The sequence below is a fragment of the Antechinus flavipes genome, chromosome 1 (assembly GCF_016432865.1).
Source record: "Antechinus flavipes isolate AdamAnt ecotype Samford, QLD, Australia chromosome 1, AdamAnt_v2, whole genome shotgun sequence".
NCBI classification, from domain to species: Eukaryota; Metazoa; Chordata; class Mammalia; order Dasyuromorphia; family Dasyuridae; genus Antechinus; species Antechinus flavipes.
Window position 1 is genome coordinate 71,791,456 of NC_067398.1, and position 122,157 is coordinate 71,913,612.

Consider the following 122,157-nt stretch of genomic DNA (forward strand, 5'->3'; position numbering starts at 1 on the left):
CAGAATGTTATGACTCCTTTAAAAAATCATTTTGTGGTTCATAAACACAAGAATTAAGTTCCCCTCAAAAACCAGGATTTTTTTGTCAGTCCAATTGGAAGATCTAAATGAAAAAGAAACAGGAAATAAATAGCAGATCAGTGTTATATACCTATTATTTATACTTATATTTCAAGCAGTGCCTGTATGTATCTTAAACAAAATTTTACTCTGCTTTTGATATTGCATTTGACTTTAAAGTCCCTTCAAATCTGGGTCTTTGCCCAAATCTTATCTCTTTTGTCAAATCAAGCCTTGATGGCATTCTAAGACACATCATAACCCAAATATCCAAACATTTAACAATGTCTGCATATACAATTGTTTTATTTTGAGTGAGTTTTAGGTTGGTTATTTGCTTATTTTTCTTCTCAAAGTACCTACTAATAGAATTTTTAAAGTCTATCAGGCTTCAATGGTCTTATTATTTTCACTCTTTGATAGATGGGCAGTTTTAATGACATTGTTTCAATTCAGTTCAATTCCATAAAAGTAAACACATATTTGTAACATGGGAATAAATGATAAATAAAATATAATCACTGCCTTAAAAGAGTTTATAATCTAGTTTGGGAGAGAAGACAGTCACTAGTGCAAAAACTATTGCAAATTAGAATTTATCATATGCTATGGAAGTGGTCAAAGGATACGAAAAGACAATTTTCAGATGAAGAAATTAAAACTATTTCTAGCTATATGAAAAAATGCTCTAAATCACTATTGATCAGAGAAATACAAATTAAGACAACTCTGAGATACCACTACACACTTGTCAGATTGACTAAAATGACAGGAAAAGATAATGACAGATGTTGGAGGGAATGTGGGAAAACTGGTACACTGATACATTGTTGGTGGAACTGTGAATTGATCTAGCCATTCTGGAGAGCAATTTGGAACTATGCTCAAGAAGTGATCAAACTGTGCATACCCTTTGATCCAACAGTGTTACAATTGGGCTTATATCACAAAGAGATCCTAAAGGTGGGAAAGGGACCCACATGTGCAAAAACGTTTGTGGCAGCTCTTATGATAAAGGCAAGAAACTGGAAACTGAGTGAATGTCCATCCTTTGGAGAATGGCTGAATAAATTATGGTATATGAATGTTATGGAATATTATTGTTTTATAAAAAACAATCAGGAGGATGATTTTAGAGCGGCCTAGAGAGACTTACATATAATGATGCTAAAATGAGCAGAACCAGGAGATCATTGTATGCAGCAACATCCATATTATACAATGATCAACTCTGAGGACCGTGACTCTTTCCAATAATGAGATGATCGATACCAATTCCAATGATCTTGAGATGAAGAGAGCCATCTGCCCCAGAGAGAGGACTGTGGGAACTGAGTGTGGATCACAACATAGCATTCTCACTCACTTTGTGGTTGTTTGCATGCATTTTGTTTTCTTACTCATTTTCTTTTCTTTTTGATGAAAAAAAATTTTTTTGTGCAGCAAAAGAGAATTGTATAAATATGTTTACACATATTGGATTCAGCATATATTTTAATATGTATGACTTATATTGGATTGCTTGCCATCTAGGGAAGGGATGGGGGAAGGAGGAGAAAATCTAAAACACAAGGCTATGCAAGGGTCAATGTTGAAAAAATTATCTATGCATATGTTTTGAAAATGAAAAGCTTTAATAAAAAAATTAAAGCTATATCTATATACCCCATATAATAGTTTAGGAAAACTAAGACATAATATTTTTCACTAAAGAGGTGAAAATATTGTATTTATATAGTTATGCCACATTTCAGTATGATATAATAGAGAAAAATCTTGAATTAATGTGAATATTATATACTTTTTCCAGATATTTAATTAATATTGTGACTTTGGACACAACACTAAAACTTTCTGGGGGGCAGTTTTCTTATAAGAGAGAAGCAGAAAGAAGAAAAGCAGAAATCATTCTGGGATGAAATGCTTTATTAGATGTTTACAAGGTGTGAGATACTGTATTAAATTCTGGGAAATCAAATATCAACAAAAAGTTACACAATATCTTCCCTCAAAGAAATCTAGAGCCACTTGTATCTGAACAAAATAGTCCCTCCTCAACTTCCAATAAATGACTATCTAGCCTTTGTTTTAAGATTCTAGTGAATGGTACCACAATAATCCCCTCTCAGGAAGTCCATTTCACTTTTGGACATTTCTAATGATAGAGTTTTTTTTTTTTCCTACTAATATTCACAATTACTGGAATTATATTTCTATGCAACATAAATTTTAAATATGGTAAAATTTCAGGCCTTCCACAAGTTACTATTCTGATGTATCTTTTTGTTTACAGAGGTGACATTGAATTCTCAAATACTATGTTAATATAACAGGAGTTCAAACAGGTCCTACCATTTCCAAAAGGTTTTAAAATCTAATCCTACATGCAGGCTCTCATTCACTTTACATTTAGATTAGGGGTTTGAAAGAACCCAAAGCTCAGTCTTTCTGACTCAAGTCCTTCCCCACTCCAATCCACCATCCACTCAGCCGTCAAATTCATCTTTCTAAATTCCAAGTCTGACCATATTATTCCCTCCCTATCTCCCTTTTGTTAAGTGGGATCCGTATCATTTTTAGGATCGAATATACAATCTTTGGTTTGCCTTTTAAAGGGCTTAATATCCTGCCTAACTCCCACCTTTTTAGACTTCTTACACATAACTCCTTTCCTTGTATTCTGCAGTCTGGAGACACTGTCCTTGTTTGTCCCACACCACCTACTATTTCCATTGGCTGTTCTTCATTCCTGAAATGCTCTTTCATCTCATCTCTGCTTCTCACCTTCCCTATTTGCCTTAAATCTCACCTTTCCCCATCCTTCTTAATTTCCCCATCCTTCCTTTTTTTCTGAGATGAACCCCAATTTATCCTGCAAATATCTTATTTGTACATAGTTGTTTACATGTTATTTCCTCCATTAAACTGTTAACTCCTTAAGAGCTCAGGATTTTTTTTTTCTTTTCTTTGTATTCCTAGTACAGTGGCAGACTGTAGGGCCTTAGGAAATAATAGTTGACTGACTTATGGATTAGTAACAAACTCTCTGCTTGCCAAAGGCCATATAAATATAAATACAAATAGATCTATCACCAGTATTCTCTCCTTGATAACTGCCTTGTTATAACTGTTGAACCATGCAGGGTCACTTGCTTGATAGAGACAGCACAGTGAAGAATTCTGACAAAAAGTGACAAAAAATTTCTCACAGGAGAAGCAATGGCAAACCACTCTAGTATCCTTGCCAAGAAAACCCTATAGACCTTAAACTTGAATAGACTTTGGGAAATAGGAGGAGAGAAGAGCCTGGTATGCTGCATGTAGTCCATGGAGTCACAAAGAGTTGGACACAACTGAATGACTGACTAAACCATAAAATCACTAGTAGGCTGAATGTTTGTGATGAATTCTTTTCATGGAATTCCATGAAACAAAAGAAGAATATAAAATGGATCTCAGTTTCATTTGTCTTATGATCCTTCATGTGATTTACCTAAAGCCCTGGAAGGGCTTTGAGTAAGTTTATAGTTAAAAGTAATCTTTAAGTTAAAACCTCAAGCTTTGATTGGGAAGTAGTTGGTGATTCAGTAGAAAGAGTGCTGAATTTGGAGTCAAGTTCAAATTTTACCCTGGCCAAGTAACTTAATCTCTATCTGCCTCAGTTTCCCTAACTGTAAGATAGGGATAATAATAGCACCTAACTCACAAAGTTGTTGTAAAGATCAAATGAAACTATAATCATAAAACATGTAGCATAGTTCCAGACAAAGAAGATGCCATACAAAGCTTCAGGTTTGTCTAGGAAAGAAAAGTCTAAGTCAATCAAATCCCAGAGAAAGTTTTGCTCTAGCTGTCCCCCAAATTAGCTTGAGTGGTGGGTGAGGTTAGAGAAAGAAATCATATTAGAGAAGCAGGACCAGATGAGGGGGAAGCTTTGTCTTCTTTCAAATGAAACTTCTCTACATTTTGGGTAAAAGGAAAGAAGCTGCAAGAGGGAAATGGTGGTCCTATAACAGTAAGTAATCATATTATGACTTTATTACTTTGCCCATCTTTGTTCCTTTTTACTCTAGTGACATGATAATTTTCCACCAATTGTGAAACTTAGTTTTTGGAGACTCTTCCCATATCTGTGACATTGTTCAGCAATGGTTAGGGGGAAAAAAAGCCACAAGTACTTTAATAAGCCAGAAATGTTTATTCCCAGAGTTTTTGTCAGATGGAAGGAGTGAATTGCAGTAGGTGAAATTGGGATAAAACATGATCTTTGGTACAAACTCCAGTAACCCAAATGTGGATTTTTTAAAGTTTTGTGGAAGAATTGAAACATCATGTGTTTCTCTCTACTTCCTACTTTCAGCTTGGACTAGAAATGGATGTGCCAAACCTTGTGAGAAAGTCTTCACTTGTGGTCTCGCTGGCCTGGGCAAATTCAGGAAGTTCTGGAAATCTCATAGAAACCCCTTGGGAAATTTTTAGCTTGCTTTCCTGTGTCAAGGGTTTCACACAAGCTTAAGGCTCAGAAAAGACATCCTGACTCCTGGTGGTTTATCTGGGCCAAATCTCATGGTCTTTTTTCAATGCTCTTGTGCTCTCGAGTCAGTTAAATTCAGGGGATCCCAGTCTTGGAGTCTGATACAATGCTTGGGGCTGCAAAGCAGTTAAGAAACAGTCTTTGTTTTAAAACAGCCTAATCTTATTGGGTGAGATAATAGAGAATTTGTGAAAGAGGAAAATAGATGAGATCTTATGAAACTACTACTTAATGCGTGCTCATGGAGATTCCGGAAAATAAAGATTAATCCATAATGAACAGTTAAAAACATGGATGAGATGGGACTGAAGCTGAGCCTGGACAAATGGGTGGGATTGTTATAGAAAGAGAGGAGACTGGAGAGCACAAATAACATTAGTAAAATTGCGAATGGGGGAGATTTCTCAAGAGACTTCAAAGAGAAATCATGAAGGGAGGCAGGTGGTAACTGATTGGAATGGATAAACCTTATTGGGAGTAATCAGTACAACCAATGTCTATTAAGTACTTTCTATGTGCCAGATGTTGTATTAAAGATTAGGGATAGAGTGAAAAGCAAAAACAGGTTCCCTTCCCTCAAGGGGCTCCCATTCTAAAAGGATAAAAATCACTGAGCTTCCTCAAGGAAATTGTCTATTGGATAATTGGAAACAGATGCATAAGTGTTCTGTTAGGGACAGAATCCCATTTAAAAAATAATTTTGTGGGAAGAAACTGGCACAAAATCAAATACCTACTGACTTCATGTGGAACCTATCTTTAAAATGTCCAAATACTTTAAAAAACTTTTTAAAAAAAAATCTGATTAACTATCCTGTAGGGAAAGGAAGGAAACAAGCATTCTAGATTCAGTTTTACAGTTTGGAAAATTTTAGTCATACTTTTGGCCAGAGTTATACAGTGAGTCAGCGGAAGAGATAGAGAAGAAATAATTTTCCATATCAATGCTCTTCTCACTGAAGACTTATTCAACATGTAGGGATCATGTCTCAAGAAAGATTAATCCAAATTGTATTTGCAAAGAAACAAAAAAGAAATGTTTTTGTCATACCCTTAACATTCCCATTAAAGGATAATACTGAAACCTGTTCTAATTTTTCATTTTTTTCCTAATTTGGAAAAAAATACTTTTACATTTTAAAACATTTCTCTCCCAGCTCTTTTACCAGGAGAACATTCTATGAAACAGAGAATCTTTTCCCAAAGACAGAAAAAGACGGAAAAAGTGGCTTAAAAATTAATTGATGCATTCATCAAGTCTGACAGTATAGGCCTTGTTTTTCACTTATAGTCCCCTATTTCTACAAAGAAAGTAGTAAAATGCATTTTTTTTCCATCTCTTCTTCTTCACCAAGGTTAATCTTTATAATGATACAGTGTTTTTCTGTACTGTTGTTTTTCTGCTTTTTTCATTTATGGAGATTGTTTCTTTATTTTGTAAATTAAGTATGTTTAAGAGCACTTAAAATACTATGCATGGTTTCAGTGCTATATTAATATTTCTAGAGACAGCAGTATTAGAAACAAAAATATGTTTTTTAAGCTTAAGCACGACTTTTCTTTAGAAATCATGAAGGGAGGCAGGTGGTAACTGTATTTTCAGCATACTATTAGTCAAATAGTTTTCTCTGATGATCTGGTTTTGAATTCTTACTATCTTAGGAGAATACTAGTCATTATGTGCTTAGGAGAAGCCACTGAGTTACATACAATTCTTGCTCAAACAGAGATTATAAGGGAAGGAGGACTGCTGTATCAAATGACTAGACGTTACTTGTTAATTAATGTTCGTTACTTAGGGGATCTGGATGTTTGTTACTTACAGATATGGAAATACACACATTTAAATATTAAACATATAACATATAAGGGCTTGATTCCACCTAAATGGCCATCTACAGAAGGGTAAATCTTTTTTAGCAGTAAGTTTTTCTTTTTTATGTATGCATGTTCACAACTACCATGTTTAAGTCATTATGCAAAGTGCTAAAGATACAAGGATGAAAAAATTAAAATCAACAAATACTTTAAATAGATTTAGACTTAGATATAAACAAAACTTACATAACTAAATAATTTGTGGGTTAAAAATTATAGAAACAGCAGGAGATTTTTTTCCAAGGAAATAATAACAATGTGATGTCACCAAAGCAGTATTTGGAGAAAATTTATATCTCTAAACACATTCATCAACAAAAGAAAGAATCAAATGATTGATGAAACTAAGCTAAAACAATAGCAGTAACAATAAGAGGCCAGAAAAGTAGCAAATCAAAAAGACTGCCCTAAATAAAAAATAGAAAATTTGAAAATAAGAGCTAAAATTGAAAATATCAGTTCAACCAAGGAATAAAATTAGGAGCTATTTTGAAAATATTAAGCAAATAGACCATGAGAAAATTTCATCAAAATTGGAGAAAATGTAATTGTCAATATTAATCAAAAAAAGAAAAATTACAACAAATAAAGAATTTTTAAAATGATGTATAACTTTTCATAATTATGCCAAAAAAACTAATAACTTAAAAGAAATACATAAAAACTTACAAAAATATAAAATGCTCATATTATTAGAATAAGAAATATAGAAATTAAATAATCTCTGAAGAAATTAAGCAATCCATTAATCACTCCAAAAGAAGCCAAGATGTATTTACAATATAATTCCATTAAACATTTAAAGAATGATGAATTCTAAAATTATGTATTTTTTTAAAAAACATAAAAACAAGGAATACTAGCAAATTTCTTTTATGAGAGAATTACAAATCTGATACCTAAACCTGGAAGAGATTAATTGAAGAAATCTGGGGAATTTCTTGGAGTACATCTGTTTGGCTAATAGTCCTTATCTTATATAAAATAATTTGTTCTTACATTGCTTTGTTCTATGTTTGAGTTTATTACTTTCAATTTTCTCTATTACATAAAGAAAGTCTCTTTTCTTACAGAGAAATTGCTAGTGTATGCAATAATGGAAATAGAAACTGACATTCCATGTAGGAAGTTTCATTGCATATTTAACCATATTTTGCCTGCATTCTTATGTCTCCAATAAACCTAAATACTTATGACTTATGTTCAATGACCAAAGATCCTTATTGCTGATGGCAAGGATTTAACAGATTTAATCATGTGAATTTTTTATTATCTAGAACTTGAAGTCATCAGCTATTTTCGAAATGTGACTATACTCTTCTTCCACATGCATTTTCTCTGTTCCCTAATTAGAGAGCAAGGTTTTCCTCCTTTGATTATTTCTACATGTTAAGATGATATAAGAAAAATATTATTTTGTATTTAGAGTTTTCTAGAAAGCTTCTCTTTCAAAGTAGTTTTATAAATCTTAAAATATGTTGATTTTACTTAAAAATTAAATAAGGTAAGACAAATAATTATATAGTAATTATGTATTATTGGATAATGCCAACATGAAGAAAATGAGAGTATTACCTAAATTTTTTTATAGATTTAGCATCATACTGATCATACTAATGAGTAACTTTAAAGATCTAGATAAAGGAATAATAATATCTAAGTAGAGAAACAAAATGTCAAGAATCTCAAGGAAAATAATGAAAAAAGTTGGAATGAAGAGAGAAAGAGATGACTATAAAATATAAAGTGAACAATTTTGATTATAGGTAGAAAAGATTCTACATGAACAAAACAATGTACTTAAAACCAGAAGAGAAACAATGCAAAAATCAGCATTTTTCTGATTAAGTTCTAATATTAAAGATATATGAAAAACTGATATAAATATACAAGAATGAAAACTATTCCCCAATAGCTAAGTGGCCAGAGGATATGGATATGCTGTTATCAAATAAAAAAATGTGAGTTATTAACAACCACATTAAAAATGCTCCAAATAAACTCAAAGATTCTACCTTACAGCTATCAAAATTGATAAAAATGACAAAAGAGGCAAAACAACAACAACAACAACTGCTAGAGGAGTTGTGAACGGAGAGGAGCACTAGTACCCTTTTAAAACTATGGTTTTAAAAATGGATAAGCCATTTGGAACTATATCTAAAAAGCCATTATTCCTATCTTTTGATCCATCAACCTTACTTTTAGCCAAAGAAGTTGAGCACAAGGATAAAGGGGCACACACACACAAATAATTATACACACACATATATACAGATATATTCTCTCTCTCTCTCTGTGTCTATCTATATATTCACCGCTTCTTGTTATGACATTGAACTTAAGAATAAGGTAGATCTGAGTTGAATCTTATCTCAGACACTCACAAGATTTATGACAACCTTTCTATGCTTCAGTTTTGTCCTTTATAAAAGGGATGTAGTAATAGTCCCATCCTCACAAGATAATACATAATAGCACCAATGATGATGATCAAGTGAGATTTTATGTTTGTTGGCATTTGTTTGCATAATGCTTAAATTGCAAACATTAAAACTCTATAAATATTTATGTTTATTATTGTTATTATTATTAGCTATCACACAGAACTGCAAAAAGGTGTCCAGTTGTGAATAAATTGTGGTATCCAATGAAGTTTTATTGTAGCATAGGAAATGATGAATTTAATAAATTAAGAGAAAAATAGGCAGACTTATATGAATTGATGCATGACCAGATCCTGGAGAATAATTATGTAATGAACACAATAATTTGATGGAAAACAACTCAGAAGGATTCTAGACTTTTGACTAAAACAATGACTTATCATGCTTCAAAAGACTGATGAATGAAATATCTTTATCGGTACCACAGGTACCTCTCTAATTTGCAGAAATGCTGCAAGCATGTGTTAATAAAGGGAGGGAAAAGAGCTCTCACCCAGAGTTCTCTTTGTGAATGAAATCACTGGTCAGTCCACATGCCTAAAAGTGAAAACAAAGTGGATAATTATCATACTTTCATTAGATTTCTTTCTTCTCTCACTGATAATAGTATTATTGACATTTTCAGACTATATCAGTTAGAAAGGAATTATAGGCTCCTTGTCCTGGGACTACGAAATCTAAATGTAGTATCTATGGCCTCTTCATATGCTCCAAGAAAAGTCTTTTTCTAGATTGATAACTCTAGAACACATTTCCGATACCTGGATATGAAAGTTTTACTGTCTGAGTTGTCAGTTAAAGAATTTAATTGTTTTGGAAAAAATAATGATGAATATTGGAGGGAATGAGGGAAAACTGGGATATTGATGCATTGTTGGTGGAGTTGTGAACGAATCCAACCATTCTGGAGAGCAATCTGGAATTATGCCCCAAAAGTTATCAAACTGTGCATACCCTTTGATCCAGCAGTGCTACTACTGGGCTTGTATCCCAAAGAGATCTTAAAGAAGGGAAAGAGACCTGTATGTTCCAAAATGTTTGTGGCAGCCCTGTGTGTAGGAGCTAGAAACTGGAAATTGAATGGATGCCCATCAATTGGAGAATGGTTGGGTAAATTGTGGTATATGAATGTTATGGAATATTATTGTTCTGTAAGAAATGACCAGCAGGATGAATACAGAGAGGACTGGCGAGACTTACATGAACTGATGCTAAGTGAAATGAGCAGAACCAGGAGATCATTATATACTTCAACAACGATACTGTATGAGGATATATTCTGATGGAAATGGGTATCTTCGACAAACAGAAGATCTAATTCAATTCCAATTGATCAATTGTAAAAGGCTGAAACTCTTGAGTTCATGCACTGAGGTTCGGACAAGCAAGCACTTTCTCAAGTGACTTCAGAATCTGCAGGAATCATTGGATTCTCTAACACATAAAAAGACTTTTGCAGGACTTCAAAAACTTGCGGGGATCATTGGATTCCCTGGCACATGAAGCAATGGACTATAGATTGTTTTTGGACTATCTCTTGGCTGCTGAAGAAGGCGTATATGTGACTGCTATTTACATATCCTCCTTCTAGGACTTCTGGAAATCTTTTACAACACCATGTTGATTTATATTGTTTATTATACCGTTACTTGCGTGTACAATTCATGTTTGTTACATCACATCGAGCCTGCACTGACTGTGGGGAGGGTCATCACTAATAGCCTCTGTGTTATTGCTATGTGCTTGTGTAATTTCTCCCATGCTGATGGATTTGTGCAGACCTGTCTCTATTAAGACCCTTCAGCCCCGAAACCTGCTAGCAATCCCCACTTCCCTTTGGTGCTTTTCATCTCCTTTCCTGAGAAGTCCGGGGGTGGGGGGGGGTATGAGCACCTACTTTTTTGGGTTCTCACCTCCCTGAAAAGTCAGGGATGGCATGACTACCTATGTTCTAAAACAAAAGAAAGAGGGAGATTGTAAAGGGCTGAAACTCTTGAGTTCATGCACTGAGGTTCAGACAAGCAAGCACTTAAGGCTAATTACCAATTGGATAATATTCTATTAACATTTGCTTGGAAAATGGCCTGCCCCACCATTCTGTGCTGGCTCCATCAGTTGGTGTCTAGGAAGATTGGGAGGAGGGAAAAAAGGGTGGAGTAGGACAAGCAAGTGTGACTTCCAGCAGTAAAAGAAAGAGGAGATTCCTGTGTCTACGCACTTTCCTCTACCTTTGATAAAGAATAAAAATCAAGGACTTTTGCTTATCCTGACTCCGGCTGATTTTTAAGTATCCAGGGGGCTAACACAGTCATCATAATCAATGATAGACAGAAGCAGCTACACCCAGAGAAGGAACACTGAGAAATTAATGCAAACTGTTTGCATTTTTGTTTTTCTTCCCGGGTTATTTTTACCTTCTGAATCCAATTCTTCCTGTGTAACAAGAGAACTGTTTGGTTCTGCGCACATATATTGTATCTAGGATATACTGTGACATATTTAACATGTATAAGTCTGCTTACCATCTAGAGGAGGGGGTGGAGGGAGACAAGGGAAAAATTTGAACAGAAGTGAGTGCAAGGAATAATGTTGTAAAAAATTACTCATGCATATGCACTGTCAATAAAAAGTTATAATTATTTAAAAAAATTTGATTGTTTCCTATGGAAAAATGTGCTTGGATAAATTAGAAGAAAAGTAGAGAATGTTTTTCATCTTGAGTTACTGATTGTGAAGTAGCTTGCAACAACAAATTAGGTTGGGCAGTTTCAAGAAATAGAAAGAAAAAAGGAACAAAACTATAATGCTGAGGGTTAGGATTAAAATCCCTCCTAAGAGAAGCCTTTCTCAATCCCTTTAATGCTAGTGTCTTCCCTTTGCACTTTTCCCATTTTTCCTGCATATATCTTATTTGTATTTAGTAGTTTAATGTTCCTTCTTCCATTAGATTGTTCTCTCTCTGTGTCTCTCTGTGTCTCTGTCTCAGTCTCAGTCTCTGTCTCTGTCTCTGTCTCTGTCTTTCAGATTAGAAGCTATTTCTGCTTTTTTTTTTCTCACTTAGTGCTTAATATATGACTTCTTGACTTGTATGGCATGGCAATTCCTCGAAAATAAGAAATTGTATTATCTTTTTGTTCCTAGCATTTAGCACAAGGTACTTGATAATATTTTTTGAAGTTGTTTTCCCAATTTATTAATATTATTTTGGCCCACACTGGATACTGATACTAGCATTATCCATTAGCCTATTTCTTGATTGTTTTTCAACATGTATGACTTTATCTAGAAGTTCAGAGCTTATGAGTACCATCTAATTTATAAGATATCATTATGAAATATACAGTATCATTACCATTAACAGTGAATATCAATGAAACTTTCAGGAAAATGAACACCTTGGAACATTTTTCTTTTAGTTCTTTTGTCCAAAGGGAAATAGGAAAGATGGGAGAAGCAAGCAAAGATTACATCATATAACCTAGGGAAACTTAGTTATGTTTCAATCTATGCAAGAGAGTGGATACCACAGTAGCAATTTCCACAAACTAAAAGAGTCAGATGACAAATGCCTATTCTGTGGCATCTGATTTTATATAATATAGACTGTGAGGATATGATTAATTTTAAAAAGACAGTTCTGACTCTCAAAGAGCTTACAGTCTGAAGGGGAGACAGACAACAAACAAAAAAGGAAAGAAAGGGAGAGGAAGTACACCAGAAGGTTTTTTTCTTCCATGGAGTTAAAACAGGACAGTGCATCAAATGCCAAGTGGAATGATTTGAGAGTCCAGTTTCTACCTTTTATAAAGGAAAATTTGGGAGGAATATGGTATTTTGTCCTCCATACCTCTAATCAGAGGGGAGGAGAGACTGAAGAAGGTGATGTCAGTCAAAGTTTGAGTCAGCAAAATGGTGACAAAATTAGATGTGATAAGCTTTATTTAGGAGGGTATCTTATTCCATGGATTTAAAATCAGTCAGGATACTAAATGTAAAATATTGAAAAATTATTTTAATTCCCTTACAAATATGACCAAAGGAGTATTGAGAACAAGGCATGTAGACTGAGAAACAGAGTTTACTTCCTAGAGATAATCGCTTAAATAATAGCATTAAAGATGCTGATCATTGTAAGAAAGAAACTGGGTGTTGGTAGCTACCTCTGTCTCTAATTAGATTGGTGAAGGATGAATCCAGAGGCAACTCCTTTCTTGCTTAATATTCTAATTATGGAGATTTCTCAAGAAAAGAGTACATACAAAGAAACTCTGGAAATAGTGACAATTCTGAAACATTAAAAAACTCAGGGTTGGAACCATGAGCCAGAAGGTTTGAGCATGTGTCAACTTGTGCCATCCGTAAACTCAGGAGAAGTTTGATAGTTAGGAAGTACCTTTTTCAGTTTTATTTGCATGCCTAACAAGAGAGAATCCTGAACATTTTTGCACTTAAATCAAATGCTGGGACAAAGAGTTTTGGAAAGAAGAGTGAAAAGAAAAGATAATTTTAGCCTGGGACATTCTACCTGATTTGTTTTAATTTTGGTTGCTGATTCATATTCTTTACTTATGACTAAAGATCTTCCAATTCACTATTACCAGGGAGAGGCTCTTTAGTCACTATACCTTAAAACTGATTGCCACAATTGATTCTAAGGAGAAGAAGCTTAGAACCTTTAATGTAACAGAAAACAGTGAGTCCAGAAAAAGAGAGAGAGAGAGAGAGAGAGAGAGAGAGAGAGAGAGAGAGAGAGAGAGAGAGAGAGAGAGAGAAGCCAAGGAATGAAAAAGATAGAGAATAGTAGAAATTCAATACCTAGAAGGGAATGGTAAAGATACAATGAGATATTCAGGTGCAGAGTCAACAAAGAACAGTGCCCAGTGGGGAACAGATCCAGAGAAACAATTCAATATCATTACCAGAAGAGACCTGAAGTACTGCGATATCAAAGATGTCTCTCCATGCTTGTGCCCTAGTCATATGTATTCTTTAGGTATATATGTACTAATGTGTGATAGAATATCATGGAAGATATGTTAGAATATGCTAGATATGGTAGAACTATCGTACAGTAGTGTGAGAAAAATACTTTATAAACCTTAAGACATGATTCAATATTATTTCTTTCATCTTATGTTTACTATGTTGATGAGACAGGAGGTAGCATGTGTTAGACAAGTCAAACTACAAAACCACCACCTCCCTCAGGCTCTAAAGGAAATAGCCTAAGGCTCTGAACGTAAGAAAGATAGGAATATGGTTGTTGTTCATCCTCTGTTTCTGAAGAAGACCAATGACATCATGGGTGCTTTCTTGACTTGCCTGTAAATTGGATTTAGGTGAAGTTGTTGCAAAATCATTAATTTTGATTTGTGAAAATCATTAATTTTACTCTCTTCCAGAGTCATCCAAGTCCAGTAGTAGCTTCCAACAGACTTGTAATAAAAAGAGCCATCTGCGTCCAGAGAAAAGATTATGGAAACTGATTATGGAACACAGCATAGTATTTTCACCTTTGTTGTTGCTGTTTATTTGCTTGTTTTTTTCTCTTTTTTTCCCCTTTTGATCTGATTTTCTTGTGCAGCATGATAATTGTGGAAATATGTCTAGAAGAATTGCGCACTTAACATATATTGGATTACTTGCTCTCAAAGGGAGGGAGGAGGTAGAGAAAGAGGGAGAAAAATTTGGATCACAAGGTTTTGCAAGGGTGAATGTTTAAAACTATCTTTGCATATATTTTGAAAATAGAAAACTATTTTTTTTAAAAAGTCCAGTAGCAAGACAAAAGTCAAGACAGCTGGCAATAGTCCATAGCAATGCCTTCCAGACTATGAGCCCTGCCTGCTTCCAACTTTGCCCTCTGTATCCACTATGGAAATAATCAAAGTGGAGAAAAGGCTCACTTTGCTTGCCAACATAAACACCAACTGCTGAACAACAAATTACCAATAATGGGCAAAGTAACCTAAAGGAACTGGAACTGGCAATGCCTCCAAGATCACAGATCAAGATCAAGATCATTTCCAGCCCATCATACACCACCCACTTTTAGTTATTATTCCAGGAAGAAAATTCTGTGGAGATATGGCCAGGTAGCTATTTCTGTAGGTACTGGAGCCATAGCTACTAAAAGATGCATAAAAGAAATTTACTACAAAGTCCTTGGTGATGTCAAAAGAGTCCCTATTAGAAACAGATGTGATTTTATTACTGCTAATAATATCAAAGGAAAACCATTACTGTCTATTTTGCTTTTGTACCCGGAGGATCATGTTTTTTTATCTCACTTGTAACTAAAACCTCCAATATATGTTGTCTCCCTTGTTAGAAAATGAGTTTCTTGAGAGGGATCTGTATTATTTTGTTATTTTATTGCTTGTATGTAGTATATTGTATAAAAATATTTTAAATGAATAATAACAAGTATTTACATAGTTTTGTGGTTTGTAAAGTGATTTATATGTACTATCTCATTCATTTATTCATCTAGGATACAATTTGATGGGCAGTGGCTCCTAGATCACTACTGTTGAACATCAAACTCAGTTTTCCCTCCCTTAGAACATTGTCTTCCAGATGATTTTTGAGGGTCAATATGGTAGAATGGAAATGCAAGTAGATTTTTATCATAGAACCTATATTCAAATTTCCATTTTCCATTTTATTGCACTGTGTGATCTTGGACTTATCTTGGATTATGTTATCTGGATCTTGATTTCCATTTCTTTAAAATTTAAAGATTGTACCATATGATCTCATAGAGATATTCATTACAAAGCTAAAACATATGCTTCTATTGGATACATTCAAATGTTCTTTCATTTCTCAATTCTTGATCCCCTTTTTTGGGGAGGGGAAAGGATTCTAATAATTGCAATATCCTTTCAAGCACACTGTGATACTTTGTGAAGTGATGGACTATGTTAATTTGATCTCTTTGAAAGACACCTATAAAATTATTGGAATGAATCTTTGGAAGAAAATCAGAAAATTTTAAATAATTCTTTTTATTCAAAACCATGGCATCTGATTCACTCTTACCTACCAAATTGAATTTATTTAGGCTAGTTTAAAAGCTAATTGATACAATTTCAATTTCAAATGAAAACACTACTTACTATGCATTGTCATTCATCTTAATGGTGTGTTAATGTTCAAACGTAATTGATATTCTTTGAATAAGAGCATCATTAACCCCCTTATTGCTGATTAATATACAGAATTGTTCTAATAAAAAAGATTTGTCCAGTATGGTTGAGTGCACATCCAGGCATTTCTCATCATGGGAATTCCCTAAAGGAAAAGAGACAACTTTATAAAAAATGATCTTAATCAGGTAACTGAGTGATAAAATTCCTTAGCTCTCCAAATATTGTGATGTTAAAAACGAGTGTGAGAGGTGATTACAAGGGCCATTTTTTTTTTTTTTTGCCCTATTCCATGTAACACAGAGACCAGTGTGGGATTAAGAAGTACATTAGGCAAATTCCCAGGATGGGAGGATACTAGGTACAATTTCTATCCACCTTAGCAGAGAAGGAAGAAAGATCTGGAATAGCTGAGATGAATTTTGCTCAAATGGTGAAAAGCTTCAGGGTATTCTGATCTGTTGACAAAAGAATAATGCTTTAAAGTATGTGTTGTCTTCTCCTCACCCTGAAGAAATTTTATTTTGTCTCATTCCAAAAAAATAAGCAGACAACTTTTTTTTTTTTTTGAGGACATGGACATAACATTTTCATAAGCATAAGGAGGATACCAAATTTCAGAGTATTTGTTTTCAGCCCATAATTATTTGGCAATTTCTTTCTTTTTCTATCCCCTCAGTGGCCTAATCTCTACAGCTTTCAGTGTTAAAATAATTAGTAGTAGTGATTGAAACAATTTAGTGTTAGTAGGAACTAGTGATTTGATAGTTTATCTTTCCAGATAATAGTCTCACCTTTCAAAAAGGCGTCCTAGATTTGCAATGTGGAGACACAGTTAATTATGACTAACAGATCATTATGGACTGTAGGATCCAGGAGCTAGAGTCAGTAGAGGATAAGGTACATTTGAAACTGAAAATACTGAATCTGAGAATGAGGATTTCCTGTACTTTTATATCTATTTTTATATCTCTGTCTTCTTCCTGCCATTCTAACCTTTCTCACTTTCTGTTTGTGTCCATATATTTCTCTTCCCATAGTCAGATGTCCCCACTCTTATGAGTCACACTCCCTCAATTTCCCTACATTTTTATTCTGCTTCTAAAAGAAATAACCAACCAATCTTATTCTTCACTCTTGGATCTCTGTGTATGCAACATGATAATGTAATTAGCATGCAATGTGTATCTGCCTCAGTCCTTTTGTCTTATTTCCATACTAACACATAAATTTTGTGAGGGCTGAGTTCTTATCTTAGAGTACTTCATTAATGTTTGTTGAATCAATCAATCAATAAGAGAATCTTGGAATCTTAGAACTGGAAGGGATCTCAGAGCTTTTTATCAAAAACATACCTGAACAAGAAGCATCTCCTTCAATATCCTCAATGAATTGTCATCCAGACTCTATTACATCTCCAATGATGGAGAACTGAATGTGCCTATTGTTTCTATTTCCACTATTTGGGCCCATGAAAAAATTTAAGTTGAATTCCCTTCTTACACAATAATTTTCTTTGTGTGTCTCTTTCTCTATCTCTGTTTCTGTCTTTCTCTGACTTTCTGTTTTTCTCTGTTTCTTTTTCTCTCTCTCTCCTTGAAAACAAGTATAAAATTCTTGCCCTAATTGAACTCTTCTTTAGCCCTCAAATCCCTGATTCCTCAATTGCTTCACATATAAGATAGTGTGCAGTTCCCTTAGTATCCTGTTTTCCCCCTTTTTGATGTACTACTGATTTCTCTGGTTTCAACTCCATGTTTCAAGATGCCTCCTTGCTGGGTGCCCCTGTTAACCTGTACATCTTCCCCCTATTTATGCCTCATTTTGTATGTTGTATCACCACCATTACATTGTAAGTTCATTGAGGGCAGGTCCTGTCTTTCTTTTTAGTAATTGTATCCCTAGTACTTAGCATAGTGCCATAGTGCCTGGTACCCAGTCAGTACTTATTAAAGATTTATTGGTTTAGATGGAATTGGATGTAGTTCCCATAGTTGAACATGATACTTCAATAAATACCTACTAAATTTACCCATCACTGTGATGAACTTATTCCACCACTACACTGAGGGAAGACAAAAGACTCATAAGACATTGTCCCCAACTTCTAAGTTTGAAATGTAGCTGAAAGAGCAAAGTGAATTCATCCAAGTCAAGTTAATAAACATTTATTAAGTACCTATATGTGGCAGGCTTCATACTAAGTATAAAAGCAATACACTCAGGGTAAAATTGTGTGGGATATATAATGAATGCTATTGGGTTTCAGAAAGAAGGCAATGAATTTGGACAGGAATATCAAAGGAAAGCTTTATGGAAGAGGTCAAACATGAACTAGATAAAAGTATAAAGCCTATCCTATAAAAATTAAACTATATACAGGCAGTAAGATTTCTTTCATTCAGATAAAAATATCAGAATTTGAAGTAATTCTGACACTTCTTTCCAGATTTATTAAACAAGATGGGAATATGAGAGACAAAATAGAACAGTGGGAAAAGCATAATATTTGGATCTGAGTAGCTGGATTTGAATTTCTCACTGTTATGTAACTATTTGTGTTATCTTGAACAAAACATTTATCCTACTTGGCTTCAGCATTTCATCTGACTAATGAAATTGTTTAACTATATGATTTCTAAGGTCCCTTTCAGCTTTAAATCTTAACAGATGAGGTAGCAAGAAGATACTTAATTTACATAAAAGAATATATTATTTCCAAGTTCCTTATCCCATATTAATGAGTAATGTTGACTTGCAGATCATTCCTATCTGTTTATTAAAAGAGGTTTCTTAGAGCATCAACTTGGTGACAGTTTATTATCAAAGTTTTAATTACTCTGTACAAAAATAATTAAATGGCCTTTGTACATATTCTATAATACAAACTTTTCATTAACTCATGAATCTTTCCATAAATTTATTATATCTTGGTCAAATCAATTCAACTTTCATTTATTATGTGTTTACTTGTGTCAGGTACTTTGATAACTACTGAAGACATGCCTTCTCTACTTTTGGCAGGGGGAAGGAGAGAATGGGAAGGGGACAATTCCCCTGTGATAATTTCTAGAGGAATTGAATTATATCAGACTGTTGGCCGTGTTATGGAAGTAGAACCATGAGAGGTACCAGTTCTGCCGATCTTATAACATTTGCTTACGTCATTAATTCAGCACTTATCATGTGTAAAGCACTATAAAGATAACAACAGTAATGAATTATTCTACATCCTGGATGAGAAGGGGCCTTAAAAAGTCACCAAATCCAATTCTTCTTCACCATCATGACCAATGGCAACTGTGTTGTTGTTGTTGTTGTTTTTTATAGTTGTTGTTGTTTGTTTTGTTTTGTTTTTAGGTAAATCATTCAAGATCACAGAAGTCACTGTGTCCCACAATAGGGACAAAAATTTGGGTTGCCTAATTCCTGGACTATTTTTCTTCTAGAACATTGTTAAATGCTTAAATTAAGCTTCAGAGCCAAATCACATTTTAGGAAGGACATTGATGAGCTAGAATTTGTCAGTGGTAGGAGAAACAGGATAGAGAAGGGACTGCAGATCACGCCATATGAGAATCATTTGAAAGAAATCCAGATCTAGAGATGTTTTACTTGATCAGAGAAGACCTGAGGGTTACAGATAATGTATGATAGACATATCACATGTAAGAATGAATAATCTTGTTCTGTTTAGCTCCTAAGGGCAGAACTAGGACTATTGCCTCAGAGAAGTAAGAAAAAACTTTTTAATTTTAGAGCAATCTTCAGAAAGTAATGGGTCTATTCTCACTAGAAATTTTTGAGTGAGGCTGGAGGCTGGATGATCATTTGTCTCTGATGTTATTCAAGAAATTCTTTGATAATAGTAAACACTGATGTTTCTGTAATATTTTAAGTTTACAAAGCATATTAAATATATGATCTCATTTAATTTAACTTCCTATGAGGGCAGCTAAGTGGTGCCATGGATAGAGCAAAAGGCTGGAATCAGGAAGACCTGGGTTCAAAATGGGCCATAGCTGTGTGACCCTGGCCAGGTCACTTAACCCTGTTTTCCTCAGTTTCCTTATCTGTAAAATGAGTTTGACAAATAAATGGCAAACCACTTCAGTATATTTGTCAAGAAAAGTCCAAGTGGGGTCACAAAGAGTTGGATATAAATGAAATGATTGAACAGTTAAAAACAAAAAAAAGCTATAGAAGAAAAAAGCACGGAAAGACATAATAGCAGTCTTCAAATTTAAGACTATTATGTGGAATTTGTTATAAGGCAACTTAAACTTGATGTCAGGATAAGTCTCTTAACAATTAGATCTAACCAGAAGTGACATGAGATATATTTATATATGGTAGATCCCTCCTTTCTCTGCTCCCTGCCTTGTTAGCAGAAGTTGGTTGACCATTTATCAGGTATGTTTTAGTGAGGATTCCCTTTGCATATAAGTTCCCTTCCAAATCTCAAATTTTGTGATTCTGAGTATTGGAAGATAAAACTGGAAAGGCTGGTTGAAGTTAGATAACAGAATATCCTTTAAAGCCAGGTAAGTGAATTTAGGAATTAAATTACAAACATGGAACTATTAAATGTTTTCTGAGCAGGGGTGTCACAGATCATAATGGTTTCTGAAGAAGATTGATCTAATGAAAATATTACCTAAGAATCATAAAAATGTGAGGAAAATGAGATAGTATATGTTGAGATACTTTGTAAAGTATAAATTATTATCAGAAAAAAAAGATTCTGTAGACAGGAATAACAGTAACAATTAGGAAGCTATTGCAATAGTCCAGGAATTAAATTAACAATCCTTTGAACTAAAAATGGTTGCCTTAAGAGTGGAAAGGAAGTTTAGGGTCTAAAACAGATGGAATAAGAGTCTTTGGGATGCTGGAATTTACTGGAATTCACGTGAAGGATTAAAAGGAGAAGGTGAAAGATGACTCTGATACTTTGGTTTTGGCTTCTGGGAAAATGATAGTACCATTAACAGAAATAGGGAAATCAGAAGGAGGATCTTTGACTTATAGAATTGAAAAGGACCTTTGGGACTCATTTTGCCCAAACCTTTCGTTTTCCAAATAAAGAAACTGAGTCTAATATAGTTTAATGGTAAGTTTAATTTTAGATCTATTGCCCTTGAGATGCCAGTGGAATATTCAGGGAAAAATGTACAGATGAAACTTGCAAGTGGAAACCAGAGCTCAGGAGACAGGTTGGGTGTATTGATAAAAATTGGAAGCTATCCATGTAGAAGTAGAAGTTAAATCTTACAAGATGACCTCAGAGGGAATCTCAGCAATGTTTGGTTTCTATTTAATTGATCAAAGACCAAAGGATTTGGTTCTTTTAGGTCTGCTCAGATGTGAAGTTTGATAAGATCTTGACGTGAATATTCTCTTTGGAATGCTAGGGTCCGACCTGTTTTTTTGTGTGTCTATGGGGATATTGACACATAAATATTTACACATGGATCTTAATGTTTATTCATTTGCTCCCATACTCAGTGAACCTGGGCATTCCTTTTTTGTTTCCTCCTTTTCCCCAGTTACATCATCTTAATAATCTAGTTTGCTCTTTCCTGACTTCCACTCCAATGCTATAACTATCCAAATATGGGCATAAATAGGGAAATAGGATCTTATTACCTTTACTTTTATCTTCGTATCCATTTATAATCCCTCTCCCCAATCTCCTCCAACCTGAGGAAGTTGCTTAACTTATCTGAGGTTCAATTTCCTTAACTCCAAAGCTGGGATAGTAATATTCATCCATTCCCTATTCCAGGGTTAATATCAGGATGAAATGAAACATTTTGATGACCCTCTCATCCTCTTGACCTGCAGTACAAAGAAAGAGAGAGAGGAAGAGAAGGGGGAAGGAGAGAGAGAGGAGGGAGAAGGAGGGAGGGAAGAAGGGAAGAAAGGAGGGAAAAGGGGAAAGGGAGAGAAAGAGGGAGAGGGAAAGGCAGGAAGTAAAGAGACAGAGAGGGGGGAAAGGCAAAGGAGGAAGGGAAGGAAGAAGGGATGGAGAAAGGTACAAAGGGAAAGGGAGAGGAAGAGCGAGAGGGAGGAAGAGAAAGAGACAATACAGATAGAGAAACAGAGAGAGAGAGAGAGACGCACACAGAGACAGACAGACAGAGAGAGAAGGAAGGAAATGGGGGGGGGGAGGGAGGAAGGGAGAGAGAGGGAGACAAAGATAGAGACAAGAGACAGAAAGACAGAGACTGACAGACACAGAGAGAGAAGAAGAGAGAGGGGGAGAGAAAGAAAGAGAGGAAGAGGGAAAAGAGGGGAGAGTCGGAGGGAGAGAGAGGGAGAGGGAAGGACAAGAAGAGGGATAGACAGAGGGAGGGACAGGGAGAGGGATAGAAACACACAGAGAGACATAGAGATATAGAAAAAGAGCGGCAGAGGAACAGAGAGAGGCAGAGGTGAAGAGACAGAGGGACAGTGACATAGAGGGACAGAGGGACAGAAACAAAGACAGAGATGGAGAGACAGAAAGACAAAGAGATAGAGAGATCAAGACAGAGATACAGAAACAGAGACAGAGAGGAAGAGAGACAGAGACAGAGATAGAGACACAAATACACACACAGAGGCAGAGAGAGAAAGAATGAGAGAGAGAAAGAGAGAGAGAGAGAGAGAAAGAGAGAGAGAGAGAGAGAGAGAGAGAGAGAGAGAGAAAGAGAGAGAGAGAGAAATGAACAAATAGACAAAGAGTGAGTCAGACAGGCACTTAAAGGTAGAAATAGAGACAGGAAGGAAGTCAGATATAAAAAGAGAGAAAGAACTTTTATTAAGTGCTTATTATATATTAAGCATTGCATTGAGAGATGTAGATAAAACATTTTAAAAAGATGGTCTCTATTCCTTTTAGGATTGAATTGGACATAGCCTGGGTCATTCAAGAAATGGCTTGGGAATCACAAATTAAGAAAATAGTTCCTAAGACAGGTAGAGGGCTAGACTTCGGATCAGGAAGACCTAATCAGATTCTTACTAATTATGTGACCCTGGGAAAATCACTTTACTTCTCTGTGTCTCAGTTTCCACATATGCAAAATGGGGATAGTAATAGCATTTACTTCACAAGGTAGTAATATGAGAATCAAATGAAATACTACACATAAAGGAATTTAGAAACTTTTAAAATATTATATAAAAATTAGCCATTTATATTCTATTGTGCCAGTCTCCCACCTTGAATTATTTCTACTGCTCAGTTTCTTTGTACCTACACTCTGACTGCAAAGTATTTCATTTTCAAGAAAGCAAAGTAAGCATGTGGATTCATATCTCACTGAAATGGGACTCCACAGCTGCCCACAACCCTCTCATTCATCTCTTGTTGAATTACTTGCAAAATACCAATAGTCAAGGCAACCTATTTTAGTATTTGCAAGTTTCCAAAATGTTCTTTTTCATTCTTTCCTTTCTTAGCAAATGACTTTTCCTATTTTGCAAAGAAGATTGAGATCATCAGATGCACACTCCATCAGGTCAGAAGATTAAGGCTATCAAGTGTGAGGAGTTAGGACATTCCAGGTCTGAGAGACATTAAGTGGAAAGGTTTGGGGTCAATAGTTGGAATGATGTGTTAAAGTAAAAGCAAGAAAATCAGTGTTACTAGACCATCAAATACATGGAGGAGAGTAAAATATAAGAGGACTGAAAAGGTTGGAATGGGTCATGATGTGAAGGGCTTTAAATGCCTACCAGAGGAGTTTTACATTTCAGAGAATGGAATCACTGGAGGTTACTGACTAAGGGAGGACATGAATAAAAAAAAATGTCATTCAGAATGCTGAATTCTGGGAATGCAAATTCAGTTTCATTGTGATAGCTCCTACATCCTGATTTCTTCTCTTTTTTTGTCTTAATTACTTCATTCTACCTTTCTCTAAAAATTTAAAGATTTCCCTAATCTTTTTTCCTTACTCCTAGTATACCTTCTCTGCTTCTCTCCCACCTCTTAGGATTCCTGTTTTCCTTCAAAGGCCATCATCACAAAATGTTACTTCCAACATGAGGCTTTTTTTGATCCCTCCACTTTCTAGTACTTTCTTTCTCCTCAAAAGAAGTGATAATTAAGAACAAGGGGATAAGTGAGATCCCCAGGGGAGCATAAGAGAAGAAGGGCAAAAATGGCACTGGGAAAATTCACATTTCAGGAATGGGAGAAGGACCTTCTCCTTCTGTTATAGGAAAAAAATAGCAAAAGTAGGCAAAGAATCAAAAAGTATTTAGTACAGTGATTTTCGCATATCAGGCTCTTAATAAGTTTGTGTTGATTAATTGGTCTATCATTATCTAGACATAACCTCTTTTTGAACTGTCTAGGTTATATGTTAGATTGTAAGACAAAGTTTTCTGTTTTATTTATCTCCCACGATAAGCGTAATTTTCATGTTCAGGTAAGCCTTTGATAGTCTCCATTCTCTCTTTCAAGTCTGGAGAAGTATAATTAGATACATTTCTGAGCATGGAAAGAAAAAAACATGTTCCTTAAAGACAGTACATTGTGATTAAAGGAGGCCGGTAGGTGACACAGTGGGTAGAGCATTTGGCTTAGAGTCAGGAAAACACAAGTGGATTCAGACACTTTACTAGCTGTGTGACTATGGGCAAATCACTTATCCCTGTTTGCCTCATCTTTCTCACTGTGAAATGATCTGGAGAAGGAAATGGCAAGACACTCCAGTATCTTTGCCAAGAAAACCCCAAATATGGTCATGAAGAGTTGACTACAAGTGAAATCACTAAATAAGAAAAACAATTATAATTAAAAGAGCTCTGTTCTTATAGTCTGAAGATCTGGGTGCAAGTCCCTGTTCTGGTACTTATAAAGATAATAATAATGATGATGATGATAACTAATAATTATATGGCATTTACTATCTGCCAAGTTCTTTAGCTTTCCTAAACATTTTATAATTATTATCTCAATTAATCTTAACAATAATCCTAGGAAGCAGGAGCTATTATTATCATCTCCATTTTACAGATGAGGAAAACTGAGATAAATATTGGGTATTTAATCCTCAGGGAATTTTAAACTGAGAATTTGAAAGAATTAAAGAATTAATGCAAGAAAGAAACGATCAGCTGGAAGTTGCAGTGTTTCTATGATCTCTCAGTAGTAGCTTGGTTGTTTATAAAACTTACTTTAGTATCATGATACAATTACTTCTGGAATTTCCTCTTTTGAGACAAGCTTAAAGAGTGGATATCATAAGAAAGGAGGTAAATCAAATGAAAACATGCTTCTGTGAAATTAGCCATGGGCCTCAAGGCTATATAAGGAAAGCTTAGATAATTCTAGCAAAATTCCTCACAGATATCTTCTGTCATTGGGGATTACCCATTCATTTTCCATAGAAGGAGCTGATACATGATACAGGATTCAAAGACACAACACAATGTAGTGACTAGTGTACTAGAACTGGAAGGAAAAGAGAGAGGAAGAGAGGGAAAGAAGAAGGAAATAAACAAGGGAGGGAGGGAAAGAAGGCTTATTAAGTGTTTTTTGTGTGCCAGTCATCATGCTTGGAAACAGAATGACATGTATTTGAATCATTCTTGAGAAAGTGTGATCTGGATACTGTAATAGTTTTTCCTTGGTTTCCTATCTTTAAGATGGAGATGATATGAACTGATATTAAGTAAAAAGAATAGAACCAAGAGAACATTTACACAGAAACAAGATTAAATGACAATCAATTCTGACGGATGTGGTTCTTTTCAATAATAAGAAGATTCAGGGCAGTTCCGATGGTCTTGTGCTAGAAAGAGCCATCTGCACCCAGAGAGAGGACTGTGGGGACTGAGTGTGGATCACAACATAGTATTTTTGCTCTTTTTGTTGTTTGCTTGCTTTTTGTTTTTTCTCATTTTTTTTCCTTTTTGATCTGATTTTTCTTGTGCAGCATGATAATTGTGGAAATATGTATAGAAGAATTGCACATGTTTAACATATATTGAATTACTTGCTGTTTAGGAGAGAGGGTGAGGGAAGGGAGGGAAAAAAATTTGAAATACAAGGTTTTGCAAGAATGAATGTTGAAAACTATCTTTACATATATTTTGAAAATAAAGTTATTTTTTAAAATGGAGATGATAGTAATTAGCACTTGTTTCCCAGCCCTTTGTAAGATGTTTCTGCAAACCTCAGAGTCTATATAACTGTCAGCTGTTAGCTTAAAAGGGCCAATTCTGAGTCATCTCTGGTCATCTTGATCTATATCTGGCCACTGGACCCCATCTGAGCTCTGGAAGGGAAAGTGAGACAGGTGACCCTGCACAGCCCTCCCTTGGTCAAATCCAATTCACTTTCATGTCGTGGCATCATCTCCCTGAGTCATTGTCCTTTGCAAGAACTAATAATAATAACAACAACCCTCAGAATAGGTTTTTCTTCCTAAAAAGACAGGAACAGAATTTCAGTGTGTATACCCCTAAAGAAATCTGCCCAAGAATGCACAGGATGGGAACTTACTCATTATACTTGAATCCCCTAACTCAATTCTCCACATTTTGAAAGTTAAAGAACTTTCCTTCAACTTTGGTCTTGTTTTCCAGCTGATGATGCTGCTTGTAGGAAAATTAACAATTTGAGGAAGCAGTCACCCTAATCAAAACTTTTTCCAGATAATTAGCAAATCAAGATCTCAGTGAAAAGCATATAATTATGTTAGCCACAAATGGTTTGATATAGTAAATATGTAAATATATGAAAAAGACCCAATATACTCAGCAGCCTTAATGAGAGTTCATTGGTTATGAATTTTAGAAGAAGTGACCAGAACATTTGCCTTCTTGCCCAATTGGTAAAAAATAGAAAATTTAAAAAATATGAATAGAAAATTCATAAATTATACCAGATTTGGAAGAAGCCCTTAGGAGATCATTTGGCTCTCATTTTTTGAGATGTGGAAAATGAAATACAAACAGGTTAAGTCAAGTTTTCTTCTCTTTTTTTCTTTTTTTTTTTTTTTTTTGGAGGCAATTGGGTTAAGTGATGCCCAGGGTCACACAGCTAGGAAATGTCTAATGTCAGGCAGGTTAAATTAATTGTCCAAAATCTGAACTAAAGTCTACTGAGTAGAGGTTGAGGTATTGGTCAGAGTGCTGGCACTATACGCAAAAAATCTAGGTTTGATTGTTGCCTCTGATGCTTATTCCCTGTCTGGTTTTGGATGTCACCAACTCTTTGGGGCTCATCTTTCTTTTGTCATATTAAGGAGTTAACCTAGATATCCTGTAAACTCCCTTCATGCTCTAAATATATGATTCTGTGTCTATGTGGTCTCTGAGTCCCCTTCCACTCTATAACAAGATTATTTGTTACTAAACATAGTGGTTACTCTACTATATTACATTCCCCTTCATTCTATTTGCTATTACTAATAATTTTTTTATTAAGAATTACAGATCCAGTCCCTATTCTAGGAGCTTTGGAATATCACTTAACCATCTTGTTCCTCAGTTTTCTCATTTGTAAAAAGAAGTGATTCAGCAATGACCCTTAAAATTCCATCTTAGTGTATTTTTTAATACTTCTCTGTATTCTGCACTTCTCCAAAGAGATATCTTTTATATTAATAGATGGTGTTATGTCAGTGAGTTACTGGGCTGTAATTTGCATAATTGATTAGCCAAATCATCCATACTGAAGCTGTTAAAAGTAGTAAGCAATCCCAGAGGCAGAGTCTTTGGGGCAACTTCAGCGGTTCATTATTATCTCTGATCAATAGTGATTGAACCAAAAAGAGTACATATAAGCTGCAGCACCAGTAATGATTTGTGCACATCTAGTAGCCTGAAAGATATAATCTGGAAGGTACATGGTTGGAAAAGAAAGTGGATTGGTCATGTAAAAAAATGAAGATTAAAAAACAGCCCAATGCTGCATTGGAAGGAAGCAACCTACTGTTCAAAGCCTTAGAGAGACACTTTTATTAGCATGTTGGATAGACACCCTAGACAAGAGTTAGAGGAGAACATGATATCAAAAATTGTGCAGAATGAAAGAGTATGTATGAAAAAATTATGATCCGTATCCCACACTAATGATTGCATTGAGAGACCATTTTACAGAAATTTGGTTGCTTCCCTTGTGTTTCCATGAACTGTCCCCCATTCCCCTAATTTTGAGTTAATGAAACTAGCATAGGAGTCATGTTTTTCATTCGTTATTATATTTATTGAAGACTTTTGTGTGGAGGACTGTATTTAGCCAGCTACAAATTTGCCCATGCTAGTCATACTCAGTTCATTCAGTGTAGCCAGTACTGCCCATCTCCTCAGTTGGGAAAATTGCACAGAATTCTGTTGTTTGCAATGAAGAGCTTTTCTTCACCAAATCACTTTTAAAAAATCTTGGCCAGAGGCCTTGCTTACTGGATAGAGGAAACTATTTTCCAATTTTTCTTTTCAATCAGACATATTTCAAACATTATTCCCCCAGACTCAAATGAGTTGGAGCTGGCTTCGTCATTTACTAAAAATTTCCCATCTGATTGGAAAGGGTGAAAAAAACAAAACAAAACCCTATAGATAATCAGCCTCTGTCATACTTATTAAACTTTCCAAGAAGGAAAACTATCAGCTCTCCAAAGTTCCTCAGTTCTCCAGACACTCACTGCTGTTAGAACTGTGTTTTTGTGTATAATAAATTGCTTCTAGTTGGCTGAAAATCATTTTTAGCCCTTATCTTTGTGATCGGTTACCTCTGCTGCTCTCTAATGGACTTCACCTCATTATGCGACTAGTCATTAAAAGCTTAGTACCCAATACAATGGTATCTTATGTAAAGTGATCTATGAGAGCTTTATAGAGGCTTACCAGCCGCAGCCTTAATTTTACTCATTCGTCTTAATTTTTTGTAATCATTTTTTGTAAAGAGGGTATAATGTCAGGCATGCTTCCCTGCTACTGACAGATCCAATCTAGCAGATAATTACCATAAGGAAATTGATGCTTTAGTGTGCGGGAGAGAATTTAATTTACTCAGACATCCTACAGTACAATGCATTCCAAAAGATATGAGGATTTAAGTTTTTAAGAAATTAAATTTTACTATTTAACATGATTACTTATGTTGAACATCATTAACTAGCTTTTTTTTAACTGTTTGATATAATTACAAGTGTGCTTATTGGGCCTAAAAATCTAAAGTCTTCTCTAAATATGGGTTAAAGATCCATGAAGTGTAAAGTACAAAAAAGAATGGGATCCTTTTTCCCTCTAGCCTTCTAGCTGCATTTAAAAACCTATCAAGATGAGGTGAGGAGCTACAGTCTTTGAAATATGGAGCACATTTCCCCCACTTCATGATGTTTTAATACATACTTTAATATACGACTGTTCCACCATCAACTCTGCTGACCATCCTACACATGGCTAGTAAGCACTGAAAAATGCCAGTGGGCCCTAGAGGCACAGAACTGAGGTGAGTGGCTATTAGTATCATGTTACTCACAGTAAAGAGACTTTGTATAGCCATGAAGGAATGCCTCTTAGTCCAATAACAACATATTGGGAGCTACATAAAAGAAACTTCATTTTTGTTGGCTTTGATAAAGTCCCCTAAGAATAATAAAAGCATATATATATATATATTATATATACACATCTATATGTAAATATGTAATCCATACCCATATGTGTATATATTACATTATATGTTATATATCATTAAATAACATATTATATATCAAGTAGTATACATAACAAATATGTGTGACTATATATTATTATAATATGTAATATAATTATAATAATATATTATTACTTCAAAATTTGCAAAACACTTTGAATATATTGTCTGATGTGATTCTCACAATAACCTTGTGAAGTAGATGTTGTTATGATCCCTAATCTTGCAAATGAAATAACTGATGCTAAGTAACTTGCCCAGGAACAACCAGCTAGTAATTATCTAAGGCAAGAATCAAACTCAGGTCTTCCTGATCTTAACTTTGATATTCTATCCACTATTCCTCCTGGCTTCCTCTAAGAGAAGAAATCTGGAAGATTTGAAAATAATAGTAAAACCAATAAGATTCTAGAAGATTGGGCCATTAAGGAACAAGTACAAAATGGTTGTATATTCCTTTAATGTTTAAGTTACAAGGGACCTTACAGATTATTTAAGTCAACTACCTTACTTTTCAGATAAGGAAACAGCTCTGGAGAGCTGACTTGATTTAACCAGAGTATTCATTTCTCTTAAGGAATTACCTAGGACTAGAATACCTCTAGGAGACCAACAGAAGATAAAAGTCTGTTTGCAAGGTCCAAGTCTTGGATGATCAAATTCCCAAAGTTCCCTTCAAGCCTTCCTAAAAAATGAAGTGAAACATTCTGACAGGAAATTTCTGGACAAAGAATACCCAGAACTTCCGTTTATCCAACTGTCTTCACCCTGTTACATTTCCTCAATGGGGAAGGGCAAGAAAACCTTTGCTATCTATCATGTGTGCTCTGGCAAGCCTGTGACAGGTTTGGTAAGAACTGGGGATTGCCCATGGCTCCTTACTGAAAAATCCCCTTCTCCTTCCTGTGGGGGGAAGTTGTTGGCTTTTTTTTTTTCAGTTCACCTTCATTCAAACATGCATATATTAATCACCTACTATGTGTAAATGAAACTGTGTAGACTGGTGGCTAGAGAGACAGCCTTGCTGTTAGAAAGACCTGAGTTCAGTTTCTATTTCTGATGCAAACTGGCTATGTGATCCTGCTGATCTGCATCAGTAAAAAGGAATTTCTTTACAGGAACTTCCCATTACAAATGACCTGTCAGAGTCTTAGGTGATTCCATGACATCTTTTTAATTATTTATATTATATAAGTTATATAAATATTTAATTATTTGTAGGATAGTTCATTTGTGGTGTACTGCCGGAGAAACCAAGGCAAGATAGAGATTAGAGAGTTTTTAATATTTTGAGAGGGAGAGATCGTTTGGGGCTAAAATAGGATCCATGTTGACCCCCGCAGATTGAATGGAACTTGAGTCTCAAAGCATTTAGAAAGGAGTGAAGAATTCCAGGGATTTTTTATAGGGCTCCAGCATTAGGAGACACAAAGGCAGGGGAGAGGGAGTAGAATACTGGGGAGAGGACCATAAATTCGGTTCTGACAGGTTGGGGGTAAGGACCATAAATTCTTGATAACTTAGGAGGATCTAGGAGCCAGAATGTCTGAAACAGAAGATCTCCCCTTTATCTGAGATTAAAAATTTACAATTTATCACCCTAGAGTAGCCAGCCTTAAATTATCAGTCCTAATGATCAGGAAGGGGATGTTGCAACCAAGGGATTGAGGCAGAACAATTCAGGGAAACTGAGGTAGAACAATTCAGGGAAACTGAGGTAGAACAATTCAGGGAAACTGAGGTAAAATAATTCAGGGAAACTGAGGCAGAACAATTAGAAAAACTGAGGCAGAACAATTAAAGGAAACTGTGGCATGACAGTGGAAGGAATTCCCATCCTGACAAATCATAGATCTTTGTGTATTAATATATACATATCACAAAATTTTGAGTACCTAGGAAAGGTCAAAGAGTTTTATAAGCTCTCTCTCTCTCTCTCTCTCTCTCTCTCTCTCTCTCTGTGTGTGTGTGTGTGTGTGTGTGTGTGTAGGTATCAAAGGATACATTCCAGCAAGGGGAGTTGGGGAAGACTTCTGTCGAAGAAATGGCTTCCAAACTGGACCAAGAAAGGGATGAATGTCAATAAAAGGTGAAGATAAATGGGGAATATCAATTCCAGGTTTGTTTCAAAAGTACAAAGGTAAGATAAAATAGGATAAGTTTGGGCTGTCCAATTGGATGCAGTATAAAATATCCGAAGGGAAGGTCCTTGAAATAAGTTCAGATTGGGGAGTTGATGGTAATGTTAAGGCATTTATATTTTATTTGGTTGGCAATAGGCAGCCACTGGAGGCTTTTGATCAGAGAAGTCACTTGTTCAGATGTGCTTGAGGGGAAGGGAAGAAGCAATTAAAACACCAAATACTATATTTCAGACATTGTGCTAAGTGCTTTACAGATACCTCATTTGAGTAGAAAGATTACTTTAGTAGTGGTATGAAGAATAAATTGGAGAAGTGACAGGATGAAGACAAGGACACTTTTAGGGAATGATTACTAACATGCAGGTGAGGGGCAATGAAGAAATGGCAGTGAGGAAATGGGTAAGAAAGATCTTCTGGGACATGTCATATAAACAGTAAGGAAGAAAGGGACAAAGAATATTCTGGGCAACCTAGAATTCAAAGAAATAAAAGCAATTTTTAGAATTATTTTAGGGTCACAGATTTAGATCTATGGATCTCAATGATTTGTCCAAAGATTACAGTAGAAGCAAGTGACTGAGCCTACATCTAAACTCATGTCACATACTAGAATAATTTAAAAATGGAGTAGTTCATTCAATTCCAGTCTAATCACCTCACGCAAGGAATTACTCAAGCAAAAGATGTTTTTGAATTTTTTTGTTTTTTAAGTTCTCTTCACTATATGTTATTTTTTTTAAAGCAAAGAAAACAGGAAGTAGGATTTCATGCAACATGAAAACAAATAGGTCAGGGTAGCTGGAAATCCTGGGCTATTGTTGGGATAACAAAAGGGATGACCCTAGACTTGCCATGTTGAAGCCAGGTTAACACAGCTGTCACTAAACATAGAAATTCTTGAGTCATTTACATGGTTTGTGTATGTATGTATGTGTGTATGCAAATATAGACAAAATAGAATATGGGGATTTAGGATATTCTTTTTCAAAGACTTCTTTTCCTGCTCCTCACTCCAAGCCATGCACCTCCCCCCTATCCTGACCACACATACATGCAAACATCAGAACTTCCTCTTTAGGCCAGTGGGCTCTATTCCCTGAGTGTGGTCTCCTTACTTCTGCTCCCAGAAAAATGTTCATTTCTCTGGCACTGCAAATTTAACTATCTCACTACTGAACATGAATTTTAGTTAGAAAATTTTAGTTAGAAGCATTCCTTCCTTCAAGACCTTTTTTTTTTTTGACATATCTATAACTTCAACAAAGAAATTCTGAATGAACTTCAACTGATGAATATCCTCAGTTGGTCTGTAACTAATAAATCTTAATTGATTGGAAGTACTGAGAGCTTATTTGATTTGCTTAGGGTCCTATATGGTAAGTGCATGTCAGAGGCAACTCAGGCCTTCAACTCCAAAGCTGGCCCTTTAACTACCATACTACACAGCCTAAAACTCAAAATGTCTTGAAAATGTATGTTTCTAAGTTCTATATTTCAAAATTATTGACACATTTAGTAAATGTTAGTGCCCAGATGCAAGCCCATGTCTCTGTTGGGTCCACTTATAGTATGCTTTCTCTTATGGCAGGTAGTCTCTCCAGGTTGATGTGACACACTTTGATTTCTAATTTTGTTTTTTTTTTTTAATTAGACAATAGCACTTTGAATTGTTACTACTGGATTCTCTTAGTACAATCTAGATGAATTTCTTTAGGATTCAGTATTCCAATGGGTCTTTGAACTCTGTCCTCTCCAGGGACATGAATCTCATCTCCTCCATGACTCTCATCCTTTGTGACGGAGGGTTCTTTTTCATTCATATATTTTTGTGATCACACAAAACTAAGAATTTTTATTGAGTTTGCCACCAAAAGTATTTTTGAGGTAACCTGTCAGCAAATAAAAAGTGAAGCACAGAATTTTAAATAAATTTTTAAAAACACCTATTTTGGTGATTTCACCTTTAAGAGGAATGTAGTAACGTCTTTATACTAGTGTTAGAAAAAATATCAGTCTTTATATAATAGATGACTCTATAATTTCCATTCTCTCCTTAGTTTTACAAAGTACTCTGCAAACATGATACCACAAACCTGTGTACTCACCTTCTATTGCCCACAGTCATCTTGTTCATTCATTCAGTTGTGTGTGACTCTTCATGACCCCACGGACATTACTGTTTGAGTTTTTTGTTTGCTTGTTTACTTTAGGCAAAGATACTGGAATGGTTTGCTAGGTAACTTGCCCAGTGTCATACAGTTAGCAAATGTCTGAGGCTGGACTTGAACTTCAATCTTCTTGGCTTTGGGACCAGTACTAAGCCATCTAGATGCTATTCCCTACTCTACTTTTTTGTTTTATTTTATTTTGTGATGAGCAAATATTTCAAAATAAACAAGATATGATTCATATCTTTGCTTAAAATGAGGTTACCAAAATTGGTTCATTTGTTCAAAGGGTTTAAAAATATTTAAATCAATCCACTGCTTCTGTATGATTAAAGATGGAGGTAACTGAAATATTACAGGAAAAGCTAGTAAATAACACTGCTCACATTTACATACCTCTTCAAGGTTTACAAAGTATTATCCTTACAACAACCCAATGACATAAGAAGCATTGACTATCATTATTTACACTTTACAGAGGGGGAATTGAGGTCTCAAAAATCTTAGATGATTTTCATGTGAATTTTGAGTGATTAGAAAAGTTTAGATAATTGGGAAGAGGTTCTGTAAATGAGGGATTAACTCAAAGCAGTTTTTAAAACACAAGTATCACATTGTTTTAAAGCTATATGGGAGCTTACAGATCAGCTTTAGTCTAGTCCATTTTATAGATAAGGAAATTAATAATCAGAGTTTACAAAATTTGCCTAAGGTTGGACAAAATAGTGGAAAAGTAAAGATATGAACCTATGACTTCTGAAACCAAATCTTATATGCTTCCCATTTAATAACAATAATAATAACCTCTCAGTATTTATGCAGCACTTAGTACATGCCAGGTTCTGTGCTAAATGCTTCATTTACACTTATGATCTCATTTAATCTTCCCAACCCCCCTGGGAAGCATATGGAGTTATTTCCCCCATTTTCCAGATGAAGAAGCTGGGGAAAATAGAGGTTAAAAGATTTATTCAAAATTATAAGCTAATATTTGAAATAAAATTTGAATTTAAGATATTCTTGACTATAGGCCCAGAACTCTATCCACTGTGCCATAGTTCCTCTAATTAGAAAGTACTTCTTGTATCAGCTAGATGATAAGTAAAATTTACTTAAAATCTGAATATAAATTGAGTTTCTTCTCAATAGTGTTTTCATGTATTCTCTGTCCAGTGCATTAAAAATCATCTTTCTCTGACCCTTTTGAAACCAGATGCATCTTCCACACTATTTTATACATTCTGGATGATGGAAAGTACACATTCTTATATATTTTCATCTTAAATGAAATTTGAGTCTGGGAAGGTGAAGTTTGTGTCTGCCTGATTGTGGGCAAACCAGAACTAGTCTTAAACTTTAATTCGTTCCAGAATCTTCAAGCCATCCTCAATGTTATTTCTGGGTCTTTGCCACAAAATATATTCTTGTGAAAAACTGTAGCAAAATAATGTTTAGACATGTCTTATTTTGGATGCAACCATTGTTAGAAGCTATGGATAGAGTGCTGGGCCTGGAGTCAGGAATTCTCAACTTCCTGAGTTCAAATCTGGTCTCAGGCACTAACTATCTGAACCCAGTTTGGCAAGTCGTTTCATCCTGTTTGCCTTAATTTCCTCAACTATAAAGTGAGCTAGAGAAGGGAATGGTAAAACCTTGCAGTATCTTTGCCAAGAAAACCTCAAATAGGGTCATGAGGTAATGGACATGACTGAAATAACTGAATAAAACCCCCCACAATAGTTAGAGATTAAGTCTCAACACTCTATTTTATTTGCACAAGTATACAATATAGGCACATATATAATGCACATACCGATGTACATATATGTGTGTGTGTTTGTGTATCTACATACTCATTTTTCAGTATAATTTTCTAAAAATTGATTTCCAGGATGTTTTGACCAGAAATATATATATATATATTTTTTTTTTCAATAGCCCACCTGCTTTTTTTTTAAATCATTCCTACATTGCAATTGTTTATGTATGTGACTTACTCAACAGAGCCTTTTTTTTTTCAATTGGTATATTCATTATTTAATAATTCTTGAGAAGATACAGGCCACTGATTTTTTGCAATTTGCATCAGCACACTTTAACTTATGTTGAAAGCTGAGCTTTTTAGTCCTCTTGCTTTGGAAGTACATTAATATTTCTGTGACCTTTACTAGATGGCAGATGAGAAGCATTCAAAAACAATAACCAAAAATAAAAAAAAATCACATATGCCCTACCACTCTAACATGCATATACCTAACCCTCATTTTACAAGCAAAACAGAGAGGGTCCTTTCCAGAGGGAATAAAAAACAATGTGACTTGCAAAATTCAAATTGTTTTGATGTCCTAATGTCAATGCATTTTTCAATAGCTCCTGACAATCTTCACTATTTAATTAGCAATAGTGTTTGAGTTTCTTATACATATGTGTATGTTATACTTATTATATTTACATATATATAGATGCATATTCTATGCATATATCTATAAACATGGAGTTGTGTGTATATACGTATACACACACAAACATGCATTTGTGATGTCATTGATATAAAGAACTCTCAGGGAGTAAATACTCTCCAACCAAATTGATTGCATATGTGCATATACTTCTATGTATATGTATATCGATAGATATATAAATATGTACAAATTTATGCATACATATTTTGGTTCAATTTTTCTGTTGTATCCAGTTCCTCGTGAATCCATGGACTATATGTGTTTTTTTTTTTTTTTAATTTTTTTGACAAAGATATTGGAGGGTTTAACATTTCCTTCTCCAGTAGAATTAGGTAAACAGAGGTAAAGTGATTTGCCTGGAGTCACACTTCTAGTAAGTGTCTGAGGTCAGACTTAAATTCAGGTCTTATGACTCAAGGCCCAGAATTCTATCCACTGATCCATTATCTGCCTCTCATATATACATATTAATATAAATAAAATATATAAATATATGAAACTTGAAGTAAATGTTCATACTACCAGAAGCATTGTTTTAAGTTGAATACATGTGAGTTAATTATTTCCACTAAATATACACCACAAAAACAATGTATTTTATACAAAAATGAAAATAGTATAATCTATACTGACAATTATAGGGATGACCAAATATATCAAAAGTTGAGTAATAATGAAATGTTTCACGAATATCCACTACTTTAATGCCTCTTTCTAGATCAAAGTCAGTCAGTTTTATCCAGGAAACTAAATTCCAGCAAAACATCATTGTTTCTGAGAGCTGAACTCTAGATAATAAAATAGTTCCCTGGCTGTACAATCTATAGGTTTTTAAAAAGAAGAGGTCTCATATGAATTTTCAGTAACATGAAATGTCATTGGTTTGTGTGCAGCCTAAATGTATTGAGTTCAGAGGGGAGTTGCTCTGACAACGGTTATTGTTAGCCTAGCCTATACTACTAGTAATAAGGAATGTGTAAATGTATCAAATAAAGGAACAGTATTGCTCTTGAAGGCCTTTCTGATAAGATGCATGGACATTTGCTGTGACAATTGCATCAAATTCCACATAGAGAACAATACATTTACATTCAACAAAGAACAAGATTCATCTGTTGGCAAGATTTGTTTAAAATAAACAGTGAATAGTTCTCATTTTAAAAATAATAGAATAATTTTTAAGAAGAATGATTTTAAGTTTACTCAGAGTTTCTTTTCTGCATACTTCCAAATATAAATTGTCATTTGTATATGTATACATCTTATAGTAAATCATGAAAACATTTTTGCATTTAGGTGAACTTTTTTTGCTTAGCAAAAAAATGCAAACTCATGCACTGTTCTCTAGATGTAATTTTTGCCCTTGTCTATGTCATAATGCTTTGGTCATAATACTTTGGAATCAGGCCAAAAAATTCAATTTTTCCATGATCATTAACCTCTAAGTGAAACTTGGCATTTTCTTTAATTATAAATTTTTAAAAATTATTTTGAAAAAACATAAGATTTAACCAAACTGCCAATGAGCTAAATAATATAATAAAGATCAAAAACCTTTTTTTAAGAAATTATAGGCCTCTAGATTTCTATTTAGTAAAACACTTTCTTGAAGCTGGTGATGTGATGCTCACTCCAGGAAAACAAATGACTGTCTAAACTATTCAGAACAGATGAGAGAGTTTAATCTTGATTTAAAAAAATGATTTAAAAAAGAAATATCAAAAAACCCTGAAGTTATGTATATAGTGAGTGTTTAATATGTTATTGTTGAAGTGAAATACTACAATTGATAAACCTATAGACACAAAATAGGAAGCTGTTTCTGTAATTTTTTATTGGCATAGAGCATACACATACTGACGCATTTAACCACTTACAAGACAGTCTTATCTATGGCTATTTAGGTTTCTTTGACATCTTATTGAAAGAGCAGTATGGCTCCACCAGTGTAACCATTTTTGATAAAGGTCCTTTGTGACGAAAATTAGGCTCATCCTTATTTTCACAAATGATGCTGTAATTAGAAAAAAAATGATTTAATAAATATAAAACTATAAATCCTTGTTTTGAGGCAATTATTCATGCATAGGTGCTTATATATATTTGAGGAACTGGGTGATTCAATGTGAAGCACATTAGGCCAGAAGTCAGAACTGGTAACTTCTTTTAGCTTGAGTTCTAGGTTACATATTCCCATCTGTACATAAATCATGGATCTTTGTAGAATATCCTTAACAAATTACCATCCATGTTCTTATTTAAAGGCTTTCAGTGATGAAATAGAGTTATGTCATGGAGTAGTCCATTCTATTTTTTGGACACAGGGACACAAGCAAAACAGACATGTCTATTAACCACCTTATAGAAATTTCCATTCTGATATATGAAATACATACATTTTCCTTCTGCTTTTTCAGTAATGATTAGAAATTTCAGAAGTGCTTTCCATTAAGACTTACCTTCTAAAAAGGTCCCTGACACTTGTAACTGATCGAGACGACAAGTAATATAAGTTCTGGCCATAGACTTTGAATGCTTACAGTGGAAATAAGCCTTTTCTTTCCCAATCCTGAAGAATGTAAACTAAATGCACTGACTCAATTAAACAGAACCTGGAATCATTCCCCAATACAACAGGGAAAGAAGTAGTATTAGGTATGATTATAAGCAGAGCAATAACATCCCTGCTTTTTCTCATGTTTTTAAGTTGAGGTTTAGATAAAGAAGCTAGTAAACGAATTATTATAGATCTACAGGGTTAAAATTTGATTCTAATAATTATTCTAATGAAAATAAAACTAGCATGCATGATATTTGAACTTACTTAGACGTTCTGAGCCCAAATTGAGAAAAGGCATGAAAGTTCTGCATTCCAAAATATTTTATCATTAACTTTTAGAAAAGTTAGTGTACAAGTATAAATATTTAAAATATTTTTTTCTGTTTTCTAGGATTCCATTGCAAATCACTTAACCCTGTCTGCCTCAGTTTCCTCATCTATCAAATGAGCTAGGAAGGAAATGACAAATCCTCCAATATCTTTTCCAAGACAACCCCAAATGGAATCAGGAAGAATCAGACAAGATCAAATTGAGTGAACAATCTTCCTGATTCCACACCAGAGCTCAGCCACCTAACAGTATGAGAATATATGGATGTTTTTCAACCTGCACTGATGGACAGAGTATTGTTTTCAATAAAGAGACAACAAATCCATTCATGAAGGATAACAGTTTTTAAGACTACTTTCTAGGTCTTTAACTATATTTTTAAAATAAAATTTTAAAGTGCTTTATAACTCCACTTATATGAAGACAGAGAGTGAATTAGTTATTGGACACTTAGAGATACACTTCTAATTTTTGACATCGACCCTCCAATTATATCATGTAAAATGTATTAATTTTTTATGCTTCAATTAATTGCTTGTAAGTAGAAATCAGTGAATGAGAATCATACACAGGGAATAACCTCTTTTAAGAGCAATGATTCCAGAGCTAAAATAAATCTTGGACCTCGCTGTCTTCAGGCAGCAGCAGACTGTGCATACCACCCAGAACAAGGGTTACTTCTTTGATTCTTAAAGAGCCCCAGATAAAGAATAAAGAGAGTTTTGTTTTGTTAATATAGCAATCTCTCCTTCTTTGAGTGTATTTTCTTTGGTTTAGTCATTACCTTTTTTTCTTCCCTAAATATTAGCAATTTGTTATAGAGACTGTACAACAATATACTTATAGTTCACCTTTGGGGGTTTAAACACTTAAGATCATAGATTTTGAGCTGGTACGAATCTTAGAAATGATCATATGCAGCCTCCTCATTTTACATAGAGGAAAAATGATTGTAAAAAGTCATATAGGGATTAAGGGGTAGATCTAGGATCTGAGCCCAGATCTTTTGGTTACAATGAATCTTTTATAAACCTTCCTTATAGCTTTTCTTACTCTTGCTTCAGCAAGGTGTGAACTTCACCTTGGATTCTCAAACTTTTTGCCAAAGGAATGAAACCCCTAGTGGGTCATACCAAGTTAGAAAGAAAGAAAAATAAGAACCCACAAAGGTGTAATTGGCCTGTCATTAGCAGGACATACTACCTAAAATCAAATAAACTCTGTAGGCTGGCTATAGGGTAAGGAACTTTTGGGCCAGAGTGATCTTATAGCTGTCTATTAAATTGTGGTGATATTATAGTAAATCTTGTTGAAAGGGGCCCCCATAAAGAACAAAAGAAAGTTCCTTGAAATATGGGAGTGCTTTCCTTAAAGTAACTGTTCCAAAACTCCAATCCCACTGCTATCTGCCTTGCTTTCCGCCTTCTGTTTTACTAAAGAGATCAAGACCATCTGGTAAGAGATTCTTGACTCCTTGTAATATGACTTCCACATCCAAACTGAAAATGCTTTTAATTATTTGAAAAAATCCTTCTGCCCTTGCTCTCCCTTTTTCTCTCTTGGCATTCTCTCTAGGCTACCTTACCAGGTTCCATGCGATCAACTAACATCTCATCACAAATGGCTCTGAAATCTATATATCCAGCCACCATTTCTCTTATGAATTTTTCTATCACTAACATGCTAAGATGCTTGTATATCTCTATTACTCTACCAATGAGATATCTGTTCTATCTTCCCTTTATGTATTGTTTCCCTGCATCCTAAAATATAAGCTTCTTTATGTTCAGGACTTGTTTTTTGCTTGCATTTTCTATCTGCAACACAACATAGTGTTTGGTGTGTAGTAGCACTTAATAAATGCTTATCTGTCTATTTTTCTCAAACTCATATTGTCCAAAACAAAACTCATCTTTCACTCTAAATCCATCCTGCTTCCCCACATCCCTGCTTATGACCAAGGGGACTATCTTATATCTACTTCTCTTTCAAGCCGAGGAGTCATGCTCAACTCTTTACTCACTCACTTATTTCTAATAAGTTTTATCTCCTTAATCTTTCTCAGATCTGTCTACTTTGATCCATTCACGTGACTCTCATCTGGATTCTCATCAATTCTTCTTGTCTAGATTATTAATACAAGAGTCTTTTTAGTTAGTTTCCCTGAATCCAGATCCCTCTTTTCCTTTATCCTTCACATATCCAGTTGGGTGTTACTAAAGCACAGAACCAACTATGTCACTTCCCTAATCTAAAAGCCTCAGTGTCTCCTAGTGTCTCCAGGCTAAAAATGTAAAATCCTCTAAATGGCATTTAAAGGCTATTTCTATCTAGCTACAACTGTTGCTTTTTTCCTTTTTTAATGAAAGATTTTTAATTTTTAAAACAGATGCATCGATAATTTTTCAACATTAACCCTTGCAAAACCCTGTGTTCCAATTTTTCCCCTCCTTCCTATTCCCTCCCCTAAATAGCAAGTAATCCATTATGTTAAACATGGTAAAAATATGTTAAGTCCAATATATGCATACATATTTATACAATTATCTTGCTGCACAAGAAAAATCAAATCAAAAAGAAAAAAAATGAGAAAAAAGATAAAATGCAAGCAAACAACAAAAAGAGTGAAAATACTATGTTGTGATCCACCCTCAGTACCCATAGTCCTCTCTGAGTGTACATGGCTCTCTTCATCACAAGATCATTGGAACTGGTCTGAATCATTTCATGGTTGAAGAGAGCCATGTCCATTAGAAATGATCACTATATAATATTGCTATTATTGTGTACCATGATCTCCTGATTCTGTTTATTTCACTCAGCATCAGTTCATCTAAGTCTCTCCAGATCTCTCCAAAATCATCCTCCTGAGCATTTCTTATAGAACAATAATATTCCATAATATTCATATACTATAACTTATCCAGCCATTCTCTGACTGATGGGCATCCACTCAGTTTCCAGTTTTTTCCACTACAAAAAGGGCTGCCACAAACACTTTTGCACATGTGAGTCCCTTTCCCTCCTTTAAGATCTCTTTGGGATATAAGCCCCATAGAAAAACTGCTGGATCAAAGGGTATGCAAAAACAACTGTTTTTTTTGATGATTATATACACCCTTTATCAACCCTTATATATATATTTGCTAACTCCATATACACGATTTAATCTCTTGCCTCCATGTGTCTGTATTCCATCTTTTGAATGCTCTTCCTATTCACCTCTCCTGTTCAGGTAATCAACAAACATTTATTAATAAGCTACTACATGTCAGAAACTGTGCTAAGCACTGAGGATATAGTGATAAAAATAAAACAGCTCATGTCCTCAGGAACTTATATTTTATTGGAGTAGACAAAATGTACACATATAAATAAATAACAAATTAAATGCAAGGTAGTTGAGAGGGCATCTGTGGAAGTTGAGTCAAAATTTAAAGGAAGCTATAAGTTTTACAAGGTAGAGATGAGAAGAGGATACATTCCCAGCCTAGAGGTCAGCCTGTTTTAAGGAACAGGGATGAGAGATGGAAAAGTGTGACAAACAACAAAAAGTCTAATTTAGTTTTCCCACCAAAATCCTTGGCATTGTCAAATGGTGTAATATCAGAAATGAATACAATTTTATTAGAAGAAATAAACTTAAAGAAGAGGTATTCATATCTATTTTGTTGTTGCATGAGATCCTTTCATCTGACATGCTCCTGAAACTTTCCACATGTGTTATTTCCTCCATTAAAATATAAGCTCCTGGAAAGAAGGAGCTGTCTTGCTTAAGTCTCCCAGTGCTTAGCATAGCGCTCTGCAAATTGTAAAATCTTAATTAACTCTTTACTCATTTATTCCTTCATTTTATGGATTGTATGCATTCTAGAAAAAGTCTAAAAAGATAAGTTGGATTACTTAGCAATCTTTGAGGCTCAGCTCAAGTGCTGCTTCCTATATGAATTATTTCCTGATTCCTCTAGTTGTTAGGGCCCCTATATTACTTTTTATTTACTTATTTGTGTATATGTTCTCTCTATTCCCAGTAGACTATAAGTTCCTTGGGAGTAGAGTCTATTTTCATTTTTGTCTTTATATTGAAGAGCCTAGCATTTAATAAGCCCTTGATGAATTCATTTCAGTAAAGTATAAGGTAATATTAGGAACTGAGTGTTGGGAAGATAGAAATAAGACTGGGTTTTGAAGGTATGGAAAAATTTTGGAGCACCCACTAAAAGGAATTCGTTAGGAAGTTAATATGGGATGAATAAAAGGAAAATGAAGTAGCAGTGAGAAAACATTTGGCAATAGGTTGCAGAAATCTGTAATGGCTGTAGTCAATATACCTTTACAGCAATAAGATAAAAATGTGTCAAACTGAACAGATAATTAGGAGAAAATTAGTTCATTAGGTTCTTGTGATCTACCTGCCATAAGTAGTTGTGGGCTTAACTCTTACTTATAGATACTTTTTCAAAACATGAACAAAAACTCAAAACAAAAACCATTGAATGGCCTTTTACAAAGAAATAAAAATTAGCTATATAGTAAAGATCAGGTGAAATTGACCCTTGAAGGTTGAAGGTTAAAGTTAACACTCCTGCATCACAGAAAACTTGATTCTAGTTAAATTCAGTACATTTTTTTTCTTGATTAGAGAATTCTAATCCAGTGTAAGCAGGATGATTTTCTCTGTTAAACTGTATTTTCACAGTTCATTAAGTATTATATTTCCGTAAAACACCACGGTTTTTCAAGAAGCTCATTGTAAGAAACCAAGAAGTCAATGTTAACAGTTATAAAACTGAGAATAGACAGCATGGACAGTTGCATCCAATACCATCTTTGTCACTAATTTCTTAAGGTCCAATTTGACCCAACAAATAATTATTAAGAAAGTCGATGTTTTAGGTATAGGGAATTAAAAAATAATAATGGAAGTTCTTGATAGCTTACATTTTATCTTAAGGTATATAATATATACACAGAGAAGTAAATAGAAGGCAATTTGAAGAGAAAGAAATATTAGTAGCAACTGAGTAAGTTTCCACTGAGAAGGTAATGCCTGAGCTGAATATTGAAGGAAGAGAAGGATTTTGAGAAATGGAGCTGAAGATGGAATGTATTCATGAATGGGATGAGTAGGTTGTACAAATGCACAGAAGCAGGTGATGGAAAACAGAATTTTGGAAATAATTCAGCTGGAATTTAGAATCTTTAAGGGAAAATAATGTAAGACAAGGCTAGAAAGAGAAGTTTGAGAACAGATTGTGAAAAGCCTTAAATTCCAGATTTCTGAGTTTATATTTTTCCTATAGATGATAGGGGGCCACTGAAAGATTTTAATTAAAAGATCAAACAATAGGTAGATTTTTAGTTTAGTGAAATTATTTTGACAACTTTAAGGAAGATATATTACACAGAGAGAATGAAAGCAAGTAGATACATTAAGAATTATTATTTAGACAATAGTCTAGATGAGAGATAATGAGAGCATGAATAAGGATGGTGGTGATATGAGTGGAGATAACGGAGAAATGGAAACAATATTATGATGTTAGAATCAATAAGACTTGGCAATTGATCACATGGGGGTGATAGAGAAAGATAAGTCAAGGATGATTAAGATTGTGAACCTGGGTGATTAAAAAAATCTCAGTGGTCTCAACAGAAGTTAGAGGAAAAGGAAAGAATATGATTTCCTTTTAGATTTATTGAGTTTGAGATGTCAATTGGAACTCTTGGTGCATATATCCTGATATCAATTAGCAATAGATGACTAGAGTTAAGGACAGAGATAAAAGAGACAGAACAACAGCTAGCTAGCTTCCTAAATAGATAACAGATTTAGGTTACATAGATTTGACTGAAGAATGAAGCTGAAGACAGAATATATGAAGTCAGTAAACATAAAGGAAGAGAAGATCAAATGAGAAAGCTCAACAGAATGATATTTGTGGAAATATATAGAGAGGAATTGTACATATTCAACATATATTGGATCACTTGCTGACTGGGGGAGCGGGTGGGGAAAAGGAGGGAAAAAATTAGAATACAAAATTTTGTAGGAGGGAATGTTGAAGATTATCCATATATATATATAATAAAAATTTAATTTAATTTTAAAATTAAATAAAAAATAACATTTTTAAAATTTAATTTAAAAAATAGAAAAGAAGGCTCACTCTAGACTCTTAAGGACACCACGTGGAGGAAGTAAACAGTAAAGCAAAATGAAAAGAAGTGGTCATTAAAGTAAGAGCACTGTCATAAAAGCCAAGAGCAAAGAAAATATGCGAGAGGCTAGTCAGTATTCCCAAATTAAAGAGAAGCCAAGAATTTAATAGTTAAAAGTTCTTTGGAAACCTTGGAGAGAAGAATTTCAGTAAAGTAGCAGAGTCAGAAGTCACCTTAAGAAGTGAATGAGTGAGTGGTGAGGCAGTAGAGATGTGTAAGAGGAGACAAATCTTTCTAGGAGATTGTCAGTGAAAGGGAGGGGAGTTCCTATAAGTAGGTTTAGGGAATAGTAGGGTTAAAGGAAGTTGTGGATTTTGTTTATTTGTTTGTTTTGTTTTTAAGGATATGGGAAACCTGGCTATATTTGTAGGAAGGAAACAAGTAGAAAGAGAAAGACTGAAGATGACTGAGAAGGAAGAAATGACTCCTGAAGCAAGAACCTAGAGAAAATAAGAGGAAATGATTAGTTTGACAAAGACAAGGTTTACCTCTTACTCAGAAGCTGGAGCAAAAGCTGAATGACTTCTGCATGGCCATAAAGTTAGTATATATAGTAGTGGCCACCTTCCTAGTTTCCAGGTTGCTTTTTTAAGCATTACATCACACTGTCTCTAGTCAGCAGTTATATGACATTCCAATGGCACATAATATCAAAACAGAAGCAAAACAAAAGAAGCAAAGGTTATCCAATGTTAAGGTCCATCAGGACATAAAAAATGGTAAGATTAGAGGGCAAGGATTCAAATGTATAACTGAACTGATAAGCTATAGGATCAAGACTATGAAAAGTAGACATTGAAACCAAAAGAGATGATGGAGAAAGAAAACAGAAATGATAGAGGAAATGGAAATCATGGGAAAGATGAAGAATTTGTTCGAGACAAATGACTCGGGGGAAAAATGAAAGTAATAAAGTTTATCAACAAAAAGTAAATTATAGAGGCATAGCAGGGTGATGTGAATTATGAACTGTTAGGAAATTTTTACTAATGTCTAGTTGAAATTTGTTTTTCTTCAACTTTCTTTGCTTTTTAGACCAAAGATCCCCATTTCCTTCAACTAAGCTTCATATTGGATGATTTCTTGTTCTCCCTGCATTTATCAGTCTCTTTTGTGTATGGACAATGCTGACAGTGCCCTCCTTGTAAAATCCATGACTGATAAAGTATTGCAGATATGGTCTGATCAGGGCAAAAAACTTTCCCTATTTTTGTAGCACAGCTCTATGTGTTGGATCAAAATCAATATGACCCACAGATTTGTAATGTTTGATTTTCATTCTGCCATGAGAATACTTCATTAATGACAAAGACTGGTCATCCTGAGGTTCTACCATGAAGATTTATGGTGGTAAGTAAGAATCAAGGAATATATTTTATTGAACTTGTTAAATTCTTAATAACCCAATGATAATTTATCAAGTAAGCCAATCACATGCTAGTAAACTTTTGTCTTTTTGAGAACAAATAAACTATAACTTTAAAGTGATTTTAATGCTGATCTTGTTTCTTTAAGTCTTCCTTAAGTGAAATAAATAAAATATTCAGTTTTACTTAATTTTCAAAGATTGTGCCTCAATCCTGTTGCCTAGAAGTTGATTCACCTTTAAATAAACTCTACAAAAACATAGCTGCACCTTGTGGGTGGCATTTGAAGACTTGTTCTTAGAGCAAATTGAGAGAGTTCCAAGCCATAAAAGTCAAGACCTTTGTTGTGTTGGGTTTTGCCTTTGCCTTCTATTCTCTATTGTCTCAATTCTGTCATAACAGGAAAAGCACTGGTTTATCTAACTTCATGAACACTTTCAATTCTTCTGAACCAGAATGATGAAGAGATAATGGGGCCCCTTAGAAAGCAAGAGCCCTGCTCTCCTTTAATTACATCGTAGAGCATTTAATGCCATACTAACTATATGGGGACCCTATTATTAATGTGTTATTAATAAGTCATTTAAATATTGAAGTCAAAAAGCTATGAATGTGGTTGAGCTGTACCCCTTTTCCCCTTCTGATAAAGAAAAGGAGATAGCAGTAATGGTTCTGTTAAGCAGAATATAAAGTATGACTTCACCATGATTTTCTGAGCTGTGCTGTCTAGGAAAATATGGTCAAAAAGATAGTTCTTAGGAGAAGAATTATTTGATGGGTATACCATCTGAGACCTTATATGAACATATCTATAATATCTCCCTAATTGTGCCTCCTTTTTTAAAGATGGATAGCCCTTTCCATTTTAAATAGCTCCCTATTCAACAAAGGGAGAAAAAGATATCTATTCAATAATTCTAGGGGGCAAATGAGGAAAGAAGGACATTCTTTCCATTCACTTCAAAAATAATATGAACAAAATCATAGAATTTTGAAGCTAGAAGACATCTCCATGGCCATCCAGTCCAATCTATACCTGAAAAAAAAATCCCCTCTACACAAATTTAGCAAATAATCATCTAGTCTTGGCTTAAAGTACTTCATTATGGGAAACCTCTGACCTCCTAAGTAGCCTATTCCATTTTCAGAAAGCTCTATTTGTTAACAAGTTTCTTTTTATTTTTTTAATTTTCAAACCTAAATTTGCCCTTTGCCATTTGTCCCATAGGACTAAATAAAACAAGTATACTCTTTATTTGTTGTGACTAATAATTAAAATAAATCATTTCCTGCTGCTCCCTTCCCAGGTATCTCTTGTCCTAATTAACCATCCCCATTCCCTCCAATTGATTTAGAGATAGGATGAACTCAAGAGTCTTGATTGCCCTCTTCTATATTGTGTATTCATATTTATAAGTGTCTTTCCTAAAATATGGATGTTTTTAGTATTTTCCCAGAAGCTGTTTTATTTAAGATTTTTTGTTATTCTGAACTTGAAAAATAGCAACAAACATGAACGTTTCTATATACGAAGAACAAAAATAGAAGATTGTATATGAAAGCATCAATCTCCATTATGTGCATCTTGGTTTTTTAAATTATGTACTAAATTCATCACTTTATATCCAAAGGGTCCCTGTTTGTATGCATTTGCTTCTGAATCTTTACTCTATAGTGTGCATTTTTAAAATGCTTCACTGACACTTTTTCTATTCTCCTTTTTCTCCCACGTCCATAACACAGTACGAGTATTTATTCAGGTTTTCTTATATCAAATATAATATTTCTTTCATACACTGGATATCTAAAGGATTAATATAAAATTTCTCATTGGTCCAGTAAAAAAATTTGGCAAATTTAAATTTGGATCTACTATCAAAGTTAATGCTACTTTATCATATAACTGTAGTTATAAATTTATGCTTTGTTTTGAAAAAAAGAGGTATTAATAGAAAGAGATAAAAGATGGATTTATAAATAGATAATACGGACAAATTGATAGGTGAATGGATGGATACATAATTTGATAGATGGCTAGAGAGGTAGATGGCTAGAGAGACAGACAGACAGACAGATGGGCAGATAGATAGATAGATAGATAGATCAAGACAGTTGGACATCCAGGCAGCCAAACAGGCAAATTGGCAGACAGCTAATTTGGGGTGATTTGGCACTATGGTGAAGTTAACAACCGAACTTAAAACACAACAACTTTTTTCTTTTTCAATCAATTATTGATGAGTCACTACAGATCAGCACCTATAATATTGGTTTGTGTCTTGGTCACATTTTCAGGTCACAATTACAGTATAAAACTTTCATAGTTTCTTTACTCTATCAAATTAGAACCTGGGGTCAAAATGTCACTAATTTATACATTTAATGGAAATCCACAGGTCCCAGCAGAAATATTCATATTTGTACCCTTATAGTCATTTGAAGGCACTGTTTCAAAAAATCACTATTAATTCAATGGCCATCTCTGTGCTGGTCAAGGAAAGAGCACCAAGGATATCTAAAAGAAAAGCTCTTTGATGAGTCAATGGCATTCTCCAGGTCCTATAAGGTCAGAGTAATGACCTGTCCTAGATTACACCATTGCATTTAACTGCAAAAAAGTCAATCTGAATCTACTTAAGACCTGATCTACATTTTCAGCAATACATTATTTTATTTTCAAGACCAAGCCTTCTAGCAAGTGCTTTCAAATTTGAATTATAATGAGCAATAAAGCGGTTTGTTTCTTTACTGGCAGCTTCAAACTAACAAGCCTTCAGTAAGCTAGCATCTAACAGCTGTTCTTTTCAATTTGTAAATGTGATGTTTGAAAGATGGTTATTATCTTCAATAGAATTTTCTGTTTTCTGAGAAATAATGCAATTATTCCCAGAAAAAAAAGTGATTCACAGACAAATGAAAAATGTACATGCCTTCTAAACAGCATGCATTTATTTAGTTAATGCAGGTACTTGTGTTGAAATACAGAACTGTAAGTCTAACTAGCAGGGTTGAGTCCAAGCTAAAGGGAAGCAAGAGCATTCTTCTTTCCACATACACTAACTTTTTAAACACTGATGGGTAAAGACTGATACTGATCCCTCGAAGTATGAAAATAAACCCATCCTTTTTCATGGAAAAAAGTGACACTCAATTTTTTTTAACCAAAGCAAATTCGTTTTTAGTATTTAATTGTTCTTTAATGAAATATCCTTAATTAGGATTCTCTCTCTAATGTATCTGAACAAATTGAATAATAGTCTTTGCACTTACCGCCGAATTGCTGAACTTGTGTCTGGGCCTGTTGGTGGAATATTGGAATTTGTTGGGTGGGTGGCTGCGAAATGAACCTTGCCAGAATATCCTGGAATATTTTCAGACCTGAAGAATAAAGTCAAAAAAGAAGGAGAGAAAGACATTAAGAAAATAAAATGTAAGAAGGGCCTTTTTTAAGAAGAGAAGGGGAAAAAAATCTCTGCCCTATATTTTTTCCTTCTAAATTTGAGGAAATGGGATTCTGATCGCTGAAACTGGGATGAAGGAGATAAATCTGTGGCATTATCATACATAGAAATATCAATTTCCTCCTGTTCTGAGATTAAAAAAACAAACAAGCAAGGATTCTCTCTCTCTCTCTCTCTCTCTCTCTCTCTCTCTCTCTCTCTCTCTCTCTCTCTTCTTTTTCTAACTCTCTCTCATACACACACAAACACACACAAACCCTGACAATATTCAAAACATCAACTGCAGTTTTCCCTTTTCCTATTATTTAGAATTTGCATACATTTTACAACCATGCTTCATTGTCAAAAATGACATATCCTAAGAAGGAAAAACCAGGAAATAGTGGTTTACAAAAATATCAGGCATCAAGTTCATATATAACTTGGCAATGCTGATTTGAATATTTGTCCTCAAAACCATTATATTTGCATTAGCTTTATTATTTTTCAAACTGTTACTTGTGACACTCTATTCTGTATAAGTGATTTAAAATAGTCTTGAAAATATGAACTGTTAATTTTAATATAGTAATATATGAGTCTATATCAATCTCATTTAATATCCTACCCAAAAAATGAGACAAAAAAGTAAGAAGAAAAAGGGAAAAGAGATGACAGGAAGAAAGAATAATTGGGTTCTTTCTCATTGTAAATATTCTGTCATAATAGCTTGTTTAAAGTGAGAAACAATTTTAATGCCTAACAATACTTTAAATAATTATTTTCATAAATAATTCATAGGATTAAAATTAAAAATTAGATAAATTAGATAAAATGAATTTTAAAAATTATTTCACATTCTAATTTCAAAAAAGATTTAAGAGTTTCAAAAGAACTTTCTAGATTTTCTAATTCCAATACCCTCACTTTACGGACGAGAAAACTAAGACCACTTTTCCTACTACACCACATTGTCACAAATCTGGATTTCTTCCATGTAAGTATTCTCTCTACTAATCTATCCCCAAGATAAAAAAACCTTAAAGATGTATTTAAATTCCTTCATTTTGGAAATGAGTAAACAGACTATGAAAGACAATGAGATTTACACAAAGTCCCAAAGCTAATTTGTGGTTGTACAAAGATTAGAATCCAGGTGTCTAGACTAGAATTCTAGTTTAGGGTTCTTTTTACCATATCGCCCACTGTCTAATATTACATTATTCTCCCTTTATCCAATATCACTGAAGGATGAATTATTTTACATGGATGAGTTTCCCAAAGAATACTTATTCCCTTAAAATGCAAAGATTTAAAAAATTTATTTATTTTTGATGGTACTTTTTACAAAATATATTACAAGGTGGGCACCCATTGTTTAGGAAATGGCTGCACAAATGTGATATATGAATGTAAAGATATTATTTTACATATATGAATAATTTCTAGGAAGACAAATGAAGCGTTGTAGAACGAAGTAAATAGAAACAGCGCACACTAGAGATGTAATAGTATAAAGGAAAGCTAATACAAAATAATGTAAAGGAAAAAAATTGTAAAAGGAGGACTAGCTTTGAATAATAATAAAGACCAATCTTGATTATGGGGAACGAAAAATAAAACAAACTTACCTCCTCTTAGCCAAATGCAGAATTTTATATACAATGTTAGAAGTATCACATATTTGTTAATCCGATTTCTTTGTTACAAGGGAGTGTTGAATGTGAGAGTGGTTGGGGCTAATTTTCAAAATGACTATCATGTAAAAACAAAAGTCCTCAATGAAACATTTAAAAAATAAAATGAAAATTATCACATATCTTAAATTTTCTGAAGCCAAATATATTGGATAATGAATATTGTGCAACAATATATTAATGGCCTCAGAGACTATTCTATTAAAGGAAACCGGACTATTGGGCTTTTGAGTTTTTGTGTCTTTTTTTAATTGATTTTCTGCCTCTTCTTTGCAGTAAGACTATCAGCTTTTACTTCATGCTGTTGTCACTGTGCTTATCTCTAACAGTTCCTTCTCTCAATCAACTTTCTAATTTCCTGATAGCATTCTGCCTGGGTTTGGGGAACCAGAAAGTAAAGCTTTTTAAAATTATGTCAAATAAAAGTGAATATTCTCTGAATGAGACACTTAAGGGATTCTACAATATGTAGCTCTCATGATCCATGTTGCAAGGACTTTGTGGTATTAATTCTAGACTTTAGGGTATTAACTTTGCTCTTTTCAATATTCACTGTTATCCACAGGCATTTAACAACAACAGCAATGTCAATAACAAGAAGCTTATCCAGATAATCAGCAATATCTTAGACAGAGATTCTTAACTTTATGTCATAGACTCATTTGGCACTTTAGTGAAGACTGTGGAAACCCTTTGCAGAACAATGTTTTTAAAGACATAAACAATATAAGATTACAAAATAAATCAATTATATTGAAATCTAGTTGGAAAAATATTTTTAAAGAACAAATTCTTGGACCCAGATTAAGGACTCTCACCTTAGAGAGTTGGGGATTCAGAATAAGTGACTTCTGGATTAGTAGGATAAAATAAATTTAGGAAGGTGGTGAAGTGTGTAAAGTGGTAAATTTCAGACAGAAAAATCTGAGTTCAAATCCATCCTCAGAAATTTTTGAGCTGTTACAACTTCTCTCAACCTAATTTTTCTCTTCTCTGAAGTAGGAATAATAATACACAGGATAAATGTAAGGATCAATTAATAAGCATTTATTGAACCTCTACTATTTTTTGAGCACTACTTGAAGTAATGAGGTAACCTTTGTAAAGTACTCTCAAACCTTAAAGTTATAGATAATGTTGAATATTATTATTGTATAATAATACTCATAATAATGTATGTATGAAATAAAAATCAGCAAGTAGTCATTAACTGGTTCTTGTCATGTGTAAGGCACTATGTTGTATAATGTGGGAAATGTAAACAAGTAGAAGATAATATCTCTGTCCTTGAAGGGTTGTCATTATAGTTGAAGAAAGGAGGGCAAGTGAGATTTCCATTTTATTCTGCCTAAGTCCTGAGATCATTTTGGAAGGCCACATTGTAGGAAGGATACTGATAAACTCTAGAGTCCAGAGTGGAGTGACTGAGAAGGTGAAAGAATTTGAGATCATGTCATACAAGCATCATCAAATGTAAGGAAGTGAAGTCATTTAGCTTGGAATAGAAAATACTTGGAAAGAATTGGTCAAGTACTTAAAGAGCTCTCATGTGGAAATGATGTCTGTCACAGTAGCTAAAAGATTGATTTTTGGCAATTAGAAAAATAGTTGGGTGCTTTGTTTTTTGTTTTGTTTTGTTTTGTTTTTAGCAATTATTAGATTTATCTAAAAGCAGATTCAGCTGCCTAAAAATAGTGAGCAGCCTCACACTTGAAATCGTCAAGCAAAGAATAAACTATTTGTTGGGCATATTGTTGAGGGCATTCTGGACTTTGTATCCTCTGAGGTCTCTCCAGTCTTGCATCTGACACCTACATTTCTGAAAATTTCAATAACTATATGTTTTAAATAATAATTAAAACAGGAGACTTTAGTTCAAAGTATCTGTTTTCATCACCTTTCTTATTTCTTTTGCATTTTCTCAGAAAGAGAAAAGATTCTATACCACAGTGACAAAACTGAGAGACACAGCTACAAGGTTACAAACTTGGCTTGTGCCAAGTTATTTTATGTGGTTCCAACTTCTCATCAGTAGGATCTCTTTCTGTCAGTGTGACGTCTCTCTTGGTGATCCTCTCCTCTGGTTCCTCATTACTGCACTGTGGCAGAGTCAAAATGAAAAGGAGGAGAAATGACCAAAACCTCATCCAAAGTTAAACAAAGACCCCACCCATGGATTACTCACAAGTAGATGCTTTCTATTTAACTCTAAGTGTACCCGCTCAAAGAATAAAGAGATCTAGATGTGTAGTCAAAGGACCTGGTTCAACAGCCAGCTCTATTACTTAGAACCACTGTGTCCTTGGACAGATTATTTCTTTGGCACTCAGTTTCCTCACCTGTAATGAATGGGTTAGATGATCGTTAACACCTCTTTCAGTTCTAAATCTAGGATTCTATGAACAAAAGAAAAAAAAGGACCAATTGTGTTCTCAAGGTATGACAAATAGTTCAGTTTGGTGGGGCTGCAGGATATATAAAGAAGAGCAACTGAAGATGAAGAAAGGATAGCTTGTCAAATAGTGAATATAAAGTGAATGAATTAGTGCATTTTGTAGCAAGCAATCACTTCATGGCTTATGAACAATGGAATGTAAGATCAATGAGAACAGAGACTATTTCTCACTTTTGTCTTTTTATTTTTAATGCCTGGTACTGCTTGTCATGAAATAGGTTATACAATAGGTAATAAGCAATTATTATTGAGGGGGCAATGAAGTGGCACCTTGGTGTGAGCACTGGAAATGGACTCAAGAAGATCTGAGTTCAAATCTGCCTTATGTGATCTAGACAAATGATTTAACTATTTGCCTCAGTTTCCTCATATGTAAAATGTACTGAAGAAGAAAATGACAAATCACTTTACTATCTTTGCCAAGAAAAGAAAACCCTGAAGAAGTAATAAAGACTCAGATGTGATTGCAACAAGTGAACAACATCAATAAGTGATTACAGAATTTAATTGGTGCTGGTCTATATTATTCATTGTTATTTTTGTTCATCTACTCCTGGAAGAAAGTAAATTCTGGAATATGATTTTATCCTTCATTAACTTATCATAGTATATAGTAAGCCTTTAATTAGTGTTTGTTGAATGACTTATACTGACCATTCTAAAACTAACATTAAGGAGAGAATGAAGGCAAGAACAATGGTGAAATAAATAGTACAGCTTGCTAGGGTTTCATGGGATTTAAAAAATGTGATATTGTGATCATGGGGACCTAAAAGTACATTTAAAAAATCAGTAAATGAGATAGAGTAGGTTAGACATATATAAAGCACATAATTGACGAGAAAACAATTCCAGGTTTGTTTGTATGGATTGCCATTGTCCAAATGTTGACAACTGGCCTTGAGATTTAGTTAGGGGTTTCCTTATACAAAAGTGGTGGCAAGTAAGAGAAGTAACAAGAGTAAAGCAAAATTATTGAAGTATGTCTGTTTCCCCAAGCATTAATTAAAGCTTCCATGCATATTACAAAGGAAATCCCCATCAACTGTGCTGGAGTTTTTTTCCACTCACCCTAAAACACCTGCAGAATTAAAATATACCACTTAGATCAGTCTCCTATTGCAGGGCTTTCATAAAGGAGAAAAGACAATATAAGAAGCTTGGTAATCATGCTAGATTCTCTATAAACAGATTTCGAATGATTAGATTTTTAAAAATAATGTTGTACATGGAAATATACATACATGTGGTATCTATGTATACATACAGGGTTTTCCAGAAATCTAAATGCATTTTTAAGTCCAAAATAGCTTCAAACTGCACTAAAACTTTGGCAATATAGTGTATGTACACATATGTATATATGTAGACATGATGATTGAAACCAGCAGACTGAATTTAGAATTGTTTGTTTAGTTTTGAGAAATGAATAGAAGAGCACAATAAGCTGATTTATTTTGGTGATTTGATAAATAAGAAAAAAAGGCATCACTGATATGGATTATAATTCATTCTTGCTTAAGCTTGGAGCAGGCATATGAAAAAAGTACTATTTCTCAGTCTTGATGCACCCATCAGAACGTGGTGCCCAACAAGCATCCATCACTCTAGCTTGGGCTCTGTGTGACTGCCTGATTGTGCTCAATGGCTTGTTAAAGAGGGATGGAAACATTCTGAGAGTGAACTGAGGAGCTGAAAAAGACTGGCAAAGGAATTTTTAGCTTCTGTACATGATGCAATACTGCCCCCATTTGTGGATCTTAGAGGGAAGCCCCAGCTAATTTTAACCGAAGCGGTTGTAAATTTCATTCTGATTCACTGAATCATAACCTTTTGTATGATTTTTATTCCTGGATGTGAAAATCATGTGGCACTGACACAAGGTGAGATAAGTTGCTCATTTTCTTTCTAGTTGTAAGAGGCCTGATTTGATTTATGAAAGAAAAAAGTTAATAGTTGGTCCCCTAATTTTACAACCATTTATTTTTATTATTATTATTTATTTTTTGCTCCTGAATCATGACAAAAGAGACAATGAAGGGATTAAATAATCTTGGAAGAGAAAGAAACAGGAAGATGACCATCTTGCCTTTTCTCTATTTTCTTCGAATTCCTTTTATCCTTTTTAATCTTAAATATTTCCCTATATCTTCCAATTTATTTGTTCTCAAAAATATGTGTGTGTGTATATGTACGTGTGTGTATGTTTCCCATTCCAGATCTGCTTCTTTCACTGATTCTGGCTCTTGCTTGTTCTAAACAGTAAATTAGTTTGGGATGAGCCTTTATTTCATTTGTGAAAGGGAAAAACTAAATGAATCATCATTAATTTATTTTTCCAGTAAATTTATTTAATACATATTATTTTATGAATCATGTTGGGAGAGAAAAGGAAAAACCATGGGAAAGATAAACAACAAACAAAAAAAGAAAGAACTATACCATGAGTTGATTTACATCCAGTTTCCTCAGTTCTTTTTCTGGATGCAAATGGTGTTTTCTGTCCAAAATCTATTGGGATTGCTTTGGATGACTGAACCACTGAAAAGAGCCAAATCTTGTTGCTGCTATTGTGTATAACATATCCTGGTTCTGCTTGTTTTGCTCAGCCTCAGTTCATATCAGCTTGTTCATTATTTTTTGTAGAACAATAATATTCCATTACCTTCATTTACCACAACTTTTCAGCCATTCCCCAGTTGATGGGCATCTTCTCATTTTCCAATCAAAGTTACCATAAAAAGAGCTGTTACAAACATTTTTGCAAATATGGGTCCCTTGCCCTCCTTTAAGATCTCTTTGAATATATGCCCATTAGTAACACTGCTGGGTCAAGGGGTGTGCACAGTTTGATAATCCTTTAGGGATAGTTCCAAATTGCTCTCTAGAATGGTTGGATCATTTCACAACTCTACCAACAATATATAATGTCCCAGTTTTTTCATATTCCCTCCAACATTTATCATTCTCTTCTCCTGTCATCCTAGCCAATCTGAGAAGAATGAGGTGGTACCTCAGAGTTTTAATTTGCATTTCTCTAATCAATAGTGATTTAGAGCATTTTTTTCATATAACTATAAAGATCTTTAATTTCATCATCTGAAAATTGTCTTAGTATCCTTTGACTATTTATCATTTGGGAAATGACTTGTGTTCTTATAAATTTGGCAGAGTTCTTTATATATTTTAGAAATTAGACCTTTATCAGAAATACTGGTTATAAAGATATTTTCCCAGCTTTGTACTTCCTTTTTGATCTTTTCTGTTGGTTTTGTTTGTGCAAAATCTTTTTAATTTAATGTTTTCAAAGTTGTTCATTTTGCTTTTCATAATGATCTGCAGTTCTTCTTTGGTCATAAATTCCTCCCTTCTCCAAAGATCTGATAGGTAAATTATCCCTTGTTCTTCTAATCTGTGTATGGTATCATCCCTTATGCCCAAATCATATACTCATTTTGACCTTATTTTGGAATGGACTGTGAGATGTAGATCTATGCTGAGTTTCTGACATACTGTTTCCCAATTTTTCCAGCAATTTTTGTCAAATAGTGAGTTCTTATTCCAGAAGCAGGAGTTTGGGGGTTTATGAAATACTAGATTACTATAAAGCTTGATTATTGTGTCATGTGTATCTAATCTATTCCAATGATCCACCACTGTATTTCTTAACCAGTACCAAAGGGCTTTGAAGATTGCTGCTTTATAATATAGTTTTAGTTTTGATACTGCTAACATCACTTAATTTTACAACATGTTTTTAGGGTATATTTTTGCTTAAAAATTACGGCAATGATTTTTTTTTTTCACTCTAGATCTAGAAACTTTTAATTAGGGAAGATAGATAGAAAGGTCTTGCATATCAGGACCTCTTGTGGAGACCTGGCTCATTGGGCTCTGGCAGGAAGGAACTCTTTCTTGATGACTTCTAGGAAGAAGGGAGTGGGTAAGATTCAAGAATATTAGTCATCCCTAAATAGCAGCAGGTTATCCAGAAAGTCTTAGCATAGGTAATAGACAATGGCAGTTGAAATAGCCATGATTGAAAAATCAATCAACAAACTTTAGAGTTCTCCCCTCTATTCCGTTCAATCCACTTGCATTTACCTTGCATGTTCTTATTTACAGAAGATGTCTTTTCATTAGAATGTAAACATCTTGAGGACAGGGATTGTTTTTACTTTTTCTTTGTATATATACCCAATACTTAGCATAATGCCTAGAACATGTTAAATGCTTTGTAAATAATTGCTAACATATAAAATATTTACTGTCAGGCTCATAAAACAATACAAAGACATAAATGAATTAAGTTCCTGCCCTCAAGGAATTTACACTCAAATGTTGATTGATTCCCTAGGAGTAAGGAGTGGAAAGGAGATTATGGAGCATGAGAATAAGGGAAGGAACCCTGCATGTAAGGTCATTAAAGAGTTCAACGTCTTTAGTTAGAGTATTACTTAGACTTGACTTATAATGTTTCACAGTTGGCATGGTGTTGGAGAAGAGGAAACATGTGATCCCTGGGGCTTAGTCTTTGGGTGGAGAAATTACCCAATTTTAAATCCCACAGGTGGTGGCAATGGAAAAATGACCCAAGGCAAACAGCTGTAGAAACTCAGCTGTGAGTATCCTTTCTTTGAGAGCCAGCCTGAGGTGCCCCATTTTTCCACTCCCTTAGAAAAAATGGTTCAGTTCCAGTCCATCAAGTAAGATTCAGAAGAGTTTTTTTAGCTTTCTCTAACCTTTAGCCATTTCTAAAGTGGCTGATTCTTGTTCTTTCCTTATTTGCCAATTTAACTCAAAAAATTAGCATACATTTCTATTATTATTATCATTAGCTGTTGTTTTTGTTCAGTTTTTTTCAGTCCTGTCTGATTCTTCCTGATCCATTTGCTTTTTTTTTTTTTTTTTTTTTTTTAGTAAAGACTAGAAATTGTTGTTTCCTTTTCTAGCTCATTTTATAGTAATGATTAACATTTATTTAGAGCTTTAATATTTCCAAAATTTTAAAAATACATCATTTCTTATTGAATTCCTATGATGTGCAAGATACTCTGCTAAGTAGTAAGAATAGTCTAACTATCATAGAAATTAAATAGTCCCTACCTGTAAGAAGTTTACATTCTATTGGGGAACACAACATTTATACAGATTAGTAATTACAAGAGAAATTGAAAAGGGAAAGAGTACTTATGATTAGGGATAGAGGGGTGAAAAAGGATACAAAGGAGGACCTCAGTTCAAATCCACACTCAAATATTTATTAGCTATATAACCTTAGAAAAGTAATTTAACCTTAAGCTACCTCAGTTTTTTCATCTGTAAAATGGGTACAATAATAGCACCTATCTCACAGTCTTGCTGTGAAGATAAGTTATTATTGCAAAATTCCTTGCAAACCTTAAAGCACTATATGAATGTTCTCTACTCTAGCAGAAAATTGCATTTGACATATGTATTGAAGGATGTTAAGGATTTCCAAGAGGAAGAGATGAGAAAAGGGTGAACAGTGTGTGGGGGAGATAGCCTAAGCAAAGGTATAAAGAAAAAGAAGAAGCATTAATTTAAGGGAAAAGTAAATTCACCAGTTTGGCTGGACCAGTTTTGTGAGGAATGTGACAGACAGGACAGGAAAAAAGGGAGGGGAAAGCCTGGAAAATTAGGTTAGATTTAGATTGTGAATGGTTTTAAATAGCAAGCTATGGAATGTATATATTATTTTAGAAGCAAGAAGAAGTCTTTGGAACTTCTTGAACAGGGACAGATGTGCCAAGTCAACTTGCAACTTGTTCTCTTTGAGGAGGTATGATTTAATATATGGAGAATAGGACTAAGAATCAGAACACCTACCAAATTCTATTCTGGTTCTGCTGTGGGAGCTATTTAACCTCAGTGATTCAGCTGATTCATTGGTAAAAACAGCATCACAAGATTTTTATGAAGACTATGAGTAAAATAATAGATATGAAAATGCTTCAAAAATATGAGTGTTGTACTGTTACAAGGTTTTGACATTCTTAATTGTTAACATCATCATTATTCTCTGACCTAAGAAGTAATGAAGGAAAGAAACAACACCCTATAGAAAGCTGCATTATCACCCAATTCAACCTTTTCTCCTGTAACTGATTATAGTTGGGGAACATAATCTAGGCAGTGCCATGGACAGACTTTATATGTTGCCCTGAACAAATTACTGATCTAATTTATGCTTTGATATTTCATCTAGAATAGCAATTCTTCCTTGCTTAAACAATCCTTAAATCCTTGATCTTAGGATCTTTCAATATTTAAAAATTATTGAAGATTTCCAAAGAGCTTTTGTTTATGTGAGTTATATCTCTTGATAGTATTAGAAGTAAAAACCTTTTGACATCATTATGAAAATAGTTTTGACCTCAAGGATCCCCTGAAAGGATTCTCAGGAATTCCTAGGAACCACATTTTAAAAATCAGATATTAGAAAAAATTTCATATATATATATAATGTATATATATATATATATATATATGAAATGTTAATAAGTAGGAAACTAATACATACATTATATATATAGTTTTCCACTTATCCCATTCCCAATGTGAATAAGTTTTTATAACTACTAGCCCTTCTCCCTCATCTAATGCCTCTGTATCTGTTCTTCCTTTGTACCTCATTTATATAGCATAATTACTATTTTTACCTTTTCCTATGTGGTTGGCTTTTTAGAGTCATATCACACTCAGCTCTACCCCAATCTTTCTTTTGGACTAGCCAATTACCAATATCAGTATTAGGTATATAGCTAACATTTCCAGGTTTAAAGCATAAACTGTCTGTCCTTAATGGGTCCTTGACATTAGTTTTTGATGTTGGCTCTTACATGTATGTTAAATTTTCTATTGAGTTTAGGTTTGTTTGAGACAAAATCCTGAAAATCTGAGAGTTCACTAAATGTCCATTTTTTTTGGGGGGGGGTCAATAATATACTCAATTTTGCTGGATAAATTATTTTTGGCTATAAGCCTAGTTTTTTTGATTGTTGATATATAATATTCCAGAACCTGTGTTTTGTATCATAGCTGTGGATAAATACTATATAATTCAATTGTAGCTCCAGCATATTTGAATTGTTTTGTTTGTTTCTTGTAAATTTCCTCTTTGATCTGGTTGTTTCAAAATTTAGCAATAATGCCTATTGTTTTCTTTATAGGATCTCTTTGAGGTGCTAATCAGGGATTTTTTTTCTATTTCCTCTTTCCCCTCATTTTGTTCTATATTTCAGGAGAATTTCGTTTGATTCTTGTATTATTGTGTCAAGGTTCTTTCTTTAGTTACAGCTTTCAGTCAAAATATTCTTATTTTTTCTCTTGATTTGTTCTTTAGATCTCATTTGTCTTATGCTTCACACTCTCTTCTATTTTTTATTTGTTTTGCTATTTCTTGGTCTGCTGTAGCTTCATTGGCTTCCCTTTGCTAAATTCTAATTTTTAAAGAATCATGATTTTTTTCTAGTTGGTCCATTTTTCAAAATCTTCTTGTTTTTCTTGGATGATTTTTTTTTTTAATTTGTATGTTTTCCTCAATCTCTTTCATTTGATTTTTAAAGTCTTTTTTGGAGTTTTTCTGTAAGCTCTTTGTAGACCTCTGTAAGGTCTTTTCAGGTTGTCCCAGGAAAATCACTGTCCTTTCCTAGTCTTATTTCTTTTTCACTAGTCTATGTTCCCCCGAGGCACAAATTTGTTTTGTTTGGAGAAAATCTGGAGAGCTTGGAATTTTCTGATTTATTTTGCCATCTTCCCAAATTTCTCCCCTAATTAATTTTTTCTTTAAAAGTTAGGGGTCATGCTATTAGATGTGTATACAGTCAACAAAGATGTTTTATTAATGAGTCTTTTAGTCAAAATATAGTTTTCAAACTTATCTTTCTTACAATGCTTTCAACTCTGAAGCCATAACTATAGCTTCTGATTTTTTGCAATTAGCTGGTGCATAATTCCCCCGCTCCCAAACACTTCATTTAAAATAGTGTAATAGAAGGATGTAATATAGTTCTGTTAAGGGTATGTTTTCTATGTAGGCAACCTATTTTGGGGGGTTCTCTATTTTCATTCCATTTGATTCCATTTTATTTCTTCAAGAAAATTCAGTCTAACAGTATTCAAGATTAGGTATACACCTGATCACATCCTGATGGAGACAGCAAGAAAAAAAGTAATTTTTCCAGTTCAGGTCTCCTTAGAGAAAGACAGAGAGCTCTATGGACAAGAGTGGGCCAAAATCATGCACCCAGGGTAGGTAATGTATCAGGGCAGGAAGAGGTCCTAGATATATACCCATTGGAGAGATATAACTGCAACAGAGACATATCCAAATTAGCTTGTTAATCACCCATTCTTTAGTGGGCACAGATGCAAGGTGAACTGAGAAATGTACATAGTGGTAGCATTCCTAGGTAGGCCAATGGTGCACCAAAAAAGGAGAAAATTTAGAAGTCAATATCAGCAGTAATGGAATTCAGAACCGAGGTGGAGAAGAGAGTCTTATTTCTTACTTGTAACCTAACCTGCAGAACTATAACTTCCAGAAAGCAGCAACAAAATTAAAACTTTCTTCCTGAAGTCCTATCCTTCCTGACTGGTCCAAAATTAGGAAGTAGTTTAGAAGAATTAGAAAAAAAAAAAAAGGAATTCCAATATTAAAGAGGTAGGGGCAGAAAGATCAAGAACTGAATCTGAAAGAAGAAAATAATTCAAAAGCACCTGTAAACAAAACCTCAGAGAAAAAAAAAAAAAGCCCACACAAAAATTCAGTGGTTATTCCTTAAAAGGATGAAAAGTTAAGGAAGAGTTAAATTAAAAAAAAATAATTGAAATGAGAATATTTGAGGAAAAATGGAAAAGAAATGAATGCTATGTAAGAAATAATGGAAAAGGAAATGAACAACTTGTAACAAGAGGTATAAAATCTTGTTCAAGCAACGAACTCTGAAAATTAGAATGGGTCAAATAAAAACCAATGACTCATGAAACAATATTAAAACAAAGAAAAAATCCCAAAATAATAGAAGAAGATTGAAGGTATTTAGCAAAAACAAATGACCTGGGAAACAGACTGAGGAGAAAAAATATTAAAAATCCTCATATCATGTAAATACCATAAGCAAAAGAAAACTCAGATATCCTATATCAATAAATTTGAAAATAAAATTTCCCAGATATATCTCTTAGAACTAGAGGCTGAAATGAAAATAGAATCAAACATCACCTTCTATAAAAAACCCTCAAATGAAAACTTCAATATAGTGAAATTCAGAATTTTAGGTCAAATCAAAAATATTTGAAACAGCCAGAAGAGAATTCAAGTACTGAGGCTTCACAGTCAGCATTGCACATAATTTAGTAGCTACTACGTTAAGGGAGAAGAAAGAATATGGGCTTAGAAACCAGAATAACTCAGCCAGAAAAACTAAGTATAATGCTACAGATAAAATAGACCTTTGACAAAAGAGAAGACTTTCAAGCATTTCTTTCTGATGAAAAGAACAGAGATGTAGAAAACCTGAAGTTCAAACACAATATATAAGAGAATATAAAATGGTAAATATGAATGAACAATGATAAAAAACTAAATGAAGACAAACTATATAAATAGAATTTTTTTTAAAAAAGTTACATGTGTCTTCTCTGAACCCTATCACCATCAAGCTTGATAGAGTCCAATTAGACAAAATCTGGAATGGTTCTGTTATGTCTTGATAATTTTAAGAAAAGAATATAGAGAGGAAGAGGAATACACTTAGTGGAAGGGGAAGTTAAGGGTATAAAAGTTAGGGGAAATGATCTAAGTCAAGGTGTACAAATAGACATTTATATTATCAAGAAGGAAGGGACTGAGGGAAATGGCTGCCACTTGAACTTCACTTTCATATAAATTGGTTAAAAGAAAAAAACACACACACATAAATTTGGGTACAGAAATATAATTCACTCAACAGACAAATAAGACAGAAAGGAACAAAACAGGCAGGGAGAATTTGAGAGAGGATAGATTAAGAGAATGATTAGTTCTAAGAAGAACGAGCTCTAAGGATACATAAAAGTGTGTACAGCTCTCTAAGGTGACGAAAATGATAATATGAGAGGGAGTCCTCAAATTAGGGAATGGACGAACAAATTATTATGTGTAACTGTTATGGAATACTATGGACTGATCTCTTAATAGAGTAATTATCAATAGTGATTCCAAAGGACTGATGATGAAACATATTATCATCCACATAGCAAAGAGACAAAGGACTCAGAATGCAGAGTAATACAACTGTTTTTGGACATGGACAATATGGAAATTTGTTTTGATAACTGTACATGATTATAATGGGTTGTGCTGTTCTTATGTTCTCAATTGGGGCAGAGGCCAAGGAGGGAAATTTGGAGATGCAAGTTGTATCTGATTACAACAAATAAAGTAAAATTTACTGGAAAATGGCAATTAAGCTCTTTCTTTACATGTTTTGAGTCTCTCCATACTCTTCCCAATGGTTCTATTGATATTAGGTTGCAAAGTCTTCCACCTTCTATGGTTTTATTCAAGTTTTCTATTGCCAACTTCATGATTCAGTCTTATCTTGCTTTTTTCCTGATAATCCCTTTTTATAAATATCAGATCTTTTTAAATAAAAAATTCATACCCAATTCTCTTTAATTTCTTTTAAAAGCATTTTAAATATAACTTAATATTCATTACAGGCCTTTTGTGTAGATTGACTATAATTAGTTATTTTCACTTTTCAGCAACTTTTTGAGATCTTTAATTTATAACATGTACTCATCATATTGCAGGTTTTCTGCTCACTAATTTCCTTATTCCTTCCTTTTCCTTTTTCGAGATTCTTATCCATATCTTATGAGGTATCTAGCTATACCTCCTTCCCCTTTCCTTTTTCTTTTTTTAAAAAAAATTATTTGTAGGTATTTCTGACTATTCATGCAAATGATATGAGAATCAAGATCTCTTACAACTTCTTCTCTGCTACCTTGCTTGAGACAGAAAATCCATACTAGATAATATTGAATTCCTTATTGATTATCAAGGTATAAGTGAAAGTTTGAAGAAAAAAACTATGTCATCTTGAAATTTGTAATAGATAATAGGTAGTGCAGTGGATAGAATGGCAGGTCTGTTTCAGAAAGATTCATCTTTGTGAATTCAAATCCAACTTCACTTGCTACTGGGACCTGGGCAAGTCATTTAACCCCATTTCCCTTATGTTAAATGGGCTGGAGAAGAAAATGGAAAACTGGTATCTTTACCAAGAAAACTTTAATGGGGTAATAAAGAGTCAGCAATGATTGAAAAAAAGACTGAATAACAAAAAGGGAAATGCTAGACTTAAATCTGAAGTGGAGAACAGATTTCAAAGAGTACAAAGAAAGGTTCCCTTAGGATCTCATTATCTAAAATTCCATACAGGAGGGATGGCATATTCACCTGAACAAAATTTACGGGCACAAACACAAATGATTATGAGGAAGAAGCACTAGGAAGCTATCTAAAGAAGGATACAGAAATGGAAATCTCATAAATCAATTTGGATTTTTAAATGAAAAGTAAATGGCAATGGCAAATAACTGAAGTGAATTAGAGAGTGGGGCATAGTCCTATAAAAATATCAAGTAAACTAAAGCTCAGAATGAATGGAGGCTGATGATGAATGTTAAGTATAATGAAAAAGAGTGTTTTGTTTTAACTATATAATAAGAAATATGTCTAATTTTGCTTTCATGTAATAGCCATTTATTAGATCTCTTCTTAATGTTATCTTTCCTAGAATAAACACTTTCATTTGCATTATTACATTCTGGTTTGGTATGACATCTTATCTTCTTGATATCATGCCTGAACTAGTCTGAATGCATACCAGTTTACTAGTACTCTTCTTCGAATGTGGTACTAATAACTGAACACATTACTTAGGATATAATCCAGATTTGTCTCTTTACATGGGCAGAGGATAATGGGATAATATATCTTTTAAAAAGCCCCAAATCCCATTTTTAGTTTTTTTTTGTGTGTCATGTTACTCTATTATTCATGTTTTCCTTTCTAATGAAATCATCTCTTGCCATGTTTCTCATTTTGCCTTTTTTTTTTCCCTAACAAGAACCACTTTTGCACAAGTTAGAACAGAAATGTTCAAAGGAAAATGAGACAGAAGAAAAGTGAAGAGGCAGAAAAAGGGCAAATAGATGCTGTCATCAAGTCCAGATAAACTAGATTCTAGGATATTGTTGGGGAATAGTTTAGAAGAGATGACCTCTACTGATGCTAAGTGAGATGAGCAGAACCAGGAGATCATTATACACTTCGACAACGATAGTGTATGAGGATGTATTCTGATGGAAGTGGATTTCTCTGACAAAGAGACTTAACTGAGTTTCATTGGATAAATGATGGACAGAAACAGCTACACCCAAAGAAGGAATGGGAAATGAATGTGAACTATTTGATTTTTGATTTTCTTCCGAGTTATTTTTACCTTCTGAATCCAATTCTCCCTGTGCAGCGGGAGAACTGTTCGGTTCTGCAAATATGTATTGTATCTAGGATATACTGCAACATATTTAACATATATAGGACTGCTTGCCATCTTGGGTGGGGGGAGGAGGGAGGGAGGGAAAAAAACGAAACATAAGTGATTGCAAGGGATAATGCTGTGTAAAAATTATCCTGGCATGGATTCTGTCAATACAAAGTTATTATTAAATAAAATTAAATTAAAAAAAAAAAAGAAGAGATGACCTCTGAGATTCTTTATAATTTTGAGATCTGGTGATTCTGTGCAATGATGACCAGGCATCTTTTGAAAAGTACCACTATTTCCAGGGTAATTGTCAAATGATTCTTGCTTTATAGAATAGTGAATAAAGTAATTAAAAGTGAACTACCAAAAAGAGTAAGAGAAACAGAAAGAGTTCATCAAAGTTATCAATTTTCTTGATACTAATATGCTGGCTCAAACTGGCTGAATCATCCTTAGCCTAATATGTAGTAGTGACAAATCTGAGACCAATTTTGCTACAAATAGAAAAGGAATATTAATCAATTGACTTCTTAGGAAAAATTTGAGGAGATATCATGAAATGAGGAGAAATGAAAATTATGTCAAGACCAAATTTCAAGACCAAAATAATAAATACTAATAAAGAAAAGAGTTTTTTTTTTTTTTTTTTTTTAGGAAACTTTGCAACCTTGGAGGACATCTAGTGCCCAACCTGATAATCACAAGTTTAACATATTCAGACTTATGTTCTGTTCCCAAATATAATCCACAAAGAACTTAACTTTCTTCTTTCAAAATAGCACATTGTCAGATTGATAATGTAATTGAATTATATTAAACTTGAATAGTAAATTCAAGAGCATTTACTATATAATAAAATGGTCCTAGAAATGTGATCATTTTAATAACTAAAATGGCCTACAGGAATGATTTTATCAGTGTTTAATTCTTTAGCAAAAACGAATTTGAGAACTATTTATTTGTGGTGTTTTCATATTAGATACAGGTCAGGTTGTAATTTTATTTTATAAATTAAAATATGTATTTGTGAGGAGAAATACACTTACTAAATTGTTATATATCTTGAATATTTACATCTAAGGCAAATTCTCATATGTTGCTTTAAAATAACTATGAATCAACATGTTTCTTGAAAGTAATTGCCTTTATAAAATGATGAAAATTTTTGTGAGTAATGATGTGTGTATTATCTATCCTTTCTATAATTTAAAAATATACAGATATATAAATTAATCTAAATCAAATAAGTTGAGCCACTAAGTCACATAATAGGAAAGCTTCCAGGAAAACAAAACATTTTAAACATTTTAAAAGAAAACAATTATCATAATTTTAAGCCTTTAGAGCATACCTTCAATCTAATATCCTGCAGTTGAAATTGCAATTTCTTTCCATAGATGCATGAAATTATATTGTTCTCTTTTAAATATTTTTACAGAAGTATATTCTGACAATGTATTCTACAATCTTTGCAATGGGAATGGAGGTGGGGGCGAGTTGGATGTTGAGATGCCAGACCTGTTTTGTCAAAGACAATTTCTGGGGTGGAAACTCCACCAATGCAGATCTGTTCTTTTCTAATTTATAGCCTTAGATGTTTGCATGGGACACTTGCCTAGGGTCCCACATAATATATATGTCAGAAAGAAGGCTTGAACCTGTCCTGACTTTGAATCCAGAACTCTTTGTTCTGTGCCATGCTGTCCCTGTTTAACATTGGAATCACCCTGAATAAATGAATGATGAATGAATGGGAAAAAATGTGTTATGACCTTTGTAGTAAATAATATGGAGGCAACTATAAAACTAACATAATCCCTGCTCTCAATATGATTGTGCTAATACAGGGGAACAATATAGGAAGTTTTAACAGCAAGTCAGATGGAAAGGTCCAGTGGTTCTTCGGGTTCATAGGCAAAGCAAATGTTAAAAAAATCTTCAATATCATATCCACTGATAAGATTGTATAAAATATTCAGGGAAGACTAGCATCTCTACTGTGAAGGTTTGCTAAGCCCTTTTGAGGACTGTTCATCCAACTTAAGTGTCCACCTGTGGATCTAAGAAGATGTAGCATGCACAGTGGTTAAACTTTGGTAAACCATTTCAGCAGATGGATTAATCAAGTTGAAGGTAACTGACAGGCTTCAAATCTGTCAGAGAATTAGGGGGGTGTCTATCTCAAGCATGTGAAGACTCCCTTTGGTAAAATAGACAGCTAAGAATAATTTTTCCAATAGCCATGAAAATGGCTGAACTAGATGCTATGGTATGCTTAGAGTTTGGCCAGACATCAAAATCACCAAGATTACCTTGCATCCTGGACCGTTGCATTGACTTTTGTCTGTCCAATAGACCTTAATGAATTAAGAAGAAAGTGTGACGCTGATGACTACACAATTCTGCTTTACTTAAATCCAATTCATATTCAATTCAAGACATTCCCTGTGATGTCACTGGTCTTCAAAATGAAGGATAAACAATATTCATTAATTAAACTCCATCTCTTTCTGATATTGTGCTGTTTGACAATGGCATATATTTTGAAAAGGATTTTTCTTTCCCACATCATCTGTAATCAGGACTTCCAGGAGATAGGGACTATAGCACTTAAAGGATCAGTTGCCAAGTTGGACCTCAACAAAAGGAGAATAGGTTTCACGACAAGGTGGAAGCAAGAATGATAACAGTGGTTTTTCTGGGACTTTTGGGACCAGGGTCTATGTACCTAGTGGATTCTGAGGAGATATGGTAATTAAGGTGGTGGTTCATTTCACATAGGTCATTTTTTTCTCTTGCTTCCACAAAATACTCTATCAAGATTAATAGATATTTGTGAGGGAAAAACCCCATAAAATCAATGAATATATACTGAATATCTACTATGTGGTGGGAAGGCAGTGTTGGGTCCAAAGATTTTTATATAAAGCCAGATGTACACCAATTTAGAAATTATGTCAAGTAAAGTCAGTATTAGAAGTGACAGTCAAATCCATATCTTTGACTATTCTTTTAATGTTCTAGCAATAGCTTAAAACTATTTCTCTAATGTGAGACACCTTTCTTCCCCTCATTATGTAGTGAATAAATACTTTTTTCCAAGTAAGTTGTATGTTTTTCTTTAGTTATTATTTTGCAATTCTTCAAAGCTTCAAAATGCTAAATGATAGGCATTAATTAATCAACAATCATTTGTTAAGTGTGTACTTTGTGTCACAAATACCTCAATTGAAGCAATGCTTTTTTTTTTCCTGAGGTAATTGGGATTAAGTGACTTGCCCAGGGTCACACTAGGAAGTGGTACGTGTTTGAGGCCAGATTTGAACTCAGGTCCTCCTGACTTCAGGGCTAGTGCTCTATCCACTGTGCTACCTAACTGCCCCTGCAATACTTATTTTTAAGGAATTTACATTCTATCAGGAGAGACAAGTACACATATAAGTATACACATACATGAAATATACATGCACACCCATATATACATCCAGATAAATACAAGTAAATATGATATAGTTAGCAAGAAAGGGCATTAAAATTGTGGAATCCAGATAGGCTTCTTATGGAAGATGCTGTTTGAGTAGCATCTTGAAGGAAGAGAAGAATTTTAAGGCAGAAGTGAGGGAAGAATGATTCCAGATATGGAGAATGGATGAACAATGAGAGTCATTGAAATGACAGATAGAGTTCTGTGTATGAGAAAGAAAGAAAAGGTGAATTTGGTTGGATTGTTGAAGTCAAGAAGAAGAATAGTCTATAGTGAGTCTGAAGAAAAATAAGCTAGTATCAGGAATAGAAGAGCTTTAAAAGTCAAATAAAGGAGTTTCAGTTTATCCAAGAGGCAAAAGGGAGTTACTGGAGTTTGTTGAATTAGAAATGATAAATGTTTGAATCTTCAATTCAGTGAAATCACAGGCAACTTTATGAAAGATGGTGTAAAGTAGGGAAGGAATTGAAACAGGAAGACCAATTAAGGAACTATTGTAATAGTCTAATAGGACTAGTAATCATTAATATAAAGGATATAAATAATAAATAGGTTACATTTTGTAGCAAATCTATTGTAAACTAGAAGTGGAAATGGTTCATGTCAGTCTTATGTCTGTCTTTGTTCCTTCCCCAACAAAAATCAAGTTGTTCTAAATCTTGACTACTCTGGAACATAGTATCTTTAATGGTAAAAATGTATATAAAAATACCCATCATTACTTTTTTCACAGGGTTGTTATATAAATTAGTTGAAATGCTAATTTGAAGGATGATGAATATTTACAAAAAATATAAATTGCACAATTAACAATAAATAGAATACTTAAACTACCCTATCTTAGAAAAAGAAATATTAAAAATGAGCTCCCTAAACCCAATGATGTAGCTGAGATAGCAAATGATGTAGTTGTAGGTACTGAATGATGTGCTTTAGGAGAGCACTAAAAATTGGAGTTCAGTCACGTGAAGAATTCACAATAGCTATTCATTTTGGCATAGTAGGGGAATGAGTCCTCCCAAATTCCCTAATAACACAAATAAAGTGTTTATACTAAACTAGGAAGAGCAACACCAGAGAAAGAAAACTAAAGATCAATTTCCCTAATGAAAAGTGCTTCAAAAAATTTAAATAGAATATTAGCGAGAAAATTTCAACAATTGACAACAAGGATCATAAACTATGATCAGATGGAATTTACACCAAAAATCAACACTAGTTGAATATTAGGAAAGTTATCCACATAATTGACACATCAATAACAAAAACAATAAAATTATACGATTATCTCAACAAATAGAAAAAAAACCTTTTTGACAAATAGAACCCATTCCTATTAAAAACAGTAGAAAGTGAAGGAATAAATATATCTTTCCTTAAAATAATAAGAAGAATCTATTTAAAACCATCAGCAAGTATTATTTGTATGGCAATGAACTGAAATCTTCCCCATAAGATCAGGGTGAATCAATGTCCATTATTCAATGTTGTGCTGGAAATGCTAGGCAGAGCAATAAGAAAAGGAAACTGAAAGAATTAGCATAGGCAATAAAGAAACAAAATGAACGTTCTTTGTAGATGATATGATAATATATTTAGAGAATCTAAAATAGTCAACTAAAAAACGAATCAAAATAACTAACCACTTCAGCTAAATTGCAGTTATAAAATAAACCCACTTAAATCATCAGCTTTTTTATATTACCAGTAAAACCCTGCAGCAAAAGATAGAAAAGGAAATTTCATTTCAAAATAACTTTATACAATATGAAATAGTTGGGAGTCTATGTGCCAAAAAAACTCCCAGGAACTATATGTATACAATCACAAATTTCACACAGATTAAAATCTAAACAAGTGGAAAAAATATCAATTGCTCGTGAAAAACCAAGTCTATATAATAAAAATTATAATTCTATCTAAATGGATTTACTTATTCCATACCATACCAATCAAACTACTAAAATTAATTTATAGAACTGGACAAAATACTAACAAAATTCATCTGGAAGAAATATCCAATACCTGTCAAGAATATCCAAGGAATTAATGAAAAAAAACCCCAACATGAAGAAAAGTGGCCTACTAGTACTGGATTTCAAACAGCCTTACAAAATGATAATTAGCAAAACAATTTGGTACTGCTAAGAAATAAATTGTATATCAGTGGATAGATTAATTATGCAATAAACAGGAGTAAATGCCCATAATAAGCTAGTGTGTGATAAATGCAAAGGTCCAAGCCTTTGGCATAAAAACTCACTATATGACAAAAATTGCTGAGGAAACTAGGAAAATAATATGGCACAAATTAAATTTTATGGATCAACAACTTACCTTAAATGATAACTCAAATGGGAACATGATTTAAACATAAAGGCTGATATTATAAGCAAATTGGGAGAACATAAAGCAATTCAAAGTTTCTTGAACTGTGTGTTGTGACTCTAGGGGTTTTGTAACTAAATGTGGGGGGCTACAAAATTATGATTTATTATCAGTAAATATTTGGTTTGCATATTTATTTTATATATATATATATATGTGTTTATCACAGGTGTCATGTTTATTTCATCACACTAGCAAAGATAACACACCATTCTTCACATGTAAAAAATGTCATGGTGGATCTCATTCTTCTCCAAATTATCTTCCTCCTCCATCAGCATCTGATCAGCAGCATTTTTTGCAATGTCTTGTTTTTAAAATAGTTTTCATATAGGTGTGTAGGATCATAAAATTTTACATTTTAAAGCACCTTAGAGATCTTTAGGCACAGTTTTCCACTTTACAGATGATAAAAATGAGTTTCCAATTGAGTAAGTGTCTTTGGTCATATATGTACTAAGTAGAACTATAATTTGAACACAGATTCCTTAATTCTAAATTCTAAGAGAAAGGGTGGCTTGGGAGATAGAATTCAGAGTGCATATGGTCTGAGTTCAAAACTTGTTTCTCACTCATATAGGCTCTATGATTCTGGGCAAGTCATTCAATCTCTCAGTGCCCCTAGGTGAATTTTATAAGAGCAAAAATCATGGAATAGGTACATTAGTTTTATCATCGGGAGTTGCCTAGTGAGATGGAATTATAGTATTTGTACCCAAGTTACCAAATTCAGAACTCTGCAAGCACATGTCTTTCTCAACAATAGAACCATTTTTTCTTCATTTATAACTAAACTAATCATTAATATCCAGCATTCATAAATGTCCATTTTTATAAACTCACTGGTTCATAATTGTATGTAGTATCTTTGAAGTCCGAGGCTTGCCCAAAGATTTAAGGTCACCATCAGGATTATCTATGTCATCAGGGTTTAAGGACTCAGTATAACCACTGTGGGGATAAAAGAAGTAAATTATATATAAGAAAAATGGGAGGGATAATAGAACTATTTTCTAAGTTCAATAGTCTATTTGCTAAGATGATCTCGAAGAGTAAATGCCAAGATACTCATGCCACAGTATGCCTTTAGGAGCACAAATTTAGATGTGAAAGAAGTAGGAAAATCATCTAAACTTCTCGTTTTACACCTGAGAAACTGAGGAGAGAGATGAAGTGCCCAAAGGCAACCAATAAGCAGAGCTGAAATATAAGCCAAAATCCAGAACTCTCCATGGTAGCTTGCAATGTCTATTTTTGAAATCATAGGTTCTGGACCATTTTATTGAATCTAACTCTGTGAAGTAGGTAGTTTAAAGAAAATAGAAAAATTCTAATAATAGGTGCTGAATTGCTATTTTGTGAATGAAAATGAACTCTGAGAAAAACTTTTGGGGTATTCTATATTTCTTTCTTTAGTCAAAGTGGATCTGGTTAACCCATTTAAAAAAAAGTGTTGATTAAAATGATCATAAGAGTTTTTCCCAGCTCAGAAATTCCATAATTCTATACTCTAGCTAATAATATGACAGTGAATTATCTGGCCTTTGGAATCGTCAATTAATTGGCATAATAAAGTACTTACTGTGGGGCAAGCATTATGGTAAATCACCTAAAGAAGTTCAACTTGTTTTGTCAATGACTTACAAACAAGACAAAAAGGCCCTGATGTTAACTACCATTTTGACACAAATTGTACATCTTTAATTCACAATAATATAAAAATTTACTTACGTGTAAAGAGGAACATATTGAGTTCGACTACTTGAGCTTACACTAAGAAATAAAGAGAAATTATCGGTAATCAATTTAGAGATAAGAATTTAATAACTATTAGGGCCCACAGTGAAACTAGCATTTCTAACCAGCCTGACCCACCTTTCCCTAGCCCTTGGAATAATAGGTTTGAGAGATTCTGCTTTAATTAATGCAGGGAATGTTTTACTACCATCCAAACCAATTCCTGAAAATTCTCTTAGGATCTTTATTCTAGCCTATCCTGCTCCCCAGAACACATTATAAAAGAACTCAATTTCAGGAGTCCTGCCCATCAATGAACAGCACATGATAGGAGAGCTCCAATGGTACATCTTATATGTCCAGAAAACCTTTTTACAAGTTGTCCGAATTTACCACCACTGCTGCTTCTATTGATGTAAACTTTGGAACTCTTTCTGAAGATGATTCATTCCCCACTGATCCACTGTGATTTTTCCTGTATGCTTTATTTTTTTCTTTTTCTGGTTTTAACTTTCAATATAAGACCCTGATCCATGTTCTCCATATTCCATCATCTGCCCTAGTGTTGTTTCCATCTGCTCACTCTGAATGCTTTGTTTAATCAAACTTTTGCCCTGCCTCACTTTATTATAACCTACTTCATTCTATAGATATACTGTCTACATACTTCACACAGAGTATATGGAAGGGAATAAGGAAGAACACTTAAAAGGTCTAATTGAGCTAATGTCTGAAAGATTTTAAAAGCTTAACAGAAAATTTTATATTTTATCCCAGGAAAATCATTTTGACAGCTGAATAGAAGATCAGCAGGGATGACCAGAGACTTATAATAGGCAGAACGACCAGTAGATTATTGCAATAATCTAGGAATGAGGTAATAAGAGCATGCACCAGAGTGGTGGCAGTGTCAGAGGGAAAAGGGGGAATATATAAGAGATGTTATAAAAGGATAAGATTTGGCAGTTGCAGCTTAGAAATGACTAAAATATTGTATTCTATGCTCTATCTGATATTTTTTAATTTTATCATGATTTTTACTAATTAATCAAGTTAACCAATTTTTTTTTAACTGTGAAATTGAAGTCTAACTGAATCTTTACAACTTCTATCTAAGGGAGCAGTCAGGAGAAGGGGGAAGGGAAGTTAATAATATGGACAGGAAAATTAATAAGGATGGATGGAATGTCTGACTCTTGTCATTGCGCCTGTAGGATAGATTCTCTTCACCCACATCAAATCCCTGTTGCAAAATCAAGTCCCACTGATTCTAATGGATGACAGTAGGATATGTGTCATATTACTTAGCATTTGGTTTTGGCATGATTATTTTCTTCCCCATTTCTTGCTTTCCTTCCTTCTTCCCCCCTCCATTCCTTCTCCCTTCCCTTCCTCCTTTCCTCCCTCCCTTCTTTCTTCCTTCTTCCTTCCCTCCCTCCCTCCCTCCCCTTCTCTCTTTCTCTTCCTTCCTTCCTTCCTTCCTTCCTTCCTTCCTTCCTTCCTTCCTTCCTTCCTTCCTTCCTTTTTTCCTTCCTTCCTTCCTTCCTTCCTTCCTTCTTCCTTCCTTCCTTCCTTCTTTTCTTCTTTCCTCCATTTCTTTCTCTCTTCCTTCCTTCCTTTCTTTCTTCTTTTCTTTCTCTTCAAATTTTGGCTCTAGTATCTATAAGCTATGTGACCTTGAGCAGTCCCTTAACCCTTTGGGATTCTCTTTTTTAATATGTAAAATAAAAAGGGGTTTGGATGAAAGGAATTTTAAATTTGCTTCTGTCTTTAACTCGCTGGTCTCTCTGATCCTATTCCTGAAGACTGTTCAGAACTGTATGTATTATAGATTAATAAAATTAACACTGTATGACTTATTGTCAACATTATTACTTTGTTGTAAAGTTAAGAGTTGACATTATGCTTTTCTGGATACATTATGATTATGGTTTTAGCTAACATAATATAATGATTATGTATATTTGAATGAAGTTGAATTCCTCAAATGGGATATTGTTTTAGGGGATACCACAGATCATGGGAAAAGAAATATTGAAAACATCATATTAAAAATGAATGTTAGGTGTTGATGGAGTTGTGAATTGAGCCAACCATTCTGAAGAGCAATTTGGAACTCTGCCCAAAGGGCTATAAAACTGTGCATATCTCTTTTTCCAGCAATACTACTACTAGATTTGTATCCCCAAGTGATCATAAAACAAAGGAAAATAAGCCATGAGTATAAAAATATTTATAGTGGCTCTTTTAGTGACAGCAAAGAATTTGAAATTAAAAAATTGTCCATCAATTGAGGAGTGATTGAACAAATTGTGGTATATGAATGTAATGGAATGCTATGATTCTGTAAGAAATGATGAACAGGCAAGATTCCAGAAAAACCTAAAAAAAGACTTATATGAACAGATGCTGAGTGAAGTGAGCAGAATCAGGAGAACATTGTATACAGTAACAACAACATTTGATGATCAACTATGATAGACTTAACTCTACCCAGCAATGCAATGATCCAAGACAATTCCAAGAGACTTAGGATGGAAAATGATGATTACATTCAGAGAAAGAATCATGGAGTCTAATTAAAGGATACTATTTTCACTTTTTTTTGGTTTTCTTTTTACTCATGGTTTTCCCCTTTTGTTCTGAGTCTTCTTCACAACATGACTAATATAGAAATATTTCTAACATGATTGCACATGTATAATTTATATCAGATTGCTTGATTTCCTGGGAAGAAAGGAGAAAATGGAAGAAGGAAGGCAGAAAAAATTGGAACTCAAAATCTTACAAAGATGAATGCTGAAAACTATCTTTACATGTAATTGGAGAAAAATACTATTAAGTTAAAAAAGTGAAAATGAATGCTGGGCAATTATAAACACCAAGAGCCACATTTAACCTCAAATAAGAGATATGAACTGGTAGTTCCCTCCATTTTTGCAGAGGTAGAGATCTATGCTTAGGGAACATTGTCAGACTTTTTAATATACTGGTCAATTTTGTTGTACTATTTGGTTATAAGGGATGGTTAAGTATGGGAAAATAGAGATACATGGAAAATTAAATGATAGAAAGTGAAATATATTAATAATTATTATTTTAGATTGAAAAAAAGAATCTTATATGCTTAAAAATATAGGCACCTCACATAATATCGTAGACAAAAAGGCAGCATATGAAATACTTTTTCCAAAGTATAAAAAGGAAAAAAAATCATTGCTTAGTTTTTGTAAATTATTTGAACTAATGGCCTATTACATATAAGTATTTGTTGAATGATTCCAAGCCAGATTAATCATATGAGCAAATATTTGGAGGTGGATGGGATAGAGGTGGAGACGATGAGACTTGAGTAGGCAGTTTATAATTCATAGTGGGAAAGGGATGAGGCTTGAGTAGAGAGTTTATAGTTTATAGGGGGAGAGAACAGGAAATAAATTTGTTCAGACTTTGGAGAATCTTGAAATTCATGAAAGAGAATTTGGTTCATATACAAGGTGCAATATGGAACAACTATATTCTTCTAACTTCAATAGCATAATGATAGTATAATGATGGTCAACTATGAAATGCCTAACTACTCTGATCAACACAATGACACAAGACAATTCCAAAGTACTCATGATGAAAAACACTATCTCCAGAGAGTTAACAGTGCATGTCAAAGAACATTCTTTTTCGTTTTCATTATTTTTTTCCTTCCTCCTCCCCTAACCCCATGGCTAATATAGAAATGTTTTGAGTGACTTCATAGATATAAGGAGTATCATAATGTTTGCCTTCTCAATGGGTGGGGGAGGGAAAGAACTTAGACTTGAAATAAGAATAATAATAAAGGGATATTATAAATAAATAGATAGATATTCTTCCATTCTCCCTACCACTTCTGTTTGAGATTTTTGGATTTGTTTAGATGACATTTTCCCTATGTTATTGATAGCCAATCTGTTAATTTATCTGTGTGTGCTCAACTTTTTAAACAAAATTTTCTTCTGGGATCTTTAGCAGCTTCAGTCTTTTATTCCCCTGTCATTCAGTTTCTGATTCCTTTTCTTTTAATAGCAGATCTCCTGAAAGTTGGAACTCAGAGGTGTCTCTGCCTCTTCCTGAACCTAATGGGAAGTTCACTTTGCATTAGCCTCAACCCTTATACTTTCAGTGGATTTCAATGAGTGCAGAACTGGTTCTTGCTGGATTCTAATCCACCCAGGTATAACATTCCACTCACTGGCATTCTGATCCAATTCTCTCTATTCTTTAGTTCAATGACTGAGATGTCCCAGTCTAACCAAATTTCTGATTTCCTATACCGCCACCTCCTCTGTGGCCATTAATTATCAGTTTCTCACAGTATCACTATGTTTCCACAGGATGTCTAATTTGGATATAGGTCTCACTGCTACTTGCAGTTTCATCCCTCTAGGAAGATGCACTACAGGGGACCTGGTACTCCTCTCAGGCAGATGAGACACTGGTGATTACTCCTAGTTGGTGGGTAAAGAATACACTGAATGGAATTTTTAAAAAACCATATTTATATAACTATGATTACTCTGGACAACTTATAATGAATGTGGAACAAAATAGGTTTCCCAAGGTAGTATGTGAACTTGCCATACAATGTCAGCTATAATTAAGTACCATAGTATATGGTCACTCAAGTATGCTCTACTTTATGAAATATATTAATTACTACAATATAATTAATTATAGCTTATAAAGTGTTTAACAATTTAAAATATCCCTTGATATTTATGATCTAGCTTATATTTTATCAAGACATTGAATGCTAATAGATTATGTAGTATTCTTCATAAAAAAATATGGCCCCAGTAAACACCAGAAGAAATATTAACTCATATTTATAAAGTTTAAGCTTTACAAATGATTTTATAATAGCAAACCTTTGAGGGTCAGAATGTGAGAAGCATTATTAACTCTATTTCACAGATCACTTAGTTGTGTATAATTAATAAATGTTTATTAAGTACTTTCTACATGCTAAGTGCTGGGGATACAAAGCAGAAGGAAAAAAAAATCCCTTTCCTCAGTGAACATAAATTCTAATACAGTAGAGAACATAAATTAAATATGAGTAATCAAGATATAGAATAAAGGGATTGTATCTTATTTCTCAGGATCATATAACTTTAAATTTAAAACCAAAATGGAATTTTGAAGCCCTGCCAATGAATTTACTCCTGAAAAATAACTTTCTAGGATACTGTTGTCAAACTCAAATAGAAATAGGGCCATACATAAAATATACATAAACATGAGGATCCCTGTGGACTGCATATTGACTTAGAATTATAATATTGCATATTTTAATATTATGTTCTATTCCATTTTTACTTATTTTGTTAAATATCTATATCAATTACATTTTAATCTGATTGGGCTAAACTGGGAAGTGTTGAAAGTACAGTGGGGCCATATGTTTGACAACTTTCCTCTAGTACAGAGGCTTTGATTTGATTTTCTAGAAGGGAATAAGAGATCAGTTCTAATCTATCCACATTTTCTTAGATGTCCTCCCTTGTGACTTTGAATATACTTATAGAATGGCTGGTTGAGACAAGGAGGATAGATAATAGCAAGAACAGAATTATTCCATGTGTAAAGTTCACTGACCTATGTGAGGACCAAATTCTAATTTACCAAAAAATTTTTTTAAATGAAAGGGAATGGACTTGATTATTGTTCCAACTAAAATGCATAGTGAACCATCAGAAAGTGCTAAACATAGTTTTTGGAGATTACAACTAGAATTCTGTCTACCAACTGATTGGTCTTCCAACTCTGAATGAATAGAAAAAAAGTATTACTGTTACTATTAATTATTACTAGTCATCAATAAAAAGTATTGTCAAATCTAGCAACAAGTACAAAAAGGTCAAACTTACAAATTAATTGGTCTTTTTGATGATATGAAAGATCTTGTTTGAAATCTGTCCCAGAGGTTCCCAACACACTAAAAAAATTTTCAGAATGAATGTGAGGGAAAGTTGTTGATAAATCATTTATATTTTCCAGTTTTTGACATATATTTAAGCAACACAATTTAACAGTAAGAGTTCATGGCAAACAACAGAAATAGTGGAATTTTCAATTTTATCAAAGTCCGTGATGCAAGTGAAAGGTTCTCAAAAGTGTTTCTAATAGTGATATTAAACATGAAAATGTTTAAGTTGATTCTGTTAGTTCAACTTTTTTTTTTTTACTATCTCATCTATTTATTCCTAAAAGTGATTAAGATAAGACATATTGTGGACCTTATGCAATTATAACTAGAATCAGAAGATTTTTTTTGTTTTTGTTTTGTTTTTTAAACCATCAGAAACAAATGTTCTGAAAAAAAGGTGGAAAGAGGGAAAAACTGAACCAATTTTGCTCAAGATACAGACTCACATGTATCCATCAGGTAATGGCTTTTTACAAATAAGTTAAACAATGCAATGATAGAAAAAAGTCTATTTTTTCATTCTCTGCTTCCAAAGCAAAATTTGTGAATAGTATTAATTGGATTTTATATATATGATATCACAACAAAAATTATACTATTATAAAAATAATTTAGAACCCATTTATTTCAATCAATAAAATTTTTATAAAACAAAATAATTTGGACAGTGCCCTTTTTTTTGGCGGGGGGTGGTGGTGGTGGTACAGATTTTAAAGAATGTTTGTTTGTGTCTGTAGTGGAGATTCTTTAAATTAAGATACCTCCCTGCTCAGAGTGATTACAATATTAGATCTGCAACAAGCAATTGTAGTTAAAGGATAGACTTTTTAAAATCTATTCTGAAGCTTCCTTAAGAATGCAATCTGCTCCAATGACAGTGCTATGTTATTAGAGTATATGAAATCAATTAAATTTGATAAATGTTTATTAAGTTCCTTCTATGTGTGGGCATTATGCCAGTTGTTAGATATATAAAAATGAAGTGGTTTGGGCCTTCAATGAGCTTACATTTTTTTGGGGAGAAGGAGTGTCAGGGCTGGTTCTCTCAAGTTATTAACTTAAGCAGCAAAATAAAAATCCTGGTGAAGCCATTGCTTCTTTTAAGGTCCTCAGCAATTCTCTAGATCTAAGCCATGCTAAAAAGTTGCCATCTGAATTCCTAGAGGGATTTTCTCCAATACCAACAAAATCAATCCTTTGACAAAAAAAGGAAATGACCAAAATACCAACTTGACATGAAATGTAGGTCATTCACTTGAGTACTGTAAAATGCCATTTAATACCAGTTTTGAGACCCATTTTTAATTCTAGATCTCTTCTTGAACTTGTCTTTTAATCACAGGAACCAGTGAGATCATTATACTTTGATTTAGAAACCAATACTTTTATACACTTAAAAAAGTTAAAAACTGAATTTAAAGAATCTAAATGCTTTTAGCATGGAATTCTAGAATAACTGGATCAGTGCTTACAAAAAGTATTAGCTTCACATCCTTTAATGTTACAAATCATCTAATTCATTTACTATTTCCTTGATCAGGGTAAACATGGAAATAAATGGATGAGCAATTATTATGCCCTGGACACACTTACTTGCACTGCATTTAAATAACAAAAGCTAGTTACTTGCTGAGAAAAATTCACTGACCTGACTTGTCGATATCTCTGACTCATATCTTTTCAGTAGAGAACAGTGTGAAATAGGGTCAGCACTCCTTTCAAATGTCGTTAGTGGTGGGGTGAGCTTTGGTGGGTACAGCCGATCCAGAGGAACTAATTCAAATGCTCTGTGTCATTGACAAAATAGGGATAATTTTTGACTCAAGAGTTGACAATTGGACTCCGCACATGTAATACAATTGGGAATAACAGAGCCAAACTATTTTAGGTTTAGCAAAATCACTTTTTTTTTTTTTTTGCTTATCTAGGTTCTCTCCAAATCCAGGTCCCATGGGTGAAGAAGATCATAAGAAAAATGAGAATATCATTCCTTATATGTAACAAGAGGATACCAACCTCTTAAATCATTAAGTATGGCTTTCTAAGAGGCAATACTCAACAAAACAAATAACAGGGATATAGGATGAGGGGAAGAGAGATCTATTATTAGATGAAAAAGATTAGCAGTTTTGTTTTCATTTATTCTCTCCCACTCTTAATCCACCCTTCTTAAAGGTGATTTTTTTTTCTCTCCAAAGTGATTTTTTCTGAAATGTGGATTTGATTGTGTCTTCTCCCCTGCTTAATGAACTCCAGTGATTTCCTATTACCTTAAGGATAAAATATTCTGTTTAGTATAAAGTTATTTATAATTTGCTTCCTTCTGAATTTATAAAATTATATCTTGGCTGCAAACACCTGACTATTCAACTGAACTATTTTCCATGCTTCCAATACTACACATTCCCTCCCCATATATAAAAAGAATCCCAATTAGGAGAGTGGTATATATAATGCTGGGTGTGAAGTCAGAAAGACCTGAGTTCAAATTTAATCTCAGATATTTACTAATTGTGTGACTCTGAACAAATCACTTAACCTCTGTCTGCCTCAGTTTCTTCAACTGTAAAGTGGGAATAATAATAGAGCCCACTTAATAGTTTTTAATAATGAAAAATGAGATAATATTCATAAAGTGCTTGATATAGTACTTGGTATATAGTAAGAGATTAATAAGTGTTTTTCCTCTCCTCCACAAAATAGTTATCTATTGAAAACTTCAGTGAGGAAGAATTTTCTTTCTCCAATAATAGTCTCATCTGAAAAGTGATTAAATGATAGGAAACTTTTTAGGAAATTAAACCTAAATTTGTCTCTCTGAAACTTCCACCTGTTGCTTTTAATTCTGCCAGCATGATCAGTATCCAGCAGTTAGTTAATGGAAATGTTCAGGCTAAAAACAGGTCTCCCAGATGCCATTCTGAATTTCTCTTTCCGTTATATCCCAATGCCTCTTGAAAAGATTAATCATTTTTTAAAAGGTAGTTTATGTGGATGAGATTTTACATTGAGAGAAGTGGAAATTACTCTTGGGAGTTGTTATTATGTCTGTTCCATTCAGAGAAATGTGTCTGGCACAAAGCTAAGTGAAATCAGACAATTTGGTCATTAAAGAAGACTATAATTCAAGATTATATAGTTATTGGACTTGGAAAGTACTAGTGTGGTTAATACTTATAAGGCCTTTTCACTTTTATAAGTAAGTCAAGTTTTTATTTTTTATGATTTAATATTATTACTATTAATATATTATAACTTTATTAATAGTATTATGATTTGATATTATTTTATTCCTTCCCAATTATACATGTAAAAATAATTTTTAAGATTTAAAAAAAATTGAGTTTCTATGCCTAAAGGCTATAAAATTCTGCATAAACTTTGACCCATCAGTGCCACTATTGGGTCTGTATTCAAAACATATCATAAAAGGGGAAAAGACCAACATGTACAGAAATGTTTGAAGCAGCTCTTTTTTGTAGTGGCAAGGAATTAGAAAATGAATGAATGCCCATCAGTTGTAGAATGGATGAATAGTTATGGTATATGAATATAATGGAATACTATCATGTTGTAAGAAATGATAAGGAGGTGGATTTCAGATAAGAATGGAAAGACATGAATTGATGCTGAGTGAAATAAGCAAAACCAAAATAACATTGTACACAGTAACAGCAAGATTATGTGATGATTCACTTTTACAGACTTAGCTCTTAGACAATGCAGCAATTCAAGACAATTCCAATACACTTGGGATGGAAAATGCCATCAGCAGCCAGAGAAAGAACTATGGACACTTAATGTGGATCAAAATATCCTATTCTCATCTTTTTTTTTTTTTTTTGCTTGTTTTTTCTTTCTCATGGTTTTTCCTTTTGTTTTGATTTTTCTTTCACAACATGACTAATATGGGAATATGTTTAAAATGATTGTACATCATGGCAACAACAAGATTATACAATGATTATTTCTGATGGACATGACTCTCTTGAACAGTAAAATGATTCAAACCAGTTCCAATGATCTTGTGATGAAGAGAGCTTTTTACACCCAGAGAGGGGACTGTGGGAACTGAATGTGGTTCACAACATAGCATTTTCACTTTTTTTGTTGTTGTTTGCTTGCATTTTATTTTCTTCCTCATTTTTTTCTGGTTTGATTTGATTTTTCTTGTGCAGCAAGATAATTATAAAAATATGTATGCATATATTGGATTTAACATATATTTCTATCATGTTTAACATATATTAGACTACTTGCCTTCTAGGGGAGGGAGTAAAGGAAGGGAAGGAAAAATTGGAACACAAAGTTTTGCAAGGATTAATGTCAAAGAATTATCCATGCATATATTTTGAAAAATAAAAAAGCTTTAATAAAAAAAGATTGTATCTGCATAATCTTTTTAAAGTATGCTTCGATTTTCATTCTGACTCTATTAGTTCTTTTTCTGGAGGTAAGATAGCATTTTTCATCATAAGTCCTTCAGAATTGTTTTGGATCATTGTATGGTCAAGAATAGTTGTCATTCACAGCAGATCATTGTTGCGAAGTACAATGTTCTCCTGGTTGTATTTAATTCACTTTGCATGAATTCATGTAGGCCTTCCCAGGTTTTTCTAAGAGCATCCTGCATATTATTTCTTATAGCACAATACTATTCCATCACAATCATATTGAAAAACTTATTCAACTACTTCCCAAATGATGGATATTACCTCAAATTTTCAATTCTTTGTCATCATCAAAAGAGTTGTTACAAATATTTTTGTACATATAGGTCCTTTTCATTTTTGTTTTTTATATCTTTGGGATAAAGACCCAGTAGTGGTATTTCTGAGTCAAAGGGTAACCATTTGGACATAATTCCAAATTGCACTCCACAATGTTTAAATCAGTTTACAGTTCCTCCAACAATTCTTTAGGGTCTCCCACATCTCCTCCTACAATGATCATTTTCTTTTCTGTCATATTAATCAGTTTGATAGATGTTGTTTTAATTTGCATTTCTTTTATAAATACTGATTCAGAGCCTTTTTATATTTGCTTATAGAGAGCTTTGATTATTTTGTCTGAAAACTGTTCTTATCCTTTGACCATTTAACAATTGAGGAATGGCTCTTATTTTTATAAATTTGACTCAGTTTTCCCCCTGTTTGAAAAATGAGGTCTTTGTCAAAGAAACTTGCTGTAAAATTTTTTTCAGTTTTGATTACTGTATAGTCTCCATTCTATTTTTCCTTCTGTTTATGTGACTTTTTTTCTCCTTTTATCTGGCTCAACTCAAAAGTATTTTGCTTCTGTCTTTTACCTAGCCCAATCTAAACTCTCTTCTATCACACTCCTCCTTTTAAAATCTCTTTCCCCCCCTACTTTCCTCTAGGATAGGATAGATATCTATACCCAACTGAGTGTGCACATTATTTCCTCTTTGAGCCAATTCTGATGAGAGTAAAGTTTACTCACTCCCCTTTCCCACCTCCTTCATTTTCCCCTCCACTGCAAAAGCTCTTTTGCAACTCTTTTATATCAAATAATTTATCTTATTCTACCTGTCCATTTCCACTTCTCCCAATGCATTCTTCTCTCTTACCCCTTAATTTTATTTTAAAAAAATCATGTCATCACATTTAATTCACACCCCTACTCTTTGTCTATATATAATCCTTCTCACTGCACTAATTTTAAGAAAGTTTTTAGGAATCACAAATATCATTTTGTCCATGTAGGAATGTAAACCCTTATGTTTTCTCTTTCTTATTTACTTTTTGTTTCTCTTGATTTTATATTTGAAAGTCAAAAATTCTATTTTGCTCTGGTCTTTTCATCAAGAAAGCTTGGAAGTTTTCTATTTCACTGAATGTTCCTCCTCTTTTTCCCTCTCACCCATCCTTGCCTGTCATTCTGGTAGAAGGATTATACCAGTTTTTCTGGTAGGTAATTCTTGGTCATAATCTTAACTCTTCTGGAATATCATATTCTGGAATATCTGATCTTTTAAAGTAGAAACTGCTACATTTTTGTGCTATCCTGACTATAGCTACAATATACTTGAATTGTTTCTGGTGGCTTGTAATATCTTTCCTTGATTTGAAGGCTCTGGAATTTGGCTGATATTCCTAGGAATTTCATTTGCAGGTATCTTCCAGGAAGTGATTGACAGATCTTTCAATGTCTGTTTTACCCACTGGTTCTAGAATATCTGGGCAATATTCTTGATATTCTTGATGTTTCTTGATAATTTCTTCAAAAATGATTCTTAGGCTCTCTTTTTGATCATGGCTTTCAGGTAGTCCAATAATTTTAAAATTATCTCTCCTGCATTTATTTTCCAGTTCAATTGTTTTTCCAATGAAATATTTCACATTTTCTTTTGCTTTTTCACTTTTTTTTTTTTTTTTTTTTTTTTTACTGTTTCCCAATGTCTCATAAAGTCATTAGCTTTCAGATCTTGAATTCCATTCCTTTTGGAAAGACAGGTTTACTTCTAGACTACAATGACATATCTGCATAGGATTTTTGTAGAAGTATACCTTATAAACCTTGATACTTATGACTTCATAATTTCATCAAAGATCTACCAGACTCTTATGGATTGCCCAATAATAGGTACCAGGTCAAGCCCCAAGTAGTCATTGTTTGGGTCCTGATATACTCAGAGTGAATGTAAATAGCAGCCATTTCTATTCTGACCCAAAATTTTGAGGGTCTTCTCTTCCCAGATTTATTTATTTAGATTTTTTTGGGGGGGGCTAGGTGAAAAAGGCCATTCTTTGCCTCATATTCTATTCAGCCTCAATCATTGAATAGTTATGACTTTTAACTTTATGCTAAAGTGGGGCTGTGCTTCTTGGATCAAAGAGACATTTTGTCAAGATTCAGGGTTTTTTGTTCAGATTTTTCATAGATAATTTTAAGAACATGTGAGTTTACACTTCTTTCAAGGTGGTGTGACCTACAGAGAGATATGTTTGCTACTGTTCTGGCCTGTGCTCTGGTTTGTGAGTGACCACAACATTTTTTTCTGTCCTGAAAATGTTAGCAGTGTCCCTCTGCCCAAAGCTCTGGTGTGCTTCTTATCCTGAAACTTTGACCCATCCAAGACAAAGACAGATATGTGAGAATAGGTGATGTAACACAATCCTGCTCCTGGTGTCAGCCCCTGTAATCTCCTTCTGGCCAGTTGTTCAAATCCTCTTACCTCTGGTGAACTAAGTATTCTGGAAGCAGCCTGTGATGCTGTAGTCTGCTCTAAATTTGCATTGGACTGCCTTCTTTCTAAATTGTCCTGGGTTAAAAAATTATTGCATTCTGTCCTTTTGTGGGCGCTCCTGCTCCAGAACTTCTTTTGAGGCATTAGTTCAGGTTATTTGGAGACAAATTTGGAAGAGCTGAGGCAAGTTCCTGCCTTCTTAGCTCTGCCCTGTGAGTAAAGTTTTCAATAAACTTCTTATAGTTAAAAATGTTTTTGAAATCATTTGGACAAAATTGTAAGAAAACAATAAGCACTATTGCTCTATGGTAGTCTCTGAACAAGTCAGCTTTTTTCTAAGTGAGCTTCAGAATATTATCAAGTACTTTTTTTTTTTTTTTAAGGGGGAAGAATCTCCTTAATGAAAGGCCTGCATCTATCACTTCTAATAGCATACATTTATATAGCTCTTTAAGGTTTAGATACTGTTTTCCCTCACAGCAGGTTTAAAAGACAAACTAAATATTATTCTCAGAGAGTTAACAAGTAGGAGAGCTGAAACTCAATCCCAGCTCCTGTGGCTCTAGACCTTGTTGGCTTTCAAGGCTTCAAATAACTGAAGGAAACACTCTGTTAACATTATAAAACTTCCACTTTGACATAATTGAAATGATTTGAATAGTCAGTAAGCATTTGTTAATCATTTTACTATATGCCCCACCCTGCACCAATCCCTGGGAATACAAAAAAAACAACAACAACAAAGAAAAAACAAAACAAAACAAAACAAAATAACAAACAAAAAAAGCAAAAGTGTTCTTATTAGTCAATTAACAATGAGATTCATTTAAATGTCTACCATATATTAAACACTGTGACTAGAATGGAGAATATACAGACAAATATTAAATAGCCTCTGCCTTCCAGAAGTTAACATTTGTAGGTTTATAAAGTTTTTTGCTCAGAAGTTAATATCTTTTTTTCTGAGGAAAAAAAAAATCTGTAGTCTCTGATTTTAGGAAAATAATTCTTCAATGATAAAGGCTGCAATATTTTGTTATTCTTATGATTTCTTCCTAAAGATTGCTCATGGCTTTCTATCCATTACATGAATGTTATTTGTATGAAACAAATCACTGTTCACTGAATATATTTGAAAATAAAATGTTTTCACAAAATGCTGTGATTTCACAATTTTTTTTCATAAAATACTAAAAAATTCTTAAAGGCAACAAAAACAGAAGTATTGTGTTTTCTGATTTGATTTGTTGACAGTCTTGTACTTGAAGAAATCAACTGGAGTGTCATAAAGGTCAACATCTAAATTTGAGAGATAAATTAGTTTTGTGAATCTATTATTTTCAGAAAGAACTTATGGAACTTCTAGTAACCATAAATATTTGGATTTGTATTTTTTAAAAGTTCTTTAGGGTAATTCTGTGTAGATTTAGAAAATATTTCCATGTTTTATGGAGATAATTATTTTCTGATTTAAAAATAGTGAATTAAGCGAAATATTTCTGATACTATTACTGCAATGTTAATTTACCCCCCAAAACGAATTTTTGTATTTAGTTGTTTCAGTCATGTTATGTCTGATTCTTTGTGATCCCATTTGGGTGGTGATTGTTGTTTTTGTCGGCAAAGATACTGGAAAGGTTTGTCATTTTCTTCTCCAGCTCATTTTTACAGATGAGGTAACTGAGGCAAATAAGTTACATGACTTGCCCAGGGTCACACATTTAGTAAGTGTCTGAGGCTGAGTTTGAGTTCAGAAAATGGGCCTTCTTGATTACAGACCTGGCCAGAGCAAGAAAGAAAGAACGAAAGAAAGAAAAAAAGAAAGGAAGGAAGGAAGGAAAGAAAGAAGGAAGGAAGGAAGGAAGGAAAGAAGGAAGGAAGGAACGAAGGAACGAAGGAAAGTAGGAAAGAAGGAAGAAAAGAAGAATGGGGTGGGGCAGCTAGGTGGTACAGGATGTAGAGCACGATCCCTGAAATCAGGAGAACCTGAGTTCAAATTTGGCCTCAGACAGTTAACACTAACTAGCAGTGTAGACCCTGGGCAAGTCACTTCACCCCAACTGTCTCAACAAAAAAAAAAAAAAAAAAAAAGAAAAGAAAAGAAAAGAAAAAAAGAAAGAAAGAAAGAAAGAAAAGAAAAGAATAGGGAATGTTATAGTGAAGAACTTTGTCATCCAGCAGTATTGAAAAAGCAAAGCCTGCTTGGCTCTGTAAGCATGAGCAGCAACTAGCCTTTATGTTGTTCTTAAATGCTTAGATGGCACCTCATGTATTTCGCCTCATTAATAAGCCTAAGAAATAGCTTCCACTTTTTAGGAAGCTAAAGTTCAAGGAGGTTGAGTGAGAAAGCTAATAATTCTATTGGGGAATCTGAACCTTGGTCTTCCTACCTCCAAATCCAGTTTTCTAGCTATCTCATTCTGTTTCTCTTTGTATTATAAATCAGCATCTAAATCCAAAATGAAACAACTTCCATATTTCTCAAATATTCAGCTACTAAAATGGAAATAAAAATTTTTGTAGGATCACAGTCTTAGGTGTGGAAGGGAACATAGAGGTCATCAACTTTAATTCTCTTATTTGACAAATAAGGAAACTGAAGGCCAGAGCTCACTGGTCTGGGGCAGGAATATCTTCCTGATACCAAGTCCAACACCCTACCCACTAAAATATACACTTTAAATATGGAAAAATTCTATGACAGATAAAGGAAGTGCTCACTTTTGTGTACTAGTCTTGTAGAATGATTCTTTTACTCTCTGTTCCTCACTCTTTATTGGAACTCTACCTTCTTCATGCTTTAGGAAACAAGAAAAAAAGAATGACAAAAAAAAAATGTTGAGTGTGAGTTGGATATGCTATACTTTCATATTCCTTTATTAGCTTTAGTGAAATAGCTAACTTACATAAACTTTCAATTTGTAAAACACTTGATTTCTCATTTGATCTTTAAACAATCCTTTAAAGTTTGTGATGCTATTATTCCCAATTTACAGATGAAGTCACTGCCTAAATAACCAAGACAGAATTTGAGTTACAGTTTTCCTTACTCTAAGTCCACCAGTCAGTTGGAACATGCTACTTGCTCCCTATATGTACCTTTCTCATAGGCCAGAAAGTGTTGATACATAGCTACATGTTATCCAGATTTTAGGATCCTATATTCACTCTTGAAGATTCCCTAGAGGTCATTTAGTTCAACATTCTCGTTCTACAGAAAAGAAAACTGAAACTGAGGAATTTTAAGATATCCTTATTCTGATGTATTCGTCTTTTTAGTAAAATGAATATTGCATTTTGTCAAAAGCTTTTTCTGCATTTGACATAATCATATGCTATTGCTAATTTTATTATCAATAATCAATAATTATCACTTTTGTGATAAGTTATTTTAGAATCTTTGCTAATATTTTATAAATTGTCACATCACTGTTCATAGGAGATATTGTTCTATGGTTTTCTTTCCCTCTTCTAAATATTCTTGATTTATGTACCACAAACATAGTTTTGTCATAATATGACTGTAACAAACTTCTTTTGTTGCTGTTGTTGTTTTGCAAAAAGTTTATGTAATGTTGGAAGAATTGATTTTTTTGAATATTTGATGAAATTTAATTATGATTCCATCTAGTCCTAAAGTTTTTTTTTTGAGAAGTTTATTTATGGTTTTTCCATTTATTCCTTTGAAGCTGAATTTTTAAACTTTTCTATTTCTTGTTTCATTAAATCAAATATTTTATATTTTTATAAATATTCATTTATTTCAACCATTAGTTTAATAACCATGTAAATTAAAATTGTTTTAAACAATATTCTTTATTTTTTCTTTATTTATTGCAAATTGTCCTTTTCTTCTTTTAATTTTCTTTTTTATCCTTTTTAATCAAATTGGCTAATAGTTCATTCTCTTAAAATGACTTCTAGTTTTACTTAGTAATTTAATATCTTTGTTTTAATTTGTTACTATTTAAGGATTTCAATATTAATCTTTAATTGGGGTTTTTAATGTTTTGGTTTTCTAGTATTAGTTACATTCTCAATTCATTGATTCTTTTTTTCACTGAATGCCTGAAATACTGCAATACTGTCCCAGGCAACCTTCTGGAATTTAGTTAGTTTATCTGCCTTCTAATTTATCGTGTTTTAATACTGTTAGAGAAATTGTGCCAGATTTCCTCCATAGTTTAAGAACACTCCAATTGGAGTAAAGCACTCTAAAAGTAAATACTCTGGGAAGGCAGACATTGATTAAACCCATTCAAGCCAGAACTAGAGAGAACTTCAAAACCTAAACAGAACAATGAATCTCTCTGCAAAAAATGTTATGGGTTCTAAATTGATTCTATTCTTACATGAATAGAATACACTCTTACATGAGTGTGGAGGAAATTGAACTATAAAGCATAAAAATCCCACAATCTAACACTTTGAGAATTAGAGGTGTATACTTCAATCTATATGTTTTACTCACTGGCTAGCTAATAACATAGGGAACTCTGCTACCTCTGCCAGCTACCCTTCTTGTAATGCCCTAAAGCAGTGGGATAGAGCACCTCACCAGAAGTCAGGAAGAACCAAGTTCAAATCTGACCTTATATACTAATTAGCTATGACTCTATGCAACTCATTTAACCTGTTTGCTTCCTTTTCTTGTCTGTAAAAATAGGGATAATAATAACATAATTCTCAGTGTTACTGTCAGGATCAAATGAGGTAATGATTGATAATAACACTATTTAATCTTAGCTATTGTTTTAGTAGTGACAGGCCTCAAAAATATGAATAATGACTATACTAAGGAAATGTGGCCCCACATTTCACTTAATTGTTAAATTTACTGACACATAATTGGGCAATATAACTTCTAATAATTGCTCTTATTTCATTTTTATTAATGATATATTTATCTTTTTAATTTTGATACTAATGACTTGGTTTTCTTCTCTCCTTTTTTGATTATGCTAATCAATGATTTACTTATTTAATTTTATAAAACAAGCTACTAGCATGATTCACTAATTCAATGGTTTTCTTACATTCAATGTTATTAATCTCAACTTTATTTTTTAGGATTTCCAATTTGGTGTTTAATTGGGGATTTTAAATTCTTTTTCTAGTTTTTTTTTTTTTTTAATGGCATAACATTGTTGTAATGTTCTTCTTGGTTTTCTGGAGGTCTTGGGAGCAGCCTTCATTTCAGTGGAGAAGCGAAGGAGGAGAGCCTGCCACCACGGTGGTGTGAGATGGAGCGAATGTCTCTGAGTCCGAGGGCTTGTACTTTAGCCTCCAGCCACGACAAAGGATGGATGATGGAATGAATGTGTCTCTGGGTCCCTCTCTGACTGAGTATGTCCCAATTTATATGCTCTATTACAGTTAAATCCATTCATCATACTGAGTATAAGCCAATCATTATATCATTAGGGAACCATTATTTGTTGTAAGATTAAATTAATCATACTGAACTAGAGAACTATTAATCACCATGATAACCTAGATAACCATTGTCTTATCAATTCCACTTAGTTAGCATCTTGTGAGAATCCTTGTTTCAAGTTCAGAGTCCTGGCCCATAACATCTTCCACTTTCTTTTGTTTTAGAACATAGATGGTCATGCCCTCCCTGACTTCTCAGGGAGGTGAGAACCCCAAAAAGGAAGTGATCACATCCTTCCTGAATTCTCAGAAAAGGGAGTGAGAACACTAAAAAAAGGAGGTGATATCATACCCTCCCTGACATCTCAGGAAGGGATATGAAAACACCAAAGGGAAATGGGGAATCAAACCAGATTAGCAGGTTTCTGAAGGGTCTCACTTGTAACAGGAATACATAAATCCATCAACATGGGAGGTATTACTTAACCAACAACATGAATCAACATGAGGAATTATACATGTCCATAAGTCCTAGAAATAGTCCAAAACCAATCTATTGTCCATTACTTCATGTGTCAAGGAATCCAATGATTCCTGCAGATTTTGAAGTCCTGCATCAGTCTTATCATGTCTCAGGGAATCCAATGACTCCTGCTGGCTTTGAAGTTCTGTAATAGTCTCATTATCAGCCATGCTCTTTCAGTGTCAGCTGTTTCTTAGTTCTTCTCTTTTGTTTCAAGGTTTTTTCTTTTTTTAGCTCTCTCCAGATGCTCCTTGGCACCCATCTGATTCCTTCTCCATCTGTAGAAATACAAACAAACCCTTTCCCTAAATCAGTTAACTTATCTAGTCCCTTCTATTTGCCACTTTCTGGATCTCTCCACATCACCTAGATTATATTGAAGCTGCTTGCACTGGACACTGCTCTTCTGTTGGGTTAAAAAACCTGTATTCTCTCCAATTGTTATCCTTTTCTGCCATCTGATTGCTTTTTGACTGATTGATCATGTAATCCCTTTCTTCCATCAGATTGCTTCTCTGATGATTGATTATATCAGGATATCAAACTTCTAAAGGTCTCTGGGTGTAAACGTGGCTGCCATCATGCACCACCTGTTTTTTATTTGAGGTCTTGAAGCAGGGCCCTGCCTCTCATTTTCTTGGGTCAATCTATATTCTGAGGGCTAGTGGAAGCCATTGTGGCATTTTGGACATAAGGTTTTGGGTCTTGTTCTCTCACCCTGTCCTCTCCTTCTATTTCTATGCCTATATTGAGCTTTCAGATGCCTGACTTTACCACACTGAAAGCACTGACAAGTCTCTCTGGAAGTCCCTTGCTAAAAAGGGCCCTGTCTTCCCATGTTCTGCACCATAGCCTGGATATAAAAGGCATTTGTGCTCACTCTTGCACAGTGTCTTATGACCTCCTCTAAAAGAGCATCCTTATGTAGCCCAAGAATAATTCTTCTACAAACCCCATTAACATTTTTCTTAGCCAGTTGTCTTATCATAATTTCTGTAGCTGCATTTTGTCCAATAGTTCGTATGACAACTGTTTGCAGCCATCTCACAAAATCAGCAAAGGGTTCATTTGGACCTTGCTCTATTTTCGTGAAGGCTTCCCCTCAATCTTGCTTTCCTGGGAGAGTGCCTCATGCTTTGATAGCAGCAGCAGCAATTTGCTCATATGCTATCAAAGGGTAATTGATCTGTACTGAAGTGTCTGCATACTGACCTTTACCTGCTAGTTGGTCAAAAGTGATTTGCATATTAACTCCAGTTTGCCTATTTCGTTGGGCTTGTATTCTGTAGAGTTCATTATATTCCAAAAGCCACAACAAGTTTTGTCCAGGTTCTAAACATGTTCTTGCTATGGAAATCCAATCACCAAGGGTTAAAATTTCATAAGCCAAATTCTCTAATATCATCTTAACACAAGAAGAGGTAGTCCCATAAAGAGTGCAACCCTTTTTCAAATCCTTAATTTTTTCCAGATCAAAAGGAATGTATCTTCTCCTTTGTTGACCTCAAGAGACAAATTCTTCCATCACAGTTTATGCTTCTATTAAATCAGATATATCCTGTCCTTCTTTTTTCACTTTAACTAGTGCCTTTTGTAATCTTGTCATAGGCTGCTCCATAAGTGGTGCTGATTGTGTCACTGCCCCTCCCCCTCCTCCTTCTTCCTTCACCCATGAAAGGTTAATTGGGGGGACAGTTATGAGATGGGGAATGCCCTAATAGCTCCTGCTGTAAAGCACCACACTCCTTAATTTCATCAGAATTGTACTTAACTCCATTCTTATCTGATTCTTCATCCTTTTCTCCTAGTTTGTCAGTATCTTCACCCTCCTGCACTTTCTTCTTTTTTCTTATTCTAATACTTATATAATTCCTTAAAGCCAGTTGTATCGAGTTATATTAATAAAATGTTTCTTTAGGAATCAAATTAGGACCATTATCATTATAATATTCACATAGTTGCTCTTCACTAATTTCCACTCATCTGGATTTAATTGTTTTTCCTTAGAGAACCAAGGAGATGTGTATTTTAATATTTGGAAGAGTTCAATGATCTGCTTCCAAGTTACAATCAAACCTTGTTTTTTATGAGTTTAACTAAGCTTTTGACACATTTTCCTTGAGCCTTGGAAAAGAAGGCTGTTCTCTAAACATTTGTCCCATTTCAGATGAAACACTACTGTAGCCCTTAACAAAGTTTCCTTCTTGTCTATTTTTGTACTTACCCTAATTTCTGGGTAAACTTTTCCATTGACCTCAGAATTGTGTCAGAGCCTGTTCAGGCACCAAAATATAGTGTTCTTGTTGGTTTTCTAGAGGTCTCTGGACCAGCCTTCTTTCCACTAGAGTAATCACCACAAGAATAGCCATGTGTTAAAGTCCAAATCCTTTATTATCTCCTTCACAATCTAGTTTCCTTGTCTGGGGCCCTGGCCAGCTTTTTGGGGAGCCTTTCAGACTGCCCTTGGTCTCAGTGGGGGAAGTGTAGGAGGCCAGCCACCATGGTGGTGTGAGATGAGGTGAATGAATCTGGGTCTGCCCCTGGCTGAGTTTGTCCCAGCTTATATGTTCTACACTGAATATAAACCAATCATTATTATCACTAGAAAACCATTATTTGTTGTAAGATTAAATCAATCATACTGAACTTAGAGAACTATTAATCACCATGCTAAACTAGATGACCATTGTCTTATCAATTCCACTTAGTTAGCACCTTGTAAGAATCCTTGTTTCAAATTCAGAATTCTGGCCCATAACCCATTGTTATGTTCTGCTTTTTCAGAATTCATTGTTCTGCTCTTTTTCTATTTTATTCATGTAAATATTTAGAGAGTTACATTTTCCTCTGATTACTGGGGTTTTTTCTGATATGTTGTTTCATTATTATCATTCTCTTTAATAAAATCATTTATTGTTTGTATGATTTGTTCTTTAACCCATTTATTTTTTAAGATTATACTACTTATCCTCCAATTAATTTTTTAAGTGTTTCTATGTTCCTTATTAAATATAATTTTTATTAACATTATGATCTGGAAAAGAATGTATTTAATATTTCTTCTTTTCTGAATTTTACTATACAGATTTTATGGGTAATATATTGTTTATCTTTTGTAAGGGCATCATGTTCTACTGAGAAAAATAGTGTATTCATTTCTATTCCTATTCAATTCTCTCAGAGAGCTATCATATATCTAGCTTATCTCAGATTCTAATCTTCTCTATGATTTCTTTCTTACTGATTTTTTGGCTAAATTTATCTGATTCTGAAAGGAAAGTTGAAGTTCCCCACTATTATAGTTTCATTATTTCTATTTGTAATTCATTTAGATTTTCTTTTAAAAATTTAAATAATATAGCATTTGATGCATATGGGCTTATTATTGGTATATCATCATTATTTATGGTACCTTTTTATCATAATATAGCTTTCCTATTTATTTCTTTTAATTAAATTTATTTTAGCTTTAACTTTGTCTAAAATCATGACTGTCCCTTCTTTTTCTTTTGCATCAGCTAAAGCAAAATAAATTCTACTCTAACACTTTATTTTTACACTATTTTGTGGCTCTCATTTTTATAAATGTTTCCTGTAAATAATATACTGCCAGATTTTGGGGTTTTAATCTATTCTTCTACCTATTACCATTTTATGGGTGACTTCATCCCATTCAAAATTATAATTTATTCATATTCAAAGTTTTAATCTACTAGTGGTGCATTTTCTTTTATCCTGTTCCTTATCACTATTTATCCTTTCCTCCTCCTCTTTTTACCCTATCCTTCTTCAAACCTGTAACTGGCTTCTAATTACTGTATCTTTAACCCATACCCTTTTAAAGAAATCCTTTCTTATCTTTTCCCTTTATCTTCCTTACTCTATCCATTTTTCTAAAAAAAAAAAATCTTCCTATTCTATCCCTATTGCTTTCCTATTTATTTGTAAGTTAAAAAGAATTTTATATCCTTCTTTATAGGATTTTATATCCTAGATAGGGAATGTATGTCCCTCTTTAACCCAGTTTTGATGAGAAAGTTTTAATACTACTAGTCCTTCATACCTTCTTACCTATACTGTAACATCTCATTAGAATGAGATAACTGCTCCATTTTTACCTGTCCATGATTCAATTTATTTTTTAGGATCATCCCATCATATTCAACCCCCAAACTTTCTATGTATGCTCTTTCAAATTATTCAAGTAATAATAGCATTAAAAGTTACAGAAAACATTATCCCAAGTAAGACATAAACTTTTTCACCTCATTAAATCTTTTATAATTTGTCTTTTATATTTATCTTATGTTTTTCTCAAATCTAGTAGGTAAAAATTTCCAATCAGTTCTGGCCTTTTCTTCACAGGCACCTGAAAGTCCTTTAGTTCATTAAATATTCATTTTTTTCATTCAGGATTACACATAATTTTGCTGAGTAAATTATTCTAGATTGTAAGCCCAGTTCTTTTACTTATTGGAATATAATGTTCTATGCTTTTTGGTTTTTTAATGTAAAAGCTGCTAAATCTTGTGTTATCTTGACTATAGCTCCATACTATTTACATCCCCCACCCTCCTTACCCCCAGGTGCTTGTAGTATTGTCTCCTTGATCTGGGAGCTCTGAAATTTAACTATGATGTTCCTATGAGTTTTCATCTTGGGATCTCCCTCAAATAGCAATAAATGGATTTTTTCCCATTTCTATTTTATTCTCTTGTTCTAAAACTTCAATACAATTTTTCTTAATAATTCCTAGTGTCTAGATGCTTTTAAAAAATCATAACTTTCATGTAGTCCAGCAATTCTTATATTGCCTTTCTCAATATTTTCTCCAAGTCACTTGTTTTCTGATGAGATGTTTCGCATTTTCTTCTATTTTAAATTTTTTTCAAGTTGTATTTTTTATTTCTTGATGTCTTATGAAGCCATTAGCTTTCCCTTAAACCAATTCTATTTTTTAAGGAATTACTTTCTTCTGTAAGTTTTTGGATTTCTTTTTCTAATGGTTGACTTTCTTTTCATAATTTTCTTGAGTTTCTTGAATTATGTTAAATTTAACTGCCTAATTCTTTTCAACCTCTTTTATTTGATTTTTAAAATCCCTTTTAAGCTCTTCTAAACATGCTTTTTGGGCTTGTGATTATTTTGCTTTTATCTTTGAACTAGAAGTAGCTGTTTTAACTTCCCTATGTTCTTCTGAGTTGGACCCCAGATCTTCTCCGTCACTAGAGTAGCTGGATTCTTTTTCTTTAACTTATTCATATTTTAGCAGTTTATTTGTTATCTGTTAATTTTGTGTTAGAGACAGGCTCTAGTCCCAAGGTATGAAGGATAATCAATATCTTAGGCTTCAGGTCTTTTTGTGCTGTCATTGCCTGGATTGTATCTAAATGATTATTGGGATTTATTATGTTCAATTATTAATCTTGGTATCAAACCAGTGGACAGACAAGTTATTTTTTATACCTCAAAGAAGAAGACATTGAAGCATTGTGCATACTGAAATTTGGCATAGATCCATCTAATTATCAAAAATTTCTTTGTTAATTGTAGTCAGTGTATTTCCAAAAAAGAGGGCTAGGTTCAAATTCTTGCATTGGGAAATTCAACCTGCAAATTACTGTCTCCTCAATGTCTCTAAGAAACTAAGGCTATAGCTGTCCCAGACTTAAAAATATATTACAAAGCAACAGTATTGAAAACTCTTCGTTACTGGCAAACAAGTAGGGTAGTTGATCAGTGGAATAGGTTAGATTCACAAGACATAATAATCAATGACTTAGTAATCTAGTGTTTGATAAAGCCAAAGACTCCAACTTTCTTGGATAAGAACTCACTATTTCACAAAAATTGCTGGGAAAAATAGAAAACAATATGGCAGAAACTAGGCATTGACCATACCTAACACCAAAATCAGTTTGAAATGTATTCAGGATTTAGACACAAAGCATAATACCATAAGGAAATTAAGAAAACAAAGGATAGTTAACATCTCAGATCTGTGGAGAAAAAAGGAATTTATGGCCAAAGAAGAACTAGAGAACATTATGAAATTCCAAATGGATAATTTTGATTATATTGAATTAAAAAGGTTTTGTACAAATAAAACGAATGCAGACAAGATTAGAAGGAAAGCAGAAAACTGGGGGAAAAATTTTACATCCAAGGTTTCTGATAAAGGCCTTATTTCTAAAATATATAGAGAATTGACTCAGATTCATAAGAATATAAGCCATTCTCCAATTCATAAATGATCAAAGGATATGAACAATTTTCAGATGAAGAAATTAAAATCATTTTTGGTTTTGTGAAAAATGCTCAAAATCACTATTAATCAGAGAAATGCAAATTAAGATAACTATCAAGTACCATTATATACCTTTCAATTGGGTAAGATGACAGAAAAAAATAATGATGAATATTGGAGGGAATGTGGGAAAACTGCGACACTAATATATTGTTGGTAGAGTCGTGAACTGATTCAATAATTCTGGATAGCAATTTGGAATTATGTCCAAAGGGCTACCAAATTGTTCATATCCTTTGATCCAAAAGTGTCTCTACTGGGTCTGTATCCAAAAAAGATAAAAAAAAAAGGGAAAATATTCAAAAGTTTTTGTAGCAGCCTTTTTTGTAGTGACTTACATGAACTGATGCCAAGTAAAGTAAGTATAACCAAGAGAACATTACATTGTACACAGCAACAACAAGATTATATGATGATCAGTTCTCATAGACATGGCTCTTTTCAATAGTGAGGTGATTCAGGCCAATTCCAGTAGACATGATGGAGAGAGCATGATAAATGTAGAAATATGTATAGAAGAATTGCATATGTTTAACATATATTGGATTACTTGCCATGTAGAGGAGAGGGTGGCAGAAAGGGAGGGAGAAAAATTTGGAACACAAGGTTTTGCAAGGGTGAATGTTGAAAATTATTTTTGCATGCATTTTGAAAATAAAAAGCTATTATTAAAAAAAGAAAAGAAAAAGAAACTAAGGCTATCAGTTATAATGAATTGTTAATATGCTTCAGAGAAGGGAATTTTGTGTACCATAAGTTCTCCATCCTGGCAAAACCCTAGGACAAGATCACTCTTCCCCCAAAAAATAAGGTTCTTCCATAAAATGCTGTATTTAGAATGTTTATATTCTATTCTTCATTTTGCCCCTAACTTGCTGTCATTTTAGGGTAAACTATCTAAAATTGAATAATTAAAATATTTTCTTCTAGATACTATGGCACCTATCTACGTATTTCCTTTGATTATAAATGAATTCAAATGGTTAATAAATTAACAAAGATATATTTTTGTTCATATGATGCTGACACCCAAGCCCATAGAATATAAGACAACTATAGAACAAATGAAATGTCTTACCTTACATTTTGAATCATCCAATGGAAACCTGTATGTACTTAAATTGTCTTGCATTTTAATTATATCAGGAATAACTTTCATCTAGTATTTCCTTTGAGTCGAATGAATGAGTTCCAATGGTTAATAAATTAACAAAAAATATATTTTTGTATATATAATATTAACACCCAATGAGTCCCAATAGTTAATAAATTAACAAAAAATACTTTTTTTGTATATATAATGTTGACACCTAAGCCCACAGAATACTAGACAATCAATAGAACAAATGGAATATATCTTACCTTGGGTTTTGAATCAACAAATGAAAATCTGGCTGTGCCAAAACCGCCTTTTATTTTAGTTAGATCAGGAATAACCTTCTTTGAGCTTGTCCAACCTAAAAAAGAAAAAAAATGTTGGTTTTTGAGCTAAGAAGCTAAGAAACTAGCACAGACATTTTCTTTCTCACTAACCAAAGCCTTTTCTGTTCGAAAAAAATGATGAATGTAAAGTGAGCTAATTTTTCAATGACTGATATTATTTGCCTAAAATCATAAACAAAATAGAAAATAAGTCTGAACAAGTCAAATATATGTGGGAAACTATTTAGTTTCATTAGCTTATATTGCCTGTTATTGCTTATCAAGAGAAAAGAACGCTTCTGTGATTCAAAAAAAAACATTATGTTGAGTGCTATGGTTTGCATATTCTAGCAACTAAAATTGATTATTTTCTAATACTTGGATCATCTTTGAAAGAAGAGGCAGAGGTGAGAACAAAAGCATTTTTTTCAGAAGTCACTATATTTTGATAATATTAGAAAATGACTATAGAGATAATTTCCTGGACAATGAAGGTCTATTAATTTGTTTAGAGGCCTAAGATACAAGACAGTAAGAAAAATAGTTTATTGACAATCAACAAGTACTATATTGTGCTATGCCACAGTTCTCTTTTATTGAACTGACTCAGTTTCCCTAAATTATCCTGACTCAGTTTCCCTAAATTGTCCTGCTTCGGTTTCCCTAATTGTTCTGCCTCAGTTTATAATTGTTCTGCTCAATCCTGCAAACCATCCCTCCTTCTTAATTAGAAAATTTGATAAGGATAAAAGATCTTATATTTTGGAATATCAGAATGCCTCTCCCCATCCCAAGCTATTAGAATATCAGATACTGTCTTATCAAAATGCCTCTCCCCATTTCCAGGTGCCTCCCCCCATCTCCGGTGGCTCACCCCTCACCCCACCTTGTCAGAGTCCTGTTCCCACTCTCAGCACCCTGAATCTGCCCCTGCCTCGATCTACCCTCTGTGTCTGAGCCACATGTATATATGTTATTGAGAACTCACATTGTTTGCTGGATTCTTGGAGACGATAGTCTCATTCAGCCCTGGGACCAAACCATGAATCCATTTGGTCCCAGGAAATCTCTCCCTTTCAAAAAAAAATTATTAAATACTCTCTAATCTCTATCTTGTCTCAGTTTCTCCAGCATTACAATTGTTTTCCTGTATGAAAATGTTCTCTCCCAGACCCATTTATTTGAAATAGGTTCAGTTTTAGGATTTCATACTAAAATCTCTATTTTAGTTTGTACCCTCATTCTAGGTTTCCTCCTTACATTAAATACTGGGTCTTCAATTTGTCAAAGAAGAAAAAAATATATGCCTGAAACAATAAATAATCAAAATAACCCCCCTTTCCTCTTCTGTGAGCTTCTAATTTACAGTTCTCTAAGCCTATCTTAGAGATAGGCTGGAGTTTGAGATCCCCACCTCTAAGATAGAAGTCCCAAAATAAGTAATTGATTCTAAAATTACAATTTCATTGAAATATAAATCATTATTGTAAAAATTATATTTCACTTTCCTTTTAGTAAGACCACAAAACAGAAGGGGAAAAACACTTGTTGAAATAGTTAAAATTTTCCTTCTAGAGCAAATTCAAGAGTATTAATTCACTGTTCCTTAATAGATAAAGAAAATATGGTATTATCTAGATATGTGGTCAATCAATAACCTAAACATAAGGAATAAATTTCACAATTTGACTTTATAAGAAAATAAATACTATTTCTTCACATAGAAGAGTTGTTAGAACTACTGAAATCTGATTCTGGCCTCAAGTTAGAACATAAGGAACACAGTAAAAATAACAATAACAACAATAATAATAATATACATAGATGTACAGAGTTAGAAAACTTGGAACTCCTATATTCAAAACTCCCTTGTTTAGAACAGACAGGAAAACTAAGTCCTTGAGCAGTTAAGTAAAGTTCCACAAGATCCAGCTAATTACATAGTGAAGCTAGTATCCAAATCCAAGTCAGGAGGTAAGGGGACAGGGGTTAGGATGGGGATGGTAATGAAGTGGGGGAATTTTGTTCCTTCGTTATGCTGCACACAAGGTCTTGAAAACTTAGATCTACCTTCCTAACCCTTCAGCTTCCTCTTCCCTCAAATCCCAGGGCTGGAGAGTAGAATATGAATCACCTCCCAAAGCCTAAATTTATAGAGGGCAGAAATTGGGCTTCAATTTACTCCACTTTTCATCTGAAACTTTGTTTGGTTTTTATTTCCAAACTGTTTAACTCTGGTATCTCCCCAACTCTTACTTTCTTGCTTACTTTTGTGTATTGCCTTCCCCTATTGACTATAAAGTCCTTGAGTTATTTTTTTTTTCTTATTTGTATCCCCATTCTTGGGACAGAAAAAGTACTTAATACAAGTTTATTGAATTGAATTTAAACCCTATTCCTTGAAGCTGAAACCTAGCAAATCACCAGCAAAAAATGGAGTGAGCTGAATCTCATCCTTTTCTCTATAAAGGAAGGTTTGGAGAAGAATTTAGTACTCCACCTTTTAGCTCTCAGTCCTGAGGGGAGAAGAAAGTGAGAGAGGTGAAAATGCTAGAGATATCTGACTTATAATGAGATTAGAAATAATCTGTTTATCCTGGGAGGGGCATTTTGTTATAAGGAGTTGAAACCAAACTGAGTTGCAGATGCAAAGTGGAATATGAGTTCAGGCACCCTGGCTGGAAGGAGAAAAGCATGCTTAGGAAATGGGAAGTCCAGTGTATTTTGACCTTAGAGATAAATTAAAAGTAGCAATAGTACATAAGACTGGAAAAGTAGATTACAGCCAAAACAGAAACTGACTGAATGAAAAACATCTATAACAACAACCTTTTAAGTACTATATGCCAGACATTATTTTTTGTTTGTTTCTTAAAGCTTTTTATTTTCAAAACATATGCAGGATAATTTGACAACAATGATCTTTGTGTTTCTGATTTTCTCCTCCTTCCCCCCCCCCCTCCTAGAAGGCAAGCAATTCAATATATATTAAACATGTTAAAATATATGTTAAATCCAACATGTATAAACATATTTATACAATTCCATTGCTTCACAACAGAAATCAGATCAAAAAAAGAAAGTAAATAAGTAAGAAAACAAAATGCAACAAAAAGAGTGGCAATGTTATGGTGTGATCCACACTCAAGTTTCTACAATTCTCTCTCTGGGTGTAGATGGCTTTCTTCATCACAAGATCATTGGAACTGACATCAATCATCTCATTGTTGGAAAGGGTCAGGTTAATCAGAATTGATAGTTGTAATGCTGGAGAAACTGAGGCAAGATAGATTAAAGAATATTTAGTAATTTATTTAAAAGGGAGAGATTTACTGGGACTAAGTGGATCCATAGTTTGGTCCCAGGGTTGAATAAGACTACGGTCTCCAAGAATCCAGCAGCGAATGTCGAATACAAGATTCTTTATAGGGTAACAAGAACTATGACATCAAATGGGGGAGGTACCTGGATGGGGATGACCTAATTGGGGGAGGCACCTAGGATGACATAATGGAAGGAGGTACAGGAGAGGTTCCTGATATTCTAATGATGTCTAAAATGAATAAAGACCTTTATAAACATTAAGAAGGAATGATTGTAGCCTGAGGTCTAAGATATAAGACCTTTATTCAATCAAACATTCTAATGATTAAAAGGGAATGGTTATAGCCTGAGGCAGAGTAATTGAAGTAGGACAATTAGGGAAACTGAATCAGGACATTAAAAGGGAGCTGTGGCACAACATTATAATATTGATATTGTCTGGTACAATAATCTCCTGGTTCTGCTCATTTCATTTAGCATCAGGTCTCTCTAAAATCATCCTGCTGGTCATTTCTTACAGAACAATAATATTTCATTATATTAATATATCATAAATTATTCAGCCATTCTCCAATTGATGGGCAGACACTCTGTTTCCAGTTTCTTGACATTACAAAAAGGGCTGCCACAGGCATTTTTGCACATGTGGGTCCCTTTCCTTCCTTTAAGATCTCTTTAGGATATAAGCCCAATAGAAATACTTCTGGGTCAAAGAGTATGCTCAATTTGATAACTTTTTGAGCATAGTTCCAAATTGCTCTCCAGAATGGTTGTATGCATTCACAGTTCCACCAACAGTGTATTAGTGTCCCAGTTTTCCCACATCCCCTCCAACATTCATCCTTGTCTTTTCCTGTCATCTTAGCCAATCTGAGAGGTGTGCAGGGGTATCTCAGAGTTGTCTTAATTTGCATTTCTCTGATTAATAGTGATTTAGATATGTGCCAGGCATTGTGACAAGCACTGCTTTTTACAAATCTAAAAAAAAAAAAAAAAAGTCTCTTACCTCAAAGAACTAACATTTTAAATCGTAATCAACATAGTAGTTACAGAAGATGTTTTGGACTGGGTAAGGGAGACATTGTATGCAGATACAATATAGTTGATTGATTCATCCTTTTCAGAATCAGTGGTAGAATTGATTATATTATTTATTGTTTTAAAAGTGAGAGATGAAACAGGAATATGGGAAGAATACATATAAAAGGAAAGGACTTGTCAGGAAGATGACTACAGAAAAGAATGGTCTTGAGCCGTGGGGCAGCAATCTACAACCTATGGGAGATAAATACTATGTGAACACTTACCAAATTGGAGAATATGGCTTCAGAGTTTGAAGTCCCTTAAATTCCAAGGCACTTAGAGGACATAGTTTCTGGAAGTCTGATTGTGATTAAAGAGAATACAGAATCTGAATTTCAATTTTGTTTAAAAGTAGTAAGAGGCTAGTGATAGATCTTGAACAATCAAAGACATACTCAAAGTTTTGATAGTATCTTGGATTTCCAGCCAAATCTATAACACAGTTTTAATTGGTAGAATGATTGTTTCTTGCCTCAGTGAGGAGAGCTGATTTGAGAACTTAGGACAGGAAAGATATCCTTCATTTTTCTTTGAGAAAAGACACATGGTTCTAGCCTCTGTCCAGGACATGGAGAGAGGTGGTGAGACTTTGAAAGTATAGACATGTAGGAGAAGCTAATTCTTCAATATATCCCTGATTTCCAGTTTGCTCCAAAAGAGATTTTGTCTTTTGGCTGAGATTTCCAAAAAAAAAATAAATAAAGTTCAAGTGACACACTTTTAAGTTTAAACAGAATTACCAAAATTTCCTCTATTACATTCCTCTGACTAGACAATCAATAGAATAATAAATAAAACCTCCATTTTTGGAGGTGTAAATATTCACTTCATAAATTTAATAAGTGAATTTCCCAAGCAGGTTAAAGCTGGCTTCAACTCAAGAGTCAAATATAGTTTTGAAGTTCTGAGCCTGAGTGATAAGTGAATTCAATGAAACTCTGTTAATTTTCTCCTAGAAATATTTCTCCCTTATGTCTGTTGACAGTACCACTAGCCTCCCAGGCTTCATTTTTTACTCTTCTTTACTCCACATTTCTTATCAATTGTTGACTTTTGCTATTTCTACTTTCACAACATCTCCCACTCACACAGTTACTACCTCTTGCTCAGATTATTACTGCAGGCTTCTAATGAATCTTTCTGTCCCACACTAATCTATTCTCCATACTGTTGCCCTATTGATTTTCCATAAAAGTTGTCTGTCAGTTTTCAATATGTACCTGAATCATCTCTTTTTCCTATTATCTATTTTCTGGGACATACATACACTTGTCTAAATACTAGTTATCTTTTTTGTTGTTATTATTTAGTCATTGTGACTTGTGACCACTGGAGTGGTTTTCCATTTCATTTTCCAGCTCATTTTACAGATGAGGAACTGAAACAAACAGGTTAAGTAAGTGACTTGCCCACAGTCATATATCTGATAAGTATCTGAAGGCATATTTGAAATCATGATGATGAGCCTTCCTGATTGCAAGCCCAGTGCTCTACCAACTGAGATACCTACTTTCCCCACTCATCCTTTAATCAATCAATCAATTAACAGACATTTTATCTTCTGGATAATGGATGATGGTCTTGTGTTGTTCTGGTCACTAATGGAGTGAAGCAGGAATATGGTCTCACTCTCTGGTTTTTTAGCATAATGTTTTCAAAAATGTTTTTAAACACCTTCAATAAGGATGAAAACAGCATCAAGGACAAGTATTGCATTTTTGGTAAATTATGTTGAAAAAGCTACAAGCCAAGACAAAACTGAAGAGGAAGAGTTAGTGAGTTGGGGAGGGGGTGGAGGGAGGGAGGGGAAAAATCGAAACATAAGCGAGTACAAGGGATAATGTTGTAAAAAATTACCCTGGCATGGATTCTGTCAATATAAAGTTATTATTAAATAAAATAAAATTAAAATTAAAAAAAAAAAAAGAGTGAGCGACTTTTTGTTTGCAGATGATTGTGTATTCAATGCAGCCTCTGAAGCTAATATGCAACAAAGTATGACTTAATTCTGTGCTACTTATGCTAATTTTGTCCTAACAATTAACATCAAGAAAACAGAGGTTGTCTACTGACTAATACTGATGAAGATGAAACCAGACAACCCATCCAGGTAAAGTGATGTAAACAAACTTAAATGGATTTACATTCTCTGGAAGAAATTCTAGAGAAAGACTCTTTTCATACACAAACCTATATGGTCCCACACCCTCAGGAAGCAGTAAGAAAGATACATTTACTTAAAAGACTATTTTTATGGAGAATAGAAGGCAAACACTCATATAAAGGGAAGAAGTGATACAATGATACTCTTAAGGTCTTTCTGAAGAACTCTGGAATAAATTGGGGAACATGGGACATGCTGGCACAGGACTTCCTAGCATGGCATGCCTACATTAAAGAAGAAGCAGGCTTCATTCTTTTCCTCATATCATACATAACTCCTCATAGCTGCCAAAATGATTTTTTTAAGAGGTTTGACTATGTCACCTATCTGTTCAATAAACTCCAATCTCTTTAAGGATCTCTAGCATAAAACAAACTTTTATGTGGCATTTCAAAGTCTCTATAACTTCATCCTTTACTATCTTTTCGGGTTTTTTTTTTTTTTTTTTTTTTTTTTTGGTTTGTTTTTTAATGTAATACCTCCCTCCATGCATTCTGTGGACCATCTATGATGATTTACTTGAATTTTCTCACACATTACAATGCTTTCTCTCTCCATATTCTTATACTGCTTGTTTTTGATATTGGTGATTCTTGCCTTCCTCTTAAAATCTTTGTATTTCTTAAAGAATTAGGCCAATGGGTACCACATTTTTCAGGAGGCCTTCCCCTCTATGGCTACTTTTTATCTATTTTGTGTTTATCCTATATGTAACAATTTATGTATGTGTTTTATTCCCAAATGGAATGTAAGTGCCTTGAAGCCATAGAATGTTTCTTCTTTTTCTTTTTATCCTCAGCACTTAGGCAAAGTTCCTGGCATATAGTAAGTACTTTATAAAGGCTTCATTGTTCCTTCACTCATTTTTAGTCGTCTTTAATTTTTCATGAATCCATTTTGGGTTTTGTTGACAAAGATGCTGAAGAGGTTTGCCATTTCCTTTTCCAGCTTATTTTACAATTGAGGAAATAGAGGAAAACAGGGTTAAGTGACTTGTCCAAGTCACACAGCAAATAAGTGTCTAAGGCCAGATTTAATTCAGGAAGATGAATCTTCCTGACTCTGGAACTAACACTTCTTCTAAGGCACCATCTAACTGCCTTCACAAATGCTTATTGATTGATTACTTCTGATATTATACTAAATTGTGTTGTATTTTCTTTCCTTTTTGTCATTTTGCAAGTTTATGTCTTATCGCTGAAATTAAATAGTAAGCTTCCTGAATTTTGGACTGTCTTTGTATCTTCCATTGAGCCCACTATAGGGTCAAAAATATAGTATGTATATTGTATTTCAATTTGACAGTCTTCCTTCCTCACCCCCTAACAACTTGGATCAAACATGTATTCCAGAGTAATAGCAATGATACTATTTGATGGATGTTTTTCCAGTTTATCTGTGATATCAAAGGAAAATCGAGTAACTTTTCCAAATCTCAGTTTCTCTGGCAGTCATTATTAATGTGAATGAGGACTTATAAGTCAACAATTATTTACTGTCTACTGATATTCTATGTGTGAATGATTTGACTTATAAACATTCTCAAATGAGATAGTGGAATTAGATATGATACCTTAAAATTCTAAAATTCAGAATTGCTCAATTGTATTAAATTTACCTTATTTTTGTGCATTTTTTTTCCTTTCCTAATTAGAGATGTTTGCTTACAAAATTAAAAAAAAATCTTTCAAAGATTCTTGGAACTATATTTTAAGTCCACTGGTTAGTGAGCTGTATCTCTAAAGTCAAAGACAATTGACAGTTGGTAGAAATCTGTATGTAGGTGGCCTGAGTTATGATTTACATAAATTTTAGTGGCTTCATAGTCCTTTTTGATTAGTAGAATATGAATTTACTTAAGAACTAATTAGCTTTGGATTTCTTTCCTCCCCTATTGTACATTTTAATTTCCTATTTTGACATCTGGCCATTACCACTGCTGAATATACTTAATCTTCCCCAAGATCTAAACTCTGATGGTTGTTGTTGTTCTCTGGTAAATACAGTTTACAGTAATTACACTGCCATCAACTTCTGCCTTGATGACAGATTTTAATCCATCACAGGAATATAAAACTTATTATAATCTTGTTCTACTGACAAGGATGAAACTCCCTTATCCTATTAATTTTAGGATGGGACAGTTTCTGATTTTGTTAATATTTCCAGTCTATTTCAAGGTTTGTCAACCAATCACTCAGTTAACAGAATAAGGTTAGAAGTTGAAGCTACATCAGAAAAGAATGTGGGAAAAACAGTGAAAAGCCCCCTTAATTATTAAAAAATATTTTAAAATTTGAATTATCATGATTGCAAATCCCAGAAGCTGATGAGAAGAAAATACAGAAGAAAGAGGTTAATTCAACATAAAGAATATATATATATATATATATATATATATATATATATATATATATGTAAACAACCCAATAAGTAAAGTTATCTAAAACCAAAATGGCTTTTTTAAGAAAAATTGTCAATTCTTCCTCATTGGAAGTCTTCAAGTGAAATTGTAATGCTGGAGAAACTGAGCAAGATAGAAATTAGAGAACAATTTAATAATTTATTAAATGGAGAGCTATATTGGGACCAAATGGATCCATGTTTGGTCCCAGGGCTGAATGAGACTATCGTCTTAAAGAATCCAGCAGTGAATGTCAGATACAAGAATCTTTTATAGGGTAACAAGAACAATGACATAATGGGGGAGGTACCTGGATGGGGATGACATAATGGGGGGGGGGGCACCTAGAATGACATAATGGGAGGTACTGGAGAGGTTCCTGATATTCTAATGATGTCTAAAATGGATAAAGACCTTTATCCCATCAAACATTAAGAGGGAATAATTATAGCTTGAGGTCTAAGATACAAGAAATTTATCCTATCAAACATTAAGAGGGAATGATTATAACCTGAGGCAGAGTAACTGAATGGGACAATTAGGGAAACTGGGTCAGAACATTAAAAGAGAACTGTGGCACAACAAAGTTAGATGATCATTCATAAGGGATATATTAGGATGCAGTAGACAGAATACATGATTTGGGGAGGAGATGACTAAATGATATAGTTCCATGTAAACTTTGTAAGTGTGCTGCTTCTTATCATCATGATGAAAACAAAGTGCTACATCAATTCCATTCTACCACTATTTTTCATAATGGTAATAATAGGCAACACACAAGCAGTATTGGTTTTGAAGGTTCAAACTATTTTTATCAGAAGATAAATTCCATTTAGAATCTCCTCTGCTGTCTTTTTCTAATGATTTACCATGATGTTTAAGTGACCTTTGGGTTCTTGTAGGCTATGGAAACTTCTGTCAAATTAGGTTTTGAATATATGACAGACTGTATAACTATGATCCAAGGACCAGTCTCATTTAAGTTAGAAAGGCTAATATTAAGGTTGTTGGTCAGTCAAAAAACATTTAAGTGCCTACTATGTGCTAACACATGCAACAAAAAGTAAGACATGTTCTGCCCTCAAGGAGCCTAATGGAGGAAACAATACTCCAACAACTATGATCAAATAAAGCATTTACAGGATAAACTGGAAATCACCACAGAGAGAAGGCATTAGAATTAAGGTTGACCATAGGGTAAACATTTTTTTTTAACCAGAAGAACTCTTGACAACTTACTAGGATGAATTACTAAATAGTTTTGCTATTGTTGCTAATAGTTCTTTTAGTTCATTCTGTCTTCTCAAAAAGGACCATGACATCATGGAAGTGATATCATTAATGTAATAAGGACTATGTGATCCCCTGATCTTTGTGTAGGGTTAGAAAACCCTAAATCTCCTGACAACCTCTCTCCACCCTTTCACTTAGCCTCAGGGAAACTCCCCAAATAATCCCCATACCCTTTCACCTGGCCTGGAGGAAATTCCCAAAATAATCCCCACTTTCAATTCATTTGGAGATCCTGGCCTGAGAAATAATCTCCATCTATTATTGACCTAGAAATTACTCCCTCAATTCATTTAGAGATGATCCCTAGCCTCAGGCCACAGAAAGCTAAATAAAATTGAATCCTATAATCCCAATCTTTGCAGCTAATCAGGAGCCCACTGAGAGAAAGAACTGCTAAGAGTCAATTAAATCCTTGTTTGCCAAAACCTAATTTGGATATTAGGACTGAATTCTTTCACAAAACCTGTGATACTGACCTGGGGACCCTCAAACACTATTGGGGTGTCTCACCCCTCAACACCATGACATGCAAGTGAATTGGATTGAAGTGTTGTGCCACAGTTCCCTTTTGATGTCCTGACCTAGTTTCCCCATTGTCTTTAGTTACTCTACCTCAGGTTATAACCTTTCCCTCTTAATGTTTGATGAGATAAAAGTCTACCTCAGTTGTTCTGCCCCAAAACCCCAGGCTATAATCATTCCCTCTTAAATGGTTGATGAGATAAAGGTTTTATAACTTTAGGTTATAGACATTCCTTCTTAATGTTTGACAGGATAAAGGTTTATCCATTTTAGATGTCATTAGAATATCAGTAACCTCCCTCCATTATGTCATCCTAGGGGCCTCCCCCCCATAAGGTTATCTCCATCCACGTACCTCCCCCATTATATCATTGCTTTTGTTATCCTATAAAAGAACTTGCCCTCTGATACTGGATCAAACATGGATCCAGTTCCATTGGTTTCAGTATCTCTCTCCATTTAATAAACTATTGAATTGGTCTCTAATCTCTGACTTGCTCAGTTTCTCCGGCATTACAGAAGTGAGGGAAGGCTGTTCAAGGTCACTTGCTACATTTTCATTTCCAAAGCCATCTGGCCAGATATAGGAGATATCTGACCCTGGATCAAAGAGACCTAGGCCTTTTTAAGCTAAAGTCTTCCAGAGGTCTCAGTATGACTGAGGCCATACCTATTCAGAGATTAAGGTTAGATGGAAATTGAGGCAAAGAATGATCTCTTTCACCAAGTCCAAAAAAAAAAAAAAAATCTAAATAAATGAATCTGAGAGGGGAAGATTCTCTGGATTTCTGGTCAAAGTAGAAATGACTGCTATTTACATTCATTCTTGAGTCTTTCAGCGCCCAAGAAATGACCACTTGGGGGTTGGCCTGGGACTTATTGTTGGGCAATCCATAAGAGTCTGGGAGACTTCTAAAAAAGTTATGAATTTATAACTATCAAATATTTTAATGCCGGAGAAACTGAGCAAAGCAGAGATTAGAGACCAATTTAATAGTTTATTAAACGGAGAGATATACTGGGACCAAATGGATCCATGGTTGGTCCCAAGGCTGAATGAAACTATTATCTCAAAGAATCCAGCCCTGGGTATTGGGACAGCAAGATTTTTATAGGTTAACAACAACAATGATATAATGGGGGAGATACCTGGATGGGGATAACTTAATAGGGGGAGGCACCTAGAATGACACAATGGAGGGAAGTACTGGAGAGGCTCCTGATATTCTAATGATATCTAAAATGGATAGACCTTTATCCTGTCAAACATTAAGAAGCAATGATTATAGTCTAAAGATATAAAACCTTTATCTCATCAAACATTAAGAGGAAAAGGTTATAACCTGAGGAAGAGTAACTAAATAGGAAAATTGAAGAAACTGGGTCAGGACATTAAAAGGGAACTATGGTATAACTATATAAGGTATATTTCTACAAAAGTTCTATACAGGTATGTCATTGCAGTCTAGAAGCCACTCTATATTTTCAAAAAGATACTAATGGAGTCCAAAGTCTGAAAGGTTCTACATGCTCACAGCAAGGCAATTTGGCTTCTCATCCCTATGATATATATATATTGCCTAATCAATTCCCATAAGGTCTCCCTTTCTCCTGTTTAAATGATTTGTTCCAAATTCCTTAAATTTCCCTAAAATGCTAATTTCTCTAACCTCTTTTCTATTGTGGAGTCTTCTTGGGCTTTTCAAATGTATTCTTTTTAAACTGGTGGCCTCTCTTTTGGCTACTAGTAAGCTGTGTTATTTAGCAATGAAATTCTGAAATGTAATTGATGTGGGGATCTCTGAAACTGTCTCTCTCTGACTTTGGAGGCGAACCATGAGGTAAAGCACTTGAGAACTCCGTGGAGAGGAGAAACTCCTTGAACTCTCCCCTGAGAAAGACCAGCCCTAGGGAATCAACGTAAAGTGGTTTCATTCTGTTTATCTTGGTGGGACTAGTAGAGTCCAGGACCACTCCTACTTAGCCTGAGCTAGAGATCTAGATTTCTGTGGACCTCTATTGAGTTGGAGATTAGTCTAGGAACACTCATTCAATTGAAAAATTTCTATTCAATTCTTGAAGATTTCTGTATGATTTCAACTCAAAATGCACCCAGCCCCTAGCTAACATTTCAAATTGTAGAAAGAGGCAACTTGGGGTACTCCCTTGCAGAGGGGCAAAAGCAGGGATTTTGCCAAGGAACTGCTCTCTCTCTCTCTGCTTGGCATAGCTACCTTTGAGGACCTTCTGCCAGCTAAGAAAACATTCTCTTTTCAGCATTAACCCCTCTCTATCTCTCTCATTTATTTCCCTAACAGGACCACACCCCTCTTTATCTCTCTGTTGGGATTTCTCTGCTAGGATCTTTATCTTTCTCTTTGCCAGAACTCCTCTGCTAGACTTTTACTTTTCTGTTGGGGCCTTGTCATGAAGGAAGTCAGTCTTCCTAGCAAAGGCCAACTTCTTATGACAATAAATTTCTTTTTGCCAGTCTAACTTTTGGGTTCATAAATTCTTTTACAAAGGACCTGCACTGACCAGAAGGGGTTCCCACAACTCTCTATCTTGTGGCAAACCTCATCATAATGATTATTTCTTTTGGAATTTTAAGCTTTAGATTTTTCTACCATCAGTTATCTGTGGACCTTATCAATCCATATTTTGATATTGATTTTCAAAACTTTGGGTCAAATTGTTTGTATTAATTTCAGTCCTGTGGACCTTAGGATTTGTAATCATTTTTTCCTCCTAGATGAGGTCCAGAGTTACTAGGTGGGGTTGGCAGAGAGAGCCTCAAGTAATGATAAAATTATCCCTTGAGGCAAGCAGGGAAGAGGACTAATGGAGATCAGTTTAATCTTAAAGTCCTACCTTCATGAAGGTCATGGGTGGCCCCATCTTTTTATATCCAGTTGGAAATCCAAGTTATATCAAACTTCTAGAGTTAAATTTCCCTAATAAATAGGTCTACAGCCCAAGCCATCTTTGCTGAACCCCTTTGGATTAATCCCACCATGACAGAGTTCTGTTTCATGGTATCTTTCTCCTCATTCCTCCCCTATGTCTCATGGTGTCTTTCTCCTTCTTATAACTAACAAACTTTTTTAGGATGCTAAATTTCTCTATTGATTTATCTTGTCAGTTAAGGGCATATTTCTATCTCATGGAATATATATCCTTTCCTTGGTTTAATTATGAGTTCCACTAGAGAATTTGTCTGTTCCATTGTTAACTGTTAAAACCACTTTCCTGTCTAATTATATGCTCTCCCAACTCTTTCATATTTACTAGTCCTGGTGTTTAGTTTATCTCTTCATTTTGTCTATAGCCTTTTTTTCCCTAAATCAACCTATCTTTTGCCAAAGAAAATGGCCATTTTTCATTCTTCACATGACTGAACCCCAACATTTGGTGGCTATATCAATCTCATCATTTTGTACTCAACTGCAAATACATCATTTGGCTAGGAATTCTTACCCTAGACACATTATATGCAACCTCCTCTTGAAGATCAGTCATTTCAAGTTGTATAAAATCCATGTATTCTTTCAAATTTTTGACCTTTTCCTTTTGTCAAATTTTCTTTCACTTTATGATTTAGAAATATTTCATTCTCTTTTTCTGAGCCTCTTAATTTGGAGAGATTTGCATCATGTGTTTTATTGTTTATTCTGTTGTTAATCTTTGAAAGCTCTTATTTTCAATTTAGTTTTTTAAAAGGTTTTATATATTTTTGAGTGATTCTGGAATTTATTGTCAATTCACAATCTCACAGTTATACTTAGAATTAATTTTTTTTTGCTTTTTCATAAGAATCTTTTGGTTTGCTTTTCTTTAATTATATGTATTTCATTGTAACCTTTTTGGAAGTTCTTGTCCCTTATTCTATTTTTATTAATTCCTATGCTGCTGTGTTTCTTTAGAGCTAGGCCTGAATTTTTTTTTTTAATTAAAGCTTTTTATTTTTCAAAATATGTGTGGACAATTCTTCAACATTAGCACTTGCAAAACCCTGTGTTCTAATTCCCACCTCCTTCCCCATGCCCTCCCCTAAATGACAAGTATGTTAAGCATGGTAGAAATATATATTAAATCCAATATATGCATATAGTTACATAATTATTGTGCAGCACAAGAAAAAAAAGTGAAGCAAAATAAAATGCAAGCAAACAACAACAAAAAGAGGGAAAATGCTTGTTGTTGTGAACCACATTCAATTCCCATTGTCCTCTTTTTGAGTGTACATGGCTCTCTTCATCACTGAACAACTAGAACTGGTTTGAATCATCTCATTGTTGAAGAGATAGGCCTAAGTCTAACCTTTTTCTCTTGGGTATTTTGTTCTTGTCTTTATCCTGGACTTTTCTATTCCTGGTAGTCTTGAATCAGATTTCCCAACTCACTGTCTTCTCTTACTTCTTTGATATGGCAAATATATTGTCTCCTGTATAGAATACTGGGAGTGGCAGAGTGTGTACCTATTAATTCTCTGCCACCTGTAAAATCTTCCAGGAGAGACTTGACTGTCAGTTTTGCCCTATTGAATCCAATCCTGTCCTTGTAATAGCAGTATCTACTTTCTATCATATGATGGGCACAGGAACATTATTTTCTGCCCCTAATATGTTATTTATTGAGGGAAGGGGCTGATTCAAAACAAGTAACTGCCCTAGACTTGCTTAGGTAAAGGCTACCATAGTCCACTTTTAACATAGACTGTCAAATTGTTTGAATTGGCTGTACCTTTCCCAGAACATAGTACAATTGGAGACATTTATGAAATTTTAGTGAAAGCTTTAAGTAGTACAGTTTTCTGCTACTATATCAGTAGGCTTTATATAAAAAGTAGATATGTTTTGTCTTCTCTTATTGATGCAGGCTTAATTGCCATGGCTTCAGAGAATTTTTTTCTTGTAGGTTTGAGTATTATTTTTCTCATTCCTCCCCTTTATTTATAAATTCCTCCAAAAGGGAGGAATAGGTTTTGTAATCACATGTCAGAACAAAAAAGATTATTCTATATGAAACTATGAACCATTTTATGTAACTTCAAAAAATTCTATGTTACTTTCAAAATTATCCTATATAACTAAAATTCTTTCTGAATTTCAAAAACCCTCTTTTTTTTTTTAAATCATAATTGCTAACCTCTTGGCCCTTCTTGATCTCTCCTTCCCAATTAATACATAAATAAAAATTTGCCTTTCCCTGCATCTCCAGTGCTTAATATAGTACATGGAACTTAGATAAACTTAACAAATGCTTATCAATTGGTTGAAAACAATTAATGAACCTTGTTAGATACATGAATGCCTATTTTTAGTTTTCTTAATTTTCAAATATATATTACTTTCTCCCATTTCAGTTCTTCCAAGATGATATGATCTAAGCAGAGATGTAGTCACTGCCCTTCTGGCCTGGTCTACGAGCACTCACAAGGACCCTCTTCCAATCTGGAACCATGATCAGGGACCCCGCTCCTCTTTAGCCACAAGCTCTAGTGTATTAGTCATTCTCTTCATCCTCAGATTTATAATGCCCTTTGATATTAACCACATTATAATTTGTATATGGTTTATACAATAGAATATTAGTTATATTACCACTGATTTTATAACCTAGAATACAATTTTTTGTCTTAAGAGCTATATTTTACTATCATCAATCTCTTAATTTCTGAATATTATATTCACACACACATTACATATATATATATGGCAACAGCCAATTCAAACAACTTGACGGTCTGTGTTAAAAGTGGACTATGGTAGCCTTTACCTAAGCTATATATATATATATATATATATATATATATATATATATATATATATATATATATATATATATATATATATATATATATATTACCCCTTTCTCTCATTCTGTAGCTAAAAAAAAAGCTGCTTTTTTATTTACCTCCAAGTCTGGCTCTCATGACAGCATCAGATGTTTTCGTGGAATTCCATCTTGTGTTCTCATTTATCTCTTCTAATAGTGTTGTTCGCTTTTTAATTTCTTTCTTTAATCCCTTTTCTGTTAAAGGAATTTGTTGTTGAGGCTTCACATCAATGTAATTTGCTAAGTTTGGGATGCTTTTGCCAACTCCAGGCAATAAATTAGCATCACCTCCTGCACTTATAAATCCTGAACAAGGATCACCCAATGACATTTCTTTTCGATGTGGAAATAAGGCAAAATCTTTCCCAGGAGGTGGGGGATATGGACAGTATAAGTGATAGTCTGGCTGGCCAGGAGAAGGATAAGGGTGAAATTTTAGGAAAGCACGACTGTCTTTCTCTTCAAAACTGCTAAATATATGTCTGTCCTCACGTCCTCTCACAAAGGGCATCTCCATTTTTTTAAGGAGATGACAGTAGTGAGTGTAATCCATTTTCCTCAGTGGTACTTTCACTGCTTTGATGGGAGGCTCAGGGATAGTGATCTGTCCTTGTTTATGATCTGATGTCATTTTGGTTTTTAAAATGTTTTAATGACCACAATTTAAAATAAAAACTTTATAAACTCTTTCCCAATAAATAAAAATTAGAATTTGTCTAGAATAAAAATTTGTTCATGCTTCTAAATTGCAGTATAGTTTGAATTGCTTTAAAGAGGGGAAAAATGGTTTGTCCTACAGCTTTTCCCTGTCCTCAAGATAGTCAGTTATGTAGAAGAACTTGGCTGCAGAAAGAATTATGAGTTACTTTGTTGCTTGGCAACAGTAAAACATTGACTGAATGTTTTTATACTGAAATAAATTTTATATATCATAATATAATTTCTGGGGGAAAAGAAACAATTAGCTTTTGTTAATAATACTTCTGTCATAGCATCTTTACCAGACCCCATGAAGATGTTTTCTCTTTCAAAAAAATTTTAGTTTAATTATAACTATAACATTGATATTATATGAGAAATATAAATCAAACTATGCAAGTTACTTGTCAGATTAAATATAAATTAAAATATTCCAAGCATCTACTTGTCACGGTAATTGGGATCAAGTAATTGTCTCATATATACTAATTGTGTGAACCTAGGAAAATCATTTAACCTATCTACCTCAGTTTCCTCATCTGTAAAATATGGGGAATAATAGGGGAGGATAAAATGATTTAATAATAAAATTATTAAAGTGCTTCACAAATCATAAAGCCTATAATATGCTATCTATCTGTACCTGAATAATATGAACTTTGAAAAAGTTAGTTATGCTTGATATACTCAATAGAAAAATTGAGATGTATTCTTAACTCCTCTAAAGATTTATTTCTCTACTTATCCTAGATGAAAATCCCCCCGAGTTCACTAATGAAAATATTCTTGCAGAACTTGACTTTGAGGTCTTGCAGCACTGAGTTAGAAAGGAGAATAAAGTTAGGGATTGTTATTCAGAAAAAATATATATAAGATTGAGAGAACACAGAAAGTTTAGATCTTCAATATTCCCCTCAAAAATAATACAAAAATATCAAAAAATTAAATGGGTAGAAAAATCTGAGGACTTTTTGGAGGGATATTCAGATAAATGATCAAATGAAATTATCAATGCAATATTAAAATAAAAACAATTGAGAGAATTGAAGACAGAATTGATAGAGGAAAATGAATTCAAATAATTTCTACAGAGATATCTTAAAGAAAATTTATTTCGTTAGAATAGTTAGTGGACACATTGTAGGAATTGACCCTCCAATGCCTTGCCCCCTCATTTCTCTCCCAGGTCCTTTTCCATCACTAACAACTTTTTCAGCTGAGAAATTTTGCTTCATATTTTTTAGGAAAAAAACTGAAGCCATTCTATATGATCTTTCTTTCCTGTCTTCTTTAATTCCTGTCACTCAAGTATCTTCTACCTCTATGTTTTTCTTTACTCCATCTCACATGATTATATTGGACCTACTCCTTATTAAGAATAACCTCTTTACTTAAGTGACTGCTTCCATTCCTTCACAATCTAAGCGCAATCATCTTTCTAGCCTCATTACACAGTATCCCTCTTTCCATGTTCTCTGAAGCCAATAAATTGGTCTTCTCTTTGCTTCTCACACAAGGTCTTCCAACTTTCATCTCTGTGCTTTTGCACTGACCTTCTTCCATGACTGGAATGTACTTTCTTCCTCACTCCCTATTTCTTCTACATGGAGTCTTTCCTGATCTCTTCACTCTTTACACACTCCTTTCAAATTATCTTGTAGTAAACTACCTGGTATTTAATTTATATTTATTTTGGATATGCTTATTTAATTTCACTCAATAGAATGCAAACTCTTCAAAGATAGACATTATTGTTATTTGTATGCTCTTTAGGAAGATATAGCAAATGTAGAATTGTTCGTTAGGAAGGTCACTTTGATACCTGAGTGGAGAATGATTTGGAGTAGAGAAAGATTTATGACAGGGAAAGCAACCATCAATCTATAGTAATAGTCCAAGAATGAGGTGATAAGCCAAGGTAATGTTAAAGGAAAGAAGGAGCCTATGTGAGAAATGTTAAGAATATTAAATAGACAAGCTATGGAAACAGATTGGATATTGAGGGTGGAAGAAAGTAATGGGTCAAAGGTGATATATAGGTTTCAAGTCCAGGTGATTATGATGATAGAGTATGGAGGGAGGATGGATTTTCAGGAAAATATGAGATCTATTTCGGACATAATGAATTCAAGATGTTAATGGTTAGCTGGAGGGAGATATTCAGTAGGGAATAGGTCCTGTAAGACTGGATTTCTAGACAGAAATCAACAGTCATCTGCTTTAGGCATCCCATCTTTTCCAAAAGATTGCACCTTCTAACATCCCCATTCTTTCAATCTCTCCCTGTTCCTTCTTTCCTACTGCCTACAGACATGTTCATGTCTCCCCCAGGAATCTTGGTTGGCACTAGGTATACAAATATTTGACAATTGAAAAACAAAATAAAAACGAACCAGTTCCTGCCATTATCTGTGTTATTTGACACAAAGAGATTTAAAGGGAGAAAGAAGATTTTGGGGTTCATGGGAGAAATAGTAGAAAAACAAAGGAGACAGAAAATGCTTTAGAATAATACAGCCACACTTATTTTTAAATAAGGTCAAGGTACACTTGTGAAAAATGTGAAGGCATTGGATCTGCAGTTGGAGGACCTGGATTAGAGGCACAGCTCTGCAATTTAGGGCCCATATCACTTGGAGCAAGACACATTTTTTTTTTTTTTTAATCTCAGTTTCTTCATCTGTCAAATGAAGGGATTGGAGTAATTACTTCTAAGGGTGTCTTCTCCTTTCCCATTTTCCTCTTCCCACAATGTGAGAAGTCCTTTCCTAAGAGTTTCCTAAGAGTTTGAAAGAGCTTGAAAGTATCCCTTCCTATATAATCTCTTAAAATCCTTAACTTTCTTCAAGACTCATTTCCACATTCCATTTATAGTTCTACAGGAAATTTTTCTGGAGCTCCCAGTTATACTCACTTCTTAAGTTTATCATGGATATATTTAATTGTTTGTGATATATTGCAATTTCATTATAATTACTTTCTTTCTATCTATTTTCATTTTGTATTTGCGTAGTTGTGACTATGTTTTTTCCCCATTAGAATGTAAGCTAAGTAGAGATTGTTTTATTGCTTTTCCTTGCTATCTCCATCATTTAGCACAGTTTAGGAACACAGTGAATACCTAAATAATGCTTGTTGAGTATTGATAGATTTATATTAAGTAGTTCCCTACATGCTTAACTCTAATAGGGACAGCTAAGAGGTACAGCTTGGAGTCAGGAAGAGCTTAATTCAAATTCTACCTGAATCACTTATCTATGTGACCCCTGG

General features: G+C 33.8%; 1 protein-coding gene across 1 annotated transcript; it reads right to left on the reverse strand.

Moving 5' to 3' along the window:
* Window positions 1-38,322: 38,322 nt before the first annotated feature.
* Window positions 38,323-118,986, reverse strand: SPATA48 (spermatogenesis associated 48). Its single transcript, XM_051984338.1, has 9 exons — window positions 118,267-118,986; window positions 101,498-101,592; window positions 90,651-90,727; window positions 82,368-82,506; window positions 80,661-80,728; window positions 74,749-74,790; window positions 73,861-73,968; window positions 50,261-50,368; window positions 38,323-38,524 (listed from the first exon to the last, which is right to left on the reverse strand). Exons 1-9 carry the CDS (start codon window positions 118,817-118,819, stop codon window positions 38,407-38,409), a joined length of 1,308 nt encoding a protein of 435 aa, XP_051840298.1. The 5' UTR covers window positions 118,820-118,986; the 3' UTR covers window positions 38,323-38,406.
* Between the last annotated feature and the right edge of the window lie 3,171 nt (window positions 118,987-122,157).

What these genes read in the sequence shown, in the direction of transcription:
- SPATA48 (XM_051984338.1), bottom strand. Translation starts at nt 118,819, where the DNA reads ATGACATCAGATCATAAACAAGGACAGATCACTATCCCTGAGCCTCCC. An exon ending in CATGAGAGCCAGACTTGGAG is followed by an intron (nt 101,593 to 118,266) that starts GTAAATAAAAAA and finishes TTTCTTTTTTAG; the next exon opens with GTTGGACAAGCTCAAAGAAG. An exon ending in ACAAGTTCAGCAATTCGGCG is followed by an intron (nt 38,525 to 50,260) that starts GTAAGTGCAAAG and finishes TTCTAATTACAG; the next exon opens with CATCATTTGTGAAAATAAGG.